The sequence below is a fragment of the Chiroxiphia lanceolata genome, chromosome 1 (assembly GCF_009829145.1).
Source record: "Chiroxiphia lanceolata isolate bChiLan1 chromosome 1, bChiLan1.pri, whole genome shotgun sequence".
Taxonomy (NCBI): Eukaryota; Metazoa; Chordata; class Aves; order Passeriformes; family Pipridae; genus Chiroxiphia; species Chiroxiphia lanceolata.
Window position 1 is genome coordinate 47277742 of NC_045637.1, and position 144179 is coordinate 47421920.

The 144179-nt window shown below is 40.1% G+C and overlaps 2 protein-coding genes and 1 long non-coding RNA gene across 9 annotated transcripts in view; 1 reads left to right on the forward strand and 2 right to left on the reverse strand.

Moving 5' to 3' along the window:
- Window positions 1-302: 302 nt before the first annotated feature.
- Window positions 303-70905, reverse strand: TAF4B (TATA-box binding protein associated factor 4b). 2 transcript variants are annotated; one of them, XM_032707682.1, is made up of 15 exons: window positions 70520-70905; window positions 56632-56780; window positions 55869-55976; window positions 51457-51624; window positions 51229-51351; window positions 49072-49161; window positions 45875-46453; window positions 40545-40680; window positions 39869-39974; window positions 34460-34629; window positions 31630-31760; window positions 26808-26933; window positions 25802-25858; window positions 13263-13382; window positions 303-2265 (listed from the first exon to the last, which is right to left on the reverse strand). In XM_032707682.1, exons 1-15 carry the CDS (start codon window positions 70806-70808, stop codon window positions 2098-2100), a joined length of 2520 nt encoding a protein of 839 aa, XP_032563573.1. In that variant the 5' UTR covers window positions 70809-70905; the 3' UTR covers window positions 303-2097. The 2 variants fall into 2 exon arrangements, with proteins under 2 accessions (XP_032563573.1, XP_032563580.1); XM_032707689.1 differs by lacking the exon at window positions 70520-70905 and adding an exon at window positions 57565-57610.
- A 19374-nt stretch (window positions 70906-90279) lies between these two features.
- LOC116791693 lies at window positions 90280-95633 on the reverse strand. Its single transcript, XR_004358827.1, has 2 exons — window positions 93141-95633; window positions 90280-92083 (listed from the first exon to the last, which is right to left on the reverse strand). It is a non-coding gene; the product is annotated as an uncharacterized LOC116791693 (long non-coding RNA).
- Window positions 95634-99068: 3435 nt separating this feature from the next.
- SS18 (SS18 subunit of BAF chromatin remodeling complex) overlaps window positions 99069-144179 on the forward strand; it is a 45624-nt gene continuing 513 nt past the window's right edge. Inside the window, exons 1-11 of one of the 6 annotated variants that reach the window (XM_032697908.1) lie at window positions 99069-99087; window positions 102944-103020; window positions 104302-104386; window positions 118170-118323; window positions 123829-124050; window positions 133006-133173; window positions 133886-133990; window positions 136171-136263; window positions 136989-137111; window positions 140294-140427; window positions 142591-144179. The exon at window positions 142591-144179 is cut by the window's right edge and continues 513 nt beyond it. In XM_032697908.1, coding sequence (XP_032553799.1) covers window positions 102944-103020; window positions 104302-104386; window positions 118170-118323; window positions 123829-124050; window positions 133006-133173; window positions 133886-133990; window positions 136171-136263; window positions 136989-137111; window positions 140294-140427; window positions 142591-142617 — 1188 coding nt within the window. In that variant the 5' untranslated portion in view covers window positions 99069-99087 and the 3' untranslated portion in view covers window positions 142618-144179. Of the gene's footprint in view, window positions 99088-99320; window positions 99479-102943; window positions 103021-104301; window positions 104387-111318; window positions 111368-111449; window positions 111532-118169; window positions 118324-123828; window positions 124051-133005; window positions 133174-133885; window positions 133991-136170; window positions 136264-136988; window positions 137112-140293; window positions 140428-142590 lie in introns of those variants that run through there. The other 5 variants (XM_032697900.1, XM_032697918.1, XM_032697927.1 and 2 more) reach the window with 5 other exon arrangements.

A 144179-nucleotide genomic window follows, 5' to 3' on the forward strand; every position in this document is an offset into this window, starting at 1 on the left:
AGTCTCTGTGCTGACTGGGAGAGGGAAATCAAGAGGTTGCTTTTCTCACTGCCCAGCCCCTGCTTCAAGTTATCCTTTTAAATCCTTTGCTCCGTCACCTACTTCTGTTTAAAAAACCTTCAAATAAGATGTTTATAATTAATGTCACGTGAGGCAACCATGCCAACTCCTGTGATGGGCAGACTGCTGGGGCTCGCTCTTGGAGTCACACCATTAGTCATGGTGCTGACAGCTTCAGACTCTGAATTTCTCACGTAAGAAAACAAAGTTACTGATTTATTATTTTTAATAAAATAATTGCTTTAATGCAGTATTTAAAATAATTTTTAACATCTGATCAATAAGATACAGTACACAAATATGGAAAATGCTGCACTTTACATAAAAAGTAAAGCTAAGCATTTAATTATACAAAACAATTTTGCCCAATGCCATCAATATCTTGCAAACTATAGCTTAAAGTACTGCTTTTCTTTTATATATATATATATGCCATATATACATATATAAATAATTTACAGCATTCATCTACTAGATTTGTTTACTACTGTTCCAACAAAAAACAACATAACTGATTCAAAACAGTGAATCTGGTAACTATCTGCAGTGGTTCTGACAGTGGAGAGTGCATGAATTATCGCTTCAAGTTTTGAAGCAGCATGCCAAATAACCGTAGGAAGCTTTTTCTTTAAAAGAAAAAAGTTTCAGCAGGAAGCCATTCAGTAGTTGGTTAGAGCATGGTGCTAATAACGCCAACGTTGTGGGTGCGATCCTCATACAGGCCATTCAACTTAAGAGTTGGACTTGATGATTCTTGAAGGTCCCATCCAACTCAGAGTGTTCTGTTATTCTGTGAATACAGTCAGTGCCTTTCCCACCAGTCCTGGGAAACAGCCATGCTATACAGCGCTGTGTCATGGAAGGCAAAATGCTTGGAGGCTAGGGAGAAGGGCAGCCCAGAGGGTTTTCCTTCCACCACAAGGCAGTCTTTACCAACAAGGAAAAAATCTTTGAATCTATTCTAGCAGTCTTAATAATCCAGAGTCCTCCTCCTTACTGAATGGAAACCAGGCAACTGTATAAATACTTTCTACTTGAGTAGTTTCCCTGTTACACCACATTAAGGTATTAAATCAATATTTCAAAGCAGTGAATCCTGTGCTTTGCAAACCCTGCTCCTCTCCTTAATAGAGTCTCCAGATGCAGAGTTTTATTGCATTTCAACTTCTCCTATTTTTTGTAGTCATCACAGGTTGTTTTTGTTCATTTCTTTCCACATCTATACTCAAGTTCAATGCTATTTTTTATATTTAGAGAAAGTTAGACTGTTTCTTCTGTTTACCCTTCCTTTTTAGGATCTTTCACTCTTTGTATTTTTAGTAACTCCGAATTTTCCCCAAACATCAAAGTATGCCCTAACTACACTGTCTGATGTACTTCAATCACAAGAGCAACCTATTTCCTCACCTTCCCTCAGCCACTTTCTCAGAGGAAAGGGTGAGGGCAATTGAGGCAAAGTGCAGGGTAGAAAGGACCCTTCATTCCTTTTGCTTGCTACTTTCTCTCCAAAAATGAGCATCCAGCATTAATTCTAAACCCAGAAAATTTAAGAAGATGCTGAGTCAGACAGGCAATACATTAGCATGTTGACTGACAGCTGGTTCATAATTAAATACAGTTGCCATGCTATGCAGTGCCATTAAAGTGTTATTTGTTTCCCTAAATAAGGTTGAATTAGAAGGTGGCACCACACATAGAACAGATGTTGCAGACTCTGGAGTACTGAAGCAAATGACATACATAAACTAGGGACACTTATCAAGCCCTCAGAGCCTGCAAGACAGTTAAATGCAAGCAGGTAGTCAGGTGCTTGTTGTGTGCAGCTCAGTGTTCTCACTGTTTTACAGACTGATTTAAGCCAAATATTATTAAAAACCTGACAGGTGCTCAGTTAGGTATTTAATAAAAATGTTTCTCTGTAAACAAGAGTTATCCTTACAACGGATTATTTTCCAGAAATCGGAATTTCAAGACAGTGCAACAATGCTTCAGTGTTTTCTTTGGCAGTAGACAGCAAGGTCAAATGTAAAATTCAAATCACTTCAGAAGAACACGGTACAAGTGTAGAGAATGCTTCATATCCCTCTCTTGTTCCATGCAGAATATCAAGTCCCTGAGACAGACACGGGTTACTCTTGGACAGAGCATCGGCTTTGTAAGGCTAAAACCTGATGATCCAGGAGCAATTCCATTGCCATTCAAACCCTAAATGGGGGAGAGAGAAAAAAAAACATTCCATGTAAATACAAGTTTTAACCAAACTGGTTGGATTATACTGCCTACTTGTATAAAACTATTCTGCTGATGTTCAGCTTTACAGGTTGAAAACCAGCAATCCAGAAGTCCTTGCACATTAGATACTTCAGAAGACAAAGCAAGTACTTGCCAGCTGATGGTTTATTTCAGTCAAAGCAACCAGAAAGTTCTGTCTTTCTTTGAAGTTATATTAATATGGTAAGATAAATAACTGCTATTTCACTGAAGTCTGCTACACAGACACTTGCACTGAGAAAGGACAAGCTAACTATGAAGAAGGTACTACCACAGAGCCCTAGGTTGTGCACTTGCAAGCCCCCAAGCTCCAGATGTTTCCATCTCTTCTTGAAGAAAAACATCACTGTGAGTGGGCTCTAGGCCTTGGAACATGGGCAGGAGAAACTCTCATCCTGGCCATCTTCTGTGATCTGTCCTTTAAGGGAGCAAAAAATACTCAGTCAAAGCATCCAGATGTTCAGAACATGGTATCTGAGCCTATCCCTCTCAGTCAGCTGCCTCACTTGGTTATGAAAACACAATTGGTAGGAGATGATGGTGTTTAGTAGTTATGCATTCAGGCTACTGGAACGAGCAACCCCCACGCTTTCCAAAATGTCTCAAGATTTATTATTAGGGGTGGAGAGGAGGCAGAGTACCATGAGCTGCACAATAGACTGGCTACTTATCTTGGAGCCAATCTATGCTACACAGCCAGTCTCTTATCACTACTGGAGGGTTCTTGCTAATGAATGTAATTTGTACAAATATGAGTGCTCAGTCTCTGTAACTTTCAGCAAGGCAATGCCTGCCAGCATCAACACCACTTGGAGATGGTGTTGCTTAGATGCAGTGTTAACTATATCAATTCTTACCCTAACACTCTCTACAAGACTTCAGCAAAATGACTTTGCCCACTTTGCTTAGAGAAATCTGTTTAAAACCCCCATATATTAGAAACAAATACCACTGCTGGACTATAGTGGTGAATGCTACTGTCATTAGGAGGGAAGCACTGAAATTTATTAAAAAATATAAGGAGATTCACCGGAGAGCACACGCTAGCCACAGAAAACCCAGGGCAGAAATGGAAGCTGTATTTCTTACAAGCAGCACGCAGGGTATTCAGCACCATTTCATTTGCTTTACAGTCAATACTATTAAACACTATGAAATGCCATCATTTGAAACTTTCAGTTTGTTAAATGGCTTGGAACAAATGTGTGCGTGGGGAAGACTGCTGGCCACATCACACAGAGGGCACTGCTGTCCTGGTAAGACACAAAAGGGTCACAGTTCAAGTCTGTCATATGACAACCCTGAAGGATCCAGGGAAAAGATAGCTCTGCAATGCAGCTGCCAGCACGGGTTGAAAAGGAGGTCAATCCAACAGGATGCAGCAGAACGCCTGAGGCAATGTTATAAATGAAACAAACCCCAAGGGTTTTCAGTAACCCAACAGCAATGTCCTTTATAATTCAAAGAACTTTACTGAGGTGAAAGTATTTTCTCTCTAAATAAGTCATTAGACTAGAAGTCTTACCTTTAAAAAGACACCAAACAAAACCACCTCAATCCTGTTGACTCCCTTACAAAAAGGAGGCAGATGGCACAAATCCCCCAGCTTGCTTTGGCTGCAATAGGGCAGAAGCCTCAAAGTGTCTGCATTTAAGACAGAGTTATGGATTTGTTTATTCCTAAATTCTTACCCATCATGCCCAGTGCAGATGTAAAGCGATGTTATGCTGTAACACTACATCCAAAGCCAAAGCTTATCCTGGAGTCCTGTTTTCTAAGACAGGCGGTTCATACTTCTAAGTTTCACATAGTATCACTATGGTTTATCAGAGCTACTGAGTACAGCATTTCAGGGGCCAGGAGCTTTTTAACAACCAACAGCTGCTAGCACAAATTAAAAGAAAAGGTCCTTCTCTCAAAGTATATGATGGTTTAAAATTAAAGCAGCCAACAAACAGTCTAGGTCAGTCCAGTCCAGATTGGGATGATGTTGGGGAACTCACTTTTAGTAAATTTATGCAGTGTCAAGCAATAGCTCCTTTTAGGTACTGTCTTCTATAGTTTTACTGAAACACTGTTTTTTCATGGTTTTGTTTTGGAATTTGGACCAAGCAGTGGTCCAAGTTCTGCACACCACAATGAACCATCACAGATGCCTCTGTTAATGTCCAAGACCTTACTTAAGAAGTGCCCACCTCTGAGCTCTCAGCTGACACAAGGGACACTTCATGGGAGGGTCCTCTGCCTCTCAGTTCTCAGAGCCTGCACTTGAGCAAAACCCTGTTGGGCAGCAGGTTGACCTTGTCTGGCCCTAGGCAGCAGTCAATAATCCTCTCCTTTACTTACATCTCATATACACCTTCCTGCACAGAAGCTACACAACACTGCTTTTGAGACCTGAAAAATACCAGCCCAGTCCTTGCTTCCAGACATCTCTATTGTGTTCCTCCCAGTCAGGCAGCAAACACTTGCATCTTGCTATTTTGGGAGATTCCTCACTGCTGGTCTTCAGCCTATCCCAAGACAGCTTTGTGAGCCTATTTTGAGAGAAAGTGAAAAAGTGCTGCTTTTTAACCCGGCCACAGACAAGTATAAAGTACGTGAAGAGAAAATGCATCCCTGTACAATCAATTCTAGCAAAGGGTACTGCAATCAGCCTCTATCCTCCTTATGGGACATTTGATCATTAGTGCTTTAACTAATAATTTCTCTTTCCCTCTTTCTTTTTTTTTTTTTTTTTTTGTTATCCTTAACTTCCTGCCTTTCATTGAACCCCCCAACCCTGCCTTCCTTCCAAAAGGGAAATGACACAGAGATATGCAGCCCAGGAGGGCTAACTATCAGTATATCAAATTGGGTATCACAGCTGACAGACCCTGTTAGTAAACCAGGTAAGGCACTGCAGCAATATAACTCTGCACCACTGTAAACCACCCTTCTCAGCACCGAGACCACCAGTCCGCTTAAAATCAGCCCCAGGAAGTCACGACAGCAGCAGCCCTGCTTTTGATTCAGAATTGAGTCCAATCAGCAACTTCTCCAAAACAGCACGCTGTCACCCTTTCTTGATCCTTAGAGCCTTTTATACACACCTGACAGAGATCGGTTACTCTCACTCATCTTGGCAGCAGAAGACATCGTGGAGCTCCTGCTGTAGTCCCATGCTGTTGGGCAGCTAGTTTTGTTGAGGGGTTGCTCCGGAAACCTGTTTTAAGATCTCTAGAGCTCTCTCTAGTGGCTGGATGGAGAATTAAATACCAACTCTGAAAAGGCAAGAGTGAAATTGATACAGAGCCACAGCTCAAAACGAAGCTCTTCCTTTACCTGAGCCACCATCACCACCTTATTTCTAGTCTCCAAGGTATATGAAGCAAGAGATCTGTGATCTGCAAGTCATGGGTACTGACACGGATATCAAAATTGCTCAGAGCTATTCTACAGGCCCTGATACAAAGCTCAGGGAGGTCAGCAGACACCCTCCTTCTCACCAAGTTTGGGTCAGGCTCAGCGAGCTGCTCCTGGTGGAGTACATGCTCCCTTCTAAAATTCAATGGCTTCACACCAATCACATTCAAAATTTTAAACTGTTGGGAGTGGTACACTTTAAGAGAGTAAAGTGTTCAGTCAAATGTTAAAAGCCAAGCCAAGAGTTCTCATTTCAATTTTTGGTGTGGCATAAACACATCCTAGTCCCAGAGCCAAGATCCCAAGAGCGCAAACTATTATCGCAGCTCTGCTGTACATTATAAAAATACCATCAGCAGAAGGAAGCAAGGTCATGAGACACTTTTCAATGACATTTCCAAGCACTGAAAAATTACAGCTGTGTGCAGCAGAGATGTTGTTTAAAGGTCATAAGAGCACCTAGTGAGTTAAAGTAAAAGCATCCAGGTTAAAGCCCCATCTCTGTCACCTGTGGTCACACTGAGGTCACTGATGTCTACTGTACATTAGTTTCCCAGCTGTAAAACACAAAGCACATTCCTGTTTCACAGAAGGAAAAAAGGTTAAAAAGCAATGAACACATTGCGGAGTGTTCAAACGCTTTCCTGAGCCTCCCCTAGCAGCAAGGGGGAAAGGAACAGACCCTGTCAGAATTGTGACAGTTTTGCTTGTACAAACAAGTGCCTAATTTAGGCCAGAGAAAACAAAGTGAAAGAAGTTGATATTAGTTTGGTGACAAGGCAGCCTACCGATACTGCCTATTCTAACAAACCTTGGTCTGACAGAAATACTCCCACATTAACAATACTAACATATTACATTACTCAATATTTATATGGTTTTTTTAAAAAATGAAGTTGGTTGTGTTAGGTTGGGGTTTTGGGATTTTTTTTTTTAACCTTGTAGATCAAGCCAATTCTGAAAGACTTAGATCTCTATATTCAGGCTGCTTCTTGTGCAGCTGAAAACATACGTGTATTTACGATGATATCTGCAGCCTACAAAAAAGCCTCACGAAGCCGTCACATCTATATAATAGAGAACTCTACTCAACTACACATTTTTCTTCAGATTTCATTGCAACATTCCTACAAGTCCTTTCAAATGTAGGCAACATGTTTTACATATTGAAACAAATTACTGCGAATGCAATGTCAGTTTATTCACTATTATGCCCAAGATTCATGTACGCATGTCACTTCGTATGGGTACATCAGATGCTTAATCTGTACCTGGAGGTAATGAATACTATACAAATATGTCATGTTAGTTAATAGACAATTATTAAGCTGAAATTTTCTGGCTCTTTGCCATATCATTTTAAGCAATGTATTGTCAACTAAATTATAAATCTCTTGACCCTTCACATGTCATCAACATTTGCGCGTTACCAATATGTTCAGCCTAAAGCTATAATGCAATTAGTCATTTAAATTGCAGATATCTTTCACACATAAGAAGAATTAAGTTCATCTCTGGCACAGAGAAAGCACGATATGGGCCAATGAACTGTATTTCTGAAGTGTGTGAATGGCAGTTGAGAATATTTTTGCCTATTTACATGGGGAAAAAATTCAGATCAAGTGTATGGCCTAGACTGACAGCAGCCAGGAAATTCAGCATGGAAACTAAAGCTCTCTAGCTGACAGGGCTGTGCTTAGTTAGGTCTTGAAACAGATAACTAAGATACTGAAGCCATATTTTATAATTGCAGTAACTTTTAGCTCCCTTCTTCCCCAAAGGTGTGACCATGTTGTAGATGCTTCAATTTCCCAGGAGCTTAAATAAGAACCAGAAATTGAAATCAAGAGTCTGCATACATTAAGCATATGGAAAGTAGAAAACCCCCACCCTCCTCTATCACTTTAGACCTCTGGGCTGGGGGAAGGGGTGACAGACAGAAAGAGACACAGAGAAAGCGAGGGAAACCGCTCAAATGTAGAAAGGAGATTTTGTAGCCTGGATATGATCACCTACTTATATGCAAGTAATCTAGGTCCAATTTGAAGTGATTGCTTTTAAACTAATTATCTGGAGCTTTTAAGAAAATACTTCAGCAGACTATCATGTACCAATGCCAAGAACCAGGGCGCAGCCCCATTGCACCTCATGGATATACCGGGAGTAGCAAACCTATCATCATTTGCTACAGATCCAACTTATGCCTTTAAGTTCACACTTAGACACAGTCACACCCTTAGCACCAGAACTGAAGCTGATTAATTATGCTTGCATGTTCTCTCATTAGAAGAGCTTATGGCCAAAAAGGTGACAGTAACATCTACAGTTAAGAGCATAAAGCCATATACCCCTTAATTAAACATGCCCATCCTGCAAATGTCAGAAAAAAAAAAAAGAAAGAAAGAAAGCCATTTGATTGTCATATAGCGGAAAAAACAAAGCATGTCTCTTCCCCAGTCATTTGGAAGAGCTGAGTTTTCTTTCATTCTGCAGAAAGGACTTGTTGCTCAAAGGCTTAGTTCTCCCTTGGTCAGCCTAAAGAGCATTTCCAAAGCTTAAATAAGCATCATGTACAGAATATGTTTAATCACCATGCATACTGGCACCCCAAGCTGTAAAGTAAGGAGGGTAAGTTTAAGTTCTGCTAACAATGATCAGATGTGGCAGAGACAAGAGAAGATGACAAGCTCATTTCCTCCATCCACAATCAATACTAAAAATGGAACAATGAGCACTGTGGTAAACAAGACATTTCTCCCATTTTTTCTTGCCAAACTTCTTTGCAGAAGGAGAATGCAAGCTTATTTGCGGACTGCTGTATTAGATGCGCACAACCATGTTGGCCAGACCTAGGAGTTTGACAGAAAGAAAGTACTTGAATAGCTCTGCACTGACCCCAGAATATCAGCTGCATCATTTACTTCTGCAGCAACTACTTGCAGTAGCTTAAGTTTCCACAGCAAAGCCAGACTACGTGTGTCAAGGCAAGATCCACACTTCCTAACAGAGCAGCCAGTCTTGGCAGGGGACAGAACAGACACAGGCAGTATCTGGAAGGAGGAAATTTCCTTTGCCATTGGATCTGGCAAAAAGAAAGAAAAGACATGAGATATAACCCTGAATCAGTTCAATGGGACCAACCTGGAAGAAGGAAAGTGAGGGACACAACACCAACAGCACTTCGGGGCAGGACAGACAATATTGTTTCTAAGTACTTAGGGTGTTATCATGGAGCCAGAAAATTAATGAGAAGCAAGCAGTGTACCCCAAAAAATTACACAGAAGTACAGGCATCCAACTAAGTTTTCCTGCACAAAGTAGAAGAATGGTCCAACCACAGTCTTCAGAAGCTGATCGTAAGCATAACAGCTACTGTCCTTACTCTACTTTCAAAAACACATGTAGACCTTTTCCCTCCCTGCTGCACGATGCCACACAAATATATTGCTCTAGGTTAAGGGCTGAAGATGACCCTGCACCCAGGACACTTTTGGATAGAAGGAAAGACAGTTTAAAGACTCAGAACTGTAGTCTATTTTCTCACAGAAAAAAAGCTTTAAATATCTACAATGGTTTTCAAATTTCTAAGACTTCAGTTACAGTGAGAATGAAATAAAGTTGTTTCCAAAATGGCTTTGTCATCAGAAAACCAGTAAAACTTAATAAAAAAAACATCTTTGACTATGTATCAGCATTGAAAGCATTATGGGGCATGTTACCAACCAATAAAAACCATGAAACAGAACACAGAACTGGAAAAATGAGTTTGTGGTTTCAAGTTTACTTTTTTCTTATTTGTTTTATAAGTGTCCTCCCTTCTCAAGACAAGTTATTTTTCAATTCTTCCCACCCTTTAGTTCATTACTGTTTACTACATGCCCTCAAACTGGGAGAGGAGAAGAGGTGGGTAACAAATGCGCAAACCCCAAAACACACATAAATCAAATCCAAAGGCGTCTCCCCCCTTATTGTATCCAAAAGTGTCCAGAGGGACAGAATGAGAGAGATGAAGATATTGCCACCTCTGGAATACAAGTAGCACCAATTAACACATTTTCACAACAGAGGGATTTTCTTACCAGGGCTTTCTCAAATTACTCTTTTTGAACAATACCATTCAAATGATAAGTTGCAGTGAAGAGAACATGCAAAACTACCCAAACTAGTGTTTCCAACAAGAAGGAAAAAAGAATTCCCACTATACTGATGCTTTTTTTCTTTTTTTTTTCTGAATTAGGCCTAGAGAATTAGCCTTGTTTTTCTCATTCCATGATCATCAGGGATTTGTCCCTATTGCTATTTCAGGTTTAGTGATACATAAGCAATAATCATGGCAAGATAGAGTTTACCCTTTTTATATTGTTTTAGGTTCAAACTAGTTGGCAGGCACTCATCTGGACAAGAACCTCTTTCTTTAGTTGTTCCCCCTGCCACACTATGAGGTGATGCAGCTCCTGGTAAGCCTTCTAGCTGTAAAGCACATGTTTGTGTCACCACATGATTAAAATGATGAATGTGCAGGAATCAGGTATTCAACTGTTTCAGGATAAAGACTTCTCACACGAGGTGCAAAGCCAGGTGCCAGAGTGTGGAGAAACAAAAACCTAGGGCTGAAGAATCATCCCAGTTAAACACAGATACTCATTTGTGGAGAAAAGAAGCATGGTATGCTAACAAAATGCTGGGTTTAGCCTTTCACATTCGCTGCAAAAGAAGGCAGCAGACCCAACCGACCCAGTCTGGTGAGCTGAACTTTCCCAGTACCCATTACGTTTTGGTACTGAATAAAGAAACACAGATATGTGACAAGTTTGCTTACAGAGTTTCACTTTTTTAATACAAACTGTAACTGATTATTTCTTCCCTGTCTCCCCAAATACCTTAGGGCTTCAGTTAATATCAATAACTACTTGAAACAATTCCTTTCCTTTAATTATTGCAGCAGACAACCATAAAAAGAAGCTGTGCAGAGTCAACTTTGCTGTAACATGGATGTAAGAGAGAGAAACAAAGAACATTATCCAAAGAAAGTTGAAGTCTTAGTTAAAAATCTTAATACAGTTACCACCACTGATTTCACTGAATAATGTCAAAGGATCATTCACATTCAGGAATAATTTCTTCCATCATATCTGTCTATGAAGATATTAGGCTTTAAAAATAATAAAAAAAAGGTCACAGAAGTATTATGCACAGATTTACTCCTTGCCATTGCAGAGTCTGGAAGCCCTGACATTTAAGATTACTTGAGAGTAAAGCTGTCTGTATTTTGTCTGTATTTGCAATTTGAAATGAGAAAGTATATCCTGCCTGTTTAAATTATTCTCAGACAGGTTGCCCAAAAAGATGATTTTAAAGATGCCCAAATGTGTATCAGCCTAAGGCCATATTGTACTTGCTTTCAGTTTCAAAGACCTCCTTTCATCTCTGAAGAATGGAATGTTGTTTACTGCTCAGGATGTTTTGCCATGTTATCATGAATGTATTACAAATGTTCTGCTTCTTGAACTAGAGAGTGTTTGTCAAAACCATTCTTTATTCTACATGAGAAGTCTTAAGCCTTTTATAAATCCTGCTCAGACATATTGGGACACTTAAAACATTTAAGTCTAAACATCCTTCTCAAGTTTTCTATCCTGCATAATTTCACAAAACAGAAAAAAAAAGGTCTGCAGAGAATTGCTTTCTGGTAGCATGAAGCCTAAGTACTCTGCCCTGGAATGCAAGCTTGCATGCGAGAAATGAAAATAGTTTCACTGGCAGAATTATTTTCCCCTACTGCACTCACAACTCAGTCCAGTAGAGCAACCTAGACAAGAAGCACCTTAAAATACAGCAGGTCAATTTGTGACAATGAAATGTTATCAACGTTATGGTCAGTTTTAGGTGTGTTATGCCCACTTTTTTTCAAACTGCCAATGTAAATAATGGATCAGCACTTTTCAATAGGAACACTGTTGTCTGTCTCGCTTTGGCACAACCTCACAAAGCTTTTAATAAAGCAGACATTACACAGATGATGAGAAGTAACTGAAAAGTCCCTAACAGGCAGACTTGTTAAATATTCAGAAACAAATCCGGCAGTAATTACAGAAAACCACTATGAAGAACAAGAATAGTTACTCGATAGAAGCTTGGGGGAAGATGAGAAAAGGATGGGGAAAACTGTTCTTGTGCTAGACTCATTTTTTCAAGTTTTTCCAGTGGTATTCTAAAAAAGTGACTATACATTGAGCTTCATGTGAAAGTGCATTAAAAAACTTCAAAGAAAAGAAGAATAGCTGCTCAAAAGCTGTGAACGCTGCTTTCTGCAGCTTGTTTAGAGACAGATTCCTTCCCTTCACTTGTGGTAAACAGGGAGCATTGAAAGACCTTATTGTAATATCCATGTCAGGGGAACAAAAAAAAAAAAAAGAAAAAGAATCAGTGAAACAAGTCTATCTCACCTGCTTAGTGAGGTCTCCTGTCACAGTCCAGGATGAAGAAAAAACTACAGGACAGATGCCATCACTGCCTCATTTACACTGCAAATAACTGAGCTTTATACAAGGTCCTCCCAGACTCCACTATGCAAAAATGACAGAGTATTTTCAATTCTAGCATCTATTCAAGCTTCCTGGGCCACAAAAATGAAAAAGACTTTAGGTTCATCAGAAAGGACAATTTTACCATCACTTCCTCCACACGAGAGTTACTTTCCAGGCTTCTGCTCACTGATTGTGTCAGCAGCAAATCAGCCTTTCACTTGAGCAGTATCGAGGCTTCCTGATAAAGAGGGGCAAAACTGGCAGTAACACTTGAACGACAGCCGGCAACACATTTCTCCCATCTCCAGCAAAGATGATGAACAATAACAGCAGTAGGCTGTCAGTCTCCTTAGAATGAACTTCCGCAGCCACAAAAGCTTCCCAGGTACTGGAAACAGTTAATCTCCAGGACATTAAGAGATTTGTTCAGATAAGAGTTGTTAAAAGCACTTTCAATGCACTTTTAAAATTCAACGTGAGCCAGAACTGGCTCATTGCAGGAAGTGAACAGTCTGGCTTTATTTATTTATTTATTTATTTATTGCTTTTTGGGAGGGTCTAGCCAAGGCAAATTCACAGAATATTTGAAAAGAGTCCCTATGCATTGTGCATGGATAAATGTCCACATCAAATGTCAAATCAAGATCCATTTCAAAAGTCATCCAAAACATCCATTGTGAGTTCAACTGAGGGGCCATGACATCTACCTGCTGTGGAAGGCCACCACAGCCTCGTTACCCTCCGCTGCAGATGGAAATTTCATTCCATCCTTTACACAGTGCTCTTATCCACAGTTCTTCCTTCAACACACAATTAAACACCCCAACAAATTTATCGGAAACAATCCTTTCCAGCACCTAACACACAAACTGGGTTTCTTGTAGAACGTAACAAACCATTTTGTGTGAAAGAATTTTCACTTCTTCCTACAGGAAAAGATAAACATAATTCAGTATGAAGACATAACACCATGCAAGTCATTGCAAGTCATGTCTGTACCTCCAGCCCAGATCCAATGTTTGATGAATCCAAAGGTCTTTTCTTCCTCGGTCCGATGGCTGCCAAAGCTGTGAGGTTGGCTTCTCTTTGTTGCATCTGTGCTAACTCCAACTGCTGCATCTAATTTAAAAAGAAAACACCTACTTTAATTATGATATACATTATCCTAAGGATCTTGTTCTCTTCATAGCAGCTTCAGACAGCTCTGCAGTTCCTACTGACACAATGTGCTTCAAAGCATCTTTCCCTGTCTTTATGGACACTTCTGACAGACTCCAGTACTTTGTCATGCTTAGAGCCCTATAGACTGCACTGTGTAACATCTTTTATGAAGACCATAATGTGGTATCAACGTAGCCTTAAGAAGACCCTTGCAGCTGGTTTATCAGCTCATAAGCTTTGCCATTTCTGATTATCAGAAAAATATATATCTGAATTGGTTTATGAAGCCGGATTAGTGTTAAAAATCAAAGTTACCAAATTCTGGGAACTGGGCACGTTCTTAATTCAAAATCTCAATTCATGACTGCACAAGCAAGATACTCAGTTTCTTCATGCTGTATTACCTGAACCCAGCACTCAATATTGCCATTGTGAAACATCCAACTGAACAGGACGCTGCCATTGACTGTTAGTCTTTCTTTTCCCAGTACATAGTTGAATGTTCAGAAACATCTGAAGTAAGGTAGAGAGATCTGCTGCATGTTTATTTTCACTCACCTCTAGAAACCATTCAACACAAAGAAATCGTTAGAAACAACCTTTACCTGGGTTAAGTAAACTTGGGATAGAATAGAAACCCACAGCAAAGAGGATTAAAATAAAAAATAAGCTTTATGCCTGCATTTCAAAGTCCATACTATTTCATCTATTCAATAACTATAGATGCCAGCTGCTCTGGAGCTCAATCCAGTCATGTCTGCTGACAGACTTCCTAGCTTGGATTGTCCACCTTGCTAATACAACCACATCACTTGCAGATCCACCAGCTGTCCACCTTGGAGCATAGGTGGAGGGGAGCACTCTTTCTGGAGAGTGAGGTGGAGAATGAAGGTTTTCCAAACAGAGACCTCTGATCTTAACCCTTAAAAGATCTGACTTGCCACTAGAATGGCTCCTTAGTCCATTCTCTCCCCATTCACTGGACTTAGAAAATTGTTCACATGGGGATTTCTCTGCATGCATATGTGTGCACATCTTAAAAAAATGAAAGTACAACAATACCATGGTAGGAAAATCTCCAAATCTCCTCTCCTCCTCCCTCCCACTCTTAAAAACAATTAATTAATTGGAGTGCCTCATCCAGGCAATACAGGTATTTTGCTTATTATGTCTGCAACACACTATGATTTTGCTTGCTTTTCATCTCTCAGAGATCTCATTTGGAGAGGAGAAAAATCAGACGACAACTGAGCTTGCAGCACCTACATGGTATTACTCCCCTACTTGCTCTCACTTAAAGATGAATCCACAACAAAGAAATACTGTGGGGTTTTTGGGGAGTGTTTTGGGTAGGAGAGCTTTTGGTTGGGTGGTTTCTGGGTTGGTGTTTTTACAAGTCTTATTTTACTTCAGATAAGTAGACTTTAGTGATGCTGGCAACTTCACATCAAGTACTGCAGCAGCTAAGGCTATTTAAAAAACCAGTATTTCAGGGCAAGCTTCCTAAAAGGGCATTCTTCCCTGGAAGACTAAATTATCCATATGCTCAATATTTTTTAGCAGAAATCAGGGAAAGCAAGACTTTAACAGATATATTGAGAGTAGAATTTTTGGGGGGTTTGGTGTTCATTGTTTTTCTTTTTTTGAAGATGGGATAAATGTTTTGGTTATGAAAGCAACACTATTTGCAAGTCAGCTTTGATCACACTAGGTAGGCTTTTGCTTATGGAAACACAGTAGTACTTTTTCAATGCCAGATACAATCATTCACTTACCACACACTCTATTCTTGCTTTTGTGTGCAGTGTAAACACTTACAAGCTTCTTTATCAGAATTCACTGAGTTCATTGGTGTTTTGCTTGGGGTTTTTTTTCCAAATATACAGTGTTGTTTTCAAAAATACTTTAGATACTACAGATTTTAAGACTAGTAGTGTTCTGCAAATGTCTGAGGTTAACTCTAGCCAGCCTACTTTCATAAAATGTTTAAGATAAACTTTCCTTTAGTCTCAGTCTTGAATATGTATCTTTATATTCAAGACCACACTGCAACCAATCAGAGATGGGGGAAAGTAAAACTAAACCTGAAAAAGTAACTTGCAACTTCACAAACTCTGTGAAAGGCTGAGGCTTAGAAACTACTTTTATGTGACATCTTCATCACTCCCTGTGATGAAGCAGGAGCAATAAAATGCTTAGAATAAGCACTAAATCTCAGCAACAAAATGCTGAGATTTTTTTGGCAGAGGCAGGTGCTGACTCCCAGCCTCAGCTGCCCAGGCCTCCAACACCTGGAGCCACTCCTCCTTACAGGGAGCTATGGAGCATCCCTGTAGAAGTAAAGTACACCTTCCTGCTAGCAATGTAGTTCAGTCATCACAATGGTCACATGTACACCACAGTCTTCTTGCCATGAGAAGAGGCATTAAAACATGCCATGCACACAGAATTCCTCCGGGGAAAGATTAAATTCCAAAAGGCTCCACTGACAAAGAAAACCAGAAGGCGAAAGATAATTTGCTTTACTTTTAAGAACCATTACACTTCAAGTAAAAGGACTTTTAAAACCATTAAACTTAAAGCAAAACCAAAACAAAAGCCTTTATTAGCCTAATGTTCTGCTTCCATCCCTAGGAGTCATTAGAAAACATATCCCCCTTCTCTCTCAACCCTACAAAACGCATACCAACCAGCTCTACTGTAGTTAGACATGTCAGAAACATGTGGCTGCTGAACACTTCTGCCTTGAAGCAGCATTGAAACAAGATCCCCTCTCCTTTTAACAGCTGATGTTGATGGGCAGCCATGGTCAAGTCTGAGGAGAAGATGCAGAGCTATGAATTAAATAGCGAGAGGGCTTTGGGTTGGCATCAGCATGGGGTGGAAAGGACTGGGCAGGTCAAGTCTCTGATAGGGGAGTACCAGAATGCTGCTCTGACTGAGGATGGGTAGTGCCTTTGCACCATCACCATTTTTACCCCATGCAATTCAAGCAGACAAAGCAAACTGTTGGCACAGACATCCTGCAGGAGTGAGCACTGCTGCTGGAGGGCAGTGCTGGCAGAGAACCCACCAATAACAAAGGAGAGGATGACACTTGGGGGATGGTATGCACTTTCTAGAAACAGAACTGCTGCATCTTTGACCAGGCAGTTCCCAAGACAATGCTGGAAATGCATGTCATTACTAACGTCTACTCTCTCCAATACATTTTCCATCTCATAACCAGTCAAAGGATTTTTCAAAAAATACAGAATCTCACCAGGGTTTTGGAGCAAAAGAAAAAAAACTTCATAGTCTTATTGCATTCTACACATCCCAGGGATTTTTCTGAGAACATAATTAAGACAAATGAATTTAAACACTCAATCTCCATAATGGACTCAACAGATCCCCATTAAGTGATATGGGCAGGCATCCAAATTACCCTGCTCAAGCCAGCAAAATCATCTTTTCATCAAGTTTTGTTCCATTAAGAAGTGTGAGATTAAATGTCCAAACATTGTGTGAGCAGTTAAAAGCACAGGATAAGGAGAAGATAGGCAGATAATGCCAAGGGATACCCAAGGATACTGGCTGGCTAATTACTGTCAGATTTTCCTAAACAATATCAGGAAAGAGCAAAAGGCAACTGTGTAGAGTCAAATCTTTCTTTAACAGTTAGGTTTGTAGCACATGAGTTAGGGAAGAAAAATCACTGCAGCAAGTGACAGTAAAAGTAGTAAATACACTTTATCAAAATACAACATAGAGAAGTTGCACCTATTGTTTCCCTTTTAGAGGTCAGTTAATTAACACTGGTGTCTTTGACTACAATAGGATACCAACAGAAACTGCCACACCCAGGTGAAATGATAATGTCATACCCATCTTGAAAACAGATGAATTTTTTCCTTGAAGACAAAAGGGTGTGATGGCAATTCAAGAGGAGCAGGGGGAAGCTGCATCATACATCAGACCCCCAAAGGAGCAGGTTTCCCCTCAACCTGACCTACTTCGTCTGCTGAAAGATGCTGCTGTTCCACCAGAAGAATCCAACACATGCTCTGTTCAAAAGTCATTCCTCAAGAAGGGCACTGAGAGGGGACAGTCTCATTTGCAAGTGGCAAATGAACGTTCATGCTCCTTCCCCCCCCTTCCAATTTTCACATATGCTAAGAATTGCAGTACAAAGAGTTCTAAAACCCTGTGTATAAAGATCAAATTGCTATGAAAACGTCTCAGAACTTGTAAAATAGTCTTTGTTGCTGCTGGCCTTTTTAATAATAAAAATAGGGTTTAAAGTCTGGTCTTGCAGCAAGCAGGAATCTCTAGGGTGACACAATAACCATTTTAGTTAATCTGACCTGCAGCACAAATCAAGAAATAAGGTATGTTTTAGTCCTTCCTTATAGTGAAATGGCATTTGCAGCACGGCTGTAATCACACAAAATGAAAGGTTTTAAAATTGACCTCTCTGTTCTTCACTCAGTCCTCTGAGAAAAATATTTCTTTTTCTGCTCACAGAAATTCTTTCTCACTTATGTCTCATACTCTGCATTTCAGAAAATATGCAGTATCTATTTTTACTATTACACGAGTGACATTTTTGAGGCATTTTAATATTAAAAAATAAATTTCAAGTTGTGTAAGAAGACAAGAAGTACTTCAGCTATGAGATGCTATGAGATGCTGAGACTTTTACTTAAAGCAATACTGCATATTGGTTTTAAACTCTTTCTGTTACAAAGTACATGATATGTGGTTGTCCGAACTATCAAAGCCCCACTAAATTAAGTTATGCAAATCTCTATATTTTCCCTAAACAGGAAGAATCCCTTGGACACAACTGATGAAAAGTATATGCTACTACAAATAAAGCCAACTAATTCACACCAGCTAATCCATGATGTGTACAGCAGAGGGTGGCTGTATTATCAAAGGAAGGGGAAAAGGAGTGCTGCCTAGCTGAACACATGTTCACCTTGGAAAAGGACTAAATGAAAGCCCTCGTGTCTGGTCACAAAGCATCCAGCACAGGATTCACGTATTTGGTAAAAGCTTTCACAGCAGACAAAAACCATGAAACATTTACTCGCTAGATCCTCAAGAATGGTTTTACCAGGGAAGGTTTTTCTAAAGGCAGGGATGAGATAATTTGTATTATTCAGGGCTCACAGAGCAGTAATAGGGATGAGGTTAAAGAAAAGCCAAACAGGTGGCACTTGTCCAGCACAATGCTGGAGGAACTTACACTTAGAAAAAAAAAAAAAAGCCATAAAATTGTCTTGGCAATGCAGTAACAAACAAATAACAGCAACATGGATGTAAATGAGTTCAGAAGAAATGCTGGCAAGGCAGATGTGGAAGCTAAACACCACAATTCTGGGCTCGATGTAATTAATACAAGAGAAAGACTAAAAAGTATACGTACAAGATACTGGGTTTAATATCAAGCAGAAAGCGGGGATGTCTTCACATATGACATTATAGGCAGATAAAGTACAGGACAGATTAAATAAATATTTAACGTAACAGAAGAACTGGCAGGAAAGGAAACTAGGGAAGGCTGAAGACAAGTTAATGTATGCCTAAGGGTTATGTGTGCTATCCAGCAATAAGTAGATCAGGAGTAATAAAAGCACTAAAGTAGATGAACAAGAATTTGTATAAGACTTGCGGGGTAAAAAGGCAAGGAATATGGGCATACAAAAGAGGCAGAAGCTCCCAATTCTATCAGCTTCCACAATAAAGAAACTAAACAATAAATTAACAAATATTAAAATTCAAAGGAAAAGAAACTGTGACCAAATTTCAACATCTACCATTTTTTGCATCTGTGAAAAAGGAACCTCAAGACCTACATGTGCCCTTTACTGCATATTTTTAAAGAACTAAATACTGACGTACCCTTTTAGTGGAGCCACTTATTCCACTGAAATGGCTTCTTTTTCTATTTGTTCTTTTTTTCTGACCAGCTTTTTCAAGCAAAGTTTCACTGGGATTCATTGTGTCCTCCATTTAATGCTTTGAAAGTTGTCTACTCTTCTCAGTTGCTTCTCCCTTCATTGTCTTTGCAAGAAAGCACTGCGATTTTTTCACAGTCCCTTTAAGCATTTTAAGGAACTTGTGAAGAAAATTAAAAATAAACCCTAAAAATCTGTTTTCAATCCCAAGCCTCTCGCACTCGTTGTCATAAAACTCAATGAGCATTACTGCCTCCAGCCTCTACCTTCCCTATACAAAATTTTCTGCCCTACAGGTTGAATGCGGCTGAATAGCAGACTTCTCATATGGGGGACATTCTCTGAGGAAAACTGACACTTGGAGGCTGCATATTTAAACATTTACCATCCTCTCCTCTTGCCTGTAATGCAATTTCTCTTCTTGCAATTGCTTCCTTTCAAACTGTTTTAATTAGCCATACAATTAGTTTCCACTGACTTTTCCCTCTGTTGTAATTTAGATTTAACAGCAGAAAGGCAGAATAGCGTGCCCTGGTTTGATACGCAGTCCTAACTTATAATAGAACTGTATGTAATACTGTAGAATTCTTTCAGGATAATGTTCCATATATATGCTTCAATGGCAGAACAGTCCCTACTGTGGCTGTGTCCCCCAAGCCCAGATGCTTTGTCTGTCTAAAATTAAAGGGTGCAATAAAATGTTTCGGAAAACAACAGAACATTTTTCCAGAATAGCCATGAAGTAATCTACCCATAGAAGAAGGAAAAAAAAAATAATCTTTCAGCTGATATTTGACATTTCCTAATATATAAACAACTCCACACAAGAAAAAAAAATCCAGGGCACAGTGACTTTGGGACTCCTTATTTTGCCCATTCTTGCTAAGAATTTCCTCTATGTGGAGTATGTATTGCCTTTTACCAGTTTTTTTGTTCTGCTTAACAATTACTGATACATTCTTGTGTTTTCCAGAACACCTGGAGCATGCTTTCCCTTGTGAGGTCCCATCAGCTTGCCTTACTTGGAGGCCCAAGGAACTTCTTGGGTGTCTGGCATCCAGGACCAAGCTCTGCATTTTCAGAAACTGCCTAGGCTACTTTTGCTGAAAGGCCAAGAAACAGACTACAGCACACCACACCAAAACCTGGTTCCGTAGTTTCTGGGTCAGATACTATCACATATGAGAAGACTTCTCAATGACCCTGAGCAGGTCTGCCTTATCACAACATGCCTTATCCAGACCTCCCTAGACATTACTTTAAGACCAATCACAGTTCTTCCAAACACACAATATTGTAACACTGTATTCATTCACTCACTCACAAGGTCTCCAAGCTAGAGAAAGTTTTTCTTCCACTTGCCAGTCTCTCCATCTCATCATCTCACCCAACACTCCTTCTCGGCACAAAACTCTCTGGATCTCCATTATCATTTTCTTTTTGTACTTTTAGCCCTAACATTTCCTCTATTAGCAAGTTTCTAACGTAAGGCCATACTTACAGCTGGTTATGTGTCCATTTTCTGTCTCTCAGAGAAACTGAGAAAAGGCTATTTGAAAATGCAAAAACACGCTTAATGGAGTTTTGTGGGGGTTTGTTTTTCACTAAAGATAGTTGTTATCATCTTTCAGCCAGATGGTTTTCGGGTGGTTTTCGATGCAGTGTCTCAGTTGCTCTTTTCTTAGGTTTCTTCGAAACACCAATATGAATGTCACATAAACAAGCATTTGGTTTGCTTTTTAGCTTGCTCAATAATCTAACGCTTTACAGGATTTCCATCCCTGATTTTCTGCAAGACTTGTAGCACACCAAATCTCTGATGATAGCCTTCTGTTATTTGTAGGACTACACTGCAGCTAAGAAAATGTATGTCTTTTCAATAATAGTGCTTTTTTTTCTCTAAAAACATGCAGAAGCAGGCAAGAAACACTATAGAACAATAAAGATAATATAAATCAGGTAATTAAGCAGAAGCTCTCAGGTTGTCACTGAAGGCTCATAAAAAGCAATGAGATCTTATTTTGCTTGCAGCATCTTGTGTTTGCTTTTTTGAGAGGTCATGGTTAACTTTTCCCCTGCCACAAGAACGGTCTTAAAGAATTTGAATGATTAGGTCCAGAAGACTAAATATAGAAGCAGTAACAAGAGGTGTGGGGGGAAAGGAAACAAAGAGCTTGAAAATCTGGGTTGGAGGTGGTAGGGAAAGCAGCAAAGAATCAGGTTACAGTTACTTGTTACCTGAGAATATGATGGAAAATAAGCAAGTTAGGATGGATATATGAAACAGGAAAAAAAGATGACTTGAAAAGATACTACAGAACAACTAAATTCAGTCATTACTATGTAACATCCAGAACTCATTGGAATCATGCTGACTCTCTGTTTGATGTTTTCGATAGGTTTGTTCAGTCTCTATAAAAACCCTAGGGCTTGCTATTTTCCTTCCAGTCAGTTGATACTAAAGGTATTGAATTTTCTCAGCATCTCACCTACTGCTGTCTTGTATCTGTGTCAAAAAAATGCACAAGCACATCAAGCAGGCAGGAACAAATGAGTGGGAAGATCTATGCAGTCATAAGTGAACACAGATGCTGACAGAGCAAGGAATGGGGGACACAGATCTGTTGCCCACCAGGTGCTTGCTCCACGCATTTCTTCCCCTTGCTCAAGATGTAGCTGGTCACCTTTATCCACTGATAGATGCTGCAAGGTGACACAGAGTAAGAGCAGAGATAAAGGTAGCTACTATGGAAATAAGCTAAGATGCTATCAGTAAAATACCTGTTCACCTGCTCAACCCAAAGCAGCAACCTTGCTCACATACATTCTGAAAGGTTTGCCCAGGCTCAGCCTTAAGCTTCCCAAAGCCATACTACAAAAGCAATACTCGCTTTGAAGATGAGGGACAGAAGTACAAAAAAATTAGGAAAAAATTTCTTCACCAAGAAGGGTTGTCAAGCATTGGAACAGGCTGTCCTGGGAAGTAGTTATGTCAGCATCCCTGGAGGTATTTAAAAGATGTGTAAATGTGGCACATATAGGGACATGGTTTACTTGCAGTCTAAGACTTGGCAGAGCTGGTTGGACTTGATGATCTTCGAGGTCTTTTCCAACCACAATGATTCTAAGAGATCAGGTTTATATTTAAAATTATAGTACACACTTAAATACAGACATTTTTACAGGTCTTCTGGGATGCACTGTTCATATGACTTGCTTGCACATTTGACAGTATCCTACAACTACTCAATTTAAGTAAGCTCATTTCACAAAAGGGATGAAGCCACAGATGAACTATAAATACAGCTTCAAGAATTGCATTGACTGAACATTTTCTTTGTAACTGAAAGTACTGTAGAAAGAACAGGAAATAGCAGAAACCACCTAAAAAAGTTATGGTTTAATAGTGCAAGCATCAGGGACAATGAAAGGACTGTATCCTGTCAGTCTGAAGAGGCAGATAAGGCACAATGAAAAACAGGGTTAATTTACCCAGACTTCAGGAACACCGTTGCACAAAGAGCTGGTCCATGAGGAGAGTAAGGACAAAATTCTTGAGTGCACAAAGCAGCAGCTTGGGGCTAACCTTGCAGCTGTCTCTGAAGAAATGTGCACTTTCCATAGGTATTAAAAATCTGCCGAAACAGGTGAAAAGGGGAAGTAAATAAAGACTTAATTCATAGCAGGCTACATAGACTAAGAATACAGGAAAGTAAATGACTTAGCATAGGGGAAGTTTGAGGCAATAGGTCATGCAAAAAGGGATGAAAAGGTCACGGCAATTATGTACAGCCTTTTGGATAAAAGAATCCACTGCAGAGTCTCTGGATGTACTTCCAGCAATGTTAAGACATTGCCTCCAGCTGCTGGATGACAGCACATCCTGGATTTATAAGTATTCATTGTTAGGATGTACACCCTGCATTTTGGGAAACTTTGCTTTAGAACATGCTACAGTGCCATTACCCCACACACTCTCCCTTCTCCCCGGCGGTTACCATAAAGATATAAAAGACAGCTTTGATGAAGGCAGGTCCACATTCCTTCTTAAAGGACTACAAGCGGACAATCAGATCAGGCTTTCCAGTGGATACTGAACCAGACTGACCTGGAAAAGATCTGATTCCAGCTGATAGAGGCATCAAAGTTTCCAAGTTTGGTTTCTTAGGAGCAGACTATAATCACAACATGACAAGACAGACAGACAAGGGTAAGCCATTTCAGACCTTCATCCCAGTATTCACCATGCTTTAGTTACCAGTTGTAGTCTTGGAATATTTGTTGATTTTTATTTTGCTCTTATTCCAGTTCTATTTGTGTTTGCCTTTTTTTAATGCAAATGTGTGCTGACCATTTATCTCCTAACTGTCAATAAAGTGCTAAATTTTTCCAACTGCATTTGCTCTCATTTCCACTCAAGCTCACAGATAAGAAAACATCACTGGCACAAAAGGTGGGTTTATCCATTCTCCATGTCAAGCCTGGAGAAGCTTCTGGCTGACTCATTCTCTGGAGAATTAAGAGGGAAAGGGAATACCAACACAAAGATCTGTGTTGTCCCAAGAGGCACAGTTGCCTCCTCTTCTTTTGGTGAAGCAGTTGGAGACTCTCACTCTGGGAGCAGCACAGCATGGAGAAACATGCAGGACAAGTGTGAGGCAGGTTGTGTTAGCCTGGCACAAGATAAGATAAAGGAGGTGAACTCAACACATAGTAGAACAACAAGCACTAAACTTACATGCCTTCTTCGCTCTTGTTGGCTCCGTTTTTGTACACCTATATGCTACTTTTAAAAAGAAATCTCATTAACAATATCAACTAATCTAAAAAGAGACCCAAAACACATACCTATACAGAGTATTTTTCAAGATCCTACATATTATTGTTAATAGGACAATAGAAAAGAAGCTGCATAAATGAATTACTTTGCCGTCTTTTAATAAAAGAACGCCTAGAAATAATGAGATGATGTAGAGGTAAAGTCACCTACAAAACAAGACAGATTAGCATCACCCACTGATTGTTGATCCTGGTGGCACTACAGGCAAACTGGGAAGGGCTTTAGGGCAACTTTGTACTCACAGATTGTAGGAATGAAGAAAGAGTTGTAAGCAGAAAACAAAGAATTAAAACATAGTAAAGCAAGCTCCTTCTCTCCTCTTATTTTACAAATTTCTTCTACTATGGTGCAAATCCAGAGCATTGATTCGAATACTATTTTACTGGATTTCCATTTGTTTTGCCTGGGCTCCTACATTAATCCAAACAATAAGGGCCTTTAAAGCATTCATAAATAACCTGCTGCTGCTGCTGGCACCTAGGAGCCAAGTGCAGCAATGTTAAGCAACAACAAATTTCATAGTTCAAGAGGCACAGTTAAGGAAAAAGGTTGCTCAGAAAATCACTCTCATTTAGCACAAAGATCCTTAAAAATTGCATGAAATCAGTCAAGTAACTATAGAAACCAATTTCTTCAGCTCTGTATCACACGTCTCACACCTCAATTGTCTTTATTATCGTCTGCTGTCAGATCCTTAATCAGAAATGTGAACAGGCTTGATGATTTATTCAGCAGGGAAAAGAATCTGTAGGTCAAGTGAAAAATTTCACACACACATACACACGCACACACATCTTCAACCTTAGGTACTTTCATTTCATTCTGTTCCCAGTAGCTCTGGGGGCAACTCCAGTGAGATCCAATATTAAGGCTCAATTAAAATAAGCTCCAATTAGTGGAGCTTTTTTCTCTCAGGCTAGAAAAGTCAGGAAATGGATATTGGGAAATGTAAAAAGTCAGCTACTGAGAGGAGGCTGCAGACATAAATGAACTTATTTGTTGATTTCTACAGTTGCTATGCAGAGGCCTCTGGGAGTAAAAGCTTAACCAGTCTAAGCTATAAACTAAAACCCCTGCAGCTAAACATGAACTGTGTGAAACAAGGGCTCCATTCCAGAACAGAAAACTGCTGGGCCCAGAAAATTAAAAGCCAGAGGCGTTTTCCATTTAAAACTAAATCCCAGTACCGCCTCCCAGCCAAAGAATTATAAGCAGTATCAGATTTACAAAACGAACAATTACCCTGGAAAAATGTAGCCTATTGTGCAGTCCCAGATGCTAAATCTCAAAGTTTCTTCTTTTTTTTTTTTCCTAATCCCACATTATATTCCTAACAAGTGTACTGCTGCAGTTTACAAAGGACTGTTTCTAGACAGGACTGAAACTGCAAAAATAAAATGTTAAAAAAAGAGAGCTCATAATTCATTGACCTCATTTGAAGCACTGCCCTTGCCTGTGGCAGTTCCTGTCCTTCCCCAAGGCCTCTGCAAATGGTATGCAGCAGCAAAATAAACCCTGACCTAATTGCCAGGACAGGGCTGCCAACCTTCTCTCAACACACAAAGGCAAGCATGGTAACTGGGAAGTCCTACCTCTTTCGCTTTCTGCTTTAACCGCAGTTGCTCTGGATCTTCTTTATTGGAACGGCTCTAGCAAAGGAAGAGGAAAAAGATTGAACAGAAATTACTGGCATCCAAACACCATCGTATCCGTTAAATATTTAATAAATGACAATTTTCTCTGGTGATTGAAAGATTTAGCTCCAGGGGCGAATGCCTCAATCCAGACTGGCTTCCATCCCCCTCCATGCACATACGTGCACACCCCTCCTCATCTGGGCCGGCTGCCTCTGCTCTAGCCTGAAGCAAGATTAAGCTGAAAATGATGCTAACACTGTCAGTCAGGTCCAGTCTAGGCATGATGTTGTTCATGTCAGCAGCAGACACTTAAAAAGGACAGGAAGTACAGGAAAGAAAGGGAGTTGTATTCATGCAAGCACAACACTGTTCTTTCAACTCTAGATTAGGCTTCCATCCAAGGGGCTCCAGAATTCGGACTGAAAACAAACAAACAAACAAACAAAACCCAAACAGAAGATGATCAAGCCACACCTGATAGAGCAACATCTATAGATTTTTTTTTTTCTGCTTCTCTTCTGGAGGAAAGAGAAGGGAGAAGAAAGGTACTTATTCTATACTACAACAGCTCCATCAGGACTTCAAGGATGCTGGGTTAGCCCTCTGATCTTGACTACAGAATATAAATACATCTGGCAGGGTGGTGGATCTCACCAGGCTTCAGTTTCAGAGCCAAAAATGATCCAGGAAGGATATTTTTGGCTTTTTATTTAATTTTGACCAGTAGGAATAATCTCAAAAGCAGAGTTCACCCCACCACACATTTCAAAGAACTCCTGTTATTTTTTTTAAAATGTAAATAGGTTAAATCCTTTTCTGTAAAGCCTAAACTGTCCTAAACATTATGAATTTCCAGCAACAGGGTTAATGGTTACTACATTTAAAACAGAAATAGAAGAAACCTGAAGATGTTCACCAATCTAGAGGACACGACTACTTCCTTGGAAAGCAAGAATATTACCTTGGCTGCTCGAAGCAACATTTCACGTTCCTCTTCATCTTTTCTCTGCTTTTCTATGTGATCAAGCTTTTCAAGAAATCTCAGCTGTGCTCTGGTGTCACTACATACGATGTACTTATCACTCCCCTGGAAAAAAGAAGTTTGTTATAGACCACCAGGCCTTTATATACACAACTAAAGCTAATAAACCAATCTGAACAGAACAACACTGTTTTTCAAAGCTGAAAAGTCTAGCCTGTTTTAGAAAGACTTCAGGTGGTAGGCAGTTATTTACACATCTCCTCTCCACTGAAGCATGTTTCTAGGTGTCTGTGACTAGTAAGAGGTTATTGAACAAGTGCCATTAAAAACATCTACTCTATATTGACTAAAATTACAACAGTCTTCCCTAACCTTAGTTAAAAGACTAAAATTTTGTTTTAAACCATCAACTTCATATCCAGTAAACATATTTAGGAAAATATCCTTTCCCCTTTAAAGAGAGAAAAAATTAGAATTTGCCATTTTAAGTTTCTAGTGTTTTGTGTTCTAGTTTCAGCCATTTAATGCAGAAGTTGAAATAAGCATCACCTGGTATTTCCAAAAAAGTTTTATGTAGCGGAGGGGTGGTTTAGAACTAGTTATAATGAATCTTGGGGATGAAGATATGGTTTAGATATGGTTAGATATGGTTTATTATAGCTTTAAGAACACATATTATTGCCTCAGTGAATGCTCTCAAGTCATAGGATAGTTTATGTTGAAAGGTAATCCAGGAAAGTCATCTGGTCCAACCACCTGTACAAAGCCAGGCCAGTGAATACTAATGACTAGTTCCAACAATAACTGGACACACAAGCATTGAAACAAAACTAGGGTCATTTTGGTCTCAAGAGTAGCAATCAGTAGTTCATTTTTCATTCCAATTTTGCCCTCACTGGAAAGCCTGAGTTGACATTTACTGTAGATTGGAAAGACAGAGAAAGGAAAGATCCAAAACGTGGTCAACTGGCAAAGGAAAACTTGGGTTTACTATGCTGCTCTTCTAAAGGCAAGCTATTTAAGCCCTGTGTTGGCCAGAGGGCATTAGGCAAAACAAGACAAGGAGCCCATTCTAGATGAGGTATGTCCGTGCCACCTGTTTGTACCACTTTTTAATGCATGTCCTACACTTACCTTCTTTCTCTGTTGCTTTGTGAACTTGTTTCCCTGAGAAATTTTTTTCAGCTTAACACACTAGGTACTTTCAGCAACTTTTCTTTCTATCTTAGCCCAATCTCACACTCTAATGAATCAATTTTGACATACAACTATTCTGAAATAAGCACAGGATATTTTACAGCTGTATTTCAGGCAAGGTTACACGTTAAGTATATAGACTTATCAGTATATATCAATGACTTCAGCAGCTCAATTTTTAGTTTTCAAGCATACTACACTCAGATTCTTCCTCCCATACCCAGTCACACCCTATTAAAAGCTGTAAAGAAAGTAAAAGTCTTCTTGTGGGGGCACTGTTGTCTCCTAATCTGAATTCTCACAACCCGGCCAGAGCATGAAATCAATTCTTCTCCTGGTATTACGTTTGGTCCTTTTCAATGAGCCACCCCATTGTCATGTATTACCAACTGGGGCTAAAACCACACCATATGTTGCAACCAGAGACTTTCTTTCCAAAGCAGTGTCTGTGGCTCTGCAAGAAAGTCCAACAAACCTTCTCCCCGTCTTCTGTTACCGCTCAAGTTTTTTTTACCACTCCCCACAACGCATACACTACTTTGAATCACTCCCAGTACATTAGTACAACTTGTTTTGAAGCAGCAGCTTATAATAATCCACCACCATACCACAATCCTTTTAAAAGGACAAAGAAGAAAGCTGTATTACCAGAAGATTATTTTTTCCAAAGTTTAGAAGTGTTTTGCTTTGGAATACCCAAAATCAGAGTCAGATGTTTACACATATTTTAAGCCAAATCCATGACCCTATACCAATTAGGAATGCAAGTCTCTCAACCGGCTGGTCTCCAGTGCACTACCACAAGCTTATATAGGACAAGAAATGGGTGCATCCAGAACAGTATTTCAGCTCATCAACTGTTCTAAGAGAGATTATATCAGGAATTTTTAGAAGAGGAACACCTGCAGTTGTGTTTTGTCCTACTCAAAATAAACTTCTCTGTGATTGTTTAGCACGGAATTGCTTAGACGGAAAACATCACATTGTATACCTGTTCCTAACTTGTAGCCAGCACTGTTATGATGAAGCATATCACCCACACCATATCACCCTACAGATAAAGTAGTTTAGAGCTGCATGTGGGGAAAATGTTTTCATGGAGCACTGTTTATAGCTCAACACCATTACCACGCTGCACCATTATCATGCAGTTCATGTTGAAACCATAAGCTCATGGGCTCCGGCCAGAGGAGTAGGGCAGCCATTGCATGCTGGGATGAATCCATCCACATAAAAAATGTTCTTTAATCACTGTAGTGCTTAGTTGTCATTATGAATTCTAGTCTTAGGTATCACGTCACATGCATACTCTTATACCTCAGTAGTTTTCCAGATTGTAGAAGAGAAGGAGCCGAGGAACTAAACCAGATAGCTAATTCCCATTACAGTTTTACAAAGGCTCTATAAGAGCACTGCAGCAAGAGCTGCATCATGGTGAGCAGTTTACAACAATCTGAAAGGCTATTCCTACTTCAGATAGAGAGACCACCATGATAGTTTTATCCTAATTAACTTAGTAACTTCCAATCACATACTTTTTTTTTTTCTTAAGTTTAGCAAAAGTTGGCAAGTCTACATGATGGCATGGTATGAAGCTTTTACCCTGCCAATTCACTCTCTCTGCAGGGCTATCCATCAGATGAAAGCTGCTAGGCATGAGTTGAGCAAACTGGGAAGAAGAGTTTCCTGAGTATGATCCCACGAATTACTGGCATTCGTACACCAACTCCTACCATAACAAGTTACTTTGGTTGTACCACACCTATTCCTCTTACTGTAGGGTTTTTTGTACTGAACACAGGTCAATATAAAGCCTTACAAAGCAACTACCTGACTCTCTTGGAAGGGTTCTGGGAAATTATCTGAAATACATGAAGCCCACACTGCACAATGGTACCAATCAATAACCTAGAGGGAAAAGAGAAGAGGGCGTAAGCACCGGGGGAGATGTAATACAGGGCTATGTAAATATATATATGAATCACAGAATCACAGAATATTCTGAGTTGGAAGGGACCCAGAAGGATCATCGAATCAAACTCGTCAGTGAATGGCTCATGAGGATCAAACCTGTGAACTTAGCATTATTAGAACCAGGTTTTAACCAACTGAGTAACGTGACTCCAGAACCCTGCAGTGTTCCGCTCCTAGATTTCTAAAAGCCCGTCAAGCATCTCTCACAGTAACATCACTCACAAATGTAATCCTGTAGGACACTCCTCTGTAGCAGAATATCATCTTCCTAACAAAAGGGGGTACCTGTGCCTCTAGGATTACTATGCCCGTTACTTTTTGTTTGTTTGTTTTGCTTTTGAGAGAAGAGGATAAGAAAGCAAGCTTATTGAAGTCTTACAATCTTATCATTGCTTCTGGCAATTCAATCAGACAAAAACCTATCTGTTTTTTCTATTGCTTTAGTTCAATGAGAAATAAATCAGCCCCATGGAGCTTACTGTCCAAAAAACATTTCCTTAAGTTCTTGGTGTCTGCAAGACACTAAGTCCTACTAGTTACTCAGGACTTCAGTGTGCCTCCTCACTTTTCCTCACAAGCTCAATTGTACCTTCCACTTTGGAGAAATAACACAGAACATGTGCAAATTTCTAAAAACTTCTCATAAAAAACTGCATACTTCTCCTGTATTGATTTTTTTCTACTATATTTTCTTCTGGCAAAGAATAGCATACTCCAACTGCTTCCGACATCACCATAAATGCTTAGAAGTCTCCAAATAGTTCTTCCTCTTTTCTATTGCTGCTCCAGTGCTTAAAAGGCCTATAAAAAGTGTTCAGTACAAAAATAACTCCTATTCCATCAGTTAGCTGCTCTTGTTAAATTTCATTAAGTAAAAAGTTCTTGTAAAAAAACCAAACCCAAACAAACAAGACCTTAAGAGTTGACAGATACATTTAACTTCCTTTTTTTTCTCAGACAGATTCATATTGAAAATAAGGATCAATATGTTATTATTCAATGACACAAAAAAAAAAAAGGCTATTTTAGCCAGTAAATTATTGCTTCCTATTTGTACCATACAAGCATATCGAGGGATACTGGCTTAGTGGGACCCAATATACTTTATATTGAACGGAGCTAATAAGAGGGGCTTGTATTAGCTAGGGAGGGGAGGGAGTCTGAAGTATCGGGGGGAGGGAGGGAGGGAATCTTGAGATCGAAAGGGTCTCTGCCTTCACATGGAGCACCTTCTGAAAGTAAAATACTCAATTCAGTTTCCCAAGGCTTTTTACTGCATCAATACTGCAGTTCTACCAACAGTAAATGCATAAGGAAAACACAAGGCCCTAAATCAACCCACCATCAAGAGCATTCAAAAAGAGCTTTACACGTAAGATAAATTTTGCATAACAGGCAACACTTCCTTCTATGGAAGAGAAGAAACACATGCATTTAGTCTTATGCTAGGTTTTAAGAGCACCTGTCCAACAAGTCAAATAGAACAGTTATAAGCTATAACTGTTAAAATCAGCCTTTGGTAGCTACTGAAAATGCACATATTGCCTATGATGTGCCTACGCTTGGAAGAGGTTTAAGGCTGCAAAGCAGGAAAACTTTGGTGCAAAACTTGCCTAATGATTTCCTTTACCTTGTGGGTTGATACTCTGTGCTGAGCAATTACAGTTAGTTTTTCTAGGAGCCCTCGTAATCTCTCCTGTGTAGCATGGGAGATCAAGTTCACAACATCAGAGTTAAGTTCCATAATGTCATGCCTTTTACCTGTGGAAGCAGAGAAAATCCATTACGTGTTTTAGTAGTAGCTGATAATTGAAATAATTAGCACAGCAGGTATTCTGTTCCCCCTGGAAGTCATACCCATTATGAATAAAGGTTTGGAGATTATGATTTTCCTGGTAAAGTCACAACTTCAAAGATCTTAGACATTACATTAATAAAACTTAGCCTGGAGCTTCAGAAAATATAGACATTGTTTCACTTAGCCTCCAGAACCACTCTCCTTGCAAGGTCATTTATAGGACAAAGTTAATAAGAACACAAATCAAGCTTCATGTTCGGGGAGGGGGAGAAGCAGTAGCTGTAGAAATTAGTGCCATATTCTGTTAATTCCAGTAATTAAAAAAAATACAGAATTACATTTTGCCCTGCTTGACACCGTGCTTGTTAACAACTCATGACATTTATTTGATGAGCAGGAATAGGTTTTGCAGTGCACTCCAGGCACACAGGACCCTCTCAACGCCCTGACTGACGGACAGGGGGCAGACAGGCCCAACTGACCCACAGCAGCAGCTCGGACAACGTAGATTCAAGTCCAGCTGGGGTCATCCTGCCATCACCTTCAACCTTTTCTCTGGGGCTGCTGCTGATTCTCTGCGTTTCAGCAGCTGCGACCGAGGCTGGTGACAGCTCCAGGCAAAGCTGTGCTGGCCCTGCACCCAGAGCTGGGCATCACCTCTGTAACCTTCCTGCGGCTGCAGGCTGCCGACGGAGAAGCCTTCCCACAATTGACACCATCGATCACTCAACACGACTCCATCCAGACACCTGGACAGCAGCAACTTTTCCCTGGTAGGCACGGCAGGCAGCAGCTTCACATGCCTCATACACTGTACCTGTCAGAAGCGCTTTTCCTCGCCCCTCGCTGCATTTACAGCAGCTGTAATACTTTATGATGCAATATACAGCACGCCTTCAAAACCTATTTTGGTATTTACTGCCAAGTGAAGTGTTAAGAATGGATAAACAGCACACTGTAAAAAAACTAATCACCTATTTCATTTGCCTTTGCTACTCTAACTGAAAATGATTAACAATTTCACAAGACAGGGAGAATCTAGGATGTTTTCCCAGATACAATCAAAGTGTATTTGATCAGGAAACACTGGTGTGTACCTTAGCTGAATGCAAAGCTCATTTTGCTCAAGGACTTTTCAATACTTCCTCAGCAGCTTCTCACTAGATTATCAGAACACCGAAACACCAACTTAAAGACTTAGTAAAATCCCTTCAAACCTCAAGACCTCCCTCCACACAAACACTTCTTAATTCAAAGAGGGCTCGGTTCAAAAGTAGATGTGTTCATTTTCTGAATTGCTGTACTCCCTAGCAATATTCCTTTCCTTGTAATCAAACACTTTTCATTTATGACATGAATTATTCCTATTATTATTATTATTAATGTGGAACAACTACCATGCCAGCCATGAAACAGCCAGGCTTCTATTTTCCATCTTTCAATGAATTGTCTTTGCACCCCAAACCAGCAAATTATTCTAGAAGTACTCTGTGTTTTTGAAGAGCTCCTAATTCTTCTTTATATACACTTCCCAAGAAGGATTGATTAATCCTCTACTGAATTTTGAGAAAATCTTCCAGGCATCAGTTTTGATGAGTATTTTCCCTTTGCCACTAATAACACAGCACTTACTTCACTCTACTATGCCTCATACAGCTCAGATGACACATCCTGGCTAACCAGAGCAGGGGTACTGAGGTTGCAGGTAGCATTTGCAGGTTACATACTTGTCACAGGTTAGCTGCTTACTTTGGACTGAGAACCAGGTGTGTCTAGAAAGAGAAAGACTTGGTGATCACGTAGCTAAACCATTGTGACAGAATTATGACTGCATGTACAACCACAGGCTTTCTTGGATGCTCAGCTGTAAAACTCACTGTTCCAGTACAGAGCGCTATGGGGCAGAGGGCACGAGCAAGGAGCAGAGCAACACTCATGGACTTTGCTGTTGACAGCAGTGGTACCACTCAGTGTGGTTACAAATGCATGCTCCCTGTTCTGACACAACACAACACTGCTAAGCAACAGTTACCATTTTGCTCACAAACTGAAATGATGCGTACACTAGAAACTTCCTACTGCAGTTTAGTCATATGCATTCAACATACATTCCACAGTACCATTCGCTACACAGACAAACAGTTTCAACATCTCTTTTGTATAAAACTAACTGAAGTTTTTTCCACAGAAGGAGTCAACTGTATTGGCAGTTGCAAACTTCTTAATGTTGTCCATAGAGCATGTATATCTGAACAGGCTGAGAAATGCAAAAATTGTTAGGAAAGATAGTGTAATGCATCAAGTTAGAAACTGCAGAGATAAAAAAGCACATGTAAGTGTTTTGACACTAGCATCTTTATGGTTGTTAAGTGTTCCATTAAGTTTAAGAGTAATAAGCTGCTCACTTCTCACATGTTGAAGTGGCATCAGTTTCTTTTTTCTGGTTGTGCTTGAGACTGTTTCCATGTTAAAAAAAACCTTAAAGGACAGTTGTTTCCTAGAAGGGGAAGTAAAAGCTCAGTATAGTTTGGTAGAAACACATGAATTGAGATGGGAGATATTAATAGTTCCAGGTCCTTCTTCATAGATTGGAGGCTGGCTGATGAAAGAGGCAAGAAAATACTACATCCATACATATATGTTACATGTGCATTGCTCTCACCTATGTTCAAGATCTTCTTCTGAAGAGTTTCCAAAGAGAGAAATGGTTCATCTGAACAAGAGTGAATCACTGTACCAATGAACTCAGAGTTTGCTGCCAAAATGCACGCATTCTCCTCACTAAGATTGACCCCAGCCATAGAAGTCACATCATTTATGTCATCTTCATCTCTACAAAAGAAAACACCAACATTTTATGCTTTGTTCAGAATAGATACAAAGAAAAAGCCTCTTGACTATCAACAAGCACCCACACTGATGTATCTTGGAAGCTATTCCCATATAAAATAGATGTTTAGTGTGGGTGTGGACAGGGACAGAAAGCTCCTAAAAGCTCTCACACTTCAGTGAAGTGCCTCTGAAACTTTAATTTGGCTAATGCCTCAGCTGCTAGGCATGCAAATCCCTTACATGAAACTGAAATTCTGAGCAAGGTTGGAAACCACAAACTGACATAAACCTGGATTAAAAGTTCCCACAAACCCCTAATCCTGCACCACCGCTTTTGCAGACTGATATTTGTTCTAAAACTAATTCACCAGGTAGAACCGAGCATTGAATAAAGTTGAATGCTGATTCACTGAACTAAAAATAAGCCCATTTTCTAACCAAGATGCCCATCTTACAAGCTGAAGCTTACAACACAGGTTTATTAGCACAAACCTGATCTTCACTTTTCTTTAGTGAGTTCCCTAAAAATACAGGATACAAACAGTCCTTGATTATACAGTAGAACCAATCCAGATCTTGTCCTTTGGATTAGTCCTACCACACCTACGTACATAGCGGGGAAGATGCCACGCTTCTGAAGTGCGGTAGCAGAGCTTCAGCTGTTAACACCCCTCCATTAGCTGGATTCTCCTGTAGCAGCTTTGGACTATTTGTTCAAAATAAAAACTAAAATCTGGTATATTTAAGGCAAACATCACTCAGATGAGTTATAATAGCCTGTGTGCCTCAGCTTTTTTTTTTTTTTTTTTTTTTTTTAAGATCATTTAAGTTAAGATACTGAATGAATCTCGTACGGGAAAAGTTTTTCCAGGACTTTAGATCATCAAGAGAAAGCCTTTTTGCTTCACAAACTGACAAGGGCCCTAACAGTGGCTTCAAGGGTTTAGGACCAAATCAAAACAGATGTCTGCAGTATTAAGACAGATAAGATAAATCACTCAATCTGATTTGAAAAACGAAGAAAATGAAACCAACACACACCTCTTGAAAAGTACTCTCTGGCAAGGTTTGATAAAGTTCACCTTCAGAAAACACTGTGTGGTCTAAATAACTGTTGAACAAGGGGTTAGCCAGAAACTTGACGTTCTTAGGTTATATGGGATTTCCTGGAGGCTGTTTTTTGTCTGAAAATAGGTAGAAGCTGAAGTTATTACAATATGAGTTCCATTTGTGTGCCCTCATTGCTAGGAGTTCCAGTGTGTTGTGGTCAGAGAAAAGGAGACCCAACAGATTCCCAAACCAGCTCCATTCATTATTTTTAACTAGACACTGTAGCTTCCTGACTAGGCTTGTAACCCAAATCCATTGTGCTAATAAAAGTGTTAAACCCCAGGACTGTCAGAACAGTTTGATGTCCACTGTTAAAATTCAAAGCTGAAGTCACCAGCACCAAAACACCTCCTCTTCTCCTACTCTTTCACAATCAGCAACTGAGCAGTTCCAAGTCTTTACTCAGGCTCTATCAGCCTAACAGAGATCCTGAACTTTCAACAATTGTGTAAATGAAGCTTATCTGAATGATAATTGAGTGCTAACTGATCTTTACAAGTACACTCCAGTTTCCTCTTCTTAGTGACCACTACAGAGAAGTCTTTGCTGTTGGCAGTGACTGCCACGGGTCTACTAATAAAGGAAATGACAAAATAAGCACAACTAGCACAAGGAACACACATCACAAGCTATCGATGCTAGAACCTGACATTACCCCAGTGGAACTGTCAATGGAATCCAAGGAAGGATTCTTCCACCTCAGACACAACTGTATAGCACACAGTTTCAGGAAATCATTTTTGCTTTTAACCTGGCCACATACTCAAGCAAGGAGGAGGTAAACTTCTATACTATACATCTATCCACCTTTCTAAATATACAGCTTTCATTACTCTATAACCTGCCTTTATCAGGTTCTTATTTTCTTGAATATTTCCATGCACATAGTCTCTCTTCTGAGTACACCCATACGAGGGTTTATATGCAACATCTCTACCTGTACTGTTTTAAGGACAAATTCTAACTTTTTCACTGTGAGACTAAATTTGCATTAAGTCACTGAGTCATTAGCTTTGATGCAAGATATGAAAACACTACTGCACTTATTTTACTTAACCCAAAGAAATTACCACTACATTTCCTTAGAAACAGTGCTCACTAAAGACTAGTAAAAGTTTCAGAAGCCATGATAAGTTTGTACCTTTCACTATTCATTTTTCTTGTTGTTCAAACAAACCTCAATCATTTTAAGTAAGGTTACATGTACTTTGAGTAAGCTATAAAAATCATTCTACCATGGCGAAAAATTTAAAATATTCCAGAGTGTACATGCAGGTGTTTCTGTTGGATATTTCAGCAATCCCTCCATAAAGTCCCTTTTCTGCACCACTTCCTTTAATTCTTTTGGCATTTGATCATGTCACACTCAGAAATCAACAGGAAAACTCTTCCAGCTGTTGTTATAAGTCTCCAGTGATTTAAGCTTACCAAGACAAGGTGGAAAACAGAACTCAGAGTTCTGAGCATTACACTGCATGAAGTCAGGTTTGACACTTATACTGAATATTCACTTGAAAACAAACCCAAGCAATGCAGATGCATTTCACATCTATGAACTTCCCTCTGCTGCCTGAAAAGTGAGTCTGTGGCACCCTCTGGTGTCTGACTACTGCACATTTGCTCCTGAATCCATCTTTATTTACTCCATTTTATACAGGAGTAAAAGGGAACAGTAGAAACACACATTTAACCCAAACCTCTACGCTCCATCACTGACAACTACATGGGCCAGAACAATTGCAGCAAACCAGGAACCACCAGCACTCACCACTACCACAGGACAGGAGAAGCAGCTGCCCAGATGTGCTCCATTCTGCTGTCTCACCCCTGTTTGCCTGCTAGTTGAGATTGTTAGCACATTCCAGACAAAATACACAAGTTGTAGTTGCATGTGCTTTGGAGAACAACTTTATTAAACAGAATGGAGTAAAACAAGTATTTGAAGATGAAATACGTGACTTATTTTTTTCCAGGGTGCTCTAGTATATACTTTACATAAATGTGTAGATCAGCTCACAAAAATCTTGATTCTTTTAAAACAGACTGATTCTTAACATGCCATGGTGCAATGTCCATGCTTAGCTGAAATAGTATCTGGAAGATTGGAATGCTTCGTGTTTTGCTGGGAGGTTTTTTGTTTGTTGGTTTGGGGAGCAAGAAATCACCACTTTTTCTACTGTTCATCTTAAGCAAACTAAATCAGCCCATTAAAGAGCAGACAAGGTCAAATTGGATCTAACTAAGTATAGCTTAGTATTACATTCCCAAATCCTAACCTAACCTAGTCACACAATGGCAGAGGGTGTCAGGCTTGATGACATATTGCAATGAGAGTACACAGAAAGAGCACTCTCATTAGAGTGTCACATGTACAGTCACATCGATTACAAGACACGCTCTCTACCCATAACAAATATCATCACAAAACCTGAAAGCAGGCCATGGTGCCCCTCTCTGCCTCACACGTGATCAGCTGTTGATGGACCATAGGTCCATAAGAATAGCTATACTGGGAATACTGGATGTCAGGACAGAAGAGAGCAAACCACTTCACAGCTTACTGAGGAACAGCTATTGCCCTGTTAACGCTATCTGATGAGAGAGAGAGAACACAAACACTTGAGGGAAGCCAAGAGTTCAGGTACACACTGCCCACATTCGGATATATGAAGATTGTAATATGTAGATTTTAAAGTCATAAAGTTTGATTACAGCAGTGCATAGAAGAAGCAGCAGGAATGTACGCAAAGACAAATTCTTCAGAGATAAGGAGCTATTAGAAAAATTTAAGGTGAGTTAGAAATTTCCCATCTAAATTTTCGTGGACTTATGCTACTTTGAAAATCAGATTCCAAAAGCATGAACAGAACTCTATCTTGGATCACACTGTAAAAGCAGAGTTTTTCCTACACTAAGAATTTAACAATTCCAGGAAGAAACTTCAAGAATTCAACCTTTTTCTTCTAAGACAGCTAATATATTTCAATAGGAAGATCACAGAAAAAAAAAATTCTTTTTTTTTGGTATGAATTTGTTTGTTGCTTTGTTTTTAATTGTGATATTTATGAAGTAATTTTTTTTAACATCACTACTCAAAATTATGTCCCACATTAATTCTGAAGTTATTTTATAAGACCTCGAGGCAGCTAAAAGAGCTACTGCTCTAATATAAGCTTTTAATTTCAACTTCTGGCTACTACTGTCTTAAGTGTTTGCTCTATACCGTATCTTACTATAAACAACAACAGCTCTCTGATTATATCAGTGCACACAATGTTGTAGCTTTCAAGAGATGAGAAGTCAACTGGTCAACAAGACGAAGGTATCATCATGCCTTGTTTTTTTCCCCTTAAAACTTGCCTTAAAGTCACAAGACCAATAATGCTTATGGCAGTCTGTACCTTTGATCCAGCATTACGTTTCAGAGTTACAAAAAAATAATTTTTGCTTTTGAAAAGTTAATCAGTTACCAGAACTAAAAGCTTTAAGCACTCTTGTAATCTAAAGGCCTAGAGAATATGCCAGAAGTCATAATTAGAGATGTAGTCAAAGACTTTCACCTCTACATACAGAAACAAGCTTGTAAGAGGAGCTAATAAAAGATTCTGAAATACAGCAGAGAGCTTTAGGAAAGTTACCAGCCAGTCCAAGAAACAGTTCAATGCTATCCATCTGTTTGCAAAAAGCAGAGGTTACATCTACTTTAATGCTACTTAGAGATTTTGATACAAGGTAACTAGATTACCTTGTATTAATAGGTATAATTATATTAATATTTGTATTAATTGCAATTGTATTCATAGGATGGAAATCAGTATGTTTCCTCTACAAGAGAAAAACTGACACGTATTGATGCACACTGTATATATAACTACACTTGTTGGATTTTCATCATGCTATCACCTCATCAGGACAGTTTTCTTACATTAAAAATAATTAACGTCTGCTACGAGGTAAAAATTTTCAGGTTCTCCCTTGCCAGTTAGTATCATAAAATGAAAAACACATATCAGAAAAAAGTTTCTAAAGACAGTTGCTTTTATTTGGGCTCCATTCCCACCTCTATATTTGCTGTCTGTTCCTTCTGTTCCTTTGTATTGTTATAACTTCTGATAATGTTTATTTTTACCTGAAGGATGTTGCTCCATTCTCTTTCATTTTTGCCTTCTGAACAGGAGATGCTTGAAGCGACAGAATTTTATTTCCTGGCAGGGTAATTTGTTTCAGAATGGAACCTAAAACAAAACAAAGAACATGCTATAGTACAAAGTAAAATGCTAAGACAACTGCTTAATCAGTTCTTTCTTCCAGCAAAGGCTACTGCAGATTCAAGAACAACTCATTAGGTCCACTTGAAAACTAGACACTCTAGAATCCTACATTCTACATGTTCTGTGTAGACAAAAACTTTACATGCTTTCAAACACCCTCCTCTGTACTGACAAGTGAAACGTTTTAGTGAAAACTGGCTGGCTGAGACAAACTCATATTATGCATCAACCTGAACCCGCTGAAGGAAAAAACAAGGTCTCATGAAATGACTCTCAAAAGCATTACAGTTTAAAGAAAGTTCACTGCAAAGAGCTCGGTCACAGCATTTTACCAAGTACAAATGTTTGATTGATATGCTTTTAACAAGTGCCAGAAGTAGATGTGGCACTGATTTTCTCACCAGAACTCCAAGAAGACAGTAAAGAAGTTCAACTCCAAGTGGTTGCTCCCAACAGACAGCCACTTTCCAACCTTCCTACAGTCTACCAACAGCCTGCATTTACTTCTGTACCTCAGCATTCCTCTCCCTTTACCTGCAGGAAACTGGTTGGTTTGAACAAGTGTATTCAGCGGCATCTTCTTGTCAGTAGATGTCTGTAGGGTGAGCACTGAGGGTTGTGGGAGTGTGGATACTTGCTTTACAATAGTTCCTGATGGTTGTTGGACTACCTGGAAGTGGAATATCCAATATCAAGAGTGAGAAGAGCTATAAATACACAGAAGTAAACAGTACCAATGTTTCCACTTAGCCAGAATTGCCACTGGGCAGGCGTGCTTGTCTAGTTCTCAGTTTAAAACAAACATCATGCTCAGAAAAACCTCATATTTTTTTTTACTTCATGTCAAGAAATCTTAACAAGTGGTGGTGAGCTTTAAGCTCCAGCTCTTTCAGAATGTGATGCTGATTCTGAGTCACAGACACTTCACCCCTAGTCTCTACTGATAACTCTATTAGACATGTTTCATAAGTATCACACAATCCACTACACTGAGAGGCTTTCCTCTACATCTTGCTTAATCGAGTAACTACTGAATATTGAGCCTGCCTACCAATAATTTCAAAAGGGTAGGTATCTCATACTCCTAGTTAAAAAGAGGGAACACCAAAACAATCGAAAGTTTCGCATGAAATTATTTTCCTGTTAAGAATTAAGAGTACACATTATAAAAATACTACTGGATTTTTGGAACAGCAACATCAATTGTAAATTGAGATGCTGAGTTTCAAAGTGTTAAGCTAAAGTACACTGAGCACATCAGTTACCAGGAACATGAAGTACTAAACAGAAACACCTAGAGTGAGTAGAGCCTCTAAAGACAGACCACAGTACACAGCTGAAGGGTAAAAAGGAAGAGGGTTCATAGTTTTGTTTAAACGGACTCTTCAAGGAAACAAAACCAGACAACAGGATGTCATCACAACACAGACCTAGAGGCACAGCCCATAAATACTAATCCTTCCTTTTCAGGGGCAGCTATTAAAATGCAAGAAAGTAATAAAAGTCCCTAAAAACCTCACTTCTAACCCTCCTAGATAACAGAATGTGGGCTGCAGCTTCGATACAACCTTTGGAAAAGTTCTTGATTACAGGTAGTAGAAAGATGTGATTTTACCAAAGCAGAAAATCATAATGTCTTCAGACTGAATCCTATTTTTTTTGCAGCAAAAAGCTAACATTAAGAAAATGTCAGGGTCAAGATCAAGAAGCCATTTTTCTCCTCTACATCTTTTATGCTAACTTCAGAAAGTCTAAAGAGCGCTTGTACAGCAAGACTGCATATGGGTAATTAAAGAATTGACATTTACAATACTTCAGACATTAGGCTGTTTCCTTCTGTCACCTATCTTCTGATATATCAATAAATATAATCAGCATAAGCATCATACATTCACAAAAAGAGGTACTTTGTGTATCAAAGAATCAAGATACTACCCACCCATCTCCATATAAAACAGCATTAAAGTCTGGCATAGCAGCAGTAACACAAAATAATGAGCTGAAGGTGGCATCTGAGAACCAGACAAACAGACACTTCTTGAGAAGAAACGTAAGATCCAGAGGAGGAAAGAACTACAGAAGTGCAGGGACAGACTGCAGACAAAGCCAAGGCTTACACATACACCACTTCCTCACGGAGTAGAAGTTTACTTCCACATGTTTTTCCCAAAGCTCAATTTGATCTTTCTGAAAGATGCAGCTGTTTTTCCCAAAGCTCAATTTGATCTTTCTGAAAGATGCACCTTCCACAAGATGGAAGCTGTGAATAACACTAATAGCGTCATTCATGTGTTCGGATAACTCATGAGCACCCAACCACCTTGGCCAAACTACTCGCAAGCTCCACTAGCACCCACACTAACACACACCTAGAGATCCTCCTTACCACCAGTAAGAATGATGCTTCAACTTCAGCATGCAAAACACTTAAACAGCACAGGAGGAAACATAAGCATTCCAGACTGATGTATAGCAGACAAAAGAACAGAGGGAGGCAATGTTACATCAATGGTCTGGGTGGAGACTGGGAAATAAGTAACTGAGGAGGCTACATCACTGAAAAACAGAAACTATGTGTTGGCAGTAGAGCCCATTTTCTGTTTGCCATTCTAGCTGCTAGATAACAAACGCTGGAAGTCCTTGGGACTTGCAACAGGAGAGAGCAACAAGCCCGGACATTTCAACAAGGACCTAATGCCAGAAGGAAGCATTACAAAAATAGGTAGTATCTGTGCGAAGGAATTATTGTCTCTTTTCTTTGGGTTAGCAGCAAGTAATAATAAAGAAAAGGGACTGTTCCTTTGTGCCCTGTTAAGTAGGTTGACTTGGAAATGAGAATAAAATCACCAACATTCTTGAGTAAAAAAATTGCAATGCAATGTTCAACTGACAGCAGAGAGACAGCTGCTTGAGAGAGACTTTGATTAGCCTCACCTGAACCTCTTTTACATTCATAAAGCAAAGTCTGGAGATCAGCAGAGAGATGCTGAGGTATCATCACACACAAACAGTATTGTTTCGTGAAGGAAGCCTCACCAGTTGAATGCAAAAGCATAAATCCTGGACAAAAAAAAAACCTCCTGAAAAATAATGGAGGAGACTGTTCACAAAAGCTCAGCTTGGAGGGGACTTGACACTAACAGCTCACTACCAACAAGTAGTTGGAACAGCATAAGCACTTCACTCCTTGCTTCAGCCATTAGCGATGTCCATGGAGTGTGTCTCACTGGTAACTGTGGGGATTACACCACAGACCCCTTGCTGTTTATGCCTGACATGAAGTTTTAGTCTCACAGCAGCTTTTTCATCATTGGAGGCCAGCAGCTGGTAATGTAAATTTGCATTTACTGTGCTTTGAAAGAGACAGAGTAATACTACAGCAAGACAAGCTTTATTTCCAAGATGAAATTTCTTTGTAAGCCAATGCCCTTAAATGAGGTGGTGTTAAGAAAGTCACAGGAGGGAACCCTTCCAAATGTGCAACTCTTACAATCCAAGAGTGTGATCAACTCCAACAGCACCCCTGAAGAACAGATCCCTTGGGGTCCACTATACAAACCCAGCGTTCCAATAATCATGCCACAGAAATTAAAGTTTCATGTTGCATCACTCCAGTCACACATTTGATATTAAAATACTGCAGAGCTGCATTCTTAAGCACCACTAACATTACAATGGAGCTGGCACATGGAAGTTTGCTTTAAATTCCCGCAAGCACAAGAGGTCAAAATTAGAAAGGGGCATTCAGAGGGAGTGTATGGCATTAGACATCCCTATGGGCTGAAAAGGGAAAGAAATTGCTGGCAGCATTGTACGGACAGATTTGCACAGCTGGCAATGTGCTTCTTTTTTCAGCTGGCAGTAGGACCCCTCTGTTTAGGGAGGGGAGGTTCAGATTTGTTTTCTTGTGGGAGGAAACAGACCCTCTGGCCTTTCAAGGAAAGGCATCGGGGAAGCCCTAGGAGATGCAGCCTCTTCTACTAATTTTCTCTTTGTTCTAATAGGTCGTGTGAATGATCACTAAGCTCCTGATATGGCTAAGCTGTGAAGTGGTCAACTCAGTCCAACTATATCCAAGACCAAAATTTAACAGGTATTTAGCAGACCAAGTATTTTAATCGCTGTGCCTGGGATCTACTCAAATGAGGATAAAAACATGTTTTCTATGCAATTCAATATATGTAAGGCACAGCGAAGAAAAGCAATTGCAACAAGCTGCCACACTGCAGCAGTGTAGGAGGCAAAAACCATTCCTTGAGTTCACCAATATCATATTCAAGAAGTGTTTCGACTCCCCCGTGCAGAGTTAAGCTTCCTCGCGTATTTGCACAGATGGTCAACCTTTCCCCTGGATTACATGGCTTGCTCTGTAGCCAACAAACTGCTCTCCAGCCCTTGTACAACCTAAGAAACCCTCTTTTTCTTCTGGCTGGAATTTCAAACTTAGTCCTCAAAGACAATATGGGTACCAACTCCTTTTCCAATTTGGCTTTAGCTACCACCAGCAAAGACTGTCAGTGCATATGCTTGATAACTCTTCTTTGGAGTTTTAGGGTAGGGGTTTTTTTGCATTTTTGGTTTTTAAACAAATCCACTCATAAAAAGGACTGCCCATCCCCTCCATACAGTTGGGTGCTTTGTTTTTTTTAAGCAAGTGTGGAAAGGTGAAAAGCTGGTAGCATAAACTCTTTATTTGGAATGCAGGATTCTTCTACTACATCTACCTTATAATCTTTGAAAAGAAGAAAATTAAAAAAGCAAAACATTTTAGGGGTCTAAACATTTTTAAATCAAATATACACAATAACCAAGCTACAGAGAAAATTCACACACCGGATGCTCCTCTATACCTTTGGAAAGCAAATCTAGCTTTACAGGAAGTCTAATGTTTTTCCTGCTTTTTTAAAGAAAAATAATCTTTACAAGGAAGTGCTATGCAAGAATTGAGTTCTTCATCTTCCAAAGGGAGACTATTCTTTCAAAATACTTGAGAACATTACTTACAGGTAGATGAGTTAGAAACCGTGCAACTCAGTATCTCAAACACCTATAAACCAAACCTAATTTATTTCACAATGTTGCCCATTTGGGTATACCTCTGATCCACAGTTTCTTGGTATTTAACATTAACATTAGCAAGAAGTTAACCTGTGCCAAGAAAAAAAATGTTAGCACATTGCTTTTGAGGGCATTGTTTTAATAAGACGGTTATTCCTCCTGGAATTTGTTAGCTAATGAGGCCTGATAGAAAAAACTCACTTTTGGATGACTTCATAATTAACACATCTTAGTAAATGTGGAGGTCAGAACTCTGCTCTGACAAGCTCCTTAGGGTAGTTGGTACATTTCAGATAACGTATCACTAAACATCACCAAGCCACCTGTGCCTGCAAAATACCCAGGGAAAGAATTGCCAAGGGAGAGAAAGTGGAATCCCTGGTGGCTAGCTGAGGCACAGTCCTATCAGGGCATCTAAGAGTAATTAATCTAAGTATCCCATCAGCAGTTTCTGTTTCTGACACTAGCATTTCCTACCTTTTCTTTCAGGCGCCACCCTAGCCTGGGGTTAGACCTCATATCCCCTTGTGTTTCAAGATGGATGTTCAGTCTGGTGAAATGCTGGTCAATACGTCTTGCACGAGACCAAGCTGACAGCTTGGCTTTAGATTCACATTTTCAGCAAGGGCTCAATATTTCTAAACTACAACAAACGTAACTGATTAACTCAAGACAGATTAGCCTATGTGTTAAAAGAAAAAAAAAAAAAACCCCAAAGGTCCAAATTGGTACCTTCTTTACAAAATTGCAAGAGTCAAAATAAAGAAGCCCAGTTAGTTACAGAGGGGCAGAGAAATCCATCTTACCAACTGTTTCACTTTAACCACATGCTGAGCACCCACTGACTGCGTAACAACAGAGTTGGGCTGCGAGATTTTAATACCAATCGGGGTTCCAATGACTGGTTTCAGAGGCTGGAGAGGGGTGGTTGATGAAGAGGTCACTGTAGAAACCAGCACTGGCTTTGCAGACTGGAGAGAGGATGTTGGTACCACAGAGGTGAAGACTGGCTTGGCAGGTTGGACAGCAGTCAGCCCTGATGTTGCTATCGTTGTGGTGAGGACTGAAGCTGAAGGCTGAAGAGATGCTGTCACCACTGCAGAGGAAGGAACAGGCTTCACAGTCTGCAGAGAAGGTGTTTCCGACGTGCTGGCAAGGAGTGGCTTTACAACTAGAGGGGCTGTGACTGTTACAGAGGCAGACACGGGTTTTATAACTGGTAGAGCAGTTGTTGCTACAGCTGAGGTTGCCACTCTTGTCAAAGGAGCTGGTACTGCAGAGGTACAGGTCGAAACCACTTCTTGGTTTGTAGCTGGCTGCTGCATACACTGCTGGATAAAGCTCTGAGGATTAGGCATTAGCTGCCGTAAGGCAAGCATGCTTTTCTAAAAGAAATATGAAAAAACACTGGATTATTATCAACAGAGTATTCCACAACAATAATACATTTGTAACTGAATCCTATTCCTCATCTTCTAACTAAATTTTTCATGAGACAATAAATTACTTATTCCAAACAAGTTTTGCTGAAATCCGGGTATCCTTAAATTGATGACACTACTGTTCAGTGAAGACAACAAGAAACGTGAACAGAGGCTGAGCTAAGGTCAACAGTCACCACAGCTTCACTACATGTAGCAAATCCCATCTATGGGGAAACACTGTTCTTATGTTTAGATTTTTCAATTTGGACTTTATATTTCAGACTAAAACGATTTTAGCTGCTTTATTACCTCAAAAAATTTTGTTTTGCCAAAAAATCCTGTTATACTAGAACAGCTGTGTTTATTTCATGAAGCCTGTCTGACAAGGAACTACAAATTATCCAATAATTCCCATATCTGAAGACATGAGAACTTCTCTACCAATACAGCTATCTCTACACTAGGGGGAGATACCACTTTAATAATGCCTGTAGAGCTGCACCAACATAACTTCAGCCAGTTACTTCTCTGAAGCAGGAGAACAAAAGTAAAGGAATCTGGCAACATCTCATTTTTACTACAGCTGTGTTTGAAAAGGTTAATAAACAGAATAATCTTCAAGCTCTCTACAGATTTTTCTTCTTGACTGTATATAATCTGCTACAGCTCTGAAGCAGGGGAAATCAGTTCTGCAGCCACCTACATATTCTTGAAAACCCCTTTTTTTTTTCCTCCCCACTTAACAGTTTCTAAAGTTTGTAAGAGTTTCGAGTGCTGCTGATTTGGACTTCATGCAAAAGGAACATGTCTTACATGCTAGCATACCAAGTGAGCACATTGTCTGCTCATCCGGACCTTTTGTAGCACACCCGTCTTCTAACATTCACTTCCTTTTCTTTTAAAAGGATGCTCAGCTCCTGGTGCAATTTATATACCAAAAGCATCCAGCAGACTTGAAAATCAAGCAAGCTTCACAGCCAGTCACTGTATTTTTGTGCCTCTTGGAACAGTCAAAACAAATATGCACAACTTCATCAAAAACCTGCAGCTCAAAGATAAGAGACGACTCCAGAGAGTCTTCCCTAAAATTCCACTTCACTAGATAAAAGTGAATTGGCAACAAGCAGTATCACATTTCTTTCCAGACTCAAGGTGCAAACATTTCCCCGACAAACGAGGCCGGTGCTGATCCTTGGAGCACCTTCGAGAAGTGCTCCTGAAATCATCTTCAATTTGGCACTCAGTTCTGTCACAGCTGCTCAGAGCTGCAGATCAACCTAATTAATTGTATGTATTAACTACACATCCTTACAGTGTTTCAGAAAAAAGCAATCAGGGTGCAAGATGTTTTAAAGGATTGGCAACACTGCAAAGTCAGCTAACTCCGACGATGTCTGAACAACATTTTTGAAGTCACAGTATTTCTTTATTAATACAGCATGCAACAGGGAGAGAGCAGCATGTCAAGGATTACGTGGTATGGATACTGCCCAAAACAGAAAAGCCTAGATGATACCAATAGCTGGCAGCATGCTGCAGGAGAAACATGCAGTGGCTCTGCTGTCATGGGTCTGACCCATGATGAACCCAACTTAACTCCTGCAGAACCACCCTGAGGTCTGTGCACCAAGGGTAACAGTCATGGCAAACTTGCTAGCAAGGCATTCAAAAGTTACCGCTGCAACAAAAATTTTTATCCCCCACTTGAACAGATTAACACCAGCCATCTAAAGTAATATCAACATTATCACATGCATTGTTATGTGGCCTGTCAAAAACCAAGGAAAACCTCTGTCCCAGCTTTACCACTCAACTATTCTTCCTTTATTCTCCATTATACCTATAATGAATGTCAAGGAAAAGTATAGATCTATCAAGTCTAAGAATATGCTGTACGTTGCAATTAAATAAATTTAAACAGGTTTTCCATGTTTTCACTGGAATTTAATGCCTGCTGTACAACAAAGACGTTAATTTTTATTTGTTAATACCATTCTACCATATGATTTGAAGTCTTAAGGAGAATTTTTTAATTTATGTGATTATTTGCTTGAATGGAGGTAGAGTTCCTGGGATTCTTTTCTGCAGTAGTACTGTCAGATCCTTTCTGGAGAAAGGGGTAGGGTTTTTGTTCTACCTCTAGTTAAACACAAACCAGCAGACAGATGAATAGCTTTGTGTAGATTCTTTGAGCTTAAACACTGCATAAGCTATGCATTGCCACTGTTGTCAGTCTTCCCTATTAGAATTCAGAATAGCTACAGTTTTGATGAGAAAGTAAGAGGTTATCTTAGCATAGCTGCTCTACTGTAGATGCTTTCAAAACACTAGTCTCCACTAACATCTAGAGGGTAATTACTCTACAATATAAGAATACAGCATAAATTACTCCTCAAAAATTCTCCTTCCCCTCAAAAATTGTCTTTCCAAGTGCAACAGTCACATAGAGCAAGGTTAAGGACCATTTCTTCAACTGACCTGAGCAAATAACTATTTGAATGCCCCAACTCTTTCCTTTTCTTTTCTGATCCTCCTCCCTTCCCCAATTAAATACTACACGGCCATAATCAGATGCTTACCTTGAGAAAAGGAACTAAATATGGTTGTGGAGATGACTTGAGCTCTATATATAGCTTTTTCGTAAATTCTTCTGGTTCAATTTTTGCTTCCTAAGAGGGAAGCATAATTACAATAGTAAGTTATAACTAAATCTACCAGACTTTTTTTCTGAGATCCATCAAAATAGTAATGGAAATTTATATTATCATTTATTAAAGTACTCAAATACTTTTTTCTTGTATTTGTATTTTGCTACATTTAAACAAAAGGGGGAGGGGTAGGATGGAATAATGTTGTAATTTTGCTATAGTAATATCCAAGTTGTTTACTGCTTTATTCAGCTACAGGCAGTTAACACACTTATGGATAGGTATTCTCATCCAGTTACTAAAGTGAAGGGATAGAAAAAACTATAAGTAGCACTTGATCCTTTTCAGTATCTCATTGTTATGCAGAGATATTTTAAATCGACTACTAGTACTTCTTTCAGTAAAGGTAGTTTATCTGCATAAAGATGAACTTAAAGATAGCCAAGACTAAAGACAACTTAGTTTTTGTAAGACAATTCTAGTCCAACGCATACATAGCATACTAAAACAGAACACTTAGAGTCTTTCAAAGGCAATCAAAACATCTCTTCTGCATACCCCTAAGATAACAGTCCTCTGAATTGCAGAGTACTGTTTCCTTAAAGCTTTCCACTATGTCAACACAAACACCTGACTCAAGGGCTTGGGAGGGTTAGGAAGCTGCAGCAGACTTCTGAGACCCCCTCACTCCCTACTCCAGTGCCACGACAAAGGGGTTAAGGTAGCCCCAGACCCTGCTGCCCTTCCTCACCTCCCCAGGTGAGTCCCTGCTACAGAGTCATCAAGAACATTACCTCCTCCAAGAAGGTACAGACACATAAAGAGCAACACCAATATCTGTTTCTGCAGGGAAATTACTCCTCTCACTCATATTCTCCTTTGGAGCAACTGTTCTAAGCTGCTACATAACCAGAGCAGGGACTTTAAATGCTGTGTATTCACAAACAGAACTTACAGCAGCTCTCTCATTTAGTCATTTGATCTGTTGCCTGTTAGATCTCACAGAGATGTGGATATGGATCACTGAGGTTTCAGTGATACAGACCCAAGGGTTTGATACACTACGTCTCAGTGCACACGGTGCTTGACACCCATTTCATGAAACACTGCCTTAAGGACCATTTTATTTCACAGCCACCATTTACTCATTCCCACATACAATATATTGATTTATTTTGTACATACTGAACGGCAGATTTTCAAATACTATAAAAACCAAACAAGTTCACAGTTAACAATGTATTAGTCTCCGGCAACAACTGCTTTCAAGAGGAAAAAAAAAAAAAGAAGAAAAAAAAAAAAGAGGTGTATAGTCCAGCAGAGACAGAGAGGCAGAGGAATTAAATTTTTGCAAGGTTGCATCTTCAAACGGTCTGCTCTCTGAAATTACTCCTCTCTACACCACACTACTCTAGACTGAAAAGTCCTTTAGTACAACTAGCGAAGCCATCCTCCTCCACCAGCACACAGCCTTCTGCTACGGTGGAACAACAAAGCAGCAGCAGTGGTCAAATGCCATGACAAGAAGTGGCAGGAGAAAACATTACCAAGAAAGCCCAGCTGTGCTGGGGTACAGCCCCAAGCAGCACATAGAAGCCACATGCAAGGAAAGAGTGGCTGGCAGCCACCACACTGTTTTCTCCATCCCACTGTTTAAAGACACTGATAGTGTCATGCTAGTTCCACTGGAGCTTCACTATCAATTTGTAAGTCAGTTCTGTCTTGCAGTAAAGCAGTAGTATGGACTCAGCACTGAACTACAACCTACACAGTGATATTCTTGCTATTGAGAACTCAAAACAACACTAACATGAAAAAAATGCAGTTCAGACCCAGAAGCTGTGCTAACACTATCAGCTCTTCCTGCTGTCAGATACCTGTATAAAATGAAACAAATGTGAGGGGGAAAATAACACAGCACAGTCAGAGTTATCACATAAGACTTAGAGAGGGGTCAGAGGTACTCAGTCACGAATCCATCTCTTTAGCTGTTTAAAAAAAAAACAGACAAGGAACAAAACTGTGATAAAGCAAATGTAAAAATCCATATGCAAATGATGCAGACTTTGTTTTTAAAAAAAGTCTCACCAATAGATTTTGCACCAGATTCTTCACATTCTGCCCCATCTCAGGGGCTTGAGGTCCACTAGATGCCAATTTTATTAGCGTAGCAAGAAAATTCTTGCATTTCTTCACATTCTCTAGCATCTCCTAGTGTGGAAATAAAGAGAAGACTGTTAGATGCTGTACTGTCTCTCCAACCTCTGATGAACATACAGAATGTTAATTTTTAATTAAAAACTTTTTTTTCCTTACTGTAGAAGCGCTGGTCTGTGCTACTGTTGTGCCCTCTGCTTTCACAGAGACTGCCTTTTGGGAGATAGCTTGTGCAGGTGGTCCTGTAACTGGAAGTTTTACAGGTGTTCCAGTACTCGAAGGCTTTACAGCAGTAACTGTAGCAACATTAGGTGTTGCAGCTGTTGGCTGAAGAGAAAAATTAACACTTTTTAACCAAAGAACAACGTGACAAACATACTGGATTCTGCTAGCATGTAAGGTAGCAACCTCCCTCCAACTACCATTTCAGATACAAATAAACGATTTTCTCTTTGTTTTTAGAGTTTAGATTCATTTGCTTGGACAGGCTCTATTACATACAGTAAGTGACAGAACCCTCACAGCCATAATTCTGTTTATAAATCAAGGGCGAGGAGAAGAAATTACAAAGGCGTGTCCAGACTGAAAGCACTGCCTGCAACTCTGAAAGAAGAGAGAAAGCTACAGTTGTCTTTAAGAAAGCAATACATTAACTTTGCCAGGCTTCTGCTGTCTAAGACTAATGAATTCTGGACAATGCTAAGCCAGGTGGTACTATTCCAAAGACAAACACAATGTTAAGTGATTATTTATCTTCCATTCTTGCCGTGAAGCTCCTCTCCCAGTTGCGACATCCCTTCCTCTTCCTATCACACACAGACTAGGGAGAAGACATCATGTCGGTCCACTTCGGAAGGATGCATGCGCCAGTAGAATCAGCCGGCTCAGCAAATGGACCTAACAAGTTCTTCCCTCCTTTTCCTTGTGGGCAGCTATTTGGATCTCTTTCTCCTCTGCCCTGACAGAAACCCACACAAAATTCAGTTATTTTGAGACCTCTTTTTAAAATCTCACTATAATTTAGCAACAGACTCAGAAGCTCCAGCAACAGGAGAGTAATTAAGGTTTAGAAAAAAATACCTCCCTCCTTTGCAAACCAGGCAAAATCATAGTTTCCAAATGAAAATCTACTAAACTGAAGTATTTCTACTTCAGATTTTAAAGAAAAGAAACAAATCATACCAAAAAATCCCACCACAGTTCATTTGATACAACAGAATACAATACAAATAAAAGACTTTGCCTCTGCAAAAACCACTGCTTTTGATTTCTCAACTTAAAAACTGAAAAGCCAGAGTGAACATGCAGGTCATAGAAGAGCAAGAGTACCAGGTAAACATTTGAAACCTAAACTTCAGTGTAATTTTTCCTCCAAACATCTCAAGAAGAAGGGAAAGTCTGGTTTTGTAGTCCATATTTTAGGTTCAGGTCTGCACAATACAGTTGCTTTCACTAACTCTTAATACATTTAAACACTCTAGTCCAACAATCGCAATTAATACTTATTAATTGCATTAATTATAATATAGTAAGACAGGAGTCTAACTTACCCTACCATGGATAAACCAAAAACTAATCAAAAGTTAGACAGACTTCATGTAGATTATCAAAAGATTTTTAAGTCTTTCAGGATAGGGAAAATCTACAAACAAACACTTAAAGCTAAAGCAAAACACTGGCACTTTTGTTATATATTTATAATTTTCTTTTTCATGGGGGGGTGTCCTCCCCCCTTCCCAAGTTGCTGCCAGCTTGACATGAAAGCAGTAGGCAGCTACCAAAAAGCTTTCCAGCTTAGGTTCCCACTGTTGGTAACACTTTAATAGCTCTCTGCAGGATCTTTGCCACCACCACTGCCTCTTCCAAGGATGAGGCTCAACAGCTCTAAGACCACAGGGAGGCAAACTGGGCACAAGAATCCCACAAACAGATGGGCAGAAGGAGGATGGATGGGGACATAGTGCTTATCTGCCAAGCTGCAGTGCCCTGGGCTTTTAAAAGTTGAAAACAGGAGCTGATCTCTTGCAAATTCCAGCGTGCTTACACATCAAGACCAGAACAGCATTTTATCAGCTGAGGGAGAGAACAACAGGAAGTCTGCTGGACCCTTTTCCCAGGAAAATAAATATATGGGAATTAACTTCTGTCATCTGCTGTCAACCTTTTTCACTACTGACAATTCTCATTCTCACTTTGAACAACACAGAAACAGTCGCCACAAAAAATGGCATCAATCCTGCATATTTTGAAGTCATTTCAAGAGAAGAAGTGCTCTGCATCTAAATGAAAGTGCCCCAGCATGATGTTAATTAGACACTTTGCAGCTTCGTTACCCCATCTGGAAAATAGTTAAAAAATAAAAATGTGCAGGTATTTTGTCTAACCTTAGAACTCAAACATCTAGGAATGTCAAAAACAGAAATATTTTTGTAGATGAGGAGAATAATCTTGGAGTCAGTAATTAGAGAGTCTTGCAGATAGTAGTGTTCCAAGTTGTATTTTGCACAAGATAGAAGATACACAACCAAATCCCGAATTATTTCCTCTCCACTGTCTCCCACCTTCTGTGATGACATCATACTTCCACACCAACACTCCTCTCCTGTGACCTCAAAAAGCTGTCAAGACTAAGATCAGCAAGGTCTTTCAAGACTGATAAATTAATTGCTGCCAAGGAAATCAGACCCAAGGGCTCTGCCTTCCTTTCCCCAAATGATTCCATCAACTTTATGCACAGACTCCCTTGTCAGCACTCTTCTCTTGTCCACTCCAGGGTAAGGAGCACAGTGACCATGTGATGGCAGGATGTACCCATCTTGCAACTCTTTAGTCTTCACTGCACAAGGAACTTGTACAGAGGGCTTTGTAATCCTCTGCAAAACAGAAGGGCTCCAAGGAAGCCACTCCAAACAAAACAGCACTACTAATTTTTCCTAGAGTCATCATTCTTGCTGTTTAAATCCAGCCCTACAGTTGAACAAGTGTTGAAGTTTCTACAACAGGAAAAAAAAAAAGCTTACAAAAAATACTCCATATCTATGTCTCTAAGTATCTCAGAAGAACTCAAGTCGATTACATCAAAACTGAACTAAAAGTACAAAGAACCAAGCCAAAGGCAGATGTAAGTTAAAAAAGGAAAAGTTAATAGCATGATGAATCTCAGTGTTTATCCACATGAGAGTGTGAGGATGGAGGCAACTTCATCCATCAGATGATGGATGACCTTCATTTCTTCTCCCCAGTGCAAGGGTAGTATAGTAGATAACTATTGTTTTTATATCCTAAAGATCTCTATGCAGCGGTCACAAACACATGGTTTACGAGCTAGCATTCCAAAATAAATGTAAGGAATATTCATTACTGTTCTTAGACAAAAAAACATATGTTGTTTCCATTCTCAGCAAAACAGAAAATGTATTAAGAGTGACCTCCGGGTTTTCCACTTTAGCCCCAACATTATCCATCTCTAGTGAGAGGGAAGCAGAAAAAGATCACAGACAGAGTGTGTGAGTAGTTTTCAATTGCTGATACAGAAGAACAGCAGGAGGACAAACTCGTGAGACTGTTAGTTACCACTAACAGCGAACACATCCCCCAATTCTTCAAACATCCTCATGGTCAAGAACATATATCCAGCATGCTTTTTCAATGACTGATCCTGTTCTTTTACTGAGTGTTTGGTCAACTGCTACAGCCCAGTCTCCTTCAAACTCTTGTTCACAAAATATATGTACAAGCCAGACTTCTTCATGATTTCTCCTCCAGACTACGAGGAGAATAGAACATGTTATTCACAGAAAAAAAAGAAGCTTTCTTTTCACCAAAGCTTATCCAGAAGTCTGTGGTCCCCAAGAAGATGAACCACATCTACAAAAATTCTCATACTCTACAGGTCCTAAGAGCCTCTTCAGAAGAGTCCTACAACATTTTTCTCCGGAAAAGGCAAAATAAGACTTAGGAAATTAGAAAAAAACACTACCTAAAAATAATGAGGAATTTCCAACCACTGTCTATTTACAGTTGTACCTGTGGAACCCATCTGCCATACTCAAAGAATAGGTCTTCAGCTACGACTTTCCTTCACTTTTTAATGAGGGAAAAAAATCGTACACATGAAAACCAGTTTGACTGGCACAGACAGCTCATTTTCCCCTCAACATCATCTAAGGTAAGTTATACCTTTTCCCCCACCTAAGGAATCAGGGAATCCCAACAGTAAAACATTAGGAAGTCTCATCTCCCAGAAAAGAGTCAGCAAGTGATTGAAGGAGCTCTGTCACAGAGTGCCAAAGCACTGGAAATGGCTCTCTGAACTATTTATTTTATTCATTGTTCATTTATTCATTGCTTTCTACTGTAGCACAGATAAGATTATCTGACACACATTGAAAGAAGCCTAATCAAATTATGCATGTAAAAATATATTCAGGAAATAATTTATTGCGAGTACAAAGGTTACTAAGCTTACTAAAAACCAGATTATAGTTAGAAATAACAAGAATGCATCAATATTTTCTCCAATTCTTTGTCACTTATTCTTATTCTACCATACTATAAAGCCTGCAACCTACCCGTATTATAGCAGGTGGCTGAGCAGTAGAAACCACAGTATTTGTTGTTTGAGATAATGTTTTCACAGGAGAAGCTGCTACTTTTTTTACTAACTGGGTGCCAGAGTTCTTGAAAAAAACAAAAATAAAAAATAATTATACATGGGCAGAGAACAGTTGTCAGACAAGTCAATCACAAAACAGACACTGAAGTTGGGGCATATACAAACCAAGACACATACTCTTAAAGTAACAATGCAGGCATCATTCCCATAGTCCATATAGTTTAAATGCTGCTCAATAAATCTATTTGTCTACCAGTTTAATATTCAATAACAGATTCAGAGACATTTAACAGACAACACGCAAGCAGAATAAAATGTTTAAATAAATATGTAAACTGTTACTTTTATGTATTTCCTTATTCTTGCATGCTGACCGCATTACAAGAGACAGAAGCAAAAACCCAGCAGAGCTCAGGGAACGAGGAACAGGAAAGGTCCTCAGCTTCACAGATGTTTGACTTTTTTTTTCTTAAACTATTTACATCATCATCCTCAGAGAGGAATTAATTAATTTGAGCTTTACCACATGTAATAGACAGCAGTTTTTCCAAACTGAGAAAGCAAAGCATATAGTGATGTTTGTGGGTGCAAAACCAAACACCATTGCGCTGTTCAGAAAGCCTTCAAACACTTATTTAACCCTCCACGACTCATTTGCAAACCCTGTTATAACCACATAACATACAGCTACGTCAAATTAAAGTTATGAGACAAGTTACCTGTACAGCACATATTCTGATTGCAGGAGTGCTGGTTGGCACAGATGGTCTCACATTTGTGTTATTTTGTGACTGGTTCTGTGCTCGTGCTATTGCTTGTTGAGATACTAGCATTAGGTGGCCACTACTGCTTCTGATAAGAACAGTTCCTGTTGAAGAAAAACATTCAAACTGTTAGAAACTAAGTTATGTTACGGCTTCCCTATATTTCTGTGGAAGAAATAACTAGACCACACTGATAATGTAATATTTAGTTTCTTACTCCAAGGAACAGCTGCCAAGAAATATAAGAACTAAGTGCACATCAGCTTTACTCTGTGTCTTATGACAGAAAAGAATTCATAAATTCAAGAGAAAATTCAAGAGAAAGATTTAAGTACATGGCCACATTGAAGCACTACATGCATACAAGATGCAAACTGAGAAGCAGTTCGTCATTTGAATCAAAAAGATATTTTGGATATTTAAAAAACAGACACACCCTCTACACACACTCTGGGATTACTCTGACAGTAACTTCAAGCAGCTCTTCAACCTGCAAAATTAATCACCACTATCACACTTGGCTGCCCCTTGTTTCTGAACATTTAGGCACATGCTTAGACGTGAATATATGGTTTAGAGAAAACTGCAATGGGGACTGAAGCCTGATTAGTACCAGTTCACCTGCCTGTACGAAGACCATTCCCCTCAGTCAGAGGGCAGTGGTCTCCCATGAAAGCCAAGGCCATCACATATTTGAAGCTGTCCCTCTGTCAGTGGTCTGTCCAAAAGCATTAAAATGCATGGTTTTATCAAAGCAGTTTACAAACTGGGAGATTCCAGTGGGAAAGAAAAAAAGTCTTACCTACCATGTTTCTCCTACCCCCTCAGCAGTAACGACAAACCATTAAACAGCAATGCGTATTTGTATTAAAACTTAATGGAAATCACCTTAAGGGGAATCAGTATCAGTCACAAGCCATACAGAGTCCCATATTCCCTGCATTTGGAAACCATTCAGCTCCAAACCAATGTCTCCTTCCCAGGCCCCTCAGGGCTCAGCTCTGGAAAATTCAGAGGTTTCATCATGGTCACAAATACAAAATGCCAGTTGGATACCTGGTCTGAACAGCTTCAGATCCTTCAAGGGAGCTGTAGAGACCCCTACCTTTGCTGGTGTCTCACCTCCAACAGCAGCTGCACCTCCAACAGTGGCTCCAGCGAAGTCCACCACTGAAAACCCCTCATCTCAAACACCCTCACTTAACAAAGGCCTTTTGAATAAAAGAACAGGGGAAGGTATGGGAGAATGCCAGACATGCAAATAAGAGTACCTTAACATTTTTGGAATGCATTAAATTTTCTTGCAAGTTATCCAATATCTGAAGAACCCCAGATCCATGAACACTTACGATCTTTCTTAGTGTAAAATAAGATCTCATCAGTGAAACAGTCTTTTTACCTGGCTAGTCTGAAAGCTGTCAAAATATTGCCATACAATACAGCCTAAAACACTGCTTCTGTCTAAGTGAGTATAACAGAAAAAGGCACAAGCTCCATGACTTGAGTTTTGTTGGTTTGTTTTTTTTTTTTTAAAAACAAAGATCAAGCTACTAACCACATGCTTAGTAACAGGTTTTCATCCTCCACATTTAAAAGCATAAGAGAATATTGCAAGGCAACACAAAACTTGGTATAAAATTCTGTAACATCAACGCATTTCCATTCACATAGCACACACTAAGAACTGCAAGAGAAGCATCTAGATGATTCCCTCCTTTCTCAAGCAGCCTTTACTAGATGGGGCAGCTGCACAACACAGTTGCATATTCAGAAAAATACTGTTACTCTGTCTGACAACTCAGCTTTCTCCTCCTCCACTGAAGACTATAATTATATTTAGGTACAGATGGATCATTTAATTTAATCAATGAATACCTGGAATTACAGAAAACATATTGGATTTCTTATTTTATTTTCATACCATCTTATTTAGACAGTGATTGTCACAATTTGCTTATACTTTTACACAACTTAAAAATGCCCCCAATGTTTTGATACTCCCATCCTGCCTAGAAACAAAAGCAACAACCCAATACTGCAGTCAATAGCACAGACATCAAGAGGAGACATAGAAGATATCTTCTGCCAGAAGAAAACATTCCATGGCACTCAAAACCAATATCCAAAGTCTCATACACTACATACAGCTACTCAAGTGTGAAATGAGGGAACAGTAGGTGATGGTAACCTTGAGATTCGCAATACAAAGGTCACACAAACAGACTCGTGCAAGCTTCCAAGATGCTGCTATCAGAAATGAGGGTAAGTGCAAGAATCCACATTCTTCACTCGGTGGGGGGAAAGACAGTATTTCTTATCAAGAGCTGTTTTCACATTCACTAGAAGGCAAATGTTAATGTGAAAACGGATCAGTTCTTGCAGTCACTGCAACTCCACAGTAAAATGGGCAGGGTGGGGGAGGAATGGGACAACACACAACAACCAACCTCTGAACGGCTGAAACATGACATTTCAGCTAACACCTCTCAGCACGGCATGTAAAACCAGAAAAGATATCTGCAATCTCTGAACAAAATATCAGCACCAGCAGTAGTAATTGAACAGCAATAAGGCATTCTCGTTACACCGCAGGTGCCCAGTTTTGGGCGGCACCTCCAAGAATGCACCGTTTGATAGTTTTACTGGAGTTGTTTCAGAGAACAGGAAGGATTTCCTCAGCATTGAAGCATTTGGGCAGTAAGAGCAAGGCACAGTGCCTTTGGAGCTACAAATCTGTTCCTGTTTTCAAACTCAAGTGACCAGTTACCGTCAGGGATTATTTCTCACGTGCTTCGGCTGGAGGACTCAGGTGTCTCTTGCAGATTAACAAAGAGCCCTATTTACAACAAATTGAGACTTTTGTCCCTTGATATTCTGCCTATCTTGCCAATAATTTTCCTTTGGAAAGTTATTTGTTTTTCCTGGCTGACAGAGAAGGCAGTTAAAATAGAATCCTCTATTTCAACCATTTGTTCCCTGCACACCTTCCTTCAGCTGCAATCCTGTGACAAGGCTGGAGGGGAAGGACCTGACAACCAAAACTCAACTCAGTTTCCTGCACAGAAGTAGCCATGATAAACCTTCTTATCTTGAAGAGGTCTCATTGAGATCCACACCTTTTCTGCCCAGTGATCTTCCTTCTCCTGAAAGAGGGTTCCTGCAGAACCCTGCCTCTAGGAGTGCCTGGCATCACTCCTGTAAAGCTCAGACAGCCACCACCCAGAACAGACATGCCAGCATTGTGAGAAAATGGAAAATCACAGGCATCCTAACAAAATTCCATTTGTTGCTCAAACATGAGATACCTCAGCTGCAAACTTTCGCTGTCCCAACACCACCAGTCAAGGAAATACAGCTTTTTCTGAACTTGGTTTAGCATCCAACCCAGAAACCAAGAAACACAGGTTAGAAGGAGGAGCAGCTTCCAGATACCTCTGCATTGTAACAAGAAAGCAGCAAAAATTCACCAGAGACATGAACAAGGTGCTATGGGATAGTGACAGAGATCTGTTTATGCCACTGTAGGTAATGCCACCTGCATGGGCTTCACTGTATTTCAGGGAATAAGTGTTAAGGAAATCTCAATGTTGTTAACACAAAGCTGTGCTGCCAGCTGAAGCTCAGGCCTTCATCCAGCAGCACTGAACACCGATGTTTGCTAAAAGCATTCCACCATAAGGGCAACTTCCACCACGTAAGGCAATCCCGAGGCCATTTCTGAAGGGGAACTTCATCCAGAAGAAATTTCCTGAGATGAACCATCCAGCATTTGTGCTCCAGCGGAGATACACCTTATGCTGCTACACGTGAAACTGAAGTTTCAAGTTAAGCCACCACTTGGATTACGTGGTTTCTAATGCAACTGCTCAACACAACAGCTCTTGGGAACTGCTGGCTGGGGAACAACACAAGGAAATGAAAAGAAGTCTCTTGCTCCTAAAATAAAATGCAAGTAAGAACTAACCACAATTAGACCAAACTCATTTGAGAAAACACAAGTTACAAAAGCTGCTTTCAAAGAAGGGTAAATTTAGCTTATTTCAAAACAAGGAGTGTCTGCATCAGGTATGTTGCCAACCTTAGTAAAGTACACTTTACTATCAATTATAAAAACAAGACTAAATGAGACTTTCAGGTCCCAAATCAGTAAGTGAACAACAAAAATGTTTTAAAACAACAGGAATGTGTCAGTGCTCTCTGTTCCTAAACAAATCCCATTGTTTCACTGAGCTACTCAAAACAAAGGGATAGTTTTTAAGGTAGTTATTACAAGGTAAAGTCCAAGCTTTAAAGGGGATGTTTTAGCAGGATACTAAGTGGCAACAAAAAAGGAATATTAGTTTTAAGTTTCTTAGACTGACTAGGATTACTCAAAATTTGGAAAATAAAAGGCCATACACTACTAACCCATGCAACAGTTTTGAAAATACTTTTTCTCTCTAAAGCCATCCTTTAGAAAAAATGCAGGTTTTTTCCTCTTCAACCCCATTTGAGCCCCACACAGCAGGTCACTTAAAGGTTATAAAAACATATTACGGGACTAAGACCAAACCCAGACATTATTAGACACATAGACTGTTCTGGCAGGGATTGTATCAAGGTGCATTGTGTTGCAGACTAGCTGTAAAAGACTGCTGAAGAAGCAGGAAGAATTAATGAAATACTGTGAAAGACAGTGACAACTTTTACATAATCTATGACTTACATTCTAATATGTTGGGACTGCAATGTTTTCAGATGAAGTATGGTCTGTACTGCATGCAGGAGAACTACTTATTCCCCATGACCTTCACTCTGTACTTGAGTTTTCCTAGACATCACTGCAAATGTCTGTAGTAGAGATGAAGAAACAAAGACAACAGCTCAATCTAGAGGCAACATGTAGCTGTGCTTTTCACTGTTTTAGGAATGAAGCTACAACAGAGATCTAGCAGCCACACAGGGTTACCTCACCAAAGGCTTCCAATGATGAGCTCTAACTTCTATTCTCAAATTCTATTCTCAAATACAACTGACTTCAGACAACAGGTCTTCTGTGAAGTCACAAAGATTGCCTGTTTGAGGCTTTTCTTGGAAAAACATCTGTGATTGCTTTTAGATTTCCCAAATAAACACGGTAGAGGGCTCATCTATACCTTATGGGTCGAGTTGTTCAGTATCTGCACTACACTCACAAAGCATTTTACTCCATACAACAAATCATACCAACCTTTGGAAGTCAATTTCAGTTGACAAGAGAGAAATTCAGCACCGATCAATCCATAATCAACACCACTACTGCAGCAACCAGAATCATTCAGCACATATCCAGGCCCTCAAACAATTAATGCCATTCACATTTTGTTTCACTAAGTAACTAAGTACATATCCCAGAAATCACTGTGTTCTTACCTTCCATTCCAGGGAAACTTCTAAACTAAGTGGTCTTTACAGTGACAGCTCAGGACCAATGACTGGCATGTAGATATTGCAGAGTCACAATGAGATGCCCGATTTTGAGATCCAATGAGAGACACTTTGTTTTGCTCACATATATGGAAATCATTAATTTCCAGGTCAGGAGAAAAGTTCAAAGGGCGTAATCTCAATATACTTTCATGCTACAACAGAACACAGTCTAAATAAAATACCATACAATGTTATACCCACAAGTTCTTCAATGATGCTGATTGCACCTTTGCCAACTGCACGAACGCTGCACTGCAGATTCCTGTAGACTGTGGCCTACAACTTTTAAGGCTGATGTCTGACATCTCACCTTTTCAAAGCCAGTGACTAGCTTCCCTCAGAGACATCACTGTCCAGTTGACAGCACTGTTTCACTAGCATTAGTGTTTCCCAGACGGCCTGGGTTGCTGTGAGCAGTTTTTTAAACCACCACCACATACTCACAGCTTTGTCACACTAACAGAGGGGCTTACAGTCCCAGAAAAGGCTGCTGCCTCCAGGAACTCCAACCTTTCTCTGGCAAGGTTCTGTGCTGACAGCAGGCACCAACTCCTGAGACACCCAGTACAGACACAGCCTTTTGAAGCATAGGGAGCCAGGAAAAGGATGATGATATCACTCCTAGGCAGGATGGAGCAGACTCTGATACCCTATTGTTTCAAACAGCCTGGAATAATGGACACCACATACCTTTGTCTGATGAGCATAAACAACATCTCCTCTCCCTCCCTTTCTCCAGGAACTAGACACAAAATGCTAAAAATGCAAAAATCTGAAGCCAAATTTCACACACTACTCAATCAGTAAGTCTTATCCAAGCTGTTGGAGGCTAGCTGCTCATCAATGCAATTTGGTGCCCAGATGGATATCTCTGTTCATCAATGGATTTTGGTGCCCAGACAGATATCTCTGTTTAACAGACTAGCAATTGGTGCTGATGCTTTTTCACAGAATATAGGTCCACATTTCAGAGTCAAGAGTTCTCCTCGACTGCACAGACAGTTGAGCTTCTTTCCTTGAGAATACATTGATATCCATGCAATTTTTCAGTTATAGTAGAACTCTTAAGCAAAAATATAACCATACCAGTTGCAAGGTAATATACCTTTTATTTATAACAAGTAACAGACGTCCACACCAACCCTTTAAAGAAAATCAGAGATTAGGACATTGCACTGATTCTTGGAGGGGATGAAAATAACCAACAGGTTTGGGCACTGTTAAAAGATGGCACTACTGTTTCTATTTGAATTCAGAATGTATTTATTACGCCTGAATCCCAAGAGTTGCTGGTTTTATTGTGTGTATGCATATGGGATTCCCAGCCAATGCTGTGTAACACAAGTCTTATTTGATATCTTGAGAACATCTAGCTCTTGTCCTTGGGCCATGTCTTTCAGCAACTGGGATCATTTCCCATCAGCATTTCCCCATCTCATCTTTGTGGTTTGCAACTTTGCTCCTTGAGGCTTGGTTGCTTTCCTATCTCATTAATCAGACAGTTCTAGGATTGTCTATGGATAAGATGATCTGACTTAACAGTTCTCTGGGACCCAAATTACCTCATGCAGGAGCTTCAAGTATTTGCAGAAGACTCAGCTGATGGCAGTGAAAGAGTTCCTCAAAGGAGCCAAAGTGACACTTCCTTACTCTCAAGACAATTCCTACTGCACTGAAAAGAGCATTGAGTCTCTACACCACGCCCTCCTGTGTACTCCTAGTATTCACTGGAGTGAATACTATATACAGCTTTCTAAGGACCAGAAATGCCAATACCCTGCACTTCTAGAACAGCCATGAAGCTGTTACAGAGAAATCTGAAGTGCTGAACCACAAATCTTAACTTTAAATCAAGTGATGATAAAAACATCTGAATACCAAGAACTGGTGTCTTGATAGAGTTCTAATAAAGGACAAGATCACCTCCCTTTAAATCTCTGTCTCCTTTAAATAAGAGGAGAATCAAGTCAGTTAATCCATATTTATTTTGCAATGGTACACTTGTTTCCCTGTTGCTCACTTGGGGATCAGCAGAAAGTTGAATTCCAACTTCTCAATTTCTTCTAAAAGTGCAAATTCACTCCTCCGTTGGATGGATTTTCACTTACAATTAAGGGCTTAACACTGAATTTTAACACTGATTACCACCTTGTTTTAAGAGTGATGGAGCAAACAAAGCTTACTGTAGAGGACATCAAAACCTTCATGGGAGCATTAACTTCTGTCTAGAAAGATACTGTGGAAACTGTCAGCAAAACTGTGGGTATTTGTTGAGTGCCTAGTATGATAGCCATATATAAGGTGTTCTGACCGCACTTACCCTCTTCAACACACAGCACTGGCAGCTCCAAGCAGACTGCCTAGTAATACACCACCAGTCAGCTGGATCTGGCTCTGAGGGCTCCACTGGAACTACATGTCAACTGCCACTGGGCAAGCTGCAAGCAAAAGTCTTCAGGTGTTGTGCCAACCAGGGTATGCTGCTTCACCCACTTCTTAATCTAGCCTGGACATCTACACAAGGAAATCTGCTTTCCCAGGCAACTCCTAGGAGCAGCCAGTACTAACGAAAGCATCTTCTCTGCCTCCACCAAACTGGAAGTGTGCACTAGTCTGCAAGCACAAGCTAAGAAAATCAATGAAGTGTCATCATATCATCTGACTAGTCTTACACCACAAGTAAGATCACTGAGCTTCACCAGTTCTCCAGCCTTAACAGACTCCAGATTTGCTCATTAGCAAAATGTATCTTCTGCCTGCTGCCATTTTTAGCCTGCTTCAGTTGCAGTCAGATACTATTACCTCAAGACACTAGTGGAAAAGATCTGTTAGTGGACTTTGTTCTAAACGTGACCCAGATGGCAGAACAGACCTTAATCCTGACAATTAAAAATGTCTATTGTGATCTCTTCCATTTTGCAAATTATACTTGCTTTCCTTCTGGCATCATCAGTTTTCAGAGAAATAGCTTCATGCAAAAAGAATTCAGAAAAAGGTATTTTGGTTTTGCATAAGTGATTAGGGCAGTACTAATTATTTATCTTTGATAGTTATCAGAGGCTTTGCAACTTACAGCACAACTCGCATATACAGCTATCATTTACAGTCCTACCCACTAAACGCAGCACAGATTCCTATCACATGGCATGACAAATACTTGGATCTCTAAAATAACCTTAAAAAAATCTGGTACAGCAACTACTCAAAATAATAACACAGAAGCTTACCTAGTTTAGTCAGTATCTTTGGTGAAAGAATACCAAAACACAATTAGGGTTTCTTCCAGCTGTCACTTGTGTGTGGATGATGCTATTTTTACTGCTAAAAGCCGCAGGGTCCTTTAAATAGTGCAAAAGCAACACAAGTTAGGCTCACATTCTCTCTCTTCTAAGGCTTAAAAAAAGTTTACCATTCACCAAACTGTAGCTGTAGTTCTTTGCAATACACTCCAATTGATTGTAAAATCTGAACAGCATTTAGCATTAATTTTACTGAGCATCATATTTCCATGCTTCAGTATTCAGAATGCATCTACTTTTCTGTGTGCGTGAAAACCATAAATCTAGACATTAGCTTTATATCTTCTGCCAAGATTTAAATCTTAATTCCAACACGGCTGTGCATTTAATGATATGAAGGCATTGTTTTGCTAGTCACATTCAGTCCTGAAAGCAAAATCAAGTGCTACAGAGCAGCCAAAATTTCTACTGGTTACAGCAGAAGACACTGTTTTTTATATTTGACTTAGTTCTTCAAGCCTGTCAAAGCTTTGCTGACCCTTCCTCAGAAAGAAAAAAAGTTGACTGGTGTCACCTGATGCGAAGAAAGAAGTTTGCAAAGAATCCATCCCAAGAAATCTGCTAAAGGACACTATTGGGATACAAAAGGTTACAATAATGTATTATTTAACGCCTACTGATCATCCTACAGCACAAATACTACACTCAGATTTCATGGGATTATCAGCATCTAAAAACTGCAGACTTCAAAAGAGTTTCTAGGGGGTTTTGTCCTGTTGAAACAAGAAATCGTTAGATAGCCTACTCCTACCCAAGTATAATTTAAATTAAGAAGTATTTCAAATTCAGGGCTTCCTCCAATTCTAAAACAAAGCATAAATATGAAAATAACAAATTCTCGGTGTGGTTTTACTACTGAGAAACAACCAACTAGAACATGAAGAGGGAGATTCTTAGCACTTTACTTGAAAGGTATTAGGTCAACTTCAAAAGCAGAAGGCAGAAGCATCCAGATGTTTATCTGCCCTTACCTCTTCAGGTTACCTTAGTTTCTATATCCAATTAAGAGAAACCCAACAAGACCAGGCTCCATACCACCCCACAGCAGTTTTGGAATACCCACATCAGCTCTCTCCTTCCCAGCCACAGGAGTCCACATGCTGACTGACTGCCTTTTGCCACACAGCTCCAACCACCTGCCACAAACAGTGGTTGTGCTTTCTGAACACTTATCCACTATCAGCCTAGATAAGCTGCAGGCAGTGGAAAACCTGCCAGGGACAAGGTAAAACATCCAACTGAAGAAGACTGAGCTGCAAAGAGAAACAAAGAAGCTGTACCTGCTGCCATTCCCCCCTCAGTCAGGTACAAAGGAAACTTAGAGAGACCATGCCTTCCACCAGATTACTCATTCAAATTACAGTAAATTCGGAGTGACTTCTCTTTGCTGACACCATACTTGCTCAGGCCCACTGGTGTTAGCAATAATGGAAAGCATAAAACAGAAATACACACACCAGAGACAGCTGATGGCAGCTGCTGCCATCCCTGTAACCAGCAGCAGTGGCATGAGATGAGCTTTTTGAAGAGCTTCCCTGCTGGAAGCAGATCCAAGGTAACAATGGAGAGGATCCCTGGCATCTGGTTCAGTTTTGTATTTTTTCATCCCACCAGAAGAGAAGTGGATATATTTATTAATTGTCCTTTCAACACCTGCCTGTTATGAGCATTCCAGGGCCAGGGATTGAATGAAAGCCACAAGTACAGACAGAAAAGTGACAAAAACCTAAGTTCAAGAAAAGTAAACAAGGAAACCAAGGAAAAACATTAACATTCTTTTTGCTGTTTCTATGCTCTTTTTCTACCCTCCAGTTCTCCAAAGCAGTACAGGGCCCAAAGGCACTAAGGTGAACTATGGACATTTGACATAGCCCTTGTCGGTCCTTCCCCTTCCCAAGTAAATTATTTCCTCCTATTAGTAGCACAGCCCATCCACTCCCCCCTCCCCCCCCCCCGCAACATTAAGCTCACGTTAACCAAGGACACAGTTTCTTGATAAGCAGATGGTCCATGACAGGAGACATCTGCAGGTTCATAAGCATCAGCACAGACCACACAACGAGCAGAGCTCAGGACAGAGACAGCAACTGCACTGGTCATGCTGGTCTGTTCCCTGCCAGTCCCACAGACTGCCACACACAAAGCCTTCTGAAATGCCGATAACATGTTCTTGGTCACCAAAGAGGGCAACTCAGGAAGGATCCCTTTGGTAGATCATAGAAATTCCCTCCATTGGGGAGGAGATAGCCCAAACATTTAGTCTAACAGCTGATGGTATGTAAGGTCAAAATACCACAAGCAAGCACTCAGGTCAGACTCTCCCTGGCTGACGGTACATGAAGGACACAGTCCCCAGCTGGAGTACTACTGCATTATTAAAACCCCCAGAGGTGGTCACCCACAAGCCAGGGATGGACTGGTGCAGGAGGATGGCCTTGAGTACCAGCAGGACTGGTCTGACAGCTACTCTGCTGAAACCCAGCACTTTGCAGAGGAACACATAGGAGGGTGATGAAAATCCCTTGTTACTCATGAGTAAGTCTGGGTCCTTCAAGACCTGGATAACTTGCAAAGCCCAGTAATCTTTCCTAGGTAAGCAGGTAAAAAGAGCAATCTGTGCTCAGAGACACAAGGAGTCATACCTGGTCATCTATCTGCCTTTCCCACCTCCTGGCTTTATTCTGAGCAAGAGGAAAGGGGAGGTAGAAATGGAAGAGAAAGTACAGCATAAATCCATGACTTTCATGAACCTCCACTGCCCTCCAAGCCACAGGGGCAAACACAGCTCCACTGGCGCCCTTCCTTCCCCAGACTGCAGCGCTATAGAAGCACCAGAGCAATGCATGCTCCAGGACACAAGCAGTTCATGAGTAATTCAGGATGACCAGTAAGGGCAGTGCTGTCCTTAGAACAAGACAGCTCAAACATCTTCCCTTGAAACTCAAGGGAAGGATGTTTTCTGTATGCATTTTTCTTAGCAGATGCCACAAAAGTTGAATACCGTGATTTTAAAGCCAAGCGCATTCTCCCTTCTGTATTTTTATCCTGCATGGCTAGATTTGGCAGTTTATTTGAAATACAAACTTTTCAAGACTAAGAATTTGGTTGTTTATTCCACTTTCTTTTTTTAATCATGTTAAACTAACACTTGCAGATTTAATGCTATTCATCTTGCATTTTTTATTATTAATTAAAAATTGAATCCACATAGAAGATAGAGGTAAAATACTAACATTTACTCAAGCCAGAATGCATTTTTATATCATCCTTACAACAATTATTTAGGCAAGTTTCCATGAAACATTGATCCATTTGAAATCTCACAACTTCTACGTTTCTTCTGAAGCACTAAAATCCATACTGTTACTTTTAATTTACAATGCTGCACAGTACCAGCACCTCTGAACTTCCAGTACAAAGGCTGCATTGTCCCAGGAGCAAGGAAAACAAGCTGATGCAACTGAAGGGTAATGCTAGTTTTGTGACATCTGCCTACTGCCACAATACAAGTCAGATGACATTCAACAGTATACCTTGATGTAATCAAAGCCAGCCCACTACGAAGAAAACATAAGTTTTGCCAACTTGTAGTTCCCCAACTGTAGGCAATTTGCACGAGCATTCACCTTCATAGAAAGGTGTTTCACTGAATGTCAATACATTCCCAAAAGCAAAAATATTACATACAAAACCGGAATACCTGGGGACTCCTGCTACAAGAAGTTAATATATTTCCATCATGGCTCATTTCAGAGGAAACATTTAGACTCATCCTTGACTGCTGACTACCCAGACATTATAGCATAATCTGAGTGCTGGGAAATCTACAGTGAAACTTACTGACTAAAGACAACTTCTTAAAATTACATCAGCATTATATATATCCTTGGGAGGTGCATGTCTTTGGTAAAGATATTGCAATTCAAAAAAAAAAAAAGAGGAAAGAAAGAGAAAAAAAAAACAAATATGCACTACTAGCAGAGGAATTACTGTAAAACCAGTCATCCTTTTCCGCAACATTCGACCTGAAAGTAATTGCAACAGATGCTCCAACAACAGAACTGTCCTGGCAGGAAATAATTACAGCACCAAATAGCAATAAAGTCATTACATATCTTGGGGTCTCAAGAGAGCAAAATCAAAACCAGTTGAATCAAAGTCACTTTCTTTTTTAAAAAGCATTTAAATGCAGCCCGACAGGGAAGAGAGGGAAGTTCAGAACCAACAGCATTTTCTTCCTCTTGAGAGAAAGTGCAGGTAGGAGCCCTGGCTAACCCTCTGCTGCTATCCAATTAAGCTGTCTTTATCAGAACTATGCAATTCCTCCATTAATATTTTCGTTGCCGCTATAGGAAGCGCGGGACCTCTCTGAACTCTTCGTTTTCCACATAGCTTTTACGCAAAAAAAAAGCGTTTCAAGGAACAACACGTAATGTTTCAGCAGTGCCCTCCTTAGGCACGGCAATATTCTGTTTCACTGACGGTCTATCGGCCTGGTTGTGCCAGTGAAAAGAATTCCTGTGGGACTGCCCGGGAGCGCGGGCAGTCTTACCCGCACGGTAAGTTACGGGACTCGCTCTGCAGTCGCCAATCCCCGCTCACACAGCCCTCCCCGGATGCTCCTTCATCCAAGTTCTACGAAAGCCTCCATCAGTCGATTTCAAGGCACATATTATGGTAACTTGGCCACTGTGTTTTTGGTTATATTCCTTCTGCTCCTCGTGCTATCCAGCAAAGTAAGAAGTTGCCTGAATCCAGAGACTTCCAGATCCATCCTCCAGACAGGCTGTAAGCATCCCCAGTGCTAACTGACTGAACACAGTCACATTCCCAATGCCCTGCAAGACAGACACACATCCCGGTTCCCAGAAGTTTGGGGCAGCAAACCAACCTGTGAAACACACACCTTTACCACCACCACCATCCCCCGCCACCCGGCCCGTCCTTCGCCACGCCTCGTCCCCAGGAGCAAGGGCAGGGCGGCGGGATACCCGTCCTGCGGACCCACTCCGAGACAGCAAGGACCGCGACATCGCAGGGAAGTGGCGACACGGTACCATGCCCGCAATCGGGGCAGCCTGCTAGGGATCACTCACCTGGGGGCAGCTGCAAGTTGGCCGGCAACTGGAGGGTGGCCGTGGGCGGACCCTTGAGCGCCACCGGCCGCGGGACCCCGGGAGCGGCCGCCTGCGGCACCGGGGACCCCGCGGGTGAGGGCGCGGGGGGCGGCGGCGGGGCGGCGGCGGGCGCGGGTGCGCCGGGCACCTTGGCGGCGGGGCTGCCCCGCTCGGCCGCCGAGCCCGCGGCGGGGGCGCAGGCGGCCGCCTGCTCCGGGTGTCCGCCGGGCATCAGCCTGACGGGGGCCGCCGCCGCCGAGGTGCTCATGGAGGAGGAGAAGGCGAGGGGCCAGCGGGCGGCCGCGTCGCGCAGAGCCCCGCGGCGCCCCGCAGCATTGCGGGCGGGGGGCGCTCAGGCGCTGCCCCGGCCGCCGGCGCGCCCAGGGAAACACATGGCAGCGCCGCTCCTGCGGCTCCCGGGCACCGCGCACGTGGGCCCGGCCGGCCCGGCCTCCCCTGCCGGCGGCGGGAGGGAGGGAGGGGAGGATGGGAGGGAGGGGAGGACGGGCGGAGGGCGGTCCCACGCCGCCAGCGCGCCCTACTGCGGCGGCGCCCGCCCCAGCCTAGCCCAGCCCAGCCCAGCCCAACCGAGCCGAGCCGAGCCGAGCCGAGCCCGGCCTCGCCGCCCCTCTGAGGTCGCCCGCCCGCAGTGTGTACGGGGCCGTGCGGAGCCCCGCCGGGTGAAAGTTGGCGGCAGCCGAGAGACCCCTCGGCGGGCGGGGCTGGGGGGCCGAGAGGGCGCGCCCGGAGCCCCGAGTGGGTAACGCAGGGTGGGTAACGCGGGGTGAGCGCGGCAGAGCCGCGGGGCTGGAAGCGAACGGGGCTGGGTGATGCTCTTCCCGCCGTGCCATCCTTCGGCCCGCCTACCTGCGCCAGATCACCCCCGGCTGTACCTGGGCTGCAGGTGGCCTTGGGGTTTCCATTCGAAACAAAAGGGACGCCGGCAAGTGTAGGAGTTCCCCATGGCACGATACGAACTTGCTGACAGGCCGAGAAGGCGAAAGCGGCGCGGACCTGGAAGGGTGAAGGGGACAAAGTTGTCTCACTTGACCTTCACACCCGGGGCTCGGCTTGAAGAAAGGCTGAGGGGGGACGTGCAACTCGCTCCCCTTGTAAAGCAAGGCTATTCGTGACAGGATGCATACAACACAGCTGTAAAAACGAATTTCAGAGTATAACTGAAAGTTTTTGCTCGTGTGATAGGAATGTGTGCATGACCTTCAGTGTATCATAGCTATGTCTGGGCTACATTTCAATAGATTTTGAATTTTGTTTATGCACGTGCTTGACTTTACCCATAACGCTGAAGGGGTATGGCTTATATCTGCCCAAATTGAACACCTTGTAAGCAATTACAAAATCCAAGGCCTGCTGTATGGTTCATTAATGTGGTACAAAAAGCACAAAGTCCAACAAAATATTAGGAGAGAAAAAATAATTACTCATCTATTAAACTTCCCTTGCAACTGTGTTTTTCAGGTAAAAAGATAGACAAATTCTAATACTTGATACACTGAAAATCATGTAAAATGTGAACAGAATGCAAAAAATTATACAGCTCTTTTTATACCCTGATAGAGATTTCCATGCACTGCTACTTACAGGTTTTTCAGATTGCAGGAGCCTCTTTTTGACCATTTCCAGTAACAACCTTTCTTGATTTTAGTGTTACTGCTTTAAATCACTATTGGCAGCAATAGAAACAACTACAGAACAGAAATTGCAAGATGAGGACCAGAAACACATGGCCACAGCTTAATTTCCAGGGTGGTCACAACACAGGTAGCTGTACCCTCCCAAACTCCATTAGTACAGGTAATAACAGGCATGGGGATCAGTTGCATGGACTAGGTGGGTAAAGGCCTTAATGGTGCCAGGGACAGACTCTGTCTCTGAAACACAGTATTTGCTCTCTCACACAGCAGCCCCTCTCCCTCATCACCACAACTCTCGCCTTATCTCAACTCTCACCATGTCTATCCTATTCCAGAACAAATCAGCCCAAAATCTCAAAGAAGTGACAAAAGCAATGGTTATAGTTTCCAAGTGTCAGAGCAAGCTAGGAAGATGGTGGAAGAGGAGGTGATAAAGACGGGAGGGAGGCAGCCTCTGTACCCTTCAGAGCTCTGCCAAGTCTCACCAAATTACATCATTTCTTACGTATATGAAGCTGTTTTACACACACAGTGTAACAACCAGGGTACAGCAAGTTGCCTCCCACATGCCAAACGATGCTCAGAGACCAGGAGATGGGGAAACTTCAGTTCTAGTGGAGACCAACAGTGACTGATGGCAGAAGGAGGAGGGTGCAAGGGAGGGCACAATATCTGCTGTTCTTGCACTTCAGGAAGAGCGGAGTTTAAGACCCAGTTTTTATCTTCTTGGGGCCATTCAGCTTCTGAGGGAGTCTCTGACACCCCCATGCAAATGCTCGGGAGTAAAAGCATATCTGAAAGAGACAAAAAGAAACAGCTGAAGATGACAGAAGTGTACGCACCAAAGCTGCAAGGCACAGAAGAGTGTAAAAAGAGGAAGTAGAAAAACCAGTATAGTGAGAGAAAAAAATATACGAAGCAAGGAGCAAAGGAAGCAATCTGAAATACAACACAAGAAAAGGCATAGCACAATTTTAACAAAGAAGAAAAAAGCCCCCATAGCCCAGTGAACAAAGCCCAGATTTAGAAATACATGTATCTTTAAAAAAAAAAGTTAAAGTGCCATAAGTGTCCAAACAAAGCAGAGGTAGCCATATTCTATGAAACTGCACAGCAAATAAAAGGAGGGGTTCTTTTTCCACACTGGAAAAGTGTGTTATCGTTGAAGCCCAGTATGCAGTCTTCATTAACAAAGTTAAGAGAAATGCAGAAAGTGATTCAGAATAACAAGGACAGAATAACAAGGACCAAAGAATTTGGAATTTCAAAGCTATTTTTCATAACTGCAGAGGTTACAGCAGATGTAAGGAAACTTACTTTTGTCATTACCTGGAGTTTTATTTCTTTTCTAAAATCTTTGTTCTCTTGGGTGACTGTGACCACCAAAACATCCCATGCATTGAAAAACTCTGAATTAAGACATCATTCTTGTCTACACCTTTTTTACCCCAGGGGATACTGCCAAACACAGTAACTGCTTTTCAAAGTCAGCTGAAGATACACCCAGCTGTTCACTCCATGAACACCCAGCCTTGGCAAACTGACCTTTTTTGCCACTTCAAATAACCCATGAACGGGCTCATCTGACACTCATGTAGAAGTACCTTCTTTACCTTCCAGGCATAAGAAAGCATTACTGCAACCAACAGTTCAGATTTCCTTCCCAGGAGTTATTAGGTTATATATATATACTGCCCATAGTTTGGTCTGCATAACCCATTTCCAACAGTTGAGACTTATACAGTGCACACTGAATCTGTTTCTGCTGTTTTAAGCTTCTGGAGGCTTTCAAATAGCATATTTAAAATACAAACCAGCTACCCACTCTCCAAAATTTCTGTTCAGACAGCAGGCCTTATCTCTTCTGAAGACAAACCTTTTTCAAGTCCTTAGATCTTAAGTCAGTTTCACATCCAGCACTGGTTTCAGTCTACTATAACCCTATAAAATCAATCTAATATGCTTCAGGGTTTTTAATCTGTCAGTGATCCTTTTTACAAAAGTTTTATTTTCTCTTAAATTGGTAAATCATCAATTAAATGTAACAAGCAAATTAGCTGGAATGAGAAACTTGCAGTATTTGCCTTAAGCTTTTCCTAAGTGCTAGAAACTTGGCAGCACTATGGAATTAACTTAACCATGTAACAGCAACATGAAGGGCGGAAATAGATGTGAAAATTTAATCTCATTAGTTAAAATAGTTAATTTAAGTGGGAAAAATTAAAAACTTGACGTGAAACAAGTTAAATAACAAAGAATGCTAGCTGTTCAGGAACAGATGCTGAAGATGCTGAAAGAAATGAGATACTATAGATAAGAGCTGTAAAAATCAAAGAATAGAAAATTTAATTAAAAAAAGTGAGAATGAGTTCGCTGGATATATAGTATATATGATGAAAAGACTTAAGTAATGGGAATACAGTTACAAGTGGGAATTTATTTACTAATGAAAACAACCAAGTGAAATCACATTTAATATCAGCACTAACCACACCTGTATTATATTTGCAATTTAAGCAGATTTACTTTTTTTTGTTTATAGTCAGCATTACAGTCTGCTCTGTTTTTTCTGTCTTGACTCATGATCTTTTATGGAGGTGCCTCTTTTTTTGGGATGTTCAGGTCACAAATGCCAAACCAAACATTACACTGATTTATATGTCAAACTCTGTTCCGTGAGGTACAATACCCTGTGGCTTTAAAACCTTATAAAACATTTAAAAGTACAATAGGAAGGTACAACAAAATATATATACTTTTATACTGTTTTAAGCTATACTGAGCTACTAATAGCAAGAGAGCTAAATGAACATGGAGCCTTACCGGGAGGCATGTGAAGTCCCAGAAGAGGAAACCCTGTCTGGCTGTGCAGCTGCAGTGCCTGCTGGTTTGGGAAACCCCAAGCTACTTCACAGAATAATAGAATCATTTAGTTTGTAAAAGACCTCCAAGATCATCAAGCCCAACCACTAACCCTGCACTGCCAAGTCCATCACTAAACCATGTCCCTAAGTGCCACATATCATGGCTAGGCTTTGTGAATGAAGATTTGGGGAAGGCTCTACCCACGTTTGTTACAAGCGCGCTGGTGGCTAAAGAGGCCAATATGAGATAGGCACGTCCAGTTGCAAAAGGCACAGCAGAAAGACTCCTTAGGTGGTATATTCTGCAAGGCACGATTCTTTCTGCGTTGTCTTTTCTCCTCAAGAGTGAACTTGCGTGCTTTCTCAAAAGCATCAGCAGCGTTATAGATGGCGTGTCTCCAGACCTCCTGATTGGAGGCCAGAGTAGACCAGTTATGCTGATCAATATGGCCAAGGCTGAGATGTTGCTTCAGAGAGTCCTTGTATCTCCTCTTCGGGGCTCCTCTCTTGCGGCAGCTGGTGGCAAGTTCACTATAAAGCAAGATCTTAAGGAGGTGGTGGTCCTTCATCCTTGAGACGTCTCCTGCCCATCGCAGCTGTGTTCTCAGCAACATGACCTTGTCCTAGTTAGAACAGCTGGGACCAATTCATCACTGGATGGGTGTAGCCCAAAACTGTGTATTCTATAGCCCTCCATGCCATTTCCCAGAAACTGTTGTCAGTAGAGGCCTGCGAGGTGGGGGGATGTTCCTGTCCTCATGCCCTTTTGTGGAATTCCCTGACTGAGCACCCTTACACCCTTTTATGGAATTCCCTACTCTGAGGGAAGGACTGAGAATCCTTTTATGGAATTCCCCGCTCTGGGGGAGGGACTGAACATTCCTGCCTGAGATGGAGAATATATAAACCTGGAGTTTCGGAACCTTTCCACCACTCGTGGGATCCAGAGGAGGACTGCAGCTCACCGCTCTCACCCAGACTGCAGCTTACCGCTCTCAGACGGGCTGAGACCACCACCCTCGGCTGGACTGCAATCACCACTTTTGGCCGGACTGCAGCAGCTCTCCCACCAGCAGGTTTTTTCCCCTCTCCCTTTGCTTTGGACTCAAGGGGGGGCCCAGGGAGCACCGCTTTGTTTGTGCCCCAGGGTACTGGGTTGTACTTTTGGGCTTTGTGGGTTAGGGCCGGTTGCTTGTCCGTGTGGTCGTACTTATTGTATTATTTTATTAAATTGTTATTCTGACTTGTAATCTCTCTTTTGAGTTGGGTTGGTTTCCCCTGCTGGTTAACTTTTAAACCAGCACATTTTTGGCGCCCAACGTGGGGCAGAGAGAGAGAAGTCAGAATCACAATTTCATTTTAAGCATTTGTCTATTTGGATATAGAAACTCCCTGATCACCATGTTGTTTGATGCATTCACGTGGATGTTGTATCTGAGCATGTTCATATTTCCACAGATGGGGAATTTTTTGCCTGTTTTGATGCTCTCTTTAAAACCAGGGAGAGGGATCCAAATTGCTTTATTAGTTTACTATATTTATGTCATCATAACATCCGAAGCAATGAGTTTCATTGTAAATGTGTATTCAGTCCTGTTTGCCTGTCCTCGTTTGGGTTGCTACCTCTGGGGCCTATTAAAAATCGCACCCAGCCCTTTGGGGAAACAGGGGGGAATGGTTGTTTCCAGCCTCTCACCTCCTTCTTCCCCTTCAGACCTGCTACAACAGTTTTTGAAAATATCGAGTTCCCTTTCGATGTTAAGTACAGCATAATGTTATTGTTAGTGTTGCTTTGTCTGCTCTGTACTGTCTACACCATGTTTAGGGTCAGAACAGGGCCTTCTAGGGAGGTTGTTTAGACGCCTGCCCTGGGAGTGGATAATGCTGAGTGGCACGGGAAGTGGGAGGACATCGGCCAGTATTTGGAGAAGTTTTCTCCTCCAATGATCTGGAAATTCACCCCTGAACAACTGCAGGATCCTGTTAGCATGATAAGACTGGTGAAGGGAAAATGCTCTGGCAGCTCCAGAGATGGCCAGCTCACAGCAACCTGCTGGGCCCTGGCCACTGCCTACCGGACACTACTTGACACGGTACAGAACTGTCAGGGGGAGGAGAGAAGGAGCAAATCCACAGGCACCACATCCACCCAAACCACAGCTGAGTCAGAGGGAGAAAGAAATGAATCAGCCAGCACCGTGTCCACACAAACCATCGAGGAGCCAGAAGAACAACCCAAACCAATAGCAGTCGCCCCTGTCCAGAAAAGGAAATCAAAGACTAAATCAGTCCGTATAGCAAATGATGACGAAGAGGCAGGACCTTCACATCCACCGGAGGAGACAGAGCCAGAAATAATCACTCGGTCCCTATCCCTGGGTGAGCTACGTGAGCTCCGGAGAGAGTTCACACGACAGGCGAATGAGTCCATTCTGACCTGGCTGCTCCGAATCTGGGATGCCGCAGCTAACGATACAGTTCTAGACAGGAGTGAAGCCAGACAGCTGGGATCCCTGTCTCGAGATGTAGTCATTGATCAGGGGATTGGAAGGAGGCAGGAAACTCTCAGCCTCTGGCGGCGACTGTTGTCCAGTGTGAGGGAGAGATACCTTTGTAAGGAGGACCTCCACGTACAACAAGGACAGTGGAACACGATGGAACAAGGTATCCGGTGCTTAAGAGAATTAGCTGTACTGGAGATAATCTTTTCAGAGGATGAAAGATTCCCTAAAAGTCCAGATGGTGTACAGTGCACATCCCAGATGTGGTTAAAGTTTGCACGACTCAGGCCAGAAATGTATTCCCGCTACTTAGCAACGCTGCAATGGAGGGAGGGAGAGGACAAGGTGGGTGCGTTGGTCAGTAAACTCAGGATTTATGAAGACACTGTCACCGCCCCATTACGAGCCCACGTCTCATCTGTGGAAACCAAACTGGCTGAACATGTCTGAAGCCTGGAAGAGAAGATTGAAGAGGGACACCAGAAGCTAAGAGAAGAAATTAAGGAAGGGATCTTCCATATCGCGCCAGGACAAACAAGAGTCTCTGCTATTAGGAGCCAGCGTCCCCCAGCTAAGGAGAGAGGGCACACTCCACGTGGCAATCTATGGTTTTACCTCCGTGAGCACGGAGAAGATATGAGGAAGTGGGATGGGAAACCCACCTCTTCCTTAGCAGCCTGGGTACGTGAACTGAAAAGAGGAACAAGTACCACAAGGAACTCTTCAAGGGTAAATGTTGCTCCAGTCTCTCGTGGGCAAGACTCCAGATGGTACAGGAATGATGATACGTCTGATCCTCTTGAAGGGACCTCCAGGTCATACTCACAAGAAGAGCACAATGAGTACCATGACCGGGACTAGGGGTGCCCTGCCTCTAGCCAGGTAGAGGAGAGGGACAGTCGAGTCTATTGGACAGTGTGGATTTGGTGGCCTGGCACATCAGAGCCACAAAGATATAAGGCCTTAGTGGACACCGGCGCAAAATGTACTTTAATGCCATCGAGATACGTAGGGGCAGAATCCATCTCCATTTCTGGGGTAACAGGGGGATCCCAACAGCTGACTGTACTGGAAGCTGAAGTGAGCCTGACTGGGAAGGAATGGCACAGACAGCCCATCGTGACTGGCCCAGAGGCCCCGTGCATCCTTGGCATAGATTACCTGAGGAGTGGGTATTTCAAAGACCCAAAAGGACTTCGCTGGGCTTTTGGCATAGCTACTGTGGAGACAGAGGAAATTAGACAGTTGAACACCTTGCCTGGTCTCTCAGAGGACCCCTCTGCTGTGGGACTGCTGAAGGTTGAAGAACAATTGGTACCGATAGCCACAGCAACAGTGCACCGTCGGCAATACCGCACCGACCGAGACTCTGTGACCCCTATACATAAGATGATCTGTGACCTGGAGAGCCAGGGGGTGGTCAGCAAGACTCGCTCACGCTTTAATAGCCCTATATGGCCAGTGCATAAGTCCAGCGGAGAGTGGAGGCTGACGGTGGATTACCGTGGACTCAATGAAGTCACACCACCCCTGAGTGCTGCTGTGCCGGACATGCTGGAGCTCCAGTACCAGCTGGAGTCCAAGGCAGCCAAGTGGTACGCCACCATTGACATTGCCAATGCCTTTTTCTCCATTCCTTTGGCAGCAGAGTGCAGGCCACAATTTGCTTTCACTTGGAGAGGTGTGCAGTACACCTGGAATCGACTGCCTCAGGGGTGGAAACACAGTCCCAGCATTTGCCATGGACTGATCCAGACTGCACTGGAAAAGGGCGAGGCTCCAGAACATCTACAGTACATTGATGACATCATTGTATGGGGGAACACAGCGGGGGAAGTCTTCGAGAAAGGAGAGAAGATAATCCAGATTCTCCTAAGAGCTGGTTTTGCCATTAAAACCCCTTTTAGGTTTGAATTTAAGACTGAAGTTTACAGCACATAAGTCAATGGTCTGTTTGGCATTCTGCACTAGGCATCACGCAGGTATGATGGACATCGTGGACATCTCTCCATCGCACCAAGACATAATCGATGAGGTGCCAATGCTTAGATCTAGGATGCATCCAGGCTGTCTTCGGACTATTTTTCTGCTGAAAGATAGTACTAGTGATAGTGAGCTGTTGCTCCGCACAGAATTCTAGAAGAAGTCAACCATTATCATTGCAGCTTCCAACACCATGCTTGGTTAATACTCCTTTCCAGGCTTCAAAGTTCTTTCCTACTCTGGCGTTAAAATCACCAAGGATAATGATCTTGTCATCTGCAGGAACCTTTTGGGTAAGGCGGCGTAGGTCGGTGTAAAGTTTATGTTTTTCGGCAGGGTCAGCTTGCAAAGTTGGGGCATATATACTAAAGAAGACAACGTGTTGCTTGTTGTGTAGTGGGAGGCTTAGGGAGATAATGCGGTCAGAGTGACCTGTCAGCAGATTTTCAAATTTAGGAATAATAGAATTTTTAATCATGAAGCCAGCTCCTGAGAGATGCTTTTCGGTTCTGGGTTTACCTGACCAGAAGAGTGTGTAACTGGCACCACGTTCTCTGAGGCTGCCTTCCTCGTGAAGGCAAACTTCACTGAGAGCAGCAATGTCGATGTTGAGATGTGACAGTTCATGGGCAATTAGGGCAGAACGACGCTCAGGACATCCACTATCCACAGTATCAAGCATGGTTCTAATATTCCAGCATGCGAGAGTCAATTTGGGTACACCTTTGGAGGCAGGTGCATGCCTTTGTCTTTTGATCTTTGTGTGACCGCATTAGTAGAAGATGCCCTTTGGCCGCGGTTAACCAACCGGGTGAAGGGTGGAGATGAGCTTTGTTTAGGCCACCTTTTCTAGGCCCCTCTCCGAGTGGAGCAAGCAGTGCTCTCCTTGAAAAAGGCTGCTTGGACATTCAGGGTGCTACCCCAAGAGACTGTCATCTCTGGTCAGTCTCAAATGACCAATATCCTGAACCGCCTGCATGCGGGGTTGGGTCTGCGGCTTCCAGTGCACCTTTCACCTGCTGTTTCGACCCTCACCCGTTGCTACAGGGCTTTGCAAATGTGGGTAAAGCCTTCGAGCCTGCGCAGTGGATTTTTTAGGTGAGATGCAGTGTGCGCGGAACTGAACCCACCCTTTAATCCTGACGTTCATCTGCCAGGGCCGAGCGAGCTTGGATGGTGGCAGCGAGGTCCTCAGGACGTAGGTCTGATTAGAGCGTCCTTCTCTTAGATGGATGGCCTTACAGGGCTAAGCGAGCTCCATCTGCCAGGGTTTGGAAATTAGAGTTGTCCTTCTCCTAGGATGTCCTTCTCCAGAAGGCTAGTGAGCCCATCCTGCTCATGGACATATTATATCTGACCCTTCAGTTTTGACCTGTCTGGCATGGGAGACCCTGCTGACGGCATGTACCATCGCCAGCATAGCTCGCAACCTCATAGAGGTACACAGGCTTCCTCCCCACTGAAACCCCACGGCCCGCCAGACCCCCTCCCCCTCCCATAAATTGGACTGGCAAACCTCTGTGTGCTCTGAAGTTCCTCCTCTCTTCTCCCCTCCTCTGGGGCAGCCGCCGGGAGCCTCCCCGGCATGGCGGCCACCGGGAGCCTGCCCCAAGTGCCCCATATAAACATGTTTTAAATACCTCCAGGGATATGCCTCAACCCCTTCACTGGAGAGCCTGTCCCAATGCTCAACGGCCCTTTCAGTCCAGAAATTTTTCCTAATACCCAATCTAAACCTCCTCTTGTGCAAATTGAGGCCATTTCCTCTTGTCCTCACTTGTTACTTGGGAAAATAGACCAGTGGACCCCCACCTGGCTACAACCTCCTTTCAGGTAGTTGTAGAGAGTGATAAGGTCTCCTGAGCCTCCTTTTCTCCAGGCTAAACACTCCCAGCTCCCTCAGCTGTTCCCCATAAGACCTGTGCTCCAAACCCTTCACCAGCTCTGTTGCCCTTCTCTGGACAAGCTAGAGCGCCTTAACGTCTTTCTTGTAGCAAAGGGCCCAAAACTGGACACACCACTCGAGGTGCAGCCTCACCTGGGATGATCCCTGCCCTGGTCCTGCTGGCCACACTATTTCAGATACAAGCCAGAACGCCACTGGCCGCTTTGGCCACCTGGGCACACTGCTGGTTCATGTGCAGCTGGAAGTTACCTGGTGAGGTGGGAAGGTCTGGAAAGCACATGCACCTCAGAAGCCAGGCTTCAAGTGAGAAAGACAGATCAGAAAACTAAGTGGACAGAGGAAGAAGGGACAAATGGGCACAAGCAATAGAGATGGGTAGCTGAAAATATACAGTAACAGGAAACAGGTACAGTTAAAATGCCTCTGCAAAAAATATTCACAGTGTTAAAGCTTAGCCATTGGGCACAAATATATTCTCACTGGAACACAGTAAAAAAAAATAAATCTGTGATTTAACATTTTAAGAACTACAAAACTGTATTAAGAATTCATACTGGATACCACTTGCTATTCAGTAAAACTCACTAAAAGAAAGCAGTTTTATCACTGAAGTTGCAGTGGCCTATAATAATACAACATTATGTAAAGTGACATTGCTGTTTTTATTTGATATTGTTCATGAGTAATGTACAACATTGCAACAGTTGGTAAATGAAATAGAACACAAATAAGAACTTTACTGGATTCATGATACCACTGAGCAGTAATTATCCCATTTGCAAAAATTACAGTAAAAAACAGGAAAAAAAGGGGCCTCTGACAGATTTTACACATCCTGTACCAGCGCTAACCCAGGGAAATCATCAGCTTCTGGAAACATGTAATTTTTTTGTGGCTAGTACATGTGCAAGAAAAGAAAAGATAAATATGTGAATATTGGATGTATAGCATATTGGGTGTAGCACAGCTGTAGCTCTATCAGATTTCAGGAAAACTACAAAACTCAGTTTAGAAAGAAACAAGTTCAGTCAGCAAGTCTGTGCACTGTAGACAACCACTGCCCTTTAGACCTTCAAAAACATTATGCTATCATAATTGCTCTGTGACAGGTATTTTTCTCTTTTTTTTCAGATTCTTTTTCCTTTCTCTGTTTCTGCAACTTGTATTTCAATATCTTTTGCATTAAAAATCTGAGCAAGATAAAATGATTAATACCACTGATTTCCAACTGTGGCGCTCTAATCTATTTAGTTACATTCCATAGCAAAACCTGTGCAGCTGAATATTTATAAAGCATTTCAAAGAAATGCAAACAGTCAAAATCAGATTTATAAAATCAGGCAAAGGTCAATGAAGAGACCACCAGCAACCAACAGTGGTGCCGCGTCCCTATCCCTTCTACCCTCGGGCCATGGCACAGTGGAGTAATCAAAGAGGCCAAATGGGTGTGACTCTTGGGGATGGTCCTGTGCAGGGCTAAGGATTGGACTCGATGATCCTCATGGGTCCCTTCCAACTCAGCATATTCTGGGCTGCATCCCCTTCACAGCACTTAACAATGGCCACGATGAGGCTGAGCAAAAGCTGTAAAACAAACTACACCAGCAAAATCTGAAATCCAACTTCAGACAAATTCAAATTAGTGTTGGTATTCACCTGCCTCCTTGAACAGAGACCGGAATACTGTTGAGGCATATAGGATGTCTTCCTGTTCTTTCATGCTGTACCCTAGTATAAAACAAGCTCTGATGGCATAACACTTATGGCATAAGTGATGGCATAACATATTATGCCAGCTATTAGAAATTTTTATTTCAAAAAAACCGCCAGAACTATTAAGAATTAACACTCTGGTGAGTATACCAGCTTTTTTGGGAAAATAAGCCTACAGCAGAGTTATTTTTTTTCTCTAGGGAAAAAAAACCCAACCAAACAAACCAAAACCAAACCAAACAACCCACTACTGACTGGAAAAAAGGACACAGCAAAAAAAAGTTTTGTCAGGGCAAATGATGTATTCTCCTTCAAATGACAATGTTGAGTCCTTGTTTTCCTTTATCCTCACAGTATCATGTTGTAGGAAACTATTGCTGAAGTGGTGTGTTTAATTTCCACCACCCTATGCTAGCATATCATCTTGGATTAAGCAAGTGCAGGATTTTTAGCTGAACTGCTGGTCTTCCACTGGGAATTCATAATTTGATTTACCCTTAGCACACACAAATGATATCATTTCTGAACCTGGAACTGCAGTTGTTTCCTTTTTTTGTTCCATGGATATTTCAAGCAAACTGGTTTATTAATCACAAATAATAAAGTGTCCACAAAGATTACCTAGAATTATATTTTTCTTCTCTTGGTAACTAATAAAAAGATGGAGACTTTTTTCTTTCCTATTCCCTCCCCTGCACTGTTCCCATATTTTAAGGGGCAGAGGGGTATTTTAAACTTTGAACAAATGTTGAAACTGAAAATTTAGTCTAATGTCAAAAACATTAATGCAAAGGAAATTAATTGCTTAACTTCTTTAAATATTTGGGAAAATACATTTACAAATTGTTCCCTCCCTCATTTTTTCCTGTGCTATCTTCCTAAACATCCAAGTCTCAGTCACTTACTGTACTGTTGTATTAGGAGAGAAGAAATGCACACTGAATTTCAAAGCACACACTCGTTAAAATTTGTTATTCATATTCCTGATGTTCAAACATATTTCAGTTTGAGCCCATTACCTCAGGTCTTGTCACAGAGCACCACTGGCTCTGTCTTCTTTGCACCCTTCCTTCAGGTATTTATAGACATTGACTGTATCTCCCTGAGCCTTCTCTTCTCCAGGCTGAGCAGTCCCAGCTCTCTCAACCTCTCCTCATAGGTGAGATGCTTCGGTCCTTTCATCATTCTTGGGGCCTTTTGTTGGGCTCTCTCCAGTACATCCCTGTCTCTCATGTACTTGGGAGCTCACAATGGGACACAGCACTCCAGGTGTGGCCTCACCATTGCTGATTGCCTCCCTTTAACCTGCTGGCAACACTTTGTAGATGTAGTAAGTATTCAAGTTATTGCTAAAAAAAAAAAAAAAAAGAAAATACTGCATTCTAATAACATATTAATGTAAATTTCTGTACATACTCTCAAGCCCGTGTTTTCCACTTGTGATAGAAACAGAAGCTATTAAGCTATGAAGGAATCACAGCATCTCAGAACACTGTGATAAGGATCAATACAGGATAAAACATTGCTATCATTTTCATAATTTTCAAAGACAATGATAATGTCTTATACAACCCACACAAGTAGTGTGTTTCCATACACCTTCCTACACTGCTTCCTGCATGAAATGTTCCCAACAGTGTCTTACACTGTTATAAATCAGTAGCAATCACTATAGCTCCCAGCATTATCAATCTACAGAGACACTACAAAAGTCACCTAACATTGTACCACCAGATGTTAGGGGAGATTTCATACATCAAGTTGAATGCACAGGTGTCACCTGGAATAATTTTTGTGAGAAGATTTTTTCATACCACTTATATAATTGTTTTCTGTAAAGTCATTAATACATATTTGTGATGGCTGGTTTCTCCTTATTATAGCAAGTTCAGTGGTTCTTTCCACCAGATTTCACAGTGTAGCATAAAATGAAATCATTAAAACAAGTATATTTACCAAGCATTCCCCATTTTAATGAAGGAAAGAAGCCTAAGCTTTTCTTGAAGTATTTAATTTGTACTGGATGACTTCTTAACAAAGCTGACTGCTAATTTGTTGCTGTCCTTTGAGCTACTGTAGCACCTTCTGGGTAATTATTTTCCAAAAACTCTTACCCAGTTTTAGCATTTCCACCAACTCCATTAGCCTGTGGAAGACAAAAAGGAAGTCACAAATCTCACAACACACATGAACTTACTGGCCGTAATTGATCTTATAAAGGGCTGTGTACATTTTGTGCTGGGACTCTCTCACTATCACCTGCAATATGCAGTGCACAACTTGCCTGTCTGCCAGGTCAACAATTTCTCCTTGCAGGTCCTAGGTTAGACTCTGGTAACGTTTCAGTGTTTCATCTTGGAGTATCCAGGAACATAAATATATATGAGAATAGCAGTTCTCAACTTCTTCATGCCACACATCTTTTTCTTTAAGTAAACTATTCTAGCAACACTGTGTGTGCCAAACCCTCTTCTGATGTAGAACTAGAGGAAGGACAGAAATTTCAATACCCTTTAACACAACTGAGCAACAGTTGGAGAAACTCGAATTCTATCCATGGTAGAAGCATTCCAGGTAAAGCAGGATACAGCATATTTCACTAACCCACATAGATCTATCTTCAGCATTTTACAAATGCCATGGCTCAGTTTGGTGTTTATTTTTTGGGGGGAAAAAAAAAAAGTCAAGAAGTACTGTTTGGAAGAATGTCAAAGTTTGGCACCTATTTCTTTAGGTCAAAGAAGAAAAAAAGGCATGCACAGGGTTTCTCTCAAATGGAATTCAAATTTTTTTCAGTTTCATTGGCATCAAAATTGCTATCAACTCCCTGGTGAATTGAAGAGCATCCACATGGTCTGGGATGCAAGACTGGCTTCTAGTGCTGCATTGTCTTTTCTTGAATATCTAGAGAATAAATATTTGTAGTGGCTCAAAGATTATCTTTCCCTCTCTGAAGTGTAATAATAAAAAAACTTATTCTAATGTAATAATACTAACAAAAATCAGTAGCATTTGTTCATTTAAAAGAGATGCAGAAGGTGGGCAGAAGCTTCATCTGGGTTTACTGAAGAGCTGATTATGACCACGTGCCATGACTTTGTCAACTAACAGTATCCCTGGTGGTCCAACTGCCAACACACCTCTGCCAATCCTGCAAACAAGGTCCCATCAACATTTTCTCAAAAATAAAATGAGAATGGCAAGAAAGGTGTCCTACACTGTTTACAGTGGGGAAAAAAAAGTATATTCAGAAAATTGTTTTTGTTTTCATGTTTACAATACTTTTTTTTTTTTTTTTTAGTAAACCAGTTGTCAGATTCTGTAAATCTTCAGCTTTTTACATGCTCATTGCTCAATCTACTCAACATCTATCTGCATGCTCCAGGACTCTTTCCCACCTTTGAAATATTATGGTAGCTCTGAAGAACAGTGGTCTGTGCTTTGGTCCAAGTTCATTAGAGATGAAAGAAATTCAGAGGATGGGAAAAGCAGACTGTGAGAAGGGCTTCCCTACTTTCTGTCTTTTGGAAATCAAGCAGAGAACACGAAACATAGTCCAATGAACTACACTCTTGAGGCAAAAACTAGGGAGTAAGAGACAAGTACAGCCAGGACCCAGCAGGACAGGAAACCAAGACGGTGTGATGGGCACGTCCCGGTATAGCACAGTAGAAGTCTGCAGAGTTAAACACTACCTCTTGCATCAGTAACTCTGCTACTCTATGCTCACCTTGGGAAAAATAAAAACACACAAACAAACACACAACAATTAAGAAAGTAGGAAAGAAGGAATTAGGACTTCTCATTACCTTTAGTCCATAACCTCCAAGTTAAGAACCCAAATCTCAGAGCAAAAGGGAATTGGGAGGGAGATAATGCTAACAGCAAGAATGGTTATTACCTGACAAATTATCTAAAAGGCACCTTTCCCCTCAAAGATTCTTAAATAGAGACAACACAAAGTGTTTACTTACTTGTCAGTTCTAGCAGCTACGCTAAAGCCATCAATAGCATTAAGAGGTGTAAGAAAAATGGCCAAAAATATCAAATTGATAAAACTAGCATTTACAGTAGCAACACAGTAATGAGAAGTACTTATATAATAAAACTACCCACTTGGAAACAAAGATTGGTGAATACAGAAATGATAATCACTATTCGACTTTCTCTTTGGATATTTTATTTTATTAGTGGACAGAGAGAAATTCATAAAATGCACAGAACATAAATAAAACTAGCGTAAGACTTTAAAGGATTCTTATGCCCTTCAGTTCTTTGCCTCAAAGCCAACGTTTTGCTTTCACCAAGGTACATACACTTATAGGTCTGGGGAAGTTTTAATCGATTCTACAGAAAAATTCTTCCAGTTTACTCATAACCAAAGTATGGAAGCAATTACAAAACATGCTGACATTCTATCTTCCCCCCTCCTCTTCTATTAAGTCTGGAAGATACTTATCAAAGAGAATTAATGGAAAGCCTTCTGAGCAGTGAAGGTGGACACTGCTCCTGTCTGCACTGGAGAGCTCAATCCCCTGCAGCAGCTTCCAGCTGCCTTAACTACACCTATGCCAGAACAAAAAGGTAATCAGTGTATGTGTCCAGACACTGGAACATGGTCATTGCTATTGCTGCAATGGTCTCTGGCACACACCACGAGCAGGCAGCCAGGGCACAGCTGGTACATTCTGGAGGCAAGGAGAGTCTAGTGCAAACACGGTCTCGAGGACAAAATATGGTCTTCAGCAGTTTTGGTCACTAATTAAGAGGTATTGTGAGAGCTTCCAGAATTCACTGAGCACAAACTCGGCAATGAAATTACTGCAGTAACTTCTAGTGGTAAATATTTGATGGACTGAGTACAAAGCATGGACAACACCAGCTGCTGTCAGGTGTGACTGTTCCTTTAGCCAGAGGACTTCCTCGACCCTGCCTCTACCTGTCTGCAGGATTATAAATAATAATACTCCTCTTGGTCATTGCCTCCATGAATAACCAACATATTCAACAGTTTCCCTTCAATTAGAATGGAAGCCTAAATATAATCATCCAGATTACTTTCTTGCTACCGCTTCCAGTGGCACAGTTGCAATGCTGATAGAGACAGCTTCTAAAATGATGCACAGAAGGGTTCACCATACTTGTTCCAATTTACTTGAGTCAATTACAAAAGCTTGTGATCAGTCTGTATGAGTTAAAATTCTCTGGTACAAAAACTCCAATAATGCCCTAGTTGCACTTTGTATTCTTTCAAACACAGATCATTTGCGAGTTTTAAGTATTTTTACAGAAAATTTCTATTAAAAGCGACAAGTGAACAAAAGAATTACAAAGAAACACAAGATACATTTCAGATAATTTTTTTTTCTGTATGAATAGGCTACCATTTCTTGCAGCAAATATTAAGCCTTTGTAAAACATTTACATCTATTTCTGTATTTTTGCTATAGTTTATTACAAGTTCATTTCCAAAACAAAGTATAATTCAGTGAGTTACCTGGAACCTTCCTCCTGATCCTGTTGATGTACAGTTCAGAATTCAACATTGATGTCCAAGACATGCACTGACTTTTAATGCATAAAATTAACTCTGGATGCAGTCCATATATGCAGTACTTACATACAACACTTAGATACTTACAGACAATATGATATATATTAAGTTGACACATACTTTCCAAGACTGGTAGGCGCCAGATGGATCTGTCTGGTGCAGTTCAGGACTCCCACTGCTATCAAAGCCCACAGTCAAGGCAGATATACCAAAAGGTCTATAGCCATTGGCTTTGTGTGCAGCACTCTGAGAAAACTGACCAGTTTTGGCATCCCAGAAAATGATGAAATTTACTGACTCAATACAAGCAAAACAGAAGACTGAAAAAGCTCTTCATTTCCAATGCATCATAGAGCTTATTTCCAATCTTTAGAAGTTAGTCTGTGGTCAGTGTTCTAACTGCACAACTCCATTCCAGTAATGCACACGTAACTGAGGTAAAACAAGCTTCACTGTAAAGAAACTATTCCCTGTTAAAACCACACAAACTACAGAAATTAAGGCTGAATCATATCATCGTTTAACATGATCTCAGGCACAGTTGTGAACAGATTTGAAGGAACACCTGAGCTGGTTGCAATCAATCAGCCTGCTCACAGGTGTTCTCATAGTCTTTAGTATTTGAAAACAAGAAACTGCATCTGTGAATTTTACATTCAATTTGGCCTTTCACATTGCTCTCTTCTGTAGGGGATGTTATTGCTGTCTTCTTTTTAACTTTATATTTTTATCCCGATTCTTTTATACAGTAACATTGTTTGGTCTCTCTCCTTTATTATTTTCAAATTATACAATAAAGTTCTTCACAGATCTATAGATATGTAGAACAGTTATGTTTGCTGATGCTCCTTAAAATAAAAGAGCTCATAAGGATGATTTTTCTTTTTGTGAAAAATGGTGATATTAATTTTTTTAAGAAATGCAAAAAAACCCGTAACCTACCTTCATTTTTTTTTTTACATATAATAGTTAAGAACTACCAGTTTGTTGTCAATACTGAGGATTGTCTGACACTTTTAAGCAGGAACCTACAAGTGTCAAACCACTTATCTGCTAAAGTTGCAAAGCAGTGTGTGATATATTCTACTGTGGCTGGACCCTCAAGAGTCAGTTTATGGCGCTGTTAATCACCATTCTGGCACCAGCAGCCAAGTCTGTAAAATGATGGTGATAAAGTAATCACAAAGACTCTTTCATTAACTAGCAACAAATTCAACAAATTTAAAAAGAAGCAAACCATTGCAACTTTTTTTAAAGTCAGAAACCGCTGAAGAAGCAATGTAGATGAAGACAGAGACAAATTCATAACAGCACACAGGAGTAACCTTCTTCTGAGAAATAGCAATTTTAAGTCAGTTTCAGGCCATAACAGTTTTTAAGTTTACAGAAAGTTAACTTGCAGAATTAAATATGGATTTAACTGCTCCAAAAACACATACGAGAAGCACCCTCTTCCCTAGTGTACCACACATCATGGTTTTGGTATTGTACCACTCTCACCATCCCACAGTACCAGGAAATGGGGCTACAGCTCCTTAAATAGCGTGTAAAAAGAGACGGTTGCTGAGGTACATCTTTATTCTTCTTCATTACAAGCTACTGTAGAAAATCCAGAGCATAATACCACATTACAACTTTCCTGATGGTCAAGCCAGCTAAGTTCCTTCCCAATTTCATAGTCAATCACTCTCTGGTGCAGTTCTTAATTCTCCCATTCTCCCATAAAGTCATCTGCTTGTGAGGCCAGTGAAAACACAGTTTGCAAAAGTAAAAGATAATGAATTTTTTAAAGTTAGATCATTTCGACGAGCTGTTTACTACAAAAAGCTGACTGGACTCCCTTTCTTGGGGAGCAGTTCCATGTTCAGCATCAGCCAATGTAAGAGCACACTGCTATCAAAGAAGAGATTCTCCTATCTCCTGCCCCTCACTTTATCTTTTCATTCTCTCTCTGGTTTAGGACGAACTGTTTTGCAGCTGTTAAGTCAGATCACTGTGTTGACCCAACTCAAAAATAAATTTTTTTTGAAAAGCTGAGTTTTGTTTTTATCCCTTCTGAAAGCATGCAAAGAGGACAGTTTAACATCCTGATAGCACAACCTAAGTGGAGATTGCCACAAAATACAACAGTTCTGTTCTTCCCAAAAAGTTCCACACAGACATTCCTGCAGCTTCTCTTGAACTGGATTTAGCAATCACACAGCTTTGTGGCAACTCAACAAAGAAAAGAGTTCACTTTACATCAGATTAGTGAGTTTAGCACTGTTATCTTCAGTTGCACCTTGCATGGTCAGATTGGTTAGGTGTAACATCAAATTGCACCCTCAGTGGATGGCAATAATGGTTTGACCATCAAAAAAGGACAGTTTCATCTTCTCCTCCAACTTCTTCCTTCACTCCCCCTTTCCCTCAAAGAGTTATGGGATTCATATAATTACACATTGAATCAATCCAACAAGCAAATGAAGAGGGTTTTTTTTCTGTGAGGTTGGTGAGCTGAGTCAACTCACAAGGGCTCCAAAGCAGCCTCAGAAGGAGCACTGGGGGAGAGATAGCAGTGCCTAGGACAGAGCAGAGGCAGGAGAAGGAAGTGCCTCACTGAGAAAGCACACACTAGTATAGGAATTTAGATTGATCTAAATCAGTGCTACTGTGGCTTTCCTCTTTGAATTGCTTCCTCTGAGGCTCTGCTGGCTCTCACCTGGCCTGGGTGAGACACTGCAAGAAATCTCTTCTTGGCTTATCTCTGCCCTGCAGAGCTTCCATCCTGGTTTACCCCAGCCCAGCCAATGCCAGCCAAGGTTGGCAGCAATGCCAACACAAAAATGACAATGGAAGAGCACAGCCTAGGGTAAAACCTCTGCCTTGCAACTAGTGGCCTACGATAAGACCTTCGCCTTGCTAGTGGCCACTAGCCATGACCAGCCAGTTTAGTGGTCACATGGAACTATACAATGAGATGACATGAGATGAGATATGAGATGAATGCTCTAGGCTGTTTTGCTTACAATATGCTGAGTTTCCATGCAGTTCTGCCTTCATTCAGTCCTCGTCTGAAGGAAAATATTCTTTGTGGAGGCAAGTGTTTGAAAGTGTTGGCTTATACATGTGTGGAATAGGGGTTTCATTTATGAAACAGACGTGTCAAAAAGTAGCATCTAGGGCAGAGGAGGAGGAAGGCTGAGCAGATCTAAGCCCAAAGTTGTCTTCCAGGTGTCCAGGAATATTTCCAATATCATCCTGTCTTGTTTTGATGAATTTGATCTCTAGGTTTGCCTTTCTTGTCCCTTGCAGTCTGCCTATTGCCATTGCAACTAGTACAGAGCAATTTCTGCTATCCAAGAGGCTTGTCCCTGATGACAAGACGCTAAAAGAGGATTAAAAAAACCCCAGGACCATTAATTTTGAAAAATCAAAATGATTCCCACTAGCCCTATAGGAATCCTTCTTCTAGAATTAAATTAGTTATTTAGAAGTCTTCATATCCTGGTACCAATCTCCCAAACCATAGTGTCCATGTTCACAATATTTTTCATAAATTCAGATTTTAAAGGTTTTGAGCAGTAGTACCTTACTCCTGCAAAAATACATATACACTACATATAATAGCTAACCCATGTGTGACCATATTTAAAAAATTACACAAAACCACATTCTGTCATTATTAGAAGACTACTAGTATTTCATAATAAAGTGTAGATTACATTATTGAAAAAAGATCCTTTTTTTATTCCTACAGAATAAAAACACAAGAGGGATAGGCATTATTTTGGCCCACATTCCCATCAGCAAGGCTTCTAATTAGTCTTTCAATTTAGAATTTTTCGTGCTGATATTCAAAGCAAAATCAACTTGATTTTTGGACTGATTTAATAGTAAGATACATTGCTCTTTTACTTGCAAAATATATTGCAATTATGGCACGACACTGTGATACTTTTCTAGAGTATCTTTTTAGATGAGAGTCATGCTTTAAAATTTCATGCTGGATAAAAGGAAAAGAGAGTGGTAAAAAGCATTGCTACATCCTTAAAACAACATAAATACTAGAAATCAACATAGTTACTATATTTTTTTCTGTTTTTTGATGCTGCTTATAGAAAATTGCAGCCAGTTCCTATTTGTATGGTAGTTCAGAGGCAGTTTACCTATTTCTATCATGTATTCCTTGTTGTCCTCATTTTAAGGGAAGATACAGGCCTATAGTTCCTACCTTGTAAATACCAACTATGGACACTGTAATTAAACTGAATTTGTCTGTGCTCCCTGCTGCTCTTGGAGCTCAACCTTCCCTCACCTTTTGGTGTGCCTACTCCTGTGAGCATGCAGGGAGAGCCTTCTGGTCAGGCAGGAGGACACCTCGTATGCCAGGGGCATACTCAAAGATTTTGTCATCATTTTGCCTGCCTGGAACAGTTGCACACCTGCTTTCCTCAGTGGCACAGCAGGGAAAGAGAGATGCTCCAGCAGCCATCATCCCTACAGACCAGACTTCTTCCTGTGGATGCAGTCTCCCAGCAGACCTCCTCTACTTTGGGGACCGTCTTCTTAGAGACTGCACTCACACGAAGCATTTCCTTCTCCTCCTTTTTGCTCCTACTTGAAAAGAAACACCCGTGCATAAATGCAAGGAGGCCTGCATGGATGAACACAAGCAAGGAGCTCCTGACAAAACCCAAACATAAAAATGAAGTGTACCACAGGTGGAAGCAGGGACAGGGGATCTGGTGGAATACAGAGACACCGAGCATGCAGAGAGGGGATATTTTACTAATCCCAACCTTAGTTAAGGCTTTAGACAGTATCTCTCATAACAGTCTCATAGGCAAACTGATGAAATACAGACTAAATAAGTGTACAGTGAGGTGTACTGAGAATTAGCTGAACTGCCAGTCTAACAGGGTTGTGGCCAACAGTATGAAGTCCAGCTAGGGACCAGTCAACAGTGATATATCTCAGAGGTCAATACTGGGGCCAATACTGTTTAACTTCTTCATTACTGATCTGGATGACAGCAGAGAATTGGAACCTCAGCAAGTTTGCAGATGTTCCAAGGGTGGGAGGAGATGTTGCCTACACCAAGTGCTGTATGTCTTTCAGAGGACTTCAACAGCTTGAAGAAATAGGCAGACGTGAACCTCATGAAGTTTAACAAAGGGAAGAGCAAAGTCCTGTACCTGGGGAGTACAGGACCAGCTCATGTGACTGCTCAAAGCAGCTTTGCAAAAAGTACCTGGAAATCTTGCTGGACAAGATGAATGTGAGCCAGCTATGTGCCCTTGCCGCAAGAGCCAAGAGCATCCTGGGCAGCGCTGGAAAGAGCACTCCCAGCAGAATGAGGGGGGTCTTTTTTGCTTTATGACATCAGGGTATCTGAAAGGAAATTGCATGTGATATAATTTGTACTTTCTGTATTCCCTCAGGAAGTTGTTGATTGGAATTGTGAGAGGGCGGTAGTACTGCCCTGTAGTAGTTCAGTCGTCTCCTCTGTCCTTCATGGTCATGAGTCTTCAGAAGGCTGGAGATGATGCAGAAGATGCACAAGTGAGAGTCCCCAGAACAACAGTGTGCCTCTGCACTGCAAATGTGTTGCCTTTTAACAGATCTGGAAGTTCAGTGATCATCAAGATCACTGCTACCTTTTCTTCAGCACAGCTTGGCAGTGCCTTCTCATATTTGTCTTTTCTGCTTTGCTTTGAGCATTCAAAAAATGAGGAAGTGAGTGAACTGTAGCACTTTGCTTCTGTGTCCTAAAATAAAATATTAACCTCTAAGAATACTTAAAGAATTTTCAGCGCTAAGGAGGCTTAGATTAGATATTCTGCTATTTTTTATTTATAGCGTATGTTCCAAGTAGCTGAAGATTCCCTTTTGAAGAATAAAATCAGGACACGGAAAGATTTTCTCACCTCAGATGTTGCACTTACTCCCATTACTGCAAACTGCAGAACCCGCTCTGAGCTTCTTTACTCTAAATATTTATACTTGCAGACTCAAACAACAGGTAGTAGAATAAAAATTTAGCATCCCAATGATTTTTTTCTGGGTTTGTTACTGCCCCTCTGGAATATGGCAAAGCCAGCAATATCCTTGTAGTGTGCAGTGCTGCTTCGTACTTCGTTTTACACTAGAACACACAGGCTTGCATTTCAGGTGCTACTTCTTATTAATACTCAATACGATAACCAGTGCAGAATAGAAACAACAAAACTGGGAGAAAAAAACCAGACAAGAACCTGGCAGAATAAATTCAAGACAAATTTATCCTGTTAGTGTGATCCCTTTTAGGAAGCAAGAAGCACCATTTACCCTAAACCCCACTCTGATACTGTTGTGTATTTTAATAACAAATTACTGTTTTTTAAATAAACAGAATTGGAACATCAGCCACTTACACAGGCAGACCTTCAGGTGCAAGCTCCATTTTGCAGTAAGATGAATTAACACAGAGACTGGGCATGGAGGAAATCCCAGAAAAGTTATGAGATCACCAAGTCCAGTTAGTGAAGAAATACTACACCAAAAATGGCATTTTTTCCTTTCACTATCTTCCTTTTCAATCTAACCAAAGACACTTCTTCCTTGGGATCTGCTCTGTTACCTGATGGCATTGCTGATGCTACAAAACACGTGCATAAACACACCCTTTTTTTTTTAATTGCAAGACAAAAAAGCTGTCTACCCTGAAAAGGAAGCTCAAATTCACTGTCATCCTATTAGCAGTGAATTCTGAGCTATCATACTTACCACAGTAGCAAAAGTGGGTGGGGTTTAGTCATTTGAAGTGAATGCACAAAATGAGGTTCTGTCACCAAAAGAACTGTTAAAGGCTTTGTCTAAGAAATGCCTGACTCTCGAGAATCATTCTTAACTTTCATACAGAAACCTTTAGCCAAGAAGGTCTTTAAGCAGGTGGTTCTACCACAAAATTCTTCGCTGTCCTCTTTCCTGTGTGTATATACCTTCATAAATACTAAGTTTGAAATTTTTACATTTTAAATGCACATTTGAAAACGTTGATGAAGCAGAATTCTGTATTTTCCTGCTTGTGAATGGAAATGTCTGTGACTTTATGGAAACTCGGATAATAAAAGTGGCAGAAAACAATTTATTACCAAGAAATATGAGTTGGAAAACATGGGGAAAAAAATCTTTCAGAAAAGGGCTGATCTTCCTCTGTTTGCATTCTTCTCTCTCCAAAAATATGATATATTCAAATGCACATCAACCAAACAAAAGCCAACATTGACAAAAGTTGGAATAAGAGTTGGAAGAAAGATCTGACTGAAACATGGTTGCATTTGAAACTCTTTTTGGTGGTCGAGATTTATGCATCTAAATTACAATTAAATAATGTTAAGGTTATGAGTAACTCACAAGAGCGAAGAAATGTGCAATTAATGGGAAAATATACCATATGTCCTTTGATATCTAGGCATATTGCAGTGCATTAAGGAAGTCATAAAAGAGACACCCTGTTGTGGTTATGTGTTCTGAGACATGTGGCACATTTCCATTGTAGCTATCTATTTCCCTGCTTGTATGCATCTGTGCCATTATTTAAATGTTGATTTTGAATGTGAATTTCCCTTTGCATGGTAAAAAAACCAGAGCTGCAGATTCCTTTTTTTCAGTGTTTCTTTAGATCTGTTGCCATTTAGGAATGTGGAAGTCCAAAATGTTACACATATGAATGAAAAAATATCACAAATGGGAATAAATCGATTTAACTTAATCCTCAGACACATTTAAGGCAAAGGAGATGGTTTTAGTTACTATGAATGAATGATCTTATATCTTCCCTCAAAAAACTGACACACTTAAATTCCAAACACTGTTCTCCTGTATTTTGCATAGAAACAAGAATTTACTAAAAAATTTTGCGTATTTAATTTGGATCATTTGGGAAAATACAATGGGAAATTACTACTTTAATTTTAAGGTTCCTGAACTGTGGCATCCCACAACTGTATTTTTTTTCCTCTACTCAAAACAAGCCTGAAAATGTGGAAGAAGAGAATGGAACATTCAGATCCTAAAAGCAGTATTTATGTGGCTGGCATGTAACCCCCATTGTCCCAAACACTGTGATCACCAAGATACCCCAGTGCACAATATTTTATGTACAGTGCTTGGGTAACCAGTGAGTGACATCCAGATGTCATACTTGTGGAAAAAGAAAAACATTTTGTGGCATTCCCAGTGTTCAGTGTACTTCGGGGGAACATGTTTGCTCTCCAGTTGCTGGAGATGCCTGTGGCCCTGGGACACTTTCAGACACATCACCAGTTCTCCAGGGCCAAGTATATGCTTCTGCCAAAAAAATAAGTCCTCAGAATTCTGTTAGTAACTGCCTAGGAGATGGTACCTTCTGATTATGTGCTGATTTGGCCATGGCCATCATGCATTCTTCATTTCTAGGATTCTTCATTGCAGTTTGTAGTAACTAGAAAAAGTATCCTTTTGAACACAGAGATATTAGAACAGTTACCTTATGAGTTCACTCCAAGATCATACAAAAATAACCATGAATCACCATGAAGCATATCAACTCTAGAAAAAACAGGTTTCCTCAACCCTTTTTTCTGTTTTTAGTTTCCTACAAGTATTGTAGTGATGATGTGTTGGAGACAGAAGAAATGGACCGAAATAATCCAAAAAAATGTATCCAGATACCATGGTGATGAGTGAAATCATCAGAAATACAATCAGCCTAATGGACATGCTGGCATTGCTCCTCTTTAGCATGACCTACAGTGTAAGGATTGGGCCAGAGACATCTTCTGGAGAGAAAAGCAAGCCAGATTAGCATCACATCAACTCAAGGTCCTGTATAATCTGAAGAGACAGGGCAGAAGAAGTGCCATTCTGGTAACAGAGAGCATAAGGCCCAGGCAATGGGCCCTTGGAGAGCATGATGCTGTAGGAATGCAAGAACAGCTTGGAGCCAGCAGCCTGGGAACTGGTTGTCAAGGGAAAAAAGCAGAGAGTGATGATGGGCAGCTACAGTACACCCTTGGACAGCAGAGCCAGGAAGAGTAATCTTCATGGGGCTGGGGAAAGGAGCCAGCCTAGGAACAGTCTGAGGAGAGAGCATGCCAGTTGGGAAGCAGCTGTACAGCCACGGGGTGGCCATGGATGCCACTGACAAATGTGTGCTGTAACCCAAAGGGCTGGCTAGGGCTGCAGGGAAGAGCCAGGGCCTTCAGACAGCAAATGCTGAGGAACAGAGCAAGCAATGCACCGAGTAAGGACCAAGATGCACGTTTTGTGTTGTAGTGTTCTGTCATCGAGTAGTGAGTGTCCTGTCAGCCACAGCAGCACACACCTCTGCCAGCCACAAGAACAGGGATCAGTCTGCAAAAGGCAGGGAATTCTACCCATAGCCTAGAGTATGGCTAAGCAGGGCATGTGATCAGGAAAAAGCAGGTTTAAAATGCTTTAGTTGGGGTCTTTCAACGTCCCTGTACCCTCTACCCTATGAAACTCCTCATTCTTCTAAAGAATTGTCTTAAGACTTTGCAAACTTGCTCATGAGGCTCTTTGGCAAAACCGAGATTCCCTCCAGTGGCTGCACTGAAACAAACCAAGGCTGGTGTCAGCACTGCCAGCATCTGCCATTTATACTCAAAATTGTAGCAGGAGCTGCTTTTCCTTGCTTCGTTTCGCTCCCACTCCCTGCGGCCGCTCAGCTCGGCAGGGAAAAGCAGCCCCAGGTCAGCGAGCTGGAGATCATCCAGTCCAACCCCCTGCCAAGGCAGGGTCACCGACAGCAGGTGACACAGGAACGCGTCCAGGTGGGTTTGGAATGTCTCCAGAGCGGGAGACTCCACGGCCTCCCTAGGCAGCCTGTTCCAGAGCGCTGCCAGCCTCAGCGTAAAGAAGTTCTTCCTCATGTTGAGATGGAACTTCTTGTGTTTTATTTTAGGGCCGTTGCTCCTCATCCTGTCGCTGGGCACCAATGAAAAAGAGTTCGGCACCATCCTCTTGCATCGCACGTGGCAGGAGCGTCACAGCGGCAGCGGCACCTCCTCTGGCGCTCAGTGACCGCCGGTCCCCTCACGGACGGGCCGGGCCAGGCGAGCACAGAGCGCCGCCCCCGCTCCCGCTCCCCTGCCACGCCTCCCGCCCCGCCCCGCCCCGCCCGGCCGCCCGCGCGGGCTGCCCGGCTGCAACCAACGGCGGCGCTGAGCGGAGGGGGGAAGGAGAGAGCGCCGCCCGGCACAGCCCGAGCGCGTCCCCTGTAACGTGCGCACCACGGCGCTCGCACCCCCCCCCCGCCGGCCGTACCACTTCCCTGCCTGTCCGGCTCTGAGGCGCGTCGGGCAGGATCGTACCAACGCGGCCGAGGGAAAGGGGGTAGACAAGAGGGTGCGTGACACGGGGTGGGGGGGGTCACGTTCGAAACGGCGCAGCGCCGGCTCTCGGTCTCGTTGTTTTGGCCGGGCCGTGCGGGGCAGCCGCGGTCTCGTCGGAGCTGTCCCTCGCCGGCGGGAAAAGCGGGAAGGAGCCGCCGGTCCTCCTTAACGCCTTCCCCCGGCGGGACGGGGATGGGCCGTCCCACCAGGCGCGCGCCCCCGCCCCCCCGCGCGCCGCGTTCTTCCCGGATCGGCGCCGCTGTTGGATTCGCGGGGCGCGCGCGCGGGCAGGCGGGAGCGGGGGCGGGCGCGGAGTCTCCCGGCACCCGCCAGACATGTCGGTGGCGTTCGCGGCCCCGAGGCAGCGGGGCAAGGGCGAGATCACGCCGGCCGCCATCCAGAAGGTGAGGAGGGCGAGGGGAGGCGGGCCCAGCCCGGCCCGGGCCGCCCTGGGGGCTGCAGCTGCCGCTTCCTGCCGCGCGGGGAACGGGGGCGGCGGCGCCCAGAGCGCCGAGGCCCCGACGGGGTAAAGGGAGGGGGCCGGGCCGGGCTCGCTGTGCCCAGGGTCGGGCCCAGCGGGGCACTTGTTGGATCCCCGGACGGGGGGAGGCACCGGGCAGGGGCGGGCGATGTCCCTGAGCCCCCTCACCCCGCCCTACTTCCTCCACTTCGGCTGCCCCGATCGACCCCGCGGGCCTGAATTAACCCGAAAGAACTCGGCCTGGACGCGGAGGAGTCGAATAAGTCCCTTTCTGCGAGGAGGGCCTGACGGTGGGACCGCAGACGGGCTGTTCCAGAGTCTTTGCTGACTTCGGGCCCTGCGGGGTAAGCGGCGGATCCAGCTCCCAAACTTGGTCGGCCAAGTTAATGCTCCCTCCCCCAGAACCTGAGGTGTGATTAAAGAAGAACATCGCTGCCGGAGCCAATGATAGCGGCTCCGGACGACTCCATTTCAGCTTCTGTAGGAGTGAGCAAGTTAACTCGTTAAAGAGCTCAAAGAAAAGGACATAAAGGATTTGTGAGAATCCACAGTGTTTTCTATCAGTGTTTTCTATCAGCAGAAGTAAAGGAGTATGTTCAAGTTCCCTAGTAAGTGGGTGGTATTTGGAAGCTCTGCTGAAGACTCGCACTGTTGTTGGTGTAGATAGCAGTGTATCAAACACATCTCAGATTGCTACAAGCTCCTTGCGTAGTAGGAGCCTTTTGGGTAATGCAGCTAACCTCTGATTTAATAAAGAATTAGAGCATCACAAAAGTAGGTGTTTCAGGGATACGGACCTCAAAGGAGACCCCAGAATTATAATGGAGTCCTCCAGGAGAAGTTGTTGCTTGAAAATTGTAGATGAAAAATATATACCCACTAGGTGGAAAGCTGCTCAGAGGTAGTCTGTAGAGACTTCAGGTCGCCGAGGTGCTTACAGAAAATGTAGACAAGTTTTTCTTATGCTGTAGTCCAGCCATTAATCTGATGGTGGTGTGCTGGCAAAATCCTAGTGTAGTTAAAGAAGAATCTTTGTAATGTACATAAGGTGTCAGAAGCCCTGGAGGTACCTTCATCCACCTGGTAACTAAATTCTCTTTTGATGGTAGGTGTTTATAACTGTTTCAATTTTCTATCAGCAAAGGCTCAATTAAACTTGTATAAAATAGTTGTCTGCAGCCCCATCTAGGATAGAGTTATACTGCTTGTTGCCTTTCCTTTTGGCCCTAGCATTTCCCCCCCCCATCCCAACCCTTCCCCAAGAGGTCCAGCTTACATGGCTGCAGTGAAGGATGCAGCCATCAAACTGGCAGTCTCAAGGTTGCCTGTCTGCTGAGCCTCTCCTGTGTGAGGCATTCTGAGGAGAGCCTTGATTCAAGGCTTCCTTTGCAAGTCCTCTATTAGGCGTCAGTATCAAAGGTATTATCTCCTTTTTTCCTTATTTTTTTTTCTGATTAAAGTGGCCACTGTGTTTCTTATAAAAGTTGAAGTTAGTGTGTGTGTCATGTGTCTGTGTAGCAGTGGGTTTGTGATCCTCTTTGGGGAGTCCAGCTTCAGCTTTGCCTAGTTTCTGAGGCTCACACAGCAACTGAAAATACTGCAGTCATGTCTGTGTTTAATGCTTAAATGTGTTTCCAGATCCAGCAGTTTCAGGCAAAATACTTGCGCTGGGATCATTCCAGTCAGTTCTGGTGGATTCCTGGTTAGCATTTAAGAAGACTTGGCTGGCTGGGTCATTCTTATGTGGATAGAAGGCCTGAGTGGACTGCATAAGGTTTCTGACTCTATACACTTTTCATAGTAGAGGTGGATTAGTCAGGGGGGGGAAAAAAAATCAGTACTTCTTTCTTTTTTTTTTTCCTCTCTGTAGAATTTTTGTAGGTTGGATTCCTAAGGAAGTGAAGATCATGTAATGATGTTGTGCCTTCCTTGTAAAAGCATGAGCTAGTCATGGCTAGTTTCAACCACGTTTGGAAGGAGAGAGTATTAGAAGTGGTTAAGATTCGATTAGTTTTGTGAAATTCAGCAGCTGGGTAAAGGGATCTAAACTAGCTTTCCAGTAAAAGAAAGCAAAGGATTAAATTGATGCAAAATTTCCCATTTGGCAGTAAATTCGCTGTTTTGTTCAGTTGACTTGAGTAACTTGGCTTGTACCTCAGATTATCCATGGTTCTGCTGAGTCTTGTCTGATCAGAATGTGGGATAGGGGTTAAAAAGATGAGTGTGGGGATGTGCAGCTCCAGGAAACCAGGCTGTTTTTTTTTCCTGTTTATGTGACTTTGTGAACTTTCTGAAGAAAGCTGTGAGATTGACCATTTCCCATGATTTTTAGAGCTACTTTTTTTTTTTTTTTGGTCAGAAAAATCTAATTCATATGTGTTCATTTTTGTGGACACTTCTGAAGTATAACAGAGCTATTGTGCCCGTTTGTCCTGATTCTGGCCAGAACACAGTTAATTTTTCCAGGAGCCAAGAGGGGTGTAGCTGGGACCTGGAGGCTATTCTGTACCACCTTACATCAGGGATATGGGAAGGAGCCCCTTCCAGATGGAACAGCCTGGTGGGGTCAGGTATTTTCAGGGTCCTGGGTACTGAGCACTCACATGTGAATTGTTCACCACTCTTGTACACTGTGTTGTTAATGTTGTTTCTGTTACTGTTTTTTCTTCTTATTTCATTGCTGTTTCCAGCAAATTGTTCTTATCTCAGCCTGTGATCTTTACCTTTTGTGCCTCCAGTTCTCCTCTCCAGCCACCAACCAGGCAGAGGGGGAAGTGAGCAAGGGGCAGGTGGTTTGGAGTGTTTCAGTGGGAACAATAAATTGGGGAATACCATTCCTCAAGCACAACACCATTAAACCAAATATCTATAAAATGCAGTTTAGTTAGAGATTCTTCATGTAAATACGGCCTAGCTTTCCAGCACATTTCCTTGAAACAAATCTGACTGGTCAGCTGACTTCTCATCAATAACAATTTCAGTGCCTTCTGTTATTAAATTTATAAACAGTTGCAGGCTTTAGAAGGAGAAGGGAAACTTGGGGTGTAAACTTTTAAGCAAGTTTCTTCTTAGCAATCAAATAAAGGAATGCAGAAAACTTCTAAATTTTCTAAGAACATGATGCGGAACAGGCAAGTCTTTGAACAGGATGCTTCACAAATGTAGCTGTGGTAGTGCTATGAAACCCTTAAACTGAAACCAGTAATACTAATCGGAGGGGAAAAATGGGAGCAAAAGAGTGTTTTATAAATTATTGGTGAAGTAGAGCTTTCTGGATTACTACTTTTTTGTTGTTGTTTTTAAGAAGAAGAGCAAGACTCAAAACTTATTTCCAGTCTTTCAGCAAAGAATGTGAAACTTACTCCAAACTTCTTCTTTGTTGTTTCAGATGTTGGATGAAAATAACCATCTTATTCAGTGTATAATGGACTATCAGAACAAAGGAAAGACTTCTGAATGCTCTCAGTAAGACCTTAATCCATATCTTCTGTGGACTGGGTGAATTTCCATCTAGATCAGCACTATAGATTTGTTTAGCTCACCTTGTAGGAGAACTGTACTCTGAAGAACAAATAAGTTGTGCTACAGATAAAATTTATGTGGGTTTTTTTATTTGCTGTATGAGTATCACTTTTGTCACTGAAATGTTTCAAGTTGCCTACTGCAAGTTGATGTCATGATGACAATGCGCATAAAAATTGAGACTGTATAACAGATCTTTTCCCTCTGTATCATAATTACACTTTAGGAAAGAGGTAGCCTTCTTCTCAAACATTTCAAAATCATGAAGGAAAATGGACCTTTCTTCTTCATGATGGCATGTTTGAAAACTGCCTGCTTTTCACTTACCCAGAAACAAATAGGCTTGTCTTAAATGTTTGGCCTGCCAAAATATCCCACTTGCTGTCTAGTGAGAACTGTAGAAGGAGTCAATTGTTGAGGAATGTTATTTTCTCATTACCCTTTTCTGGCATGAGATGATCATGGCACCCATGTAATCAAATATGGAGTCATGGGACAGACAGAGCATCATAGTATAGCTCAAGTCCCTTGCTAAGAGAATCAGTAGTGTGGGAGTAGGAGGGGAATCATAAATAGTAAGTGTTTTTTGTTTAAGGGAATACTTTTGTTCTAGCACAGTTAGTGTATTTGAAAGCCTGTAGTTATGTACTTGTGCTCTGTTCCCGATTTTAAGGTTATTTTTGTGACTGGAGTAGATGTTGGGACACAGGACTGTGGTTCTGTAGCAGGAAAATCATTCCATAGCAAACTTCCAAAGCTTAAGGTCCTAATGAAATATGTGCACTGGTCTTGGTCATGATTCACATAAATCTATGATATCTTGTATATTGGGGCATAATAGAAAGACCTCTTATTCTCTAGTGTTTGTGATGAAAATTACACTGAACAGGCACAAACACATGAGAGAGCTCTGTGTCTTCTGGTGATTTAGTTTAGGGCAGGAAGTGAAATAGGTGAGAAGAGTGTCAGCCAGCTTTAGATTTTTTCACAGCAAGACAGAAGTAGAGAATATACAGGCACGGATTTGGTGGAGACATTGGGAAAGATTGGACAATAGATAAGTGTGAGGGGCAAAAGCTTAAGATTCCTAATAATGGTGTTCTTGTAAGTCTCTTGAATCTTGATTTACACAGGTAGCTTTTTTGACATGTGTAGAGTTAAAGTAAATTCTGATGTTACTGTATTTGTGAATTAAGATCTGTTTTGCTTTGTTTATTTTGATAGATACCAGCAGATGCTGCATACAAACTTGGTTTACCTAGCCACTATAGCTGACTCCAACCAGAACATGCAGTCTCTACTACCAGCAGTAAGTACAAAATAGTGCAAAAGTAGGGAATAGATTTCATTTGGATTCCTGGAGGAAAAAAACAAAACAAAACAACCAAACAAGTGTTTGAGGTAATGACCAAACACTTTGCCTCTGATTTACTGTGTATTGAATACATGATGCAGTGTGTCTTCATGCTGTATTTGGAGTAATCTCGCTACTTAGGTCTTGCTTAAAACCTGACCTGTTTAACTGGAGACTGTTACTGTGAATCAGGTGTGCAGTGCACAGATTATCTGGCTCCTTCATGGATAGATTTTTTTTCCCCCCCTTAGCTGAGAACTGTAGTTATATGGCTCTTAGTCAACAACTACAGCAGTACACTTTTTCCTCTTACATTAGGAAAAGGTGGGGGAATGAGATTTTTTTTAAAAAAATATTATATTTTTATTTTTTACTGGAATGTCATCCATTCTCTTGCCTCGGTGGAATGAGGCTGGGTAAATTTTTGTCTGCTTTTCTATACTGTAGTTGAGTTTCAAATTCTTTGCCTCTCTCCTGTTTTGGAAAGCAATCTTTTTTTAAGGTGGGTAGTGATAACATGAAAAAAATAAGGGCTCACAGGCTTCACTTAAGACACTGCATTGCTTTACATTTCTTGGATATTACTTGCTGTCTTTTTAATCTGAATTTTTCTGAGTCTGTCTTCCTGAACTCTGTGTTTTATAAGATCTATGAAATTTTTCCCATGTTCCATTGTTTATGGAGCAGTAAGGAAAGAAACAGCAAACATTAAAATAGCTTGCTATCTGTTTGCTTTCTGTGTTAATCGGAAAGCTTGGGGAGTTCATTGTGAGTAACACAGGGAAGTTCTTTGTTTTTTGGTAATAAGACTTTTCTTGAATTAATATAGTCTTGATTCATTTCTGTAATATGAAGCTAAAAAGAATGTCTGTAAAACAGCCATTCCTAGATACTAGTTTTCACCAACTGAAATTGAATTACTTTTTCTTTGGTCTCTGGAGAAGTGTTCTCCAATCATTGCTACTAGCAAAGCATCCTTTCAAGTTGGTACCTAGAGGACTATAGAAACAGTGCTTCATTATGTCCAACCTGTTGTGCCTGTAGAGGCTTCTCTTTTTATAAATCCATGCTTGTAGCTGAGGGGGAGGGAGAGAAACCTTTAAGAGGGCTGTGTGTGTTCCTCAACTAATATGTTTTCTGAGGCTTAATTCATATCCTGGTTCTGATGACAACTGGAAATGAATTTGACCTTATCCTAATCCCTGGCGAACAGCCCTGCTGTTAAAGTTGAATGTGATGACATTCTCTTCTTAAAAGAAAATGAAGATAGGACTGGGAAAGGCTTTTGCAGATCTAGACTGAAGTGTATTTCTGATCCTGAATGGAAGGAATATTCCACACTACTGAGAAAAATAGCACAGTGTTTGTTGGAGGGAGAGGGAGTCCCCTTTGGACAGCTGAGGAAGGGAATAAAAAAAGTAGCTTCTTTGTTTTTCTTACAAACTAAAATACAAAATGAAATTTCAATCTTGTTATCTAAATGTAGATGCTCTGACCTACTAAGTAAGATCTTGGAAGATTTCCCTGAAATGTGGTAGCATAATCAGATAAGATGATTTTTGTTGGGATTTATAGAAGAATATTCTTTAAGTTCTTTCTGTCTTCCCAGTAAATTTTAGTTAGAAGAATTTGTGAACATGTGAGCTACTGCTTTCTACAATGCAGGATAAACTACTTCAGACTCTTTTCCTCTATTGGTTTTCCATTTAAGAACTGATGAGGCTCAAGTTGACTTGGAAGTATTAAGTTTCTCTTCACTATGTTTCTCTATCAGCTGTTGAGCAGTTTACTAAATTCAAGGGTTGTGGGTGGCAACAGCTAAATATGAAGAAAGATACTGTGTGTATAGACTTCTACTATTTTTGATACTAAATACATCAATTATGATACTCCTAATGCAGTAACTTTCCACATAACTTAGGAGGGATTGAGTCTGGATAGCTTCTGAAGGTGGGTTCTATCTCATCTCTTTATCTCTGGAAGATTGTTCCCCTAGTAAGCTGTATTTTCTTTTTTGTTTAAGTTTTATCTTGTTGCTGTTTTAATCAGCTAAATAAACTCTAAAGAAATTTCTCAACTTAAGGTATTTTGTAGAAACTAATAGTTGTGTAGTAAAGTGAAGTTGAAAAGAGAATACTGCTGTTAAGATAGCATTCACACTGAAGAAAAGGGGTGAATGACCAGGTTCACTGAAGTTTTTAATACAAGCTAAAATGATTCTAACCTGATGATAACTTCATTGTATTCTCTAACAATATTCCTTAGACTTAATGCATAAAGCATTGCTGGGAAAATGGTTCGTACTCAGCTGCTGTGCCTCTGTCCTTGTCTTTTAGAATGCACTATTCTAATGAAAGGTCTGACATCCTGTCTGAAACTCTGGTATTGCCTGTAGAGAACAAGTGTAGTGAGCCAACAGTGTTGTGCAGAGAAATGTTTCTGTAAGGGGGACCTGGAAGTGAGGAAAAGGTGATGAAACAGATGAAGGAAGCACTGCAGGGTCTGGGGTGAAGGGAACTAGAAAAACTTTGAAACTCCAGTGTCATAACAAAGCTCCTCTTGTCTTTGTATGCATGCTAGAGTATTAAATTATGACTTTCGGGATGAGAGACCTTCTTTCACATTAAAAGACAAAAAGAGTGTGAGGTTATTCTGGAGTCAGCCAGTCTTTCCTGAGCTGTGTGAACAGCAACATTTTTAAGGGCAGGGCTGTTTTGAAACATCTTCGTATCTGGATAAGAGCGCTGACTGAGTTCACCTGTGAAGTTGATACAACTTTGTTTCCTCTCTTAGAGTCGTGGCAGGTATTTCTTTCTTGGATAGCAGTTAAAAGTCTCTTTACCACCACTTCATCAGATAAGCCAGCTTACCAAAAAGGGCTTGTACCATGAGGAAAACAACACTGTTGAAGTCTTGTGATATTTCGTTAGTGCTGCGTTTGAGGGAGGTTGTAACAAAGTATTGGTGTCCTTGAACTATAGAGAGCAGAGGTGCAATTAAAGCGGTAGTGAAGTATTGTGTGCCTGTGTTCCTAAACACATTCAATCTCAAACTGCAGAACAGGCATCTTGTCCTCTCTGACTTTTATTTTTTTTGTTTTCTTGACAATGTTTTAGTGGCCTTAAAAAGGCATTGCCAACTATTGAATAAAAAAACCCCAGCTTTTCTACTTGGACATTTTCTCTCTCTCATGTCTTAATTTTGCCAAATATTTATAAGGAAACAACCCGTGACCATCACTTTATTTGATGTGTAAAGGGGAACTTTCCATTTTATAATGGGCAGATATTGAGGTCTGCAGGAATTATTTGATTGGGTTTTTTGATTATTTGATTTGGTTTGATTATTTGGGGTTTTTTTAAACACAGAAATTTTTTTTTTTCAGTGTTTTTATTGCATAATGCATCTTGCCTTCTGTCAGAATGAGATTTCAGCATGAGATTTCAGTGTGTATTTCAAGAAGGTGATGAAAATAAATGACTACTACTCACTTGTGTAACATACCAGTTTTCTTTTACGTTGAAAGTGCCAGTTTCTTCCAGTAGCAAGCTAAAGTTTCCAAGAAAACTTGTTGTGTCCAAGTTGTAGAATAAAATCTGGACATCACATTAAATTATTTTTCTAAATTTCACAATACTGGAAAGATTATAATAAACTAATAAAAAAGTGATTTTTTGCTTGAGATATTTATTTCAAAACTAAAGCTTTTTGTAGGACTTGTGAAATCCCTTATTGTGTGTTGTTTCTAAACTTGTCACACAGATTAGAGCGGAGTCTGTTTAGTTACAAAATACTTCTACATAAAATGGTAGTTACTTTTTGTAAACACCCAACATCAGCAGGCACTGAAATGCTGTTTATTTCCAAAACAACTGCTGCAAGAGATAGAACCACTAAACATAATTACTAGCACTTGATGAAAACTTGCTTTCAGCTTCCTTATTGGGAGATTTTTTTAATTTGTTTTGTATGTGGGTAGTGATTGTCTTTTTTTTCCCAAGTTGCGGAGTTCTGCAGGCTAAATAGGAATCTTTGACGTAAGCATGGTTTCACTCAAACAGTGGAAAGTCTCTTATGATCTTAAACACATTATTTTTCAAAAGAGTAGTGTTTAGTCTTTGGGTTTAATGAACTTGTGATGTTTCTAGAAAAAAATTGGAGTTTTAGGAACTGAACAGTGCACTCCGCTTCTTTCGTAGCCTTTATTTGAACATAAAAGTTGTCTAAAATATATGTTAATTGAATTACCTTTAACTATTTTTCTTGAAAAAAGCAAGATGGGATCCAGAAAATAAAAATATGGCTCAGTTTTAGTAACTTAAAATAAAATTTTGAAATAAAATACTTGTTACTGATGATGAGAGGAATTTTAAATTTACAAGATTCTTGTCCAGTTATGTACTAAATGCCTGGGAAAGACTGATGTCTGTGGTAGTGCTGTGGTTTAACCTCAGCTGGCATCTAAGTACCATGCAGCTGCTCACTCACCCCACACACCTTCCCTCTCCTCGTAGTGGGAGGGGCAGGAGAATCAGAAGAAAGGCTAAAACCTATGGGTTGAGATAAGAACAGTTTAATAATTTAAATAAAATACTTTAATAATAATCACAGAACATGCTGAGTTGGAAGGGATCCACAAGGATCATGGAGTCCAACCCTTAGCCCTGCACAGGACCATCCCCAGGAGTCACACCATGTGCCTGAGAGTATCATCCAAACACCTCTTGAACTCTGTCAGGCTTGGTGCTGTGACCAGTTTCCTGGGGAGCATGTTCCAGTGCCCAGCCATCCTCTGGGTGAAGAACCTTTTGCTAATATCCGACCTAAACCTCCCCTGACACAACTTCAGGCCATTTGCTTGGGTCCTGTCACTGATCTCCACAGAATAATATAACTGTAATTAAACTGAGTCAGCTTTTGCTGAAACCAGTGCCCAGCCTGAGTATGATATTCTATGGTGTGGAAATATCCCTTTGGTCAGTTTGGATCTGCTGTCCTGGCTGTGCTCCCTCCTGGCTTCTTGCACACCTGCTCGCTGACAGGGCATGGGAAACTGAAAAGTCCTTGACTTAAGAGTAAGCACTGGTTAGCAACAACTAAAACATCAGTGTGTTATCAAGGTTAGTCTCCTGCTGAGTCCAAAACACAGCACTGTACCAGCTATTAGGAAGAAAATCAACTCTATCCCATGGGAAACCAAGATAGGTAGTATAACAGAAAGTCTGTTTGTGGTGTATGCTTTCCTGCTCATCACAGCTGGCATCAATCTTTAAACCTCTAGATTAATTCAGTGTATATTTAATGTTAGTGTATTGATTAAATTAGTTTTAAAGCAGATACACAGAGCAGTATGGTGCATAATTCTGCATTAGCTTTTCAGCACACAAGTCCATGCCCAATTGAAGTTCAACTATTTGTAAACTGACTTAATAGAGAACAGAGCAAAAGGAAGGTCAGATGTTTCCTGTTAAGAGGCAAGGGAGCTATTAGTCAGAACTGGAGCTTGGATTTTGAAGAATAGTTGCTCTGATTAAATGTTTGTTAAATAGTTTTTAAAAAAATCATAATAATTTCTTAAGACTTTCTAAAAGAGATACATTTGGTAGTAGATTTCTTGGGAAAGGGAGGAAAGATGTAGCATTCGTACCTACCATATTATGTGACTACACTCTAATGCTACACTCTGCTGCCCTTCAAACAAGGGACAAGTAGAGCCACTATGATTTGATGGGTAAAAGAAATTAAGCTCCATATTCCTGTCCTGTTATTAGAAACTCAAGCCAGTGCAAATCTGTAATTGATAAAAGCTAATTTATTTGTGCTTGCATCCTCCATGAAAAACTTAATTTCTTAAATTATTCATTCCTCCAACTCTTCAAGCTCTTACATTTTTCTTTGCTATGTTGGTTTTGCATAATAAAAAAGATGTCCTGTGTTTTGTGAGCAACAAGCACATGGGGTAAGCATCTTTTGAAAATAGTCTCCAGCCCCCAGTTAGTTAGGCTTTGTCAGCAATGAATGGGAAATGTGGGACATCAAGATTCATGTTGTATTGCCACAATACTCTTAAAAGTCAGCATTACCACTGTGTTAGTGATCTTGGAGACTCAGCAGTCTGAACAAAATGGTAAATAAGACTTTTCTTGAACTTGTACAGTATTCCAGGTCTGTTAGAGACGAGTTTTAATTCTTTGTTGCTGTCCATAGCCTAGGTCTTAGGTATGACTGCAGTAACCAGTCATAAAAGCATTACATTATGATCTAGCAGTTTCAGTGCTTGCAGAGAGGTCTGGTGTGTCTGTATCAATTAATTGGCTTTACTTTAAGGCCAGCGTGTGATTCTCTCTATCCATTTGCTTTCTTTGAGGCTTTGCATGCTATTTGACTTCTGACCTCTCAGTGGACATGCTGATTATCTGCATGTTCATTGTATGTAAAAACGTGGTTATGAGATATTAATCAAAAGAGAACTAGTTTTGCAAATAGGGACACAGATTTTTATTTATTTTGGGTAGAGCATGAAAGGAAACACATCCATTGCTTATACCATCAAACTGAAAACCTACTAATGGGAAGGAAGTCCTGGAGAATTGTCAGTAGTACAAGCTTTTTAGAAGCCTTAAAAGCAAAACAACCAAATTTACTGTGATTTAAGTTTTATGGACTGTTTCTTCCCTAGTCTTTTTTGTTGAATCTCTAACAGTCCTTGTGTCGATACACATCTTCTAGGGCTAGTAATGCCACCCTGTTTTAGCAAAAGCGAATTGTGTATGTTTGTTTATAAAAGAATTTTCAGGTTGTGGATCCTCAGTTGATCCATATATACCATGGCCTCATAATAAAAATTCCTTTTCCGGGTTGTTTGTTTTAGTCCAGAGAGGCTTTTAAATGTTGGAAAGAAGTTTGGTGGCTGTTTAACAAGATTTCATTTTGATGGTGATGGTTATGCTAACATCACTAGAGCTGTACTCTCATCAGCTGCAGTTCTGCTGTGTGATGTTTTAAAGTTGTTGTATGATGAAAAATCTGGAGTCCAAATTAATTAGATGGAAAGGGCAATGTTTTCATTCTGGATTACTGCAGACTAACTTTGGGACTGTGTAAGTGGCTGTGTTGGCACAACTGAATGAGTGCTGTTGGAAATAGAGAGCTGCTGGAAGGAGCTTCTTAAGCCAGCAACTCCACTTAAAAAAAAAGAAATAAATAAAATCAGTATAGGGGAATTTCAGTGGTTGGGATGTTAGGTGAATTCAGAGACTACTAGCTACCACTTTAAATCAGAGGGTTGTTTAAGTTCTGTAAGCTAGTTTGCATGTGTTGCTAATGAGGTGTGTCCACACGGGGAGCTAGTGCACTGTACACAAAAAACTACTTCTATTGCCTCCTAACTTCTGTGGCTGATTTAGAAATCAGTAAAAATAGCTAGCAGTTTGAAATAGGACTATGCTCTAAGGTGTAGTTCTTTCATACTTGAAGATGTGATTTGCCTCTCCGTGGTACAGTATCTGCACAATAAATACCTGTTTGAACCGTAGGCAGTTTGCTGAGAGCTGTGCCAGGCAGTCTGGTAACATAGGTGCCAATCCTTCAGCCTCTATGGTTTTGCTGTTTCCCCAGTGCCATGCTTTAAGGGTTCTGCAGGATTCTTTCTACTTTAATTGAGTTTACATAGGGCCTTTCAGCTAGAAGAGAGTTGGATTTTTTATCTTAGGTTACTAAATGCAAGAAAAACCTGTAAATATTAGACCAGATAATAATCCATCTTAAAAGCGAAAGAGACAAGAGGCTGTGGAACACAAAATCCTGCTTTTGGGGGCAGATATGAACTGTATATTACTGGGGAATTACAGAGCACCTCTGAAGTTCTCTAGTTTCAATAACTCAGTGTGCCCCAAGCTAATATCCACAGTTAATTTATTCATAGGCACTTATAATAAACCCTTCTGAATTCATACCGGATTGTTTAATTTTTGATTTAAATAATTTCTAGTTATATCAAGAGTTATGAATTATTTGTGATTATTTTTAAAGTATCAGAATAACTATTGCAATGAGGTTATCAGATATTTTAGAGTTAAATTTTCTGTTTGTTAAAATGTTGTTTAAGAATATTGGTATGGTGGAATATTTTTATACAGTGATATATGCAATTCGAAACAATTAAAAATTCCAATTTCCTCTTCGAACAGAGTGTTTTAAGTATTACATTATGCACTATTTAAAAATTTTGTTGAAATCTTAAGTCAGAATGTCTCTGATTTTTGAAGATACCGATGTGTAAATCAAGATGTATAAACTGGATGTCATTCTAAATTTAGATTTCCTTACTCCTAGTATCACAACTCGTACTCCAACAGTGAGAGCACAAATTACATTTGTATTTGACTTTACTATTTAGATATGATTGATAATGCTTTTCCTGTAGAAATCCTTTCTATCCCTAAATGTTACACTTGCTGAGAATTGATACATGTTCTTTATTTTTTTCTTTTAAGACATTCAATTCTAGAATACCCTGTACCTTGTAAAAGAAGAGTCATAACCTGATTAAATAAATCCTGCTCTTTCAGTTCTCAAAAATGTATCCTTTATGGTCTTACTTCTCAATCTGACACCTCAGTAAGTACTCTGCAGGTGCCATCACCACCTATCAACAGAGTACTGCTCTCTGAGACCAGGACAGGTCCTGTTATATTAGCAATGCGATGTGTGCAGGGCAGAGTACCTCCTGGGACATGGGGCATTTTACTTTGCAGAAAATGGTATTTGAGAATTGAAAACAAAAATGATTGATTAAATCCTCATTTAAGGCTTCTCTTGGAAAGATCAGAAGGCTTTTATGTTTGTATTCCATGTAGCTTTTAATTGTTATTCTGAGAGAATTTCAGGAAAATTGTATTTTTGATAGTGTAGTTTAAATATCTACTGCCAGTTGTATTGATTAGCTATACTGTGTTTTAATGTGTGTAACAGTAGTTCCTGTTTTTTACATTTTATTGATGACTGAGTTGGTATTCCACCTCAGTTTTTATAGCAATAGAAGTTCCATAAACAAATCTTTGAAAACTCCAGGTGTACAATTCTACCGTGGCAGATTTTATTGTTACTGTCTTTCATTTGATCTAATTTATTATTTAAAGGAAAAGCTCCAAAAAATGCAGTGTGGCTATTGTTTTCAGTGCATGCTTTCAAATAACTTTTGGATTTACTAGGATTTTGTTTGCTGGAAGTTGTCAGTTAAAATCTTGTCTCTTTTTTCTTGTCTCTTGTTTTTCTTATCTCTTTTTTTGGTTGCAGCTATTGGGTCAGTTTCAGTCTTTTTCCAGTTCAGATTTGCAGAATTGGGCTAAATAGCTTATAATTATAGTTTTTCATGCTCTGATAAATTTTAAATGCTCATAGCAGCTATAAATATAATCTGTGTGTTTGGGGAAATGAGCCAAAAATTAGTGTTTAGCAAAGTGAAGCTATGTCTAGCATCTTCTAATTCTTTAATTTACTTTTTACTGATAGCAAAATATTTAACATTTTCTACTTCATAATTGGAATAAAATCATCAGCAATTTTGATTGTCATCCCTTTGTGTCATGCATCCAGCAGGGGGGAAGTAGCCTTTCCTTTGGATCTGTTAACCTTACTACGTTTGTATGTCATTTCACCTTTCATAACTAGACTGAATGGGTAGGGTTCATGTTGGGTAGCTTTCCTTTCACAATGGGTGGGTTGGGTTTTTTTGAGTACTCTGTGATCCTTTTGTATTTTAAAGGATCTTCACCCTGTGTAGAGCTTATTACTGGGAATAGTCAATTTCCTTCTGTAAAGAACAAAAAAGGTTAAATAACCCAGGCTGTGTGGTTGGGTTTTTTGTTTGATTATTGTTCTGGGGTATTTTAATTAAATCTGATTTAAAGAAGTTTATCATCTGTAAAAGCCTGGATCAACTCCAATAGAAATAGGGAAGTTGGCATTTTAAAACAGTTTTTTCTTGTTTTCTTCTGTCTGCGTCCAGTAGTAAAATACTCTGGAGGATTTTCACTGGGGAATAATTATATCTGCAGGAGACATTTCGTTTTAATTACTATCAGGTAGTGATTGGTTTATGATCTGACATGAAGGCTTGTAATACACTTTTAAAATATCCTATATAATATTCTGTATAACTGTTTCTATTGCATATGTATGTGTAATTATCTCTGAACCTTATTTAAACTTTGTTCTGGTGTCTTGTGTTGATGAATTCCTCAGGTTTATATGGTTTATGTGGTGCCCTATATGTTTAAAGTTGTTCCTCCATTTACTGACTCTTCTCCTGAGGTTTTTTTTGTTGTTAAACCGTAAACTGAAGGATCTACTTTTTGTATGTATCATACATTAAATTGTATTTCTGTCATATCCTCTTAAGTTCCTTTTACATAAAAAAAAAAAACCTGCCCTTTTTAACTTGTTTGAGGTGATAACATTCAAAATTTTTAATCACTGTTGGCTGTCTTCAGAATCCTTCTGTTTTTACAGTATCTTTTGGTGATTGCTTTCCCCAAACTGAACGTGTATCATGATCACAAATACCTTGACCTTTTTTTCTTTCACATTGTACGTCACTTTTGATATATCAAGTACTGACGATAATCAGAAAGTGACCATGGGTGTTATGAATAGTTTTTATGAGTTTTGGAGTTTTCTGTTTGTTTTTTTGGGGTATTATTTGATTTTTTTTTTTCCCCAGCAAACTGTCTGGATTCTGGTCATTTATTTTTTCTCTAGGTTAATGGCAATAGGAGTTTCCTCTTTCTGAAGAAAGAATAGTTCACAGTTCAGTGTATTTGCCCTATATTTATCCCTGTTGAATTTTACTTGGCACCTTCTGTTCAGTAATGGTACAGTATCTTCAGATGTTAATATTTACTGAGAAATATTTTTCAGGAGACCTCTATATGTTCCTTTATTCTTTCAACTTCTTTGGACTGTTTTTGATCAGTGCAAGTGTGTACTCCTGAACAACATATTTTTCCAAAAGGCTTTGTCGAAAAACTTGTGTTAAGAAGATTTTGTTAAATATGCATCTAGGTGGTTTAATTTATATTTATATTTTTAAAAAATTCTAATAGATTAGAGAGATTTGACTTTACTGTATTGACACTTTACTAAATTTTTACCATTGGTATTTTATGATATTCTAATTATTTTCATAATTTTATCTGTAGCCCAGGGAGCAAGCCTCACATAATTCCTAGAATTGGTCCCACTACTTTTTTATAAATAGAGGTACAGGGTTCATCTACCTTCTAGTCATCTTATAGGGTAGTTTATTGTAATGGAAGATTAGATTTTTTTAGCAGTTTGGTCCTTTTTCTTGCATTATTTTCAAGAATTTGAAGTGGCTTCACACAGGTCTTTGGGCTGTTTCTATATCCAGGAGCTCCTTTTGCTGAGTTATTTTCTGGTAGTACCTTTTTGAGTGTTTTTAATTGCTCCCTCAGTTCTCTCAATTCCCTGTGGTTTGTGAAGTCTCTTGAAGGTTTTTGTATCTAATGGGATTTTTGAAGTCCTTAATACTTTTTTTCCCCTGTCCTTGCATGTTTGCATTCTTATGCTGTTTTTTTGATAACTGCAGTGTTTCTCTTAAAGGAGAGTTGCTTTGAAAACTTCCAGACTTAAATTTTAGAGTTGAAATGTAGTTTTTCTCACGTAACCTTTGGAGTTATTTTTCCCTCGTTCCATGCGTAAGGGCATGCCTATGTTTGTGCAGTATCACCTGCAGGATAGCTAAAACCTAGATAGGGTCTAGTCTTTTTTTAGTACTTTATAGTATTTTTCATTATCAGCATGTTATATGAACATTGGATTTGCTAATGTTTTATGCTTGGAATCTAAGAAGTTAATTTTAATTCTGAAAACATTTCAGCTTGAGTGGATTCTGACTTTGCTCTCAGTTTGCTGACATGGGACTGCTGTTAGGCTCTGAGCTCTGGCTGCTTATGTGGAGGTACCAAGTGTGTTGGTTTTGCTGGTATTCCTAAATGTACTTTCTAAATAAAAACTAAAAATAGTCTGTTTGTTTTCTTTTTTTGTTTGTTTATCTGTATATCAGTTTTACATAACTTCTGTTACATGCAAATTACCACCATAGTGAGTTTTGAAAGTGAAGGAAGATTTAACTGAGGTGAAGCAACCTTGCTTTGGTTGCTCACTAGTGGAGGAAAAACAACCAAATGAAGCAGTTCGGAGAGTGGAGCTGCCTTTCACTCTTACCTTCTCTACCTTCTGCCACTTCTGCTATAGGATGAGGAAAGAACTTGCTTATAAAATGTCATTCTCTTCATTGTGGATGAATGAAAGGAATTTAGTAAGAGAATTTACCTGCTTGCTTCCATTTTTCTTCATCTCCTTCCTTCTTCCTTCCGAAAAACAGCTTTTACTATGTTCTTGAGGAATTCTTAAAAGTATTGCAGGGAAAATGATACCCACTTGAGGTATGTGAAGAAACATTAAGAGAATAAATCTGTACTGTTCACTCCCCTCCCCTGGCAAGCAAATATGTGTGTATCTGTGTTACCCTGATGTTACTGTCTCCAAGGGTAAGAAGGGGTCCTGCCTCACACTCATTAGGAAAGCCTTACTTTTTACCACTGTATTGTTTCTTGTCTTTATGAACCTCCTGATGAGTAGGTATAGGCATAAGAGGGCACTGGGCTAGACAGGAACTAAGGGTTCGCATCCTTGGTTCTTTCTGAAGAAGAGAAACACTGAAAAATGCACGTGTGGTTGTGTCATGGGAAGAGTTTTTCATGAATAGTTATGGCCTGTAGAGAGAATCCTCAAAAGCCAGAGAGCCAGGTGTTCGCTCTCACAGAGATGACTTTTATTCCCCTGAAAGTGTTTGGCTAAGGTATGTGAGGAGGATCGTAGAGTCTCACAATTGTTTTTAGTAGGAAAATGAAGCTGGCTACTAGCAGTTTCTGCATCTCCTTACATTGCTGTGAATAGAACCTACCAGTAAATTCCCCCTTCTATTTATTGTTTTTTTTGCTCTCCCTCTTTGAACTCTCAAGGTTATTCAGTTATTTTCCTCACAATTTCATTAGGAAATTTGCCAAAAACATCCTTTCTAGGCAGCTGTCTCTGGACCTTTGGAGGCCAGCACTAATGTGCTTCCAGTCTGTAGGGGGTGTTTGGCACGGAATTATGAACTAGGCCTTCAGCGCTTTGGGGGAGAGCGGGGAAGAGATCGCTAGTGTTTTACCACACCCAGGTGCAAATTTTTTGCCAGTCTGTGAGCATTCAGAGGCTTTCATCTCATGTTGTACCTGTTTTGTCCCTGTGCAAGGTCTGTTAACAGCAACAAATTGTTGATGTGAGAGAATTACAGTGAAGACTTATTTCTCTGTTGAAGGAAAGCTTTTGTGTGTGTGTGAGGGAGTGACTCCAGCAGTCTTGAACTGTTCAGATGTAATTTTTTAATGAGACATTGATTTGTATTTTTTTATTTTAAAGCGATGCTCGAAGGTGCTGTGGTGTTGTTTGTGTGTAATACTTCATGTAAAATTGATTGAAATGTTAAATGTTTTGCCAAAAGTAATGTTGGGAGGAGTTAAAATGTATCAGAAAGAGCAAGAAGTGCATTTCAGTGCTTGCTTTCATAGCCCGCTGAACAATATAGGCAACTGCTGTACCATATGTACATATAATATATTTGTCAGACTAACTGCTTCTCGTGTTTGACTAAACTGTCTCCTTTCAGCCACCCACACAGAATATGCCTATGGGTCCGGGAGGGATGAGTCAGAGCGGCCCTCCCCCACCTCCGCGCTCGCACAACATGTCTTCAGATGGTATGGTAGGTGGGGGCCCTCCTGCACCACACATGCAGAACCAGATGAACGGCCAGATGCCTGGTAAGTTTTTCTCCTCTAAGACATTAACACCAGCGTTGCCTGGCAACTGAAACGACATGGGGGCTCAAGGGATACTAGATTGTTGATGACAAAACTGCTTTGAATGCCCCCGAGTACAAGCTCTCTTAGAGTTTGTTAGCTACAGAGCTACGTGACCTGTATTCAGTGTTTATCAGGCTGCCCTTGGGCTTTGATGTAGCTGACACACAGCATTCCTCTGATGAACAGAACTGGCTAAATTTAGTCTGTTTGAAACCGTGCAGTACAGCTGGCTTTAGAAGGCTTATTGGGGAAAGGTATTGACCTGTGGCTGAGTGAACACAAATCTTTCCATAAAAAGATAATGTGAAATTATCGTAGCTAAATAATTAGATAATAATAAAATAGATACATCTGAAAGTGGGTGTTTCTAATTTGGGTAAATGTTTTTGTTGATTTGTCTTTTTTTTTTTAGAGATTGTTTTTGTACAGAAAATTGTCCAGCTTCCACTAATCCTCTGTGTTCTTTATTACTGAAGATGTGTTGAATTGTAAGGGATCTGTGAAGGAATGGCCTCCAGATTATTGTTCTAGGTGTAAATTCTAAGTCAGTTTCTATGCCATCCTGTTTTGTAATAAAAAGAAAAGCACTTTGGAAGGCAGAAACAAAGCAGTGAAAGAAGATGATAAAAATCTATGTTTTACCTACCACTACTGGCTTTGGGGTAACTGCTCCCTTTAGCAGTCATGGAGTAGGCCGTGGAAAAGCTTGCTGCTTTATATAGAGGCTGTATTCCAGAATTTCCACTCATAAAGTCATACTACCTATTTCACGTGAAATGGCTTTCAGCTTAAAATTGCATTCCCAGGATTGCTTTTGTTCAGGACCCCTTTTTTTTTTTTCCTTTTTGTATGGAGAAAGTTTTCATACAAAAGCTCTTCAAGATATTGATACTTCCAAGAAAGGAAACTACCGTCAAAAGATCCTTGAAAATTCACAGATTTCACAGAATATTCTGAGTTGGAAGGAACCCACAAGGATCACCAAGTCCAATTCTTTAAGTGAATGGCCCATACGAGGATCAAACCCACAACCTTGAGTGTTATCAGCACCATGTTCTAACCAACTGAAGTAATTTCATGTCTCACTGGTGACAAGGATAAACTTTCATGACAGGAAACACAGTAAATAACTTTGCAAAACTTAATATAAGGTAAAAAATACGATTGCTGTAGTCTCTCATTTCTGAGCAAATCTCGATAGTGCCACCTGATAGTGGCAGCTTTTCTGAAAGAGTAGCTGAATAACCTGCAGAGGCCGTGTGTAAGAAGTGTAATAAAAGATCTAGAGAAGAAGTTAGTTTTATCATACATGTTGGTCATGGTCTGCATCTGGAAGTGTAAAGAGCAATATATGCTGCTCCCTAATTAGGGCAGAGATATTTTGATTGTGGAGTCCTTTATCCATCTAAAATCCATCAGTTCCCATGGAGAATAGCTTTGCCTCTCAAAAATCAGTCTCTTTGACCCTCGAGTGTAATCATATTATTGTTATTATACTGATCTTTTCCAAGGAGAAGGATTACTAAGTCACAATGTGAGCATAATGACTTCACTGCAGAGCCACAGGGGAGAAAAGTCACTCCTTAAACATACATATTTTGTAATTAGATAGAATAAGAAAAGAGCTCTTATGAAAATACGTGAAAGGTAAATAGGTTTGTTTTGGTGTTCACCTAGACAGATACTTAAATACAGATTCCAACTAAGCTTTAATTTAGCCTTTCCAGCATATTCCCTTTTTCGAAGGTCTGTTCTTTCCTTCTCAGTTTGAAGTTGTCTCTGAGGATGTGAAGATAAACGGCTTAGGATGAGGGCATCTCTAATATCGGAAAGGCATGCTAAAATAATTTCATAGGTAGGCGTTAGAGAAAGGGAAACAGAATCATCTTGGTAATTGTATAGCTGAATTACACATATTTTTTAAGTGTTTGTTAGTTTACCTGCATGTGAGCCTTTCTGTATTTTGCAGAAACATATTTCTAGTAATTTCTACAGAGTATGGATTTGCTTTCTTCTTTTAAGGCATTTACTCTGAAGTTACATAGACACTTTGTAATAGAAAACAGATACAAACCCACAAATATCTGAGGAGATGATCTGTCTAACCGGAATAAAGTCCTAATATGTAAACTGAGAGAATCCAGGGTTGACAGCAACCTGACCAGCCTGGAAGAAATAAAATGCAAGCTCTTAAAAAGTGCTAGCTAAGAATTTCTGGGAGGCCTTACCTGACCTGGGGCTTCTGCAGACCTGAGTATACGCGGAAGGGTTGATTAAAAGAACTGTCTAGTGGTGGTCAGGGCATGAGTCAACTTAAAGTTCTTCTTTAGATCTGTCCCATTACTTTAAAGGATGATTTTTCTCATACTTATGTTCTCTTAGTGCAGAACCTGAAGTGCTGCTGAGGCCGTTAATTGCATCCACTGACAAGTGAATGTCTGTATCCTCGTACCAAGACAGTTATGGCAAACCTTTTTCAGCCTGTGGTACAATTGAGAGTTTTCTGTACCTGTGACAAATTGTGGTTTGTAGATGAAAAAATTACTGTTTGAAGAGTTACTTGGAGAGTTTGTGTGATGCAAAGTAAGAGCGGTCCGGATTTGGAAGGAGATGATGAAATGAGCTGTGCCGCTGGCAAGTGATTTTCCTGATTTTATTGTATGTAAAAAGTTGAAAGTTAAGACTAGCCACAGGGTTCTCTGACCTTTGTCCTTACATTGGTAAGTGACCTTCCTGAATAACAGGTGCTTGTGTGTTACCAGCAAGTTCTCTCAAAGTCTTCTTTCCTTCCTGCAAATGCGGGCTTAAATGCACTTAGTCTGGCTTACAGCTTCTCGGAGCTAAGGTGCTGTCTATAAGTGGGTAAGAGGAAGAAGGACTTCTGTTTATAGTCAAGATAGATGCTTACTCTGCTAACGATGGATGATAACACAAAATCTAATTAGTACTACATTTAAAGCAGTTAGGTTAAAGTGCAGATACTTCATTCATATTCTCTTCTTTCTATTTCATTTATTCATGTAAAAAAAGAAAATCATTTGTTTTTACCTTATGTACAGGAGAACCCCATGAAGCATTTTGGCAAATGATAAAAAAAAAATTATTTGTGAAGTGTGTTTTTATTATTTTTCGTTTGCAAGGCTTTTTGATATTTTGGTCTTAGCTTTTCCCTTATCCTTGTATTCTAGCTTCAGCTTTTTCACTTCTCTTGACAAAATAAGTTTATGTGTTCATTTCAGTAAGGTGTCTTGAAAAGGGCGAGAGAATAAATGTGTTTTTAAACTTATTCTCTGTTTCTTCACATTGGCTTTGGTAGCTGTGTTCATTAATCATTGTTACCTTTCTCCTCTGCATCTTTTTGTTTGCAGGTCAGTTTGTATTGTCTCTCTGACCTTGTGTACATCTCTCTATGTCCTTATTTCAGCCTTCATTCTACCCTAGATTAGTGCAGTTATTTCTTAAGCCAGGGCAGGACTTGGGGAGCTGTTCACATCTGAAGGCACAGGTGTGTGGGTGGTGGTTGGTTTTTTTGTTGTTTGTTTGGTTTTTTGTTTTGGTTTGGTTTGGGGTTTTGGGTTTCTTTTTGGTGTGTTTTTTGTTTGTTTGTTTGTTGGTTGGTTGGTTTTGAGTTTTTTTAAATTTCCACTGGGAAATATGTAAACAAATCACTGTCTTCCTACAACTCTACTGGCATAGTTTCTTTTAGATTCCTTTTCTTAGGGTTTTGTAGCTTAACAGAAAACCTGTGGCATGTTTAGCAACACTAGCATGTCCTTGGTGAAATCAGTACCTACCAACATTTGCCTTGTTGACAGTTGACCTAGTCTGTCACATACTCTGGTTGTTCATATCTTCAGAAGCTCTTCATGTGGTGCTTGTCATAGGCATAATCCTGCCATTTCATTTACTTTTTTCACTTGTCGTAGTTACATCCAGTCACACCTCTTACTAATTGTGGTCCTAGTAGCTATTCACCTGTCCCAACTAAAGTAATGAGTAAACTGACCACATGGTATTGTAATGTTTGTACTTGTTAAATTACCCATTGAGAGTAGCTTTAATTCAGAGAACAATCCAAATCCAACCTGTGTTATCAGGAAGAGGGGAAGTAAAAGGTGAAAAGATGCTGTTGGCCTCATGGGTTTATGAACAGGTTGCTTTTCCTTTGCATCTTCACAAGTTGAGCCGATAATTTGGTGTCTGTCCTTCCAGTAATCATCTCCCACCCTACTAATCTCTAAATACAGTTGCAGAATATTGGCTATAGACTGTATGTTCAAAAATGTTAAATATGCCTTCAGCCATTTTTTTTATACATATGGATGGTCACATATGAGCTGAATCACTGCAATGCCAGTACAATTACAAATCCAAAGTGTTGGTGATTTTCTGTTGTGTTGAAATTTTCCACCTTACTTAGAAGTAGGAAAAGTGCAGCACACTGTCTTTAACATTTTTGCTTTGTTCTTTTCTTCACACCTTTCTCCATTTTCCAAGGTTGTTCTTTTACTAATGCACAGGAAAGCTGATGACAGTGTTTGCCAATAAAGGTCACTTAATGCTTTCCGTTTACAAGTCATTCTTTTAAAAAAGTCATGATTGAAGCATCCAGGGGAAAAAAATCTTAATGTCTTACCACTATCATTTGTTCTCATTCCCTTCTCAGGAGATAAACTCAGGAGTCCTATTCTTACAATAAATAACTTTTGGTTAGATTTTTATCTACAGGGGCATTAAAACAGCTCTATAGAAGAATGAGTTTGACTTACAGGCTTTCCATAAAAGCCTTTGCTCTTGTATCAGTGACTCCACAGAGTGTTTGTCACCTTCTTTATCTTTTATGGGTGACTGTGTAGTCATTTGAGTGAAAGTCACAACCTAAGTTAGCATTTAGTGATGGACTTGGCAGTGTTAAATTTGTGGTTGGACTTGCTGATCTTAGTGGTCTTTTCCAACCAAAATGATTCTGTGATTCTATGTAGTTGTACCATGTCAATGGTAATATTGCCTGAGTTTAAAAATAATAATAAATAACTGTTACTTTCAGAAAAGTGTCTAATATAGGTGTTTGACTATACAGAAATGTTACAGCTATTGTAGTAATTGCAGCTGTGGTGGAGATACCAAGCTGGCTGTTATACTGGTCTTGTGCAATTCTGGTTGAAATTCAGGAGGTGTTGTGTGAGTTCTAAATAGACTAATTTTGTGTGTGATATGGATAGAAGATGAGCTATATTATAATTTACACCTTTCAGCTACTCAACAAAAGAAAATGTATTGCATAGTAGAGCTGAACTTTGTTGTTTATTTTTTTCAAGTGGGGAAATCATGCAAACTGTTTTAATTTTTTTTAATGTAATTGCATTTAATTACTTTTATTTAGTTTTGTGATTCAGTGTGACTGTATTTGTTTGCTTTACGATGCTTAATGTAGATCCTTTTTCCCTGTTTTTCCTCCTGAAGGACCGAACCACATGCCTATGCAAGGACCTGGACCTAACCAACTCAATATGACGAACAGTTCCATGAACATGCCTTCAAGTAGCCATGGGTCAATGGGTGGCTATAATCACTCAGTTCCATCCTCACAGAGTATGCCAGTGCAGAATCAGATGACTATGAGCCAGGGACAGCCGATGGGCAACTACGGTCCCAGACCAAACATGAATATGCAACCAAACCAAGGTAAGAGAGGTGTTAATTTCTGTAAAAACAAAATGTCTCAGGCATTTTTAAAAGGTCTAATCTTGTAAATTTCCTTCTCTAAATGCATTTGTACCTATGTACAAAAGAGGATTCTCTTTTCTCCCATATATCTGTGACTTTTTATTTATTTGCAGACATTGAACTGTTTTCAGGTATTGTGTGAGAATCTGGGAATGGATCTGCTTACATCAGTTATAAGTTTGAAGTACTGTTTATCTTTTTCAGACTTTACACTTCAAGCTAAGTGTTGTTATTGTTCAAATTGATAAAATATATCTGTACTTTTAAGTCTCAGGGGTAAATTTAAAAATTAAAGTCAGATAGCCCTCAGATTTTTATACCTTGGTTTTCTGCTGCATGCTGTTTTAGCATGGAATGTCTGCTAATCTTGGAGAAGTAAAATTCAGTTCCAGGAACAAATCTGCTACTGCTTACTCTTTTCATGAGATGGCTTTGTGTACATTGTAAAACCCGGAACTAATTTTGTATCTAAGATATTTCCATTGCATAAGCTGATGATGATTTGTTGATGTCCTTGTTGAAGTGCAAGGAAATTGTGAAGTTAAAATATTATGTTAGTCACGGCACAGCAAATTATTAAGTTGTATATGTACTGCATATTCTTAGAAATATGCTTTACAAGTCAACAAGCATTATTTTCAGCTTACTTTTAAGTCTGTTACTACATTGGATCTGGACATAGCACCTGCAGCAGAATTTTTTTAAAAAAATGTTTCTGCTGTGTTTGCAGCAAATACCCTAATATATATGAACTCTTATGGATATATTAGCTGAAAAATATGACTCAGATTGAGGTTTTAATCTCTTTTCTGATGCTGTAGAATGTGGGGTTTTTTCTAAGGTTCTCTCTCCTTGGTCATTTTAGAAAAAATAATCCACCAGTGCATAGGTAGTTCTTACTGCAGTGTACTCTCTTTGAAGACCAAAATTCCATTTTTTTATATACATAGATACCATCTGTTCCTAAGGTGTACAAACAAAACAGGTCATACTGATCAGTTTGATTATTAGATCGCAGGAAGGTTCAAAACAGATAAAAGACTAACTTAATGAGAGACCAAAACTAAGTCATGATGAAACAGCTGTTTCTGCACTTTTTGAACCAGTACAGAAAGTGGGAAGTCTGAGTCCATCATCCACATTGTTAATAGCATTTTTCTTAAAATATAGTAGCAGAGGACAAAAAATAGGTACATAGCAGAGGAAATCATCATTAAGTGGGAATATTTTTGACTGTCTCTCTGAGCCGACAAGTTATCTGTGTATTCTGGGCAGTGCACAAAGGAGTAATTTTGTAAATAAGATTCTTGGAGAAGTCCTGTGCCTGCTCAGTTCAGATTTCTTAGTTGCAGAGTTAGCAATAATTATGTAGCAGTATGTGTGAGGGAGCCATCTACTAAGTTGCTCTACAGCAAATGATTTTGTATGACTGGCTTAAAATTTAGGACTAGTGATTATTATGTCTCAAAGTAGTGCTCTTTACTCCTCCTTGTAATACTCCTCTGCTGTGTTTTCAGTGCTGTGTCAAACTTGAAAATTGCTCATTAGAAATTAGGCAGAAAGATACTTAAAAGGTTTCTGTTCTGAAAAAATAACCAAATTATAGGTTCAAGAACAAGAGCAAAATCTCTGGTTAGAACAGCTGGTACTATTGCCTGTACTTACGGCCATGGTAAGCTTTCACATTTCCTACCTCTGTTTCTGCCGAATTTGGACCCTTTAGGCTGAGACTTTTTCTATTCCAAGTGTCTGCTACAAGGCTGATTCTCCTTTTTTCAGAGGCTTCACAGAAGTAGAGGGCCATTTCTGGCAGTGGCATGAAAAATTACGTTCTTCAAAATGTTTCATTATCTCCCAAAAACATTAGTAAACAGAGCGCTTCGTATATAAATGTTGGAGTGTGGGTGCCCCTTGCTTTAGAGTGAAAGCTTTGAAACTTGTCTGTGATGCAAGCAAGGTGCTATTTACTGTTAAATGAAAATACTGTTCCGGATACCTGTGAGGGAGGAAGTCCAAGCCTGAAGATTCGCATGTTTCTTATGTATAGGTAGCTAAGGTTTTTAACCTAAGATTATTCTCAATCAGGTCTGCTTAGTACATTTTCTCCGTTTTCTACTCTTAGTTTTTACATGTGTATTGAAATTTGGTGACAAATTAGAGGTAGTATTTTTGTATCTTCACTCTCTTGACGAGACAGCAGGGCAGAGAACAACACAGAAATCTGTGAGACCGTCAGAGATTTAGGTAGGTAGCTGAGCTTCAGTCTGGCTGGGCAGAGGTCTCAGCCAAGCATTGGCGCTGCATGGTTCTCATCTAAGTGAAGAATCAAGAATGAACAACTGGGAAATGCACTTAGTGCAGTTTAATAAAAAGGGAATAAATGGATTGTGACACAAAGGTTTCTTAACTGGTAGCATGTGCTGCAAATCAGAAACAGAAATGAACAAAATTTCTGAACCTCAGTATTGTTGTCAGGAGACATTTGTGAACCCCAAAGCATGCTTTATTTCTTTGTCTTAAAGGGGTGATCCATACTGAGAATGAGAGATCCTACTACATCTGTCAATTAATAACAGCACTAGCTAAATATAATTATAAATATTCCTTAAGATGAGGTCTTAGCATCTCAAGTTGGCTGTTAAAAATTAGTAGATGTTTTTGACCTTAATCTTCCCCTACATGGGTTCCTCATCTCTAGAGGAATGAATCTGACGGTAAGATTATGATACCATCTGATTTCACAGGAGTGTTGTGAAAGTATATTCATTATGAAGATTTGGACATTTTACTTATGGGTACCATAAGAAAACCAATGAGTAAATTAATAATTCTGTCTTCAGTGTTTGCTAGGCATGGCATCTCACATGAACAATTAGGAGGAAACAAAATATTGAAATAGTTTTTCATTGAGTAATATCTGCTATGTGTGCTGATTGAAGCCAGTACTTTTAGAGGGAAGAAAAAAAGCATAGTATTATATAATAGATAAAGACACCATAACACGCAGCAAGGTTTGATCTAGCACTTGGGTGGTTTTAGCGTAACTTTTTATGTGCGTTTGCTAGCAAAACATCTTGCTGTATATACACCTTGTGAGGCAGATGGTGTTAGTAAGAAAAAAAAATGAAAAAATGCTAATTAAGAAATAAAATGTGTAGTAACAGAACTCATTGTTGGATTTACTTTCTGTCTCCACTGTGAAGTCATTATTGATTTGCACTAGTTTATCAAATGCTAGCCAGAGGAATACCTTAAATGAGAAGCAAAGTTGTCGTGGTATTGATTTTATAAAGTCAGTCTAGCTAAAAGAGGAATTCTAGTAATTTTTGATTTAGGAAGCAGAATGTTTCAAGTGGAAGATTCTGTAGATGACTCTTGATTAAAAAACTATTTTAGCAACCTGGGATATCTGCAAGGAATATTGGCTACCTTTTTGGAAAAGATAGGAAGCAGCAGGAACTGGGTGAATGTGGAAGAAACTCCATTCTTATGGATGTATCTTTTCTTTCTTTTATGGGAAGCTACTTAGGTTGAATAAAAAATTTCAAGTTGTCAATTTTTTACTTTTCCGAGGGGAGGTGTAAGCATGGTTTGATTGAAACCTGAAACTTACGTGAAAATTCCTCTTACTTGTGTTGACCAGATCTTTCACAGTCAGAGAATAATAATAATATTAAACAGTAGAATTAATACACTTTAAAAGTAAGGACCAGGAAATTATAGCTTGGCCATCTCAGAAACTGTTTCTCAGATCCTTCTGCTAAGCTTGGCTGTCTCAGAGGCTGTGTTTCTTAGATTCTTTTGCTAGGATTCCATTCCCTTGCCAGAAGTGCTTGAAGCGAAGCTAACAAACTCCCAGTCGGTATTTAATGAGCATTATATGTTGCTTGGGGTAAGGGAGGGGACCTAGGTTGCTTTTAACAGGTGAACTCTATAAGAGAATATTATCTTGACTTGATAATTTCCAGGAGACCAGTTATCAAATCTGGTGCTGAGATTGTTTTTAGTGAATTTCATTTATATAAACTTTAAAAAATTCCATCAAAATTTGAGAGCTCTTTTACTTACAAGCAAATATGAGGAGATTATGGAGACATCAGAGATGAGACAGGTGCAGATTCCTTTGCTTTTGTTGTCCACATAAAAAAGGAGCATAAAGATAGGAACATCCAATGTTAGCTGAAATGTAAACATATTCAGGGTATGACAGACCAGGATAAAGTGATTTCTGAGTTTCAGTACCTTTTGTGAATGTCTTGCCATCTGTTCATTCCCATGTAAGCAGAGACTGTTACGTTTCAATACCTTGAGTTCTTAGCATAGTCAAGATGTCATGGAGAAAGCAGGGAAGTCTCAATTTTTTTTGACATCTAACCTATTAAAGGGAAATAAAATTGCCACCACATTCTGAAATACCATCATGCTATAGCTGGATTTGTAGGATATCTAGCTGTAGAAGACACTGTAATTTTGTCATGAAAAACCAAGATATAAACAGCTGCGACAGAGCTTGTTCTTTCATCTTTCTTTCCTGGTGTAAAACATGAAAGACAACATTGGTAACTAAGGAATTTTTCTGTATGACATTTTATATACTGTTTTTTTAAATGATCCCCAAAATTACAGTTCAGTTTGAGATGAGAACTTTGTGGAGTAAGCAAGTGTGGAGGAGTGTCTACTGTCTTTATTTGCAGCCTAAGGCGTGCATTAGAAGTAGCAAAAACATTTGTATCCTCCAAGTCTTTTGAGATAGTGTTTGAACTGCCCCTCATGTTAAAACAGCTTAAAGATTTTAGTTCATTTGACTAAGTACATCTGAATCGTAGCATTTTTCATGTTAAATTTACCCTTTAGTTTCTAAGCTAGCTCTTGCAAGAGTTACAGCCATCACTTATGTTTAAAAACAAGCATTCTTTGTAAACATTTGTAGAGAAACAAGAAGTTGTTTTGCTGAGGGCTGCTACAACAGTATGTATTTTGTTATTTTTGTATCAGTGGACACAATGATGAGATTGACCATGACAAGTCTGGCATGGTGGACTTTGCTGGTACTCTAGGTGTGGATAACTAGTTGCTTTATCAATACAAGTTCACATTGTGAAATGCCTAAGGAATAGACCTCTGAGCAACAAGATCAACATAATTTTGAAGATTGAAGAAATAATAGCTTGTACTGCTGCTTTTTGGTCATACCTGCCTGTTCCCAGTCAGAACAGCAGAATCACCCGTTCATTTGTATGTGCTTCCTCTGCTTCTGAAGAAGTTTCAACCACATCAGCAGTTATCTTGTCCTCTCATAGCATTTACTGCCAGTACCTGAGTTTCAGCAGAAGGGACAATGCTAGGAGACATTTTTAAACCACTGAACTTTTCTGCAGCTCTTTCATCCTCAATGCATTTCTGCTCTCCGATTTGTTAGCTTTCTCTGGGACCTACTTTTAGTTTGCATTTCTCTTTCTTTCTGTCTATCTTATATTTGTGAAGACTAGGTTGTCACTTTTCTGAAGTGCTCTCTTGTCAGGAGGCTGCCACTGGGTCACTGCACTTAGAGGAAGATTAGGTAGAAGCCCATTTTTGCTTAAATCCATGAACCTTTTCTTCCCTGTACATGAGACCTCCTTATGAGATATTGTCTGGAGCACAGGGAGGTTTTTTTTTCCCTCAACGGCTCATTTCAAAGTTGTCTACACCTACTAAACAGAAATGTGGTGTATTCTTGATAATGTAGACTAGTTATATTGAACAAAGAGCAGTTCAGTTTTCATCTGTTATCTGACTTGCTTTATACATTCACTGACTGCATAAGACTGATTTGGATCTACATCAAGCACCTGTTTAATGACTACAAAAATTACCTGCACTCCTCAAAGGACCTACAGTACTACTAGTTAGCATCTTCAGACTTTTATCCCAGGAATACTTCCAGTATACTGACATGTGAAAACTGCCTTCTGAACATACAGGAACATTTACAGGACTTTTGTACTACCAAAGTTTAAATAGTTTCTTGTAAATCCAATAAATCTTGTAAATCCAAGTCTACTTGTGTACTTGCATATTTTACAGAGGTAATCCTACACAATATTTTCTTGGACTCATTTTTAGCTGTGTACAAATCAGATACTTTGTCCTCTCTGAAATAAATAGTTCTCGAAATTCACAAAAAAAGAGTTCCTATGCAGAGTTTTTGAAAGCAATGAGCATTCTCTTGCAGTGCACAGTTTTGTGAACTTTGTATGTGATATCTCCAAGTCTGGAAGAGATCATGACTTCCACCAAGTGTAGCTTTTTGTGACCTGATTAGAGATTCAACAGCTGTGTTTTAAGGGGGTTGTAGAAACAATTGCTACAAATATTAGAAAGTATTACACAGTCATAGAATGATGAGAGTTGGAAGGGACCTGAAAGATCATCTAGTTCCAACTCCCCTGCCATGTACTTCTGCAACTAGCCCAGCTTGCTCAAACCTCATCCAGCCTGGCCTTGGACACTTCCAGGGATGGGGCATCCACAGCTTCAATGGGAAGCCTGTTCCAGTGCTTCGTCACTCTCACAGTAAAGAATTTCTTTCTAATGTCTAGTCTAAACCTACCCTCTTTCAATTTAAATCCATTACTTCTTGTCCTTTCACTGTCTGCCTGTATGAAAAGTCCCTTTCCCTTCTTTTTATAAGCCCCTTTCAGGTACTGGAGGCCACAATAGGGTGTTCTCTGGGGCCCACTTATCAAGTTTGTCCGGGTCCAATCAGATCATGAGCTAGTAGTCTACGTTTTTAATTAGGTTTTGAGATTTTATGTCATATTAAGTATTACACAATGAATATATGTAGCTTTCTTGTAGGCTTGATTTTTCTAAAGGAAATACAAATTCAAAGTTCCCTCACCCCTCAAAACTACTGCATAAAAGGGTTATGTTCAATGAGACCACAGAGAACGTGGGGCTTCTTTTTGGTGTCTTCTTAATAAGAGGGAGATGTGAACCAAACTGGAAGGAAGCCAGGCTTTCTGTTATGAACACAGCACAACCTGATACAGGGTAGTGAATTCTCATTGTGGCTCTACAAAGCGTTAATGAAGTTCTAATTTAAAAAGCAAACAGAAAACCTCTACATTGTACCATGGGGACCCAACACATTTTATCACATTGTATTGTGACTAATATTAATATTGTTAATTAACAAGCTTTCTTGAGATCTAGGAATATTATGGCAACAAGTTTTTATTTTTTTTCAAGGCTGCCTAATGATTCTCAGTACCTCCAAACAGAGGAGCAGTGAAATGGAATGATCTAAATTACGAACTCATTTAGAATATCAAAAAATGAAACATTTTTGCCAAGTGAAAAATAATCACATCTCAATTTAAGCAATTTTTTTACACTTTAAAATAGAAACCTTTAAAACAGAAACTTGCCATGCTGAAGGGTAGAAGCATAACTGGATCTTTTTAAGTGTGGGCAGTATTTATCTTCAGAGTAAAATGAAGCTTACGCCACTTCTCACTGAGAGATCCCACACAGGGGTTTAATGGGATTTAACTAAAGCACTTTGAATTCATACAAATTAATTCAGACATTAATTATTTGTCTTAACTTTCCTTCATAACCCCACATAGACAGGATCTGACTGTGTATTCCTTTAGTTATATAAATCCATTGAAACTATTGACTGTATCTAGGTAATTTTCCAGTACTGTGGTTTCACACAGGACTTTCTTCTTGTGCTCCAGCACCTACTTATTTAAAAATACTGAATGGAATGGCAAAACCGAGCATACAGAAAAGTAGATGATATCTTCCTTTTTCTCCTGGGATGACGCTTAGGAGCGGCTCTGCTAGTTTGGTGTCATAATTTGTTTGGGGTTTTAGTGAGGCTAGTTACTTGCTGTCTTTGGAGCTTATAAAATAAATTATTTTTTAAAAAGGCAAAAAAAGCTTAGGATTTCACCTTTACAAAGTGTGTAGTATCTCTTAAGTGGTTTGAATTAGTGTGCTGTTTAAAAAGTTTAGCTCCTTGTCACAACTCTTTCCTCCTCATATTTTTAATACTGGAATAACTCTTTTCTGAGGTGGTACTACAGAAGAAGCACAGAAGCTGTGCTTTGTTAAATGTTGTATCAATCTAACCTGCAATCTCATATAATGAAATGGTGTAATCATCATTTTCATTGCCGTTTGGTGTCAGTAGGGTGCTCTTTAACTGTCTGTTTTCATTACTGAAATTTGCATTTCTCCAAGTACAGCCTTAATCAGATTTTCTCAGTTGATCAAATATGGACAGTACTTGATCTCACCTTGTCTCTTTCCATGGGTCACAGAAACTTGGTGCAGCTTGATATGAAAGAATATTTTTTGGGTTTAGTTTTTCTGCATATGCCTGTCGTGAAATTGCCTGACTGGTACATGTGGTTTGTCTTTACAGGCTAAATAAAATTGCATATTTTGTGATAACAGCTCAGTGGCTTGTTGGTGGACTATAACAACAACTGTGTGTGCATTAAAACTATGCCCTGAGGATTTCACAAATGTTAAATAATTTTTCTATGACTTACCAGAGTTTCACCATCAGGTTTTCACCTGCACTTTTTTTGAAGATTCTTTTTGAAACAAATCAACCAAAAATGGTAAAAGTGTTTCAATATCTTTGTGCATGTGTAAACTAATGTCTGTGATTTTAAAGAAAAATCATCTAAAAAGCAACCTTATTTAGGCTGACTTCTGTTTTCTAGTTTGGTTACTGAAGTGATCACCTGCATGTGCATAGGTCCAGAAACAACAAATCTTTATGAGAGCACTAGAAATACAGAGCCTTGTTTGGTCCATATTTAAAGGTTGGGTTTTCCGTGTTCTTTTGGAAAGATTTAATGTAAAATAGTTTTTGCATGTTTGACATTTTTGCTGCTTGTCCTTTTGCAGGTCCAATGATGCACCAGCAGCCGCCCTCCCAGCAGTACAACATGCCACAGGCAGGTGGCCAGCACTACCAGGGGCAGCAGCCGCCGATGGGAATGATGGGCCAAGTTAACCAAGGAAATCACATGATGGGTCAGAGACAGATCCCTCCATACAGGCCACCACAGCAAGGTAGAAATTCACTTTGGTACACTTACATCGATTTTAAATAACCATTTTTAAAACTATTTTACGTCACTTGCCTACACCAAATTTTGATCAAATCACTTGGTGTCACAGACTTTGTTTGCACACTCTTTTTACTACTTTTTAAGGGTGGTTCTTGCAGCAAGAGACTACTGGTATCACCATGAAACACGAAGACAAATATTCTCTTCTATTTTTTTTTTTGTTATCTCTGAGATTATGCATTCTGAAATTATGTGTCTCAGATATGCTGATGCAGAATTCTGTTTTGGTATTTAAATGATAGGTACAGAAAAGGAACAGAGTACCTGCTTGGTTCTGAATTCACTCAATTACAGAAAAAAGGAACAATGTTCCACAGTATTGCTTCTCTTGTTTTTTTTTCTTTCCAGTCCTTTTTGCCGAGGAATAATTTTATTTTTAACACCTTAGTATGCTATATGCATTCCTAAGATGAGCTCAAACCTGGTTCAGTATGTATGTTCTCAGTCTAGTCCAGCCAAACAACTGTGTGTATATATGAATGGATACATTTGTTTCTTTTTTTAATTAAACTGGATTACATATGTTGTCTGTAATGCAACAATATGGGTGGGGAATACATTTGAGAACTATTTCTCATACTAAAATCAGAAATTAGCAGCTTTATAACAGAGAAAACAAGTTATTTACGTATTGACTGGTTGTGGTTTTTCAGGCCCACCACAGCAGTACTCAGGCCAGGAAGACTATTATGGGGACCAATACAGTCATGGTGGACAAGGTCCTCCAGAAGGCATGAACCAGCAATATTACCCTGATGGTAATCTCTCATAAATGTTAACTTTCCCATTTTCTATACCTGCCCAATACTAATGTAGTCATATGCCCAAAATTAGAGGATGAGGCAAGAATAGTAATTGGATATCATACCTCACATTTACAAAACCTTCCAAATTCAGAATTGTTACTACAGTTTAAATTACTGTGACTTACTGTGACTGGTTAAATTTGCAACTTTAAGCATGTAATTGGTATTACTCCCATTTGAAACTCTTAACAACAGTTTTAGTATTTAAAAATGAATTGGAATAATTGGTTTATCTAAAAGTATGGAGAGTTCCTTAGCATATCTAGTATGATTGAGATGAATGAAAACAGTCATTACTTTATTATCAATAAGAGAGGGGGCGATATCCTTTTATTAAAAATTTTATTGAACTGAAAAAACTTACTAAAAATATGTGACTTTTCTGTAAATATTATATTTTTTTCACTTAGTGTTTAGTTTTCATGTAAGTCGTACAAATGTGTTATTGCTGCTATGGTGTGGGCCTTTAGTTTAATTTGTATATAGGAATGAAATGGTCCCTGCCTTGAAGAGATTGTGGATCCTCTTTAGCTGTCCCCTCAGTGCTTTCGAGACAAGACCGAAACTTTGAATTTCATAAATCTGTCCTCCTACCTCTTGGAATACAGAGTGCTGAAGGTTATTGGATTGTGTTATAAGTTAGAAAAGTTGAAATTAACTTGTTTTCAGGCTGAGCAGAGACTGGGAGAACAAAGATGCTGACTCATGACTACTGTGATAACCATGTGTGCAACTTAATGGTATCTTACTAAGTTCAGGGAGTGTGGTATATGTTAATGTTTTAAAAATATATACAAAGTAAAGCTGTGTCATTGCCAAAGCAACTACTCGTTGCAAATAGAGGGATACAAGTTAATTGTTTGAATTTAATATCCATTAAATTGATTTTAAGATACATCAAGACACATCTATCTAAGCTTGCTTGTGTTAATTTTTGGAGATGTATGTGCAGAGTTATTTTACAAGTTGTATTAATTCATTAAGGCTTTCATTTTGGAACATTTATGTTACACACATGAACACTAAATGGTTACAGCAATTTACTCTAGTAAGGGCAATCTGGTGTTACTATCAATAGCTCTGTGACAACACAGATTGCTTTTAAGACCTGTTCCTTCCAAAGAGTAATCTTTGGCATCACCTCATTATCACTCTTACATAGAATGCAAAGACAATATGTTTTAAGAATTGTTTTAATGGTTAAGTATTCATATAAGATTCAGTCGGTGACGTATGGTACAATTGCAGAACTAATAACAAAGGCCAACTGAGTTTTAGAACTGTTTTCTCCTTTCCTTATTTCAAAATTTTATTCCAAATTTGTATTATTAAATTTGAAATGTAAACAAAGTTTTGGCTTGTTTTCTTGACCAAATTATCAATAAGATATATTTCGATCATTTGTAAGACAAAATATGTTTGTATAAAAACGAACAACAGGTGGGGTGCTTACTGCACATATTGCTTTCTTAATCAGAGATGCCTGTAGTCTCTGAATAGGAAGAATTGTTTGTAATGAATCTACTCAAGACTGGAATATAAGAGGAAAAGTTTTCTTAAGACTTAAAGTAGGAATTCTGTTTATAGGGAAAACCTTGAGAATGTTATTTTTCTGTCACTTAAAAGCTGAATTTAATGTAGATTGTGGTTCATAACTTTATTGAGCTTTATTTGTTATATTTCACACTGCTTTTAGCATATGCTTTTGAATTGGAGATCAGCAGAACAGGTGTTAGACAAAGTATGATAATTGCTTTCTTTGTTCATTCTAATTTAATTCAGGTTATTTACATGTGAAAGGCCTAAATGCTTTCATTTTTTTCTGAGTGAAAGATAAAGTACTTCCCCCCCTACTCCCCCAACAAGGATTATCAGAAGGTTAAGACCATCCCTTGCTGTGATGTTGCTAGAACTACTGCATTAAGCTCTTTTTTTCCCCCTGTCACATGTTAATTCATATGAAAGGAAATCATATTAATAAGTCTTTGGCTAGTACAATTGAAAATTCTTCTTCATGTATATCCAGTTGAAATTTTTTTTTTTTTTTCATTTTTCTGAGAAATGAAATATTTTTAGGGTTTTCACTCAGAGGCCATTAACGTTTCTTCCTGTCTCTTGTCGAATTGATGTAGGTCATAATGATTACGGTTATCAGCAACCGTCGTATCCTGAACAAGGCTACGATAGGCCTTATGAGGATTCCTCACAACATTACTACGAAGGAGGTATCTATATACCTTCACACACATACGCACAGACATTCCCTTTCCTCCCCCACCCGCAACGGGAACAAAAATTCTCACACAACACAACTTATACCCATGCAAAGCTCTTGTAGAATACTAGTTGCTGGCTGTCTTGAAAATTGCAGGGAACTTGAAGCCTTCAGAATAATTTCTTGCAAACACCTAAAAATATATAACCACAATTTGCCATTTCTAACAACAGTAAAATGACTAAAACACTCTAGAGATTTTTTTTTTTACCTCAATGGAAATTTTTATTTAAACATAAATTTGTTGGTTCAGTTGTATATCTTTTTGTGTGTGTATATATTTTGTATAATTATAGTGCTGTTAGGAAACAGCTTGCTGATCTTGTGTAGCTAGTCTGTGCTCTTGTAGCTGTCTTTAATTTTGTCTTTTTTTTTTGTTTTATTTTATTTAGCGTAGTCATGATCTTATGACTGTGATGTTCCAGTAAATGTAATGCTCGTTTGGCAGAGATGCTGAAAGTGCTGCAGTTCAACTTTGCAAAATTGGCTTTAACTGCAGTTTGTTTGGCCGAGTTCCTTCTGTTTGGTTTGAGTTTTCTTTGTTTTGTTCAGTTTTTGAAATCAATATTGCATTTTCATTTTGTTCTTGTGTTGTTGGCTGTGCATCTTAGAAGGAAAAAAAATAATAAAATAGGTATCTTTATAAGTTTTTGCTTTCTTGCAATCATCTTACAGGAAACTCGCAATATGGTCAGCAGCAAGATGCATATCAAGGACCACCCCAACAGCAGGGTTACCCACCACAACAGCAGCAATATCCTGGCCAACAAGGCTATCCAGGACAACAGCAGGGTTATGGTAAGAACCTAAAGACACAGACAGCAGTCACAGAAAAGACTGAGAGACCCTTGTTGTATATTATTCTATCCCTGTTTTACTGGGTCCAGAGGCCAGCCCTGTGCAGAACAGCTGTATGCCTGCCCTTTCACTGGGCCAAAACAAGAAAACTTAGAAGACAGATTCTTTTGGGAATTAGATCTCTTGGCAGTCTAGGAGAGTGCAGTAGCACAGAAAACTGAAGGTGACAAAGCAGCGTTATAATGGGTGTCTTCCCCTGTACTCAGTGCTGGTGAGGCCAGACCTCGAATACTGTGTTCAGTTCTGGGCCCCTCAGTTCAGGAAGGATATTGAGGTGCTGGAACAGGTCCAGAGAAGGGCAGTAAGGCTGGTGAAGCGACTGAAGCACAAGTCCTATGAGGAGAGGCTGAGGGAGCTGGGGTTGTTCAGCCTGGAGAAGAGGAGGCTCAGGGGAAACCTCATCACTCTCTACAACTCCCTGAAAGGAGGTTGTAGCCAGGTGGGGATTGGTCTCTTTTCCCAGGCAACTATCAGCAAGACAAGAGGGCATGGTCTCAGCTTGTGCCAGGGGAGGTTTAAGTTAGATATTAGAAAGAATTTCTTTACAGAGAGGGTAATCAGACATTGGAATGGGCTGCCCAGGAAAGTAGTGGATTCTCTGTCCCTGGAGATTTTTAAAAAGAGACTGGATGTGGCACTTAGTGCCATGGTCTAGTAACCGCAGCGGTAATGGATCCAAGGGTTGGACTTGATGATCTCGGAGGTCCCTTCCAACCCAGCTGATTCTGTGATTCTATGATTCTATGATTCTTTAATTTAGAAGGACCCAGAAAGACTCTGCTCTTTTCTGTCCTCTGTAGGTGAACATCAGAAAGATGACAGAGCCATTTATACCCTTTCATCTGTGAATTTGCCAATTAGAACAAAATTATTTAAAAACTAGTTTAAAACTTTGTCCAACATACATGAATCATTCTTTGAAAATTCTTTTACTGATCGGTACAGAAATGCAACGTTCACAAGAGTTTGTCTTACAAATTTCTTTGTAAGACAGTAGTGCACACCTTCTGATACATGGCAGGAGCGAGAAATCCGCTGCCACAAGTAAGATAGTATAGTCCCTGGATTCAAGAAAAACCTCCCAAACAGGAAATTGAAAGTGGTAGTACGTAATGTTTGTGCATTACTTCTGAAAACTCGAGGTCAGAAGAGTATACTGAAAATACTGCTCTTTTAAGTTTTACATGCTTGCACATTGTAAAGTGATAAATATTTGTCACAGAAGAAAAAATCTGAAGTTCCGTAATTACAATGTTCTCTGAAATTCCGTACATTCTATATATATTTTAACTTTTAGCTTTTTTGTAGGTTTAACTGCTAAAACTGTCAGCATTGTAGGTATGTGAGGAAGTGCAGGGATGATTTGTTTGCCATGTAGATAAATGCCAGATTCACATTAAGTCCAGTTATGTTGAGACAGAGTTAAGTTTTAAGAGGATCCACTGAGATTTAGCAAGTGTTTTCATTTTGGAGGTTATGGTTGAATTGATAGTTCTAAAATAATACTCAGGTGCTTCTCTTCTTCTAAACATTAAATAGAAATAGAATGAAGACCAGACTGGAGGTCCGTGTAGCTCACTGCTCTGAATATGGAATTAAAGAAATAAAATCTGACCTATTCAGAAAATTTAGGTTAAGAAATACTAGAAGAAAAGGGATAAGGAAAACTGATGGAGGGACTTACCCAATGTAATTCGTAAAACAAAATAGCATACTTTTAAATTTCTGGGTTTTAGCAGAAATAGTTATTGAAGTTCCATTTTTATTTTATAAAATCTGTCAGTGAATATTTAGAATTCAGCTATAAAGGGTTACCATGAATAAATAAACCCATGTTCATTTGTCAGATGAACACAGCAGTTTTTAGGATGTCATATTCTTGCTCAATTTAATATTTAATTGCTTTCTAATTTGCGAAAAAGAAATCAATATCTCAGTCATTATTATCAATCTTTAAGGTTTTGTTTCACTGTAGAAAGCTGAAACTGCATAGTTCAAGGGGATTTGAGGCCTGAGGAGAATGGTAATAGCTTATGGAGCTTTTTTTCTCCAAGTCAACTTTTTGACTATCTTAGATACTACTGAAAGAGTTACCAGCTGATGTCATCTAAATGTCCAGTGCCTGTACCTAAAACTAGCCCTCTCGAGCACCATATCAACACATCTATTTCTTCTGAGGGGAAGGGAAAAAAAGTGTTGGTTTGTTTAAAAGAAAGCACTTCTGAAAAGCTGCACATCTTCACCTCTTAAAAATGGAGAGTCAGTTTTCAGGGATGGTCTTGAAAAATCTAACAGATCTTGTGCAAAGGATTCATATGGAGTGCCACTGAAATACACAGTGCACCATCTCTCCCAGTGTTGGAGGCTGCACTGTCTTATGGCAGCTTCCAGTGCTAGACAGGCTGAGTCCCTGTGAATAGTAACAGAAAGAGTTTGTACTGACAAAAAAACCAACTTCCTTTTACAGCCAAAAAAGACTGGAGTCAAAGTTTTGGATTTTTTCCTAGCCTTTTTCTGGAAAGCTAATATTATCAGAGGAGTATGGAGTAGATGGTGCTTTTTTCCATCCCACAATAGTTTTTACTGGTTGTCACATCCCACACTGTATGCACAGAACTTGCTTGCCTGATGTCCCATTTATGATTGCCTGCTGTGGTGTGAGAACTCACTCTCTGGCAGTGAGGTGCTGCTGATCTCTTCAGAAGGTCCAAATGCTGATCATCTGGCTGCTCCTGGCATTATAAACTTCTGTAACTGGAGCAGCATACAGCAGGAGGAGGCTGCTTCCCTAAATCCTGGAAGGGGTTCATGTTTATCATTCATCATTTCTTGCCTTGTTCTTCTCTGTCCTATGACCTTGTCTGTGGAACTTGCATGCATTGGTATTACATAATGAATATATAAATAAAGGTAGATGTTTCTGTGATTGGAGCACAGGCCCTGTCAGCAAAGGTGCTTTCCAGGGAGAAAGGAGGGCCACTTAAAAGACCTAACTACACAGTAGTAATATTTCTTAACCCTGCTCAGCTGTAAAATTCAATGCTTTTACTGTTTTTTATTTTCCAACACCTTAAATAGTCTTTTATTTTATTTTTTTTTTTTTCCATTTGCATGATCTCCAGGCCCCTCCCAGAGTGGTCCAGGACCTCAGTATCCCAATTATCCACAAGGACAAGGCCAGCAGTATGGGGGATACAGACCCACGCAGCCTGGACCACCCCAGCCACCCCAGCAGAGGCCTTATGGATATGACCAGGTATTCTTTCGTTTGATGAGAAAAACTGTGGTTCTTACACACTCATTTAATAATTTTAAGATTCTTATGGACATTTAAACTAATGAATTTGAGGACATGATCTCTCAGGTATGTATATACAGTTCTCCCGGGTTTTTTTTCTTGTTGAGTTACCCAGAATCATTTGTCTGGAGTTGTGACTAGTCGTTCTCTCCTGAGTTTGCTAAGTTTTAATGCAATTTGGCAAAGTGAGGCCCTCCAGGCAATCTTTTTTGACTTTAAAAATTAAGTATAAGGTTTCATAACCTCATGGTGAATAAATAAAATGAAAGATAAGGTTCCTAAATCTAACGGTGGATCATTTTTCATCACTGCTTTGCAGTAGAAATAGTTGAATTGATTTTCCACAAACACAAATCCTAATCCTAATCTTCCTCTCCAGTTGCAAAAGCATCTCAGGTGCGCAACTGAGGTCTTTTAGCTGTAGAACTGTACGGGAAGACATGAAACTTCTTTGTGCATAGATTTTCTCTGAGCAGTATGAGGGGGCACCGAACATGGGAAAGCAGTGTCCCAAAAATCAACTGCTTCCTTCCTACCACTGCTAAGATAAGTTTAAAACAAAGAAACAACAACCCACCATAACTTCAGGCTGGAGTTGTAGTGAGGGACTCCTGTAAAAAAATCTGTCTTAGAATTACAGGATGAAGCAGAAGTTTTATTCCTGTAGAAGGTACTAAACTATAAAAAACCTAATCTTTGCAGTATGAATCGTTCAGAAATGTCATTAAAACATACACTGTTACTTTCCTTGGCATAAATAAAATGAAGATCAACTAAACGATCAAGTTGAGGTTCTAGCATTTAAATAAAATCCTGATATGTCAGTAGAAGATCAGTTGAACTTTCAAGAAAAAGTTTCCCTTGGAAGTGAGAATAGTCACAGTTGCCCACATTTTTAAAGGAGAACAGTTGGCTTGCTTTCTACAGAAATTAAAAAAGGCAAGGAAGAAGGAACAAAGTCTTTCAGTGTAGTAGTTTAGAGATGCAGTTACTTCTAATTATCAGATAAACAAAATGTTTATGCACGGAACTGGTAACTTTCTCTGCGAACAATAAGCTACAGCAAAACCCTTTGGTTTTGGCAAATATAAGGTCAAGGAAATTTAATCACAATTTGCTGAATTTCTTTCAGTTTTTCTTGCAGTAGGAGTGGATAACCCTCTCTGTAGATAGGCTCTACTCCTCTAGTTTGTGCAGTCTTAAGTTCCACTGGGAAACTCAATTATAGAAGACCTCTCTTTCATACTAGCCATTCCCATAGGAATTGCGCTGCTTAAATTCTCATCTAGCAGCTGTTGTGAAACTCTTCTTCGGGACTGATTGTTATATTACAATGTAACAAAAGTAACATTGCAACATAAAACTGAAATTTAAAATACCACCTTATCATGATGGTACTTAATGCAGAATGGTGGCAGGACTGCAGTTTGGGACACGTTCACTTCCTAGCAACTGCTTTCTTCTGCAAGCCTTGAACCCTGTGGTGAAGGATCATGGTAAGCTTGTAGTGTTGATGCTTTCACCTCTGCCCACCTCTGCAGTTCATGACATTCTTTCAAAAGAAGAAGAATATCAATAAGGGTAATAACTCTGCGTATTGGATCTGTGGAATAATTGCTTCCCATAGGATATGTGGACTAGTTCTTCGTGTTCACTGGGATGTGCCTTGGTTTTTGAGATACATGTACAATTCTGTAATGCTTGATAGGTGAATATTTTTAGGTATCTCTGTGTCATGGTTAGTTTCCTAAATTGCTTTGAATTTAGGTGACCTTATCCTTTTGAAATAATTTTCAAAGTTCAGGTGGGAAGTAATCCCCGTCTTTTATTTTTTGCTGATGTTCTGCAAATTTCACAGCAGTCTTTTGAATGTAAAGGTATACTGTTTTGATCCAGGTTCCTGGATTTAAATCCGTGTCATTGGTCTTACTTTTACATCAAAGCACGAAGGATTTTTAGTGAGATGAAACTATACCAGTTACTTATATCAGTTTATCATTTATTGTTATTTGTTTCCACCTTTTAGCATCACAGTTTATTTGGATGGTCTTCTGATTTCAGCTTTTAATACAAGAAAATGTACCTTGTGGTCTAATGATATATTTTGAATTTTTTTTTTAGGGTCAATATGGAAATTATCAACAGTGAAAAAGTACTCACATTCCGGTAGGCAATATTTGTTAGCAGCCATATTGTCTCCTCAGCACTGTGGACATCTTCCCAAGATGAGAACCTCCCATTCCACCTAGCTTTTGGAAAAATCTTGTGGCTGTGTTACGGTATACAGTCTTTATGGGTTAATTATTAAAGACTGTAGATTCTCAGAAACTGATTTCACATCTCTACTCTAGATGGCAATATTGGACAGAAAATCTGTGACATAACAATTTGCAGTGAGTTGAGGACTGTATGTCGAATAGACTGTTACTGACTGAAAGGTGTGAACAGCTTTGTATGTTTATGAAGGTTATGGGAATTTAATATTTTTTTCCATGGATTTTTTTTGTAGGGGGGAAAGGGGAAATGCACACTTTTTACAGCAGCAATATTTTGTATATAATGTTTTTCATGGGGTGAATATGCAAGACAGTACACTACTCGCTGGGCAGGATAACAAATCTACTGTTAAAATGGGTAGGACATGGTAAGTGCTTGATTGTATTAGTCTCGAAATAGTGTACGATCAAGATAAGAGTGAAAAAAGATGGAGAGCATCCTACATCACTGATAGGTTCACGTACAAAGACAGAGAATCCCAGTTATCTAAATGGGAACATAATTAAAGACAGTGTAATATAGTCTTGTGCAAAGATTAATTTTTTAAGCTTTCCAATTTTTCTGAGTGAAGCGGTTTTGTAAAAATTGTTTCTAACAGTTTGACAATTTTCTGCAATGTTTTTTGGGTAACAAACGTTTGGGTTTTATTTCTCAAGTGTTTTGTCAGAGCTTTGCATAAGCAAGCTGTAATCCCTCTTATTAATTGCAATAACAAAGAAAATGACAAGTGTTAATTTTACTTGGCTTGAATATACAAAGAACTTGAAAAAGAATATGGAGAACAGGACTGTATTGTATAAGTGTATTTTAACCTTTAGTTGAATAATTTTTATGTATCAAAATAGCCTAGAGGACTTTGTAAAACCTATCTAAACTTTTGTTGTGGTTTAGGAATGGTATTCCCCAATTTTGTGTTCCCACTGACACACTCCAAACCACATGCCTGCTTCCCCCCCCACCTCTGCTGGGGTGGCTGGAGAGGAGAATTAGAGGCACAAAAGGTAAAGATCACATGTTGACATAAGAACAATTTACTGTAAACAGCAATGAGATAAGAAAACAGAAAACAAACGGTAACAGCAACAATACTAATGACAGAGGGTACAAAAAAGAGGCAAATGAGTCACACGCAGTTGCTCACCCTGTGGAGCCCAGCAATTAGTGAACCACCCCAGGCTAAATGACCTGAGGTGGTGCAGAATAACCTCCGGGTCCCAACCATGCCCCTCTTGCCTACTGCAACAATTAACCCTGTCCTGGCCGGAACCAGGACAACTTTTCTAACTGGGAGTTAATAATTTTAAAAAGGGGGCATTTTTTGTGTGTGTCTGTTTTTCTTATTGGTTAACATGAGACCAAGGGGATGTTTTTTAACATCAAATATAAAACCTGTTGGTGAGGTAAATGCCAAATTTTGTTTTGAGTTGCATTAA

What these genes read in the sequence shown, in the direction of transcription:
- TAF4B (XM_032707682.1), bottom strand. Translation starts at nt 70,808, where the DNA reads ATGAGCACCTCGGCGGCGGCGGCCCCCGTCAGGCTGATGCCCGGCGGA. An exon ending in AATGGAGCAACATCCTTCAG is followed by an intron (nt 34,630 to 39,868) that starts GTAAAAATAAAC and finishes TTTCTTTTGTAG; the next exon opens with AGATGAAGATGACATAAATG. An exon ending in TGTTGCTTCGAGCAGCCAAG is followed by an intron (nt 25,859 to 26,807) that starts GTAATATTCTTG and finishes TTCCTTTGCTAG; the next exon opens with AGCCGTTCCAATAAAGAAGA.